At 43.5% G+C, this 144,179-nt stretch overlaps 1 protein-coding gene across 5 annotated transcripts; it reads left to right on the top strand.

Moving 5' to 3' along the window:
* The first annotated feature begins 35,802 nt into the window (after positions 1 to 35,802).
* On the top strand, positions 35,803 to 105,866 carry LOC139276059 (solute carrier family 22 member 15-like). 5 transcript variants are annotated; one of them, XM_070893476.1, is made up of 13 exons: positions 35,803 to 36,101; positions 44,486 to 44,698; positions 44,992 to 45,124; positions 46,516 to 46,680; positions 47,953 to 48,082; positions 57,432 to 57,647; positions 68,083 to 68,223; positions 70,432 to 70,517; positions 73,688 to 73,792; positions 82,847 to 82,967; positions 84,961 to 85,033; positions 101,624 to 101,812; positions 104,960 to 105,866. In XM_070893476.1, exons 1-13 carry the CDS (start codon positions 35,889 to 35,891, stop codon positions 105,044 to 105,046), a joined length of 1,872 nt encoding a protein of 623 aa, XP_070749577.1. In that variant the 5' UTR covers positions 35,803 to 35,888; the 3' UTR covers positions 105,047 to 105,866. The 5 variants fall into 5 exon arrangements, with proteins under 5 accessions (XP_070749577.1, XP_070749578.1, XP_070749579.1 ...); XM_070893477.1 differs by lacking the exon at positions 73,688 to 73,792; XM_070893478.1 differs by lacking the exon at positions 104,960 to 105,866 and having other exon boundaries at positions 84,961 to 85,110; positions 101,624 to 101,779.
* The last annotated feature ends 38,313 nt before the right edge of the window (positions 105,867 to 144,179 follow it).

Here is a 144,179-nt window from a genome sequence, read left to right on the forward strand (position 1 = left end):
CCTGAGCTTCTACTTCCCCTTCATAGGCGAGGTTCCCAAAGTGACACCCGTGCTCCTGAAGTTAAAGCCAAAAGCTGGTGTTTAAAACCCCAAGGGTTCCTCAACATGCATTTAATTACTTGAATGAGGTTGCCCGCCTCTGCCAATTGGATCCGTGGCGTGCTGGGAAATGCGCTCGAGTTAGATGCGGAAGTCAGCGGTATGACGGTGAGTTCCCACGTGTTGGCAATTTCAGCGATTTTTACAGCCTACCCAACCCCAAACCCTCAGCTCCGCAATGTGAAAATTCCGCCCCATATCTTTGAAAGAGTAAAATGTTCTGTCTGAACCTTCGACTGAAAAGAAATTGGGATACATTTCATATCCTTAAATTCATTCCATACTTTTTAAGTCCACTTTTGTACATCCGTTTCCAGTCTTCTTTCTCACCAATTTTCTATTTTTCTTTCAAAAACAGTAAATTCTAGTAAATGCACAGGATCATGCTCAACCGGGATGTTAAACTTCTTGGGGCTAGAATAACCACTTTTGTGATTATTGCCCAAAAATGGGCGATATTTCCGGCGTGGATGGTAAAAAAGGGTTTTCAGATCGCCGGCTTCTCGCCCATTCTCAAACCACCTAGTCTGCACTTTTGAAAATGGGCGTTACCGCGAGCGATATAAAATGGGCGGTAGCGTTAAATTTTTCTGACCTTCTGCCATAAAGTGTGGCCGTCCTTAGCAATGGCATGGCAACGCTCGATTCCCACGATTCTGGAGGTCAAGGGTCACCATGACATGCGCAGACGAGGAGACAGAGAGAGAGGGAGCTCAGAGGGACTGAAGGCGTGGCTGGGTGTGGTGTGGCTGCTTTGGGAGGAAGGAGGGAGACTTTAGAGCTTCACAGCAAGTAGGCAAACAAAAAGTAGATGTTACCAGCCACATATTTGACCGAATTTGACCTATAATGGAGAGAGAGGAAGAGGCATCACAGCACGCTGTGGAGACTGACGCTGGAGAGAGCAGTGAGCTAGGAGAGGAGCACATTGGAGGGCGCAAAAGAGCCAGGAGGTTCTCGGATGAGGCAAATGTCTCCCTCCTGCAGGAGGTCGAGTTACGCTGGGATGATTTGACACAGGGAGAGCGTGGGAAGCCACCTCAGGAGATATGGACCAAGATAGCAGAGGTGGTATCGTCGGCGACCAACAAGGTGCGTGAGAATAACCAATGCCACAAACGATGGAACGACCTTGTGGGATCCGCAAGAGTAAGTATTACATTGATTTAGATGTACTTACGTATTTATATAATTTGATTTATATAAGAGTCATGAGTGACTATCAGCAGATGTGAGGTCTTTCACTTTTACCGGGAATGTTTTATTCAAAGTCTGCGGCCACGGTGTACGTCTTTAGGTAAAGAATGATAATTATCATAATAATCATGATTACATCTGTCAGTTATGTATTGTATCAGTCTCTGTGACAGTACCTAGCAATGATATCACGCAATGATCTCATGCCATGTCGTCCTTTCACCTTTTACAGAAGAAGCTATCGACGATGAGGTCCGTGCAGAGATGAACGGGTGGGAGGCCACCAGTCCCCAGCGACATCACTGACATGGAGGAGCGGGTGCTCGCACTCGTGGGAAAGCATCCCCAGACAGCCACGGACGCATCTGCAGACCCTGAAGTGATGCCACGTGAGTAAAGCTTACACCATTGCATCATGTAAAGTCTATAGATGCCACACCCACTCATATCCGAACAATCATATATGATAGATGATTTCTAAAATTGTCATAGAAATAATGCTGGCCTAATGAAAATCATTGCAATGCACAATGTGTTGATGGTCATGAAATGTGATGTCTGCGATGATTTTGATAGCGGTGGTGCTTTAGTCGTGCATATGCTGTGTGTAGCGCTGGACTCACCTTGTGACCCTAGCACCCCCTTCTCCTCTAATAATCTAATTTGTGTTTTGCAGCTCAGCCAGCAGCGAGGCCCCAGGCAAGACCACAGAGGCCAGGAGGTGGGGGCACTGGGCCGGAGTCCACGAACGATCTTAGAAACACCCGTCACCAAAAGTAATGATATTTTCTTGAAGGGAGCTCAGGATGTAGAAGTTCTCGGTGATCCTGTAAGCTGGTGCTGAGGAGTTCCAATTCTCGCCCGTCAATCCGCTGGGTCTGTTCTCCACGGATGAGAATGCGGACTTCGAAGAACCTGCATCGCCACGCTTCAGAAGCCATTCCATCCCAAGGCCATCTAGTGGTCCTCCGGTCATTCCTGCCTCCACTCTGGAGGTACCGGCTCCAAGCACCTCGCCACAGGGCATCCCATTTGTCCCCAGGATGACACCGACCCCGCGGAGGCCTCGTGGACACAGCAGGTCTGTTCCACAAGCGTGACATGAGAGCAGAGAGATGGTATAGTTGTCCAGGAGGATGGTAGACATTGGTGACCAGATCCTCGAAGCATTGGGGGGCATATCCAGACAGCTGGCCACCATGACCGAGTACATTCCATGGATGGCGGAGGCCCTGGATGCGATAGCCAGGAACACTGCTGCCACAGGCCTCCCAGTAGTCCCCGAGTGGGGCATTCCACCCCTCGGTTCTGCACCACCACTGCGAACAACAGATGAGAGCAAGGACCAAGATCCTGCGTCTGCATCAGAGAATGTTTCCCTGTCGGCACCCCCCTCTCCCATACCCGTGCAACCACCGCCTCTGCCTTCATCACCCCCAATGAGGCACCACCTGAGGAGCTCCTCGGCCAGGCGCCGTGGAGCGAGGAGGGGAAGGGATAGAGGTGGATAGAGGGGGGAAGGAAAGTGAGGTGCATGTGCGCAGATGATGGCTGTGTTATATCTCCATCTGTGTGTATGCAATTTGTTGCAATGTATGGGGGTTGGGGACCATGCTCCTGCTTTGCCTTTGTATTCTGTGTTGTTGGGCATGTTGAAAATGTGATTTATGCTGGGAAAAGTGGAGGGTGGGCGGGGGTTGGGTGTTATTGGCTGTGATACTTATGATTTCAGACCAATGATGGTATTAAATTTTTGTTATTGAACATAACCTTGTTCCGCATTGTCTCAGATAGCTGGACCGTTAAACACTGGTGATTCCTTACTATGAAAGGGTTAAATACAACTTTAACATCAATCAACGCAAACTTTAACTGGCACCAAGGTGATGGGCACCATTGATGCCGAAGCTGCACACACACATCAGTGTGTCAGCATTGTCACTCACATCAAGCAAATCGTTCAGATATCAGCTCCTCATGTAAGAATGGGATTTAACAAATGCCAGCCACACCGCTGGCGTTCGTTCCAGTTAGTTCCACTTTTTGTGGGTGGTTTTTTGGGCGAGCGATATTGTGGGCGATATGTGTGTGAGGTGGTGAAATTGATGATGGGCGATCTCCATGGCCGCTCGTTTGGGTAAATATGCTCTTTACGACAAAAAACAGTGGGCGGGCGTTAATATTGAATCTCGGCGTTAATTCCTTGCGGAAAGTAATGCTGGGTGATATTATGGGCGTTGAAATCGCTCATTCTGTTGATTCCGCCCAAAAAAAGTGGGCGGGCAGTAATATTTTTTCCCGGCATTAAGCACATGGGGAAAGTAATGCTCGGCGATAAGTTTCCTAAAAATGCCCGTCAGTTTCCATTTTGTGCCAAAATGGGCGCTATCTGGGCGTTATATGTCATTAAGTGGGCGTTAAGCATGCAAAAAAAGTGGAGGTTCTAGCCCTTGATGTTGATACTTTATTTTTGCATTCATTTGTGAAAAACAAATTAAGGGTGAATTTCCAGGGGCTTCTCCCATTCTGCTTCTGACACTTTGGCAGAAACCCCATTTGCAGCACTTTAAACAGCTGATCAGAAAACAACTTAAAAGCTCCGATGCACAACTCACCTTCTCCTCCAGATGTGCTGCTCAGCTGACTAAAAATAATGTTGATGCTATAAAATGCATATTTTTATATATGTACACTGAGAACATCCAGCTCTACCTCTCCACAATCAACCTCGACTCCATAACCGCGACTTGTCTGACATAAGCTGTGGATGAGCCAACCTAACATTACTTCGACTGAAACAATTAATTCCGTTCCCAAAAAATATTCATAACCTATTCCCCGAATGTATCCCTTTCGCCCAGATGTATGCTCAAACTGAGCCTAAAGGTGCTCAAACTCTGTGTCTGGCTTGATCCTGAGCTGAGATTCTAACCTTATAGCCTAACCGCTGACCTCCATTAACTCTCCATCCCCCAACACATTGGGGGTAATTTTGACTTTGGGTTATATTGATTCAGCCACCTGCTATACATCACTACCAATTTCGATTCCATCAGTTCCCCGGCACGCAGGTTGGGAGGGGTTTTGGGAAGGCATCATATTCATGCTCCTCCGGACACCACAAGGAAAGTTACAAAAGTCCACTTACCTTTTGCGGCCTCTTGTGGACCCGAATCGTTTCCTCGCTAGGTTGGCCTGACGAGGAAGCCGCAACGCCTTCCCTTCCCTGGCCTCCAGTTAAAATTGCAGTTGGGCCCCGACGACGTTATCGGAGCCCGATCTGCATATTTAAAGAAGGACCTTGCTGCCTTCCAGTGGGTGTCCCTCTCGCCTGCTCCAAAGAGCGGATTAAGATCGGAACCCGCCGGAAAACAACAGGATCAGTGTGGGTAAGTTACGAAGGGCAGGCCAGGTTAAAATTGACCCGATAGGCTTTGAACCAACAAGTGATGTTATTTACATAAGGCAGTTTCACACAGTGAGGCATATATTTCACTACATTTCTTGATACATAACACAATAAAATTGTCACATGCATTCTCTCTAAGCACAGACTTTAAACATAAGTCCACTTTGCTGTAAACTTTCTCTAGCCTACTGACCTGGCTTAGCTGGCACAGAATTTAAATCCGAACGAAATTCAATGCTGATGATAGCAAAGTGATGAGAGTAAGGGTGAAGAATAAACATTGGAACTATAAGCTAAATGGTGTTAGTCCGCAGGATAAAGCCCGGGAACAAGAATTGGAGGTATTGGTGGATAGATTGTTGAAACCATCATAATCATAGGCAGTCCTGAAGTGAGTTCCTTGGTGGCTGAACAGTCCAATATGAGAGCCACAGACCTGTCACAGGTGGGACAGACATTCGTCGAGGGAAGGGGTGGTGGGTGGGACTGGTTTGCCGCACGCTCCTTCCTTACTGCCTGCGCTTGACCTCTTCACGCTTTCGGCGTTGAGATTCGAAGAGCTCAATGCCCTCCTGGATGCCCTTTCTTCACCTAGGGCTGTCTTCGGCCATGGACTCCCAGGTGTTAGTGGTGATGTCGCACTTTATCAGGAAGGCTTTGCGGGTGTCCTTGTAATGTTTCCGCTGCCCACCTTTGGCTCGTTTGCTGTGAAGGTGCTCCGCATAGAGCATTTGCTTAGGGAGTCTCATGTCTGGCATGCGAACTATGTGGCCTGCCCAGCAAAGCTGATCGAGTGTGGTCAGTGCTTCAATGCTGGGGATGTTAGCCTGGACGAGGACACTGATGTTGGTGCGCCTGTCCTCCCAGGGGATTTGCAGGATCTTGCAGAGACATTGTTGGTGATATATCGCCAGTGACTTGAGCTGTCCTCTGTACATCATCCATACCTCTGATCCATACAGGAGGGTGGGTATTACTACAGCCCTGTAGACCATGAGCTTGGTGGTAGATTTGAGGGCCTGGTCTTCAAACACTCTTTTTCTCAGGCGGTCATAAGCACATAGTGAGACAGTGGTAAATAAGGAAAGGGGATCTCGGGTTGTATAGCACATAGGATGGAACACAAATCACAGGATGTGAGCATATATATGATTCATCCAATCTGAAATACTGTGTGCAGTTCTGGTCACCATATTATAGGAGAAGTATCATGGCATTGGAAAAGATGCAACAAAGGGCTATCTGTCCGATACCTGTCATCAGACACCTGCGTTATGAGGAGAGACTACAGAAGCTGAGTTTGTTTGTACAAGAGAAGAGAAAATTGAGAGGGGATCTTATTAAGATATTCAAGATCCTTAAGGATATTAACAAGTTGAACCATGAGAAACTGTTTACCATACCTCTGAAAACAAGGGAGCATAATATGAAGTTCAGAAGAGGGAGGATCTTTTATATTTGTTCTCAAGAAGTGCGCAAGGCTGCATTTATTGCCCATTTCTAGTTCTCCTGAAAAGCTGGTGGTAGATCATGGGGAAGCAAGATGCTGTTGAAGTAACCTTGATGAATTCCTGCAGACAATCCTGTAGATAGTACCTACTGCAGCCACACCGTGCCAGTGATGGAGGGAGTGAACATTGAGTCCAGTGGTGGGGCACCATTCATTTATCCTTGGACAATGTCCTTGGACAATGTCAAGCTTCTTGAGTGTTGCCGCAGCTGTACCCATTTAAGACAGTGGCGAGTATTCCATCACAATTCTGACTTGAGCCTTGTAGATAATGGAGAGACTTTGAGGGGGTGAGGAGCAATGTTCCCACTAATTTTTTGGGGGTACGCAGCCCCTTTAAGGAGCTGCACATCCCATTCAAAATACACAATTTTTCACATTGAGCCAGCTGCGTGGGATGTCCTGAGAGCTGCACAGCTTAAAGGGAACATTGGTCAGGAGGTAAGCCACGTATTGCAGAGTATCCATCCACTGCCCTGCTCTTGTAGTCACGGTGTTGATATGGCTGGTCCAACCAAGCTTCTAGCCATAGATGACCCCCTATATCCGTCCCTATGTTGCAGTGAGAGACTCGGCAATGGTGGTCCCATTGAAGATCAGGAGGTGATTGGGCTATTTCCAATTGGAGATTATCATTGCCTGATACTTAAATAGCATAAATGTACCTACCACTTGTCAGCTCAAACATGGATAATGTTCAAGTCCTGCTGTAGGCTAGAAAGGGTTGCTTCATTTTTTGAGAAGTTATAAATGGACTAGAATACTGTGGAATTGTCAGCGAATAGCTCCACTCCTGACCAATGTTCCCTGTAAGGTGTGTGGGTGCGCAGACATCTGCAAGGTCCCGCACACTTAAATTCACAGGCCGCGCAGTGAGCTGGAGAGCTGGAGGAGGAGACCAATGGCCCAGGAATCCTCACGGAGAATAGTTTGTGACCTCAGAGCCGATCTGAATTGGAACGGCATTTGCTAAGATACGGAGCCCTGGAAACTGATGAGCATTGTCTTGGGATTCTGTCAGTACCTTTTCCACGGAGACGGTGTCGACCGTTTCCAGGGACTGAGTGGCAGCCACACTTTGGAACAAAACAAGTGGAGGCGCAACATGTATACAATGGCTGCTGGAAGGAGACTAAAGCAAACAATTTTTAGGCCTGCGATGAAACAAAAATATGAGAAAAAAATGTTTTAAATTCAGAAAATTGTTTAAAGCCGGGAAGAAATATGGGAAAGTGATGTTGAATGTTCCGCGATAAGTTGCAGTTAAATTTATTCAGGAGTTGTCCCCTATTTGAAATAGTTTATCAGGGTTATTTAAATTGTGTTGTGAGAGGGGAAAAAGTTTGTGCCCCCATTTGTACCTCAGCGTCTGTGAGAGACGGAAGGAACGGCAGCAAACAAAAAGGAAACAACTTCTCCAAAACTGATCCCAACTCATCGCCAAGGCTGGGGACAGATAACCTCACCACCTCCTTAGGATTGGGGAGTTTAACTACTTTATTCACTTTCTTATTTGAGCTCCATTTGGAATGAGAGTTTATTTCATTTTTGTTGTACGTTTAACAACAGCGTTGAAGAGGCAAAGAGAAACTTGGAGCAACTTCTTCTGTCAAAGCTGCAACAAGACTTGAAAGAATTTAAAGATTTTTAATGAATTTTTCACAAAAAATGAGTGTTAAGAACACTTTTGTCCCCTTAAGTTTCGAATGTGATTTTGAAAGAATCAGAAGCAAAAATCAATTTCCCCCTTATCTCAACAAGTTTCAACTAGGTCTTGAAGTCCAAACGCTTTTAAAGAGGCTCTGAAATGCTTTAAACACTTTAAAATTGAAATTTCTCAATATTTAATTTTGATCAATGGGAGCGAATAGCTCTACTCCTGACCAATGTTCCCTGTAAGGTGTGTGGGTGCGCAGACATCTGCAAGGTCCCGCACACTTAAATTCACAGGCCGCGCAGTGAGCTGGAGAGCTGGAGGAGGAGACCAATGGCCCAGGAATCCTCACGGAGAATAGTTTGTGACCTCAGAGCCGATCTGAATTGGAATGACATTTGCAAAGATACGGAGCCCTGGAACCTGATGAGCATTGTCTTGGGATTCTGTCAGTACCTTTTCCACGGAGACGGTGTCGACCGTTTCCAGGGACTGAGTGGCAGCCACACAAACATGCAATCATGGTGTTGAGGAGGGGGCTGGCAGGGGAGGATTTGTAGGAGTTACATATTACTTTTTAGTGACTTTTAAAAAACTATATCATTAAGGCATAGAAACATAGAAAATAGGAGCAGTAGTTTGCCATTCGGCCCTTCGAGTCTGCACCACCATTCAATATGATTATGGCTGATCCTCTATCTCAACACCATATTCCCGCTTTTTCCCCATACCCTTGATGCCTTTTGTTTCTATAAATCTATCTATCCCCCTCTTAAATATATTCAGTGACTTGATCTCCACAGCCTTCTGTGGTAGAGGATTCCACAGGATCAGCACCCTCTGAGTGAAAATGTGTCTCCTCATTTCGGTCCTAAATTTCCTACCCCGTATCCTGAGACTGTGACCCCTTGTTCTAGACTTCCCAGCCAGGGGAAATATCCTCCCCACAACCGGTCTATCCAATCCAATCAGAATTGGATACATTTCAATGAGATCCCCTCTCATTCTTCTAAACAATAGTGAATACAGGCCTAGTCGACCCAATCTCTTCTCATACGATAGTCCTGCCATTCCAGGATTCAGTCTGGTGAACCTTCACTGTCATGTATTCAACTATCATTGTAACCCATGTATAAGCTGACCTAAAGTTGTACACCTTGAGAACATTGACCACAAGGGGGTGAACTTGTGGGAGACACTCCTAACCTGGACGTTCAGGTATAAAAGACGAAGCTTCACCCACCTTCATCACTTGAGGTCTTGGTAATAAAGGTAACTGGTCACCGAGTGGCCTTCTCTCAAGTATAGGCTTCGTGTGCATTTATACAGTATAGTAAGGACATATCATTGGCGACGAGAAACTGGGATTTAAACCATGCGAGCATGGTCACTAGCAGCATAGAAGAGGTACTGTATTGGTGATGATTGGGACGACTTTATTTAGAGACTACAGCAAAGTTTTGTCACTAAGGAATGGTTGGGACATGATTCGGCCGATAAATGCAGGGCTCATCTCCTGATGATTTGTGGATCCAGAACGTACTCCCTGATGAAGGACCTTCTAGTGCCAGAGAAGCCGGTGGACATGACGTTTGAAGAGCTCAGTAAGTTGATCAGGGAACACCTTAAACCGGTGAGCAGCATGCACATGGCGAGACACCGGTTTTACACGCACCGGTGGCGAGAAGGGCAAAGCGTTCCTGACTTCGTGGCAGATCTCCTGCGACTGGCGAGCCTATGTAAGTTCACAAAAGCATGCAGAGCGGAGATGCTGTGAGACTTTTTTATTGAGGGCATCGGGCATGCTGGCATTTTCAGGAAACTGATTGAGACCAAAGACTTGACCTTGGAAGCGGTGGCTCTGATAGCCCAGACATTTATTTCAGGGGAGGAAGAGACCAGAATGATGTATGACAAAAATCTTGGCTCTAATGCGGCAAATGAGCAGGGAGTCAACATTGTTAACGCGGCACACAGTTCTCTAGGCAGACAAGAGCAATCGGACATGCCCCAGCATGTAGTCGAACCCAAAGGGGGAATTCAACAGAGACAATGGCTGGCTGAACGGCGATTCATGCCATCGCAATGGACAATGCGGCCAGTAATGGGGCCATCAACACCTGTTAATGGTGCGCTTAAGGACAGTTACAGAGACAGTCAGAGACGATCGACTGGTAATGGACCTTTTGTTTTCAACAACGGGCCCTCCAGCTCATGCTGGAGGTGTGGAGGCAAACACTCAGCCAGAGCTTGCAGGTATCAGCAATATACCTGCAGAAATTGCAACGTCAGCGGTCACTTGGCGCTTATGTGCAGGAAGCCTGCAGCCAGGTTGATGTACGAGGAGGACAGGCCCGATGTAAGCCCTATGAGGCCAAATGAATACTGGGGGAAATCGCTGGATGCTGAAGTTCAGCGAGTTCATGTGGAGCACATATACAGTTCACATACCAGGACGCCATCGATGATGAAAGTGCTCCTCAAAGGCATCCCAGTATTAAAGGAGCTAGACACAGGGGCCAGTCAGTCCATGATGAGTATCAAACAGTTCGAAAGGTTGCGGGTGTCCAAGGCCAGGAGGCCAAAATTATTGCCGATTGACGCACAGCTACGGACATATACAAAGGAGATCATTCCTGTGCAAGGCAGCGCCACGGTAGTCGTGACCCACAAAGATTCGGAGAACAGGTTGCCACTCTGGATTGTCCCGGGGGACGGTCCCGCACTACTGGGGAGGAGTTGGCTTGCTGTCATGAACTGGAAATGGGGCGATGTCAATGCAATTTCTTCTGTGGAGCAAGTATCATGCTCACAGATCCTGGACAAATTTGACTCATTATTTTAATCACTACCTGGCATCAGCACTTTCATTGGGGCCAAGATAGTGATTCACATAAACCCGGACGCCAGGCCAGTACACCACAAGGCCAGAGCGGTGCCGTACGTGATGCAGGAAAAGATAGAATGCGCCTGCTGAGGGAAGGCATCATCTCGCCAGTCGAATTCAGTGACTGGGTGAGCCTGATCGTGCCGATGCTCAAGGCGGATGGGTCGGTCAGGATATGTGGCGATTACAAGGCCACCATCAATCGGGTGTTACTCCAAGAGCAGTACCCGCTACCGAGAGCGGAGGACCTCTTTGCGACGCTATCCGGTGGCAAACTTTTTTCAAAATTGGACCTGACCTCAGCTTACATGACCCAGGAGCTTGCAAGTGAGTCGAAGAAGCTGACCACCATCACGACACACAAGGGGTTGTTTGAGTATAACAGATGTCCGTTTGGGATTCGTTCGGCCGCCGTGATCTTTCAACGAAATGTGGAAAGCCTCCTCAAGTCGATTCCAAAGATGGTGGTTTTTCAAGACGACATCCTCATCACGGGTCGCGATACTGAAGAACACCTGCACAACCTAGAGGAGGTGCTACCCTGACTGGACCGGATAGGGTTGCGACTGAAAAAGGCGAAGTGCATCTTCTTAGCTCCAGAGGTAGAATTCCTGGGGAAGAGGGTAACAGCAGACAGGATCAAACCCACTGCGTCCAAAACGGAAGCGATCCAGAGAGCACCCAGACCCCGTAACACGACGGAGCTGCCTTCGTTCCTGGGGCTCCTGAACTATTTTGGTTACTTTCTTCCCAAATTGAGCACACTGTTAGAGCCGCTACATGTGCTCCTACGCAAAGGCCACGATTGGGTCAGGGGGGACAGCCAGGAAAGGGCTTTTGATAGAGCACGCAACTTGTTATGCTCCAACAAACTGTTAACGTTATATGACCCGTGTAAGAAACTTGTTCTAACGTGCGATGCGTCATCCTATGGGGTCGGGTGTGTGTTGCAGCATGTGAATGCCAATGGTCAGTTACAGCTGGTAGCTGATGCCTCCAGAAGTCTGTCCCAGGCAGAAAGGGGCTACGGGATGGTAGAAAAGGAAGCGCTAGCATGTGTATATGCAGTAAAAAAAATGCACCAGTACCTGTTTGTCAGGAAATTTGAGCTGGAGACAGATCACAAACCCCCAACATCCCTTTTGGCTGACAACAAAGCCATAAATGCGAATGCATCGGCCCACATACAGAGGTGGGCACTTACATTAGCTGCCTATGACTACACTATTCGGTACAGGCCGGGCACTGAAAACTGCACCGCTGCACTCAGCAGGCTCCCATTAGCCACCACTGAGGGGGCAACTGAGCATGATGTGGAGATGGTCATGGCTGTCGAAGCTTTCGAAAGCGAAGGCTCACCTGTGACAGCCCGTCAGATTAAAGTCTGTACAAATAAAGACCCGCTACTGTCTTTAGTTAAGAAATGTATCCTGAATGGGGACTGGGCAGCCACGTACGGGACATGCCCTGAGGAATTTAAACCTTTTCATAGGCGCAAGGATGGACTCTCGATTCAGGCCAATTGCCTACTATGGGGAAACCGAGTAGTCATGCCCCAGAGGGACAGAGAGATGTTTATCAGAGAACTTCACAATGAGCACCCGGGCATTGTCATGATGAAGGCAATTGCCAGGTCACACGTTTGGTGGCCAGGGATAGATACAGACCTGGAACTTTGTGTTCGCAGGTGCAACCCGTGTGCTCAGCTGGGCAAAGCATCCAGGGAAGCCACCCTTAGCACCTGGTCCTGGCCCGCCAAGCCATGGTCATGTATCCATGTGGACTACGCAGGTCCTTTCATGGGAAAAATGTTTTTGGTTATAGTAGACGCCTACTCCAAATGGATTGAGTGTGCCATTTTAAATTCAAGCAAAGCCTCTGCCATGGTAGAAAGTCTACGGGCAATGTTCCCCGCCCATGGTCGACTGGATGTCTTGGTCAGCAACAACGGCCCGTGCTTCACAAGCACTGAATTCCAGAACTTCATGGCAGGCAATGGAATCAACCATGTCAGAACGGCACCGTTCAAGCCGGCCTCAAACAGCCAGGCTGAACGAGCAGTGCAAATAATCAAACATGAAATGCTCAGAATCCAAGCGGGTTCCCTACAAAGCCGCTTATCACGCCTCCTGTTGGCCAATAGATCCCGACCACACTTGCTCACAGGGGTTCCACCCGCAGAGCTGCTAATGAAAAGGACGCTCAAAACCAGGTTATCCGTTATACACCCGACTATGAAAGAAATTGTTGAGAGCAGGCGTCAGTCACAATGTGACTACCATGATAGGCATGCGAGGGCACGATGTCAATTACCCTGTTTTTGTCCTTAATTACGTTGCAGGGCCCAAATGGCTTGCAGGCACTGTGATTGCCAAAGAGGGGAATAGGGTTTTGGTAGTTAAACTTACCAATGGCCAAATCTGCTGCAAACACGTGGATCAAACTAAAAGGAGGTTCAGCAACCCCATAGAAGAGGCAGAGGAAGAACACGACATAGAGTTTACTCCACCACAAGTGACCGAACACCGGAACCAAGTGGAGGAGAGCCCAGTCACTGTGGGCAGTCCGGACAGGCCTGAAGCACCGCAAACAGTAGACACTCAGGCCAGCGCCTAACAACCGGAGCCCCAACTCAGGCGCTCTACAAGGGAGCGTAAACCACCAGAGAGACTTAACCTGTGATCCCAATAAGACTTTGCGGGGGAGATGATGTCATGTAGTCAACTATCATTGTAACCCATGTATAAGCTGACCTAAGTTGTACACCTTCAGAACATTGACCACAAGGGGGTGAACTTGTGGGAGACACTCCTAACCTGGACTTTCAGGTATAAAAGGGGAAACTCCACCCACCTTCATCACTCGAGGTCTTGGTAATAAAGGTAACTGGTCACCGAGTGACCTTCTCTCAAGTATGGGCCTCGTGTGCATTTATACTGTATAGTAAGGACATATCATTCACTGCACTCCCTCTTTGGCAAGTATATCCTTAGGTAAGAGTAGCACTGGGGTAAGTGTAAACCACAAGGTGATAGGAAGGGACAATATGTTTGAATATAAAGGGGCTGCAGGAGGGGTCAAAACTAAAAATCATGGTTTAAAAGCTTGTATTAAAACACTCTACCTCAACGCACGCAGCATTCGAAATAAAGTAAATGAGTTGACGGCACAAATTATTACAAATGGGTATGATTTGGTGGCCATTACAGAAACGTGGTTGCAGGGTGGCCAAGACTGGGAATTAAAACATACAGGGGTATCTGACAATTCGGAAAGATAGACAAGAAGGGAAAGGAGGTGGGGTAGCTCTGTTAATAAAGGATGATATCAGGGCAGTTGTGAGAGACGCTATTGGCTCTAATGAACAAAATGTTAAATCATTGTGGGTGGAGATTAAGAGATAGTAAGGGGAAAAAGTCACTGGTAGTTTATAGGTCCCCAAATAATAACTTCACGGTGGGCGGGCAATAATCAAGGGAATAATGGAGGCATGTGAAAAAGGAACGGCAGTAATCATGGGGGATTTTAACCTACATATCGATTGGTCAAATCAAATCGCACGGGGTAGCCTTGAGGAGGAATTCATAGAATGCATACGGGATTGTTTCTTAGAACAGTATGTTACAGAACCTACAAGGGAACAAGCTATCTTAGATCTGGTCCTGTGTAATGAGACACGAATAATAAACGATCTCCTAGTAAAAGATCCTCCTGGAATGAGTGATCACAGTATGGTTGAATTTGTAATACAGATTGAGGGTGAGGAAATAGTGTCTCAAACAAGCGAATTATGCTTAAACAAAGGGGACTACAGTGGGATGAGGGCAGAGTTGCCTAAAGTAGACTGGAAACACAGACTAAACGGTGGCACAATTGAGGAACAGTGGAGGACTTTTAAGGAGCTCTTTCATAGTGCTCAACAAAAATATATTCCAGTGAAAAAGAAGGGCGGTAAGAGAAGGGATAACCAGCCGTGGATAACCAAGGAAATAAAGAGAGTATCAAATTAAAAACCAATGCGTATATGGTGGCCAAGGTTAGTGGGAAACTAGAAGATTGGGAAAATTTTAAACGACAGCAAAGAATGACTAAGAAAGCAATAAAGAAAGGAAAGATAGATTACGAAAGTAAACTTGCGCAAAACATAAAAACAGATAGTAAAAGCTTTTACCGATATATAAAACGGAAAAGAGTGACTAAAGTAAATGTTGGTCCCTTAGAAGATGAGAAGGGGGATTTAATAATGGGAAATGTGGAAATGGCTGAGACCTTAAACAATTATTTTGCTTCGGTCTTCACAGTGGAAGACACAAAAACCATGCCAAAAATTGCTGGTCACGGGAATGTGGGAAGGGAGGACCTTGAGTCAGTCACTATCACTAGGGAGGTAGTGCTGGACAGGCTAATGGATCTCAAGGTAGACAAGTGCCCTGGTCCTGATGAAATGCATCCCAGGTTATTAAAAGAGATGGCGGAAGTTATAGCAGATGCATTCGTTATAATCTACCAAAATTCTCTGGACTCTGGGGAGGTACCAATGGATTGGAAAGCAGCTAATGTAACACCTCTGTTTAAAAAAGGGGGCAGACAAAAGGCAGGTAACTATAGGCCGGTTAGTTTAACATCTGTAGTGGGGAAAATGCTTGAAGCTATCATTAAGAAAGAAATAGCGGGACATCTAGATAGGAATAGTGCAAATAAGCAGACGCAACATGGATTCATGAAGGGGAAATCATGTTCAACTAATTTACTGGAATTCTTTGAGGATATAACGAGCATGGTGGATAGAGGTGTACCGATGGATGTGGTGTATTTAGATTTCCAAAAGGCATTTGATAAGGTGCCACACAAAAGGTTACTGCAGAAGATAAAGGTACGCGGAGTCAGAGGAAATGTATTAGCATGGATAGAGAATTGGCTGGGAAACAGAAAGCAGAGAGTCGGGATAAATGGGTTCTGTTCGGGTTGGAAATCGGTGTTTAGTGGTGTGCCACAGGGTTCGGTGCTGGGACCACAACTGTTTATAATATACATAGATGACCTGAAAGAGGGGACAGAGTGTAGTGTAACAAAATTTGCAGATGACACAAAGGTGAGTGGGAAAGCGGGTTGTGTAGAGGACACAGAGAGGCTGCAAAGAGATTTAGATAGGTTAAGCGAATGGGCTAAGGTTTGGCAGATGGAATACAATGTCGGAAAATGTGAGGTCATCCACCTTGGAAAAAAAAAACAGGAAAAGGGAATATTATTTAAATAGGGAGAAATTACAACATGCTGCGGTGCAGAGGGTCCTTGTGCATGAATCCCAAAAAGTTAGTTTGCAGGTGCAGCAGGTAATCAGGAAGGTGAATGGAATGTTGGCCTTCATTGCGAGAGGGATGGAGTACAAAAGCAAGGAGGTCCTGCTGCAACTGTAGAGGGTATTGGTGAGGCCGCACCTGGAGTACTGCGTGCAGTTTTGGTCACCTTTCTTAAGGAAGGATATACTTGCTTTGAAGGGGGTACAGAGACGATTCACTAGGCTGATTCCGGAGATGAGGAGGTTACCTTATGACGATAGATTGAGTAGACTGGGTATTTACTCGTTGGAGTTCAGAAGGATGAAGGGTGATCTTATAGAAACATTTAAAATAATGAAAGGGATAGACAAGATAGAGGCAGAGAGGTTGTTTCTACTGGTTGGGGAGACTAGAACTAGGGGTCACAGCCTCAAAATACGGGGGAGCCAATTTAAAACTGAGTTGAGAAGGAATTTCTTCTCCCAGAGGGTTGTGAATCTGTGGAATTCTCTGCCCAGGGAAGCAGTTGAGGCTAGCTCATTGAATGTATGCAAATCACATACATAGATTTTTAACCAATAAGGGAATTAAGGGTTATGGGGAGCGGGTGGGTAAGTGGAGCTGAGTCCACGGCCAGATCAGCTATGATCTTGTTGAGTGGCGGAGCAGGCTCGAGGGGCTAGATGGCCTACTCCTGTTCCTAATTCGTATGTTCTTATGTTCTTAGGTTAAGATACCAAAACTGCACACAATACTCCAGGTGCGGTCTCACCAAGGCCCTGTATAACTGTGGTAAGACAGCCTTGCTCCTGTACTCAAATTCTCTTGCAATGAAGGCCAACATTCCATTTGCCTTCCTAACCGCTTGCTGCACCTGCATGTTTGCTTTCAATGACTGGTGTACAAGGACATCCAGGTCCCTCTGTACATCGACACTTCGCAAGCCATCACCATTTAAATAATACTTTGTCCTTATGTTTTTCCTACCAAAGTGGATAACTTCACATTTATCCATGTTATACTGCATCTGCCATGTCTTTGCCCACACACTGAACCTATCTAAATTGCTTTGCAGTGTCTTTGCATCCTCCTCACAACTCACAATCCCACCTAGTTTTGTGTCGTGAGCAAACCTTTAGGAAGGAAACCAAAAAAGGGAAAAACCATAAACCATCTTACTTTGTCTGTCGTTCTATAGTCCGAACACGTCCCAGGAATAATATAAATATAGAACTCCTCTCAAACATTTAGGGGAATGTTAATAGAAACAAAAGTTCTGTAATGATGTATAAACTTGCAGGAAGCTATTTTAGAAGAAACCACTATTTGTTTATTGAGAAAGACACATGTTGGAAACAAAGTTACTGTTAATGGGCTTAATTTCCCCCAAGCCCATTTTCTGGCGTATTACTAGAGTTACGCCAGTTTTTCTAGGCCAGAAATGCGGCAGAAATATTTTGCCAAAGTTTCCCTGATGTATAATTCGAATTTGGCGCCGCGCAGTGTTTCCAGTCACCTGATTGGGCGAAGCCTGCAGCCTGCGCCGAAAAACGAAGCCGCACCTTCTGCGCATACGCGGCAAAAAAGTTACGTTTTTGACGTCGTTCCAATGGACGTGCATGCTCAGTACAGCTCGGATTTGGCAATCGGCTATTTTTAAAGAGCCAGTTGTGTATGTGAGAAAGAGTGCTGTGTGAGAGCATTGGAACAATCGGATCTGCAGCAATACACGATGCAACGCAGTGCAAGGAGCAAGAATTTCTTACAGGAAGAAGTGGAGGCACTCATTACTGTGATTGAGAACAGATGGCAGGAGCTGTACACCAGCAGAGGTCACATAAAAGTTCCACCCAAAGAAATGAAGAAACGCTGGAACCAAGTTGCAGAAGATTGCTGTGCAAGTTGCAGAAGATTGCTGACCACAAGATCTGGTGACCAGTGTAAAAAGTGGCAGGACCTTGGTCAAGTAGTTAGTGTAAGTAATATTTTCATTTATTCAATGGAATTGCAATTGTAAATGTGACCAGCTGTATATGTCCCACCCAGCAAAAGACACCCTCTCTAAAAAGTTGCATTTTCATCTTTGCAGAGGAAGGTGGCACGTAATAAAAGGGAAAGAACTTGAACAGGAGGAGGCCTGGCAAATCTGCACCCACTGACACCCTTGGAAGAGAGGGTCGCTGCTTTGATGGGTCCTGTCTGGAAAACAATAATCAGTACTGCACAAGCTGGGCCCACACTCGAGGGAGAGGGTAAGTCCTGCAAATTCATCATGGTCCTTCAAATCAGCCCGCTGCCTGGCCTGCGATGTGTGAGCCTACTCATGCCACCCACCCTGCCCCCTCCTCTACTACTAACCATTTGACTGTTCTGTTATCTTTTGCAGAACTTGAGGCCAACCCTGACAATGCAGAAGATTCAGACGAGGATGAGCCTAAAGAGAACATTGTTAGATCTCTTAATTTCCAATGAAATACGAACTCCGATGGTAGTTTTAACTTTTTAATCTTGGCAGAGAGCAACAAACTTCTTGGCTTCAAGCCAGGTCTTTGTCCTTCTGAAACCACATGGTCAAAATGCTGTCTTTTATACCTGGATCAATTTACAGAAAAGAACTTGCCTTCTTTGACCTTATTGACTCACTACCCAAGGTCTGAAAATGTCAAGTTGATTGATGGCTTAATGCAACATGCTACCACTCACGTAGCATCTCTGACTTGTTGTCTGTGAATTTTCACAGCCTGTCTAAATGCAGCATGTTTGAATTCTCTATCAATCCTCGCTTTGATTCTTTCACAAACTGAATCATAAAACTTCAGGTATCACTGGTTAAACATTCTACAAAATAATTTCATACATGTTAATAGAGTTTCCTTCCAAAATTTGTTGATGTGTTTTACCACATGTCCGGACTAGTAGCTTCCACACAAATTTACACCAATCCGAGTTCCATCGTGGCCACAATGGAAGTCTGGTTTTAGGAGGTTAATTAACCTTATTCCAATTTAATCCAAATCAATATCTTAATTCAACCAGTAAACAACCTTTCCTTAAGCATAACATACCCCTGTGCTACGTATAGACGGTCTGCTGGGACCTGCAAGGTGTCTCACCTGCGGGACAGACGCCTGGTCGCAACAACATTTAATCAACATAAACAAACAATATAAAAGTAAAAGGTATTTACATGTAATCAATACTACAGTAAATTTATACATTTTCGCGAAAAGTAATTGTCCTTATTAGATTTCAGCTTCAGTTACGGGTGCTCGTTTAACATGTGAGGCGCGGATCCAGGCTTTCTTTCCTTGGACTTTAACAGCTGCCTGGGTGGTCAATAACACTTGATAAGGTCCCTCCCACTTGGCACCCAAAGGTTCTTTATGCAACTTTTTCACATACACCCAGACTCCCGGGATGATGTCGTGTCCTCCTTCGGGTGGATTACCCCAAGCTGCCGATACCTGTCGGGAAACAGAACTAATAGCATTGGTTAAGTTCTGACAGTATGATAACAAAGTGTCACTCATTAAATGAACATCAGCTTTCCATAAATAGATAGTTCCTAGCAGCGACATGGGTCTTCCTGTTATAATTTCAAATGGGCTTAGACCTGTAGTTCTGTTCGGGGTTGCCCTAATGCTGCATAGCAGTATTGGTAGTGCCTGGGGCCATGGTGTTCCTTCTTGGTGATATTTGGCAAGCCGTTGTTTCAGAGTTCGATTCATTCGCTCTACTTGTCCTGATGATTGTGGATGATAAGGACAGTGTAAATCCCACGTAATGTTCAGTAACCTACAGACTTCTTGGCAGACAGCACCTGTGAAGTGTGTTCCCTGATCTGAGTCAATGCTACTCGAGACTCCCCATCGGGGAATGTAATCCTTACACAAGACCTTTGCAGTGTGATTGGCTGTGGCTCTTTTAGTTGGGACAGCTTCTACCCATCTAGAGAATCTGTAGACCATGACAAGAATGTTAGTGTATCCTTGGCATGAAGGAAGAGATATATAATCAACCTGCAGATGCTGGAATGGTCCGACAGGGGCAGGGGGCCTCAGTTGGGGCATTACCGTGATGGGTCCAGAATTATTTTTCTGGCAGACCACCAGCTGGGCATGTTTTTTAAATCCCCGACCCCACCAGCTTTTCTGGAACCGTGCTGTCATCTGTTATGAGGCCAAGTGTCCCCACGAGTGGATCTGTTGGGCTAAAAAAGGCATAAGCGCTTGTGGCGCGACTGGCTTGTCGGTAACTCTTTGTCTCCAGACACCATCTTCGCCTAGCTTAATTCCTGCCTCAATCCATTTCCATTTTTCCTCTTGGGAGCACTCGCCTTGCATTGTTTGAAGGTCTCGTGTCAGAGTCCTGAGTGCTTTCAATCTGCACATCTGTGTTGGTTCTTCTGGAGGAACGCCCTGTGAGGCGGCATCTTTAGCTGCCTGGTCGGCTTGGGCATTTCCCTGTGCTTCTGTGGTATTTTCCTTGGTATGGGCCTTACACTTCAGGATGGACACTTCCTGAGGTAATTGTATGGCCTCCAGTAAGTCTCGGACTTCTTTTCCATTTCGGATAGGTGTACCAGCAGCAATGAGGAATCCTTTTTTCCGCCATAACATACCAAAGTCGTGAGCGACTCCAAAAGCATAACGCGAATCTGTGTAAACATTAGCTGTCTGTCCTTCTGCTATTCGACATGCTTCTGACAGGGCCCGTAACTCGGCCTGTTCCTGAGGGTAAACGTCCTTTTGCCACTACCTCATATAAGGTTGTAACTGCCCATCCTGCTTTTCTGGTACCATTGTCAACAAAGGAGGAACCATCTGTAAACAGGATGAGGTCTGGGTTGTGCAGAGGCTCCTCTGCTGCTTCTTCTGTTTCTTTTAAAATCTCCACGCAGTCATGCTCTTCACATTCTCCCCCCTCTTGCTCCCTCGATTCTGACATCGGGAGCATAGTTGCGGGATTAACCGGGCTGGCCCAGACGATATGGAGATTAGGAGCTTCCAAAACTGCTGTCCAGCGGGTCCATCTTGCTGCCGTCAACTGAGACATTCTATTCATAGACAGCAAAGCATGTACGGTGTGGGGACACTTGACAATCAGCTTTTGGTTGAGGACTAGACCCGCAGTGATCATTACCGCTCGACATGTAGCTTCCATGGCCCTTAGGCAACTTCCCCATCCGAGGGCTACCGCATCCAGTTTTGCCGAATAATAGCCAATAGGTCTTTGCCGATCCCCATGTTCTTGTGTCAGTATAGCTGTCATATATCCTTCTTTCTCATGAACAAACAGGGTAAATGGCTTACCACTGTCGGGGATTCCCAGAGCCGGTGCCGAACACAAAGCCTTTTTCAAACTCAGGAAGGCCTCTTGCTGTTCTTTAGTGAGGGTGATGGCTTCTTTAGAGGCATGTTTCCCCTTTAAAATATCATTCAGTGGCTGAGCAAGCTGTGTGAAGGAGTCAATCCAATTTCTGTTAAAGTTACACAATCCCAAAAAAGACCTTAGTTCCTGAATAGTGGTGGGTTTTTTAGCAGCCCGAATGGATGCAGTTCTATCCTGGGTAAGTTCTCTCTTTCGTTGTGAAATCTTTTGTCCCTCTTCTTGGGATATTTGTGCTTTGTCGATGCTGGCTTTATGTCCTTTCAGCCGAAGGTGATCCAGCAAAGCTTGTAAATCTTGTTCATGCTGTTCTTCCGTGTTTGAAGCTAGCAGGATATCGTCTACATATTGGATGACTGTGGATGACAGGGGAGGTAATTCTCGCAAATGGCTTTGTAAAGCCATGTGGAATACCATAGGTCTGTTGTGGAAACCCTGCGGTAACCGGGTCCAAGTATACTGTTGTCCTTGGACAGTGAAAGCAAACCACTGTCGAACCTCCGGTGCCAGAGGCACTGACCAAAATCCGTTGGCCATATCTATAACCGAGAAATATTTATGTTCCGGTTTGAGGGCATTAAAAATGGTGGAGGGATCTGCGATCAAAGGAGCTTTTTGATCAATACACTGGTTAGCTTTCCTATAATCGACAGTCAAACGCCAAGTCTCATTACATTTCTGTACCGGCCACACGCGGCTATTGGAGGAGCTATGCGTTTTAATAAGCACCCCTTGTTTCTCCAATTGCTGAATAACCGGTAAGATTCCCGCGATGGCAGTTGGACTGATGGGATACTGTTTAGTGCATGGAGGCTTGGTCCCGGTAAATGACGCAGGTTCCATCTGGAGTAGGCCACAATTGTTCTTATCTTTAGCCCATATTGGGTGTTCCTTCAATTCTTCTTTTTTCAAAGTTCTAATTGACCATGTCACCCGACCATCCTCGAAATGCAACGATGAATCTATTTGGATTAGAACGTCCATTCCCAAAAGGGGTTGATCTACTGGGCCTATCCAGACCGGCGTGGTTAGTTCATGTGGACCCAGCCCTATAAGTACCGGTGTTGTCCTTTTAATTTCCATTTTATGGCCCCCAACTCCATAGGCTGTACGTATGCCCTACCATCCAACGGCAAAAAGTCTCCATATTGTAGGGGTAAGCATGTTAATTCCGCCCCTGTGTCTAAAAGACAGTCCACATCCTTATCGCCCACCCTCACAGTTATATATAGCCCATTTCCCCTTTGTTGTATTAGTGCGAGGAGTGGGGCCAGGGTGGGCTCTAATCGTTTTTTGCTTTCCCAAGTAACTCCGTCTGTTGTTGTATTGTCAGTCGCTTAAATGCTTCTCTGAGGTCGTTATCTTGTGACAAGCCTGGCTTGTTGGCTGAATTGTATCCCTGGCTGCGTCCTCTTCCCCAGCCACGACCTTTCTGTTTTGCCCTGCACGTCTTGGCCCAGTGACCTTCTTTCCCACAATAATGACATTTTCTGGGTAATTTTCCTAATAACTGTTTATCGGAATCCTGGGATTTCCATCCCATAGCCTGTACAGCTCTGACTTTAGCTCCCATATCCTGATCTAATTGGTTACATCGATCCACCAATGCTGCAAAGGTAGTTCCTCTACCTTCCCAGTCCGTTAACACTACCTTAAGCATTTTGGACAGTTCTGGCTTTAGACCTGCCACGAAAGCTGCTTTCAGGGGTCCAAACACTTGTTCATCCATTTCCTCATCCGTATTATTCATACCCGAATGTTCTAGCCATGTGCATCTAAACCGCTCATCATACTCCAGGACCTCCTCTGTTCCTTTCTGTTGGCAAGCTGCAATTTTTCCCCGGTCTGTCTTAGCTGGACTGAAGGCTTGCAGCCAGTGTTTAATCGCCTCCCATCCTGTGTCTAATTCTTGCTCATCCTGCCCCAAAGTTTCTTCTACCTTGTCGTGCAATTTTCTTCCCTGTGTTTTTGGCACCATTATGGTCAAAATTTGCACTCCGTCCCAGGGATGAAGTTGATATATATTTCTTAAGCGGTCCAATTGGTCCCACGTTTTTACTCCCCCTTTCTTTGGATTGGGCAATTCCTTGGACCATTTATCAATTTTCTCTGGGTCTGCCGGAGCATGAACTAAGTGTTCTGCATACACCCTTCTATTTGTTTTTTTGGTTCCGCCCTCATCGCAGTCTCTTCTGATTTGACTACAACTCGTCTTTTTTTAAACGGGGCAAAGCGCACCCCTAATTCTTCATCATCCTCCGACACTTGTCGGAGGATTCACAAACCGTATCTATTCCTCGGTCGTGTCTTCGGGTTTGCGCTTTTAATTTATCCAAACATGGGTACCCTGGGAATTGATCAATACATTTTCCTTTTCCTATTACTGTCTCTTGACCTAATGATTTTGTCCATTCTTTAATTTCATCTTTAAGATCTTTAACTTCCGCTTCCAGCTTTTCAAGTTCAAGCTTTTTGCGTCGCAGCTGTGCACAAACAGCTTGCAATTGATCCTTTTTACTGGTCAGTTCTCGATCATGTTGGGAACGCATTATAATTTCATTCCGGTTTCGGATCTTTCCCATAACCACTAGGGACCATCTAGTTCGTTCTTTATTTTTCATACGGGTCGTTTTTCCCCAGACCCTTTTAATCTCGTCCAAGGACCATTGTCCTTTGGAGGTTCCGTACTTTTGTTCGATCTTAATACAGGTTTTAGATAAGTTGAATTGTTGCTCTATGTATTCTTTCAACTGTTCGAGAATTAAATCTAGGGAAACTTCAGGTGGTGCCTGCCCACCTTTAACAGTTGTAGGCAATTCTTTGCTCTTATCTCCTGCTGCCATAATACTGAGTTCTTTACTGGGGTCTCGAGTCGTAGGCTTGCTAGCCGATCAATAGGTCGGTGATTAATTAACTAACACACCGCCGAAGTTGAGACGTCTATGGGACCTCGAGCCAACTACCAACCGGAGGGTTCTCAAACCGGAGGCTTTTGGAATCGCGTAGAAGGAGGCGAATTTAGACTTTTGACCGAGGACTTTTTTTTATAAAGAGGAGTCCTTACCTCAATATGTAGGCCCGATGTCCAAAATTCAGTTTCTTTCCTCAGCAATCCTGTTCGCAGCGCCACAATTGTTAGATCTCTTAATTTCCAATGAAATACGAACTCCGATGGTAGTTTTAACTTTTTAATCTTGGCAGAGAGCAACAAACTTCTTGGCTTCAAGCCAGGTCTTTGTTCTTACTGAGACACATGGTCAAAATGGCTGTATTTTATTCCTGGATCAATTTACAGGAAAGAACTCGCCTTCTTTGACCTTATTGGCTCACTACCCAAGGTCCGAAAATGTCAAGTTGATTGATGGCTTAATGCAACATGCTACCACTCATGTAGCATCTCTGACTTGTTGTCTGTGAATTTTCACAGCCTGTCTAAATGCAGCCTGTTTGAATTCTCTATCAAACATCTTCTAATCCAATCCTCCAGACCAAGAACATGGGGGTGAGTTGGAGGGGATGGCGCTCCCACTGTTGTACTGACTTTGGAGGAGGTGCCGCTCATGGAGGTAACAGTCCCTTCCGTGACTAGTGGTTTGAGTGTTGGTGGGACATTCCATGGTTTCACGCCTTCCGAGGTTGCGGGTCCCAGTGCTGTGGTGCAGCGAGGCACACCCAGTGCCCCACCATCCCAGGCTGCGGGTCCCAGTGTTGGAGTATGAGCCACACCCATGGAGAGGAGGAGGAGAGCTCGACCGCGCTCTCCTGAGGTGCAGGATCGAACAGATGTGGTTCAGATGATGTCATTGAGTGCGGAGAGCATTGACCTTACCCGATCACTCCTGGACGCCATCAGTAGGGTGAGTGATAAGGTAGTGAGACTGTCGGGAGAAGTAATAGCAATGACACGAGAAAAGGGAATGATATCCGGACCATCAATGAGGGAATAGTGGCCATGAGGGAGAGAATGTCAGAGGTAGCGCAAACCACGTCACTAACAATGAGTGAATGTTGCAGGTAGTTCAGACAGTTTTGCTCAACATGAGGGAGGGAATGTTGCAAGTCATTGAGACACTGTCAGGGCGCATGAGGGATGGCATGTTGGAGTTAGCTGCTGCAATAAGGGAACATGCCCAGACCCCGCGTCCATTGACAGAATCAACTGTCACTCTGGCTCCAATCCCCACACCAGCCTCTGAAGAGCCCAAAGCCGGGCCCTCCAACTTGCTGCCTGATGCCGACGCCCCTCCCCCCCCATCCTCAAGAGGTGCGCAGTACCCGAGATGTTAGAAAGAATAAGCTTGATATCAAGCCCAGAAACACTGCGCCACTGCCTGCAGACGGGGGTGATGGAATGTCCAAGATCAAGCGCAGCGGGCGGTCTTAGAATAAGGGGGATGAAAGATGGGTACAGCCGTTCTTTGCTGCTGTTGTTGTTGTTATTATTATTGTTACTGTTGTAACTGTTCTCAAATTAAATTTTTTTTGTAGATTATGTAAATTTATAAGTGATCTTAAAATTTTTAAGTGATCTTAAAGGATTGCTTGGGGGGGGGGGGGTCATGGGGAACTTTATGAAGTAATTCCTACACGCGTACAGTGCAGCCGTGACCTGGTGAATGGAGACATGTGTTGCATGTTGAGAGATGGCGCACACATCTCCAATTGTAGCTTGAAATGATCCGGAGGCATAGAATGAAAATGCAGCTGTAACCTTCACTTCAACTGACAAAGCAGTCCTCCTGATGCTTCTAGGTTGCAGGTATGCTTTGACCAATTTACAGATCTCACACTACTAAATATTCCAGGATACTTAACTTGTTGAAGAGATAGACAAAATGGAAAAGGAGGAGCGGTAGCCCTGATAATAAAGGATGGGATAAAGACAATAGAGAGAAAGGATCTTAGTTTGGAAAATCAAGAAGTAGAATCAGTTTGGATGGAGCCAAGAAACAGCAAGGAGCAGAAAACATTGGTGGGAGTTGTTTATAGACCCCCAAACAGTAGTAATAATGTAGGGCAGAGTATAAATCAGGAAATTAGAGGTGCATGTAACAAGGGTGATACAATAATTATGGGGGATTTTAATCTACATATAGACTGGGCAAACCAAATATGCAGTAATAGTGTAGAGGACAAATTCATGGAATGTATACAAATGGTTTTCTAGATCAGTATGTTGAGGAACCAACTAGGGAACAGGCTATTTTAGATCAAGTATTGTGCAATGAGAAAGGGTTAATTAATAACCTTGCAGTAAAAGGGCCTTGAGGGAAAAGTGACCATAATATGATATAATTTTATATTGAGTTTGAAAGTGATTTAGTTCAATCTGAAACTAGGGTCTTAAATCTAAACAAAGCAAACTATGTAGGTATGAGGGGCAAGTTGGCAAAGGTAGATTGTGAAACTACATTGAAAGGTATGACGGTAGGCAAGCAATGACTAGCATTTAAAGAATTAATACATAATTTACAACAAACATACATTCCTTTCAGGCACAAATACCCCACAGGAAAAGTGGTCAAACCGTGGTTAACAAGAGAAGTTAAAGATAGTATTAGATCAAAGGAAGAGGCTTATAATGTTGCCAAAAGAGCAGTAAGCCTGAAAATTGGGAGCATTTTAGAATTCAGCAAAGGAGGACCAAGAAATTGATAAACAAAGGGAAAATAGAATATGAGAGTAAACTGGCGAAAGACATAAAAACAGAAGGTAAAAGCTTCTATAGGTATTTAAAAAGAAAAAGATTAGCGAAAGTAAATGTGGGTTTCCTACAACTATTTTGTTGTAATCTGTAAAACATAAAACGTTAACTCAAATGCCCCCTGATTAAGAACATAAGAATTAGGAACAGGAGTAGGCCATCTAGCCCCTCGAGCCTGCTCCGCCATTCAATAAGATCATGGCTGATCTGGCCGTGGACTCAGCTCCACTTACCCGCCCTCTCCCCGTAACCATTAATTCCCTTATTGGTTAAAAATCTATCTGTGACTTGAATACATTCAATGAGATAGCCTCAACTGCTTCCTTGGGCAGAGAATTCCACAGATTCACAACCCTCTGGGAGAAGAAATTCCTTCTCAACTTGGTTTTAAATTGGCTCCCCCGTATTTTGAGGCTGTGCCCCCTAGTTCTAGTCTCCCCTACCAATGGAAACAACCTCTCTGCCTCTATCTTGTCTATCCCTTTCATGATTTTAAATGTTTCTATAAGATCACCCCTCATCCTTCTGAACTCCAACGATTAAAGACCCAATCTACTCAATCTATCATCGTAAGGTAACCCCCTCATCTCCGGAATCAGCCTAGTGAATCGTCTCTGTACCCCCTCCAAAGCCAGTATATCCTTCCTTAAGTAAGGTGACCAAAACCGCACGCAGTACTCCAGGTGCGGCCTTACCAATACCCTATACAGTTGCAGCAGGACCTCCCTGCTTTTGTACTCCATCCCTCTCGCAATGAAGGCCAACATTCCATTCGCCTTCCTGATTACCTGCTGCACCTGCAAACTAACTTTTTGGGATTCATGCACAAGGACCCCCAAGTCCCTCTGCACCGCAGCATGTTGTAATTTCTCCCCATTCAAGTAATATTCTCTTTTACTGTTTTTTTCCCCAAGGTGGATGACCTCACACTTTCCATCTGCCAAACCTTAGCCCATTCGCTTAACCTATCTAAATCTCTTTGCAGCCTCTCTGTGTCCTCTACACAACCCGCTTTCCCACTAATCTTTGTGTCATCTGCAAATTTTGTTACACTACACTCTGTCCCCTCTTCCAGGTCATCTATGTATATTGTAAGCAGTTGTGGTTCCAGCACCGATCCCTGTGGCACACCACTAACCACCGATTTCCAACCCGAAAAGGACCCATTAGCCAATTCTCTATCCATGCTAATACATTTCCTCTGACTCCGCGTACCTTTATCTTCTGCAGTAACCTTTTGTGTGGCACCTTATCGAATGCCTTTTGGAAATCTAAATACACCACATCCATCGGTACACCTCTATCCACCATGCTCGTTATATCCTCAAAGAATTCCAGTAAATTAGTTAAACATGATTTCCCCTTCATGAATCCATGTTGCGTCTGCTTGATTGCACTATTCCAATGTAGATGTCCCGCTATTTCTTCCTTAATGATAGCTTCAAGCATTTTCCCCACGACAGATGTTAAACTAAACGACCTATAGTTACCTGCCTTTTGTCTGCCCCCTTTTTTAAACAGAGGCGTTACATTAGCTGCTTTCCAATCCAATGGTACCTCCCCAGAGTCCAGAGAATTTTGGTAGATTATATTGAATGCATCTGCTATAACTTCTGCCATCTCTTTTAATACCCTGGGATGCATTTCATCAGGACCAGGGGACTTGTCTACCTTGAGTCCCATTAGCCTGTCCAGCACTACCCCACTAGTGATAGTGATTATCTCAAGGTCCTCCCTTCCCACATTCCCGTGACCAGCAATTTTTGGCATGGTTTTTGTGTCTTCCACTGTGAAGACCAAAGCAAAATAATTGTTTAAGGTCTCAGCCATTTCCACATTTCCCATTATTAAATCCCCCTTCTCATCTTCTAAGGGACCAACATTTACTTTAGTCACTCTTTTCCGTTTTATATATCGGTAAAAGCTTTAACGATCTGTTTTTATGTTTTGCGCAAGTTTACTTTCGTAATCTATCTTTCCTTTCTTTATTGCTTTCTTAGTCATTCTTTGCTGTCATTTAAAATGTTCCCAATCTGCTAGTTTCCCACTAATCTTGGCCACCTTATACGCATTGGTTTTTAATTTGATACTCTCATTTATTTCCTTGGTTATCCCTTCTCTTACCGCCCTTCTTTTTCACTGGAATATATTTTTGTTGAGCACTATGAAAGAGCTCCTTAAAAGTCCTCCACTGTTCCTCAATTGTGCCACCGTTTAGTCTGTGTTTCCAGTCTACTTTAGGCAACTCTGCCCTCATCCCACTGTAGTCCCCTTTGTTTAAGCATAATTCGCTCGTTTGAGACACTATTTCCTCACCCTCAATCTGTATTACAAATTCAACCATACTGTGATCACTCATTCCGAGAGGATCTTTTACTAGGAGATCGTTTATTATTCCTGTCTCATTACACAGGACCAGATCTAAGATAGCTTGCTCCCTTGTAGGTTCTGTAACATACTGTTCTAAGAAACAATCCCGTATGCATTGTATGAATTCCTCCTCAAGGCTACCCCGTGCGATTTGATTTGACCAATCGATATGTAGGTTAAAATCCCCCATGATTACTGCCGTTCCTTTTTCACATGCCTCCATTATTCCCTTGATTATTGCCCGCCCACCGTGAAGTTATTATTTGGGGACCTATAAACTACCAGTGACTTTTCCCCCTTACTATCTCTTAATCTCCACCCACAATGATTCAACATTTTGTTCATTAGAGCCAATAGCGTCTCTCACAACTGCCCTGATATCATCCTTTATTAACAGAGCTACCCCACCTCCTTTCCCTTCTTGTCTATCTTTCCGAATTGTCAGATACCCCTGTATGTTTAATTCCCAGTCTTGGCCACCCTGCAACCACGTTTCTGTAATGGCCACCAAATCATACCCATTTGTAATGATTTGTGCCGTCAACTCATTTACTTTATTTCGAATACTGCGTGCGTTGAGGTAGAGTGTTTTAATACTAGTTTTTAAACCATGATTTTTAGTTTTAACCCCTCCTGCAGCCCCTTTATATTCATACATATTGTCCCTTCCTATTACCTTGTGGTTTACACTTGCACCAGTGCTACTCTGCTCTGTTGCCTCCTGCCTTTTGCATTCTTTCTTGGGGTCTTGTTCATCTGAGCTCTCACCCACTCTAACTAGCTCAGCGCCCTCTCCTGGGTTCAAAATACTCCTTGCATTGAGGCACCGAGCTTTCATGCTTGTCTTTTTATTTCACTTTGACCCTTTAGAATTTTGCTGTACAGTGGCCCTTTTTGTTTTTTGCCTTGGGTTTCTCTGCCCTCCACTTTTACTCATCTCCTTTCTGTCTTTTGCTTTTGTCTCCGTTGTGTTTCCCTCTGTCTCCCTGCATTGGTTCCCATCCCCCTGCCATATTAGTTTACCTCTTCCCCAACAGCACTAGCAAACACTCCCCCTAGGACATTGGTTCCGGTCCTGCCCAGGTGCAGACCGTCTGGTTTGTACTGGTCCCACCTCCCCCAGAGCCGGTTCCAATGCCCCAGGAATTTGAATCCCTCCCTGCTACACCACTGCTCAAGCCATGTATTCATCTTTGCTATCCTGCGATTCCTACTCTGACTAGCATGTGGCACTGGTAGCAATCCCGAGATTACTACTTTTGAGGTTCTAAGTTTTAATTTAGCTCCTAGCTCCTTAAATTCGTCTCGTAGGACCTCATCCCTTTTTTTACCTATATCGTTGGTACCAATGTGCACCATGATAACTGGCTGTTCACCCTCCCTTTTCAGAATGTCCTGCACTCGCTCCGAGACATCCTTGACCCTTGCACCAGGGAGGCAACATACCATCCTGGAGTCTCGGTTGCGGCCGCAAAAACACCTATCTATTCCCCTTACAATTGAATCCCCTATCACTATCGCTCTCCCACTCTTTTTCCTGCCCTCCCCTGATGAGTCATCCCCCTAAACAGTACTCAAAGCAGTGTATCTGTTTTGCAGGGGGATGACTGCAGGGGACCCCTGCACTACCTTCCTTGCACTGCTCTTCCTGCTGGTCTTCCATTCCCTAACTGGCTGTGGACCCTTCACCTGCGGTAAGACCAATTCGCTACACGTGCTACTCACGTGATTCTCAGCATCGTGGTTGCTCCAGAGTAAATCCACCCTCAGCTCCAATTCCGCAACGCGAACCGTCAAGAGCTGGAGCCGGATACACTTCCTGCACATGTAGTCGTCAGGGACACCGGAGGCATCCCTGATTTCCCACATAGTACAGGAGCATAACACTTGTCCGAGCTCGCCTGCCATGACTTAACCCTTAGATTAAAATAAATTGGCAACAATAATGCTAAAAGTTGCTCACTGATATAGAAGAGGGTGGTGAATCTTTGGAATTCTCTACCCCAAGGGCAGTGGAGGCTTAGTCTTTGAGTATATTCAAGATAGAGATCGACAGATTTTTGAAGATTAAGGGAATCAAGGGATAAGGGGACAGTGCAGGAAAGTGGAGTTGAGGTAGAAGATCAGCTATGAAGTAGTGGACAGGGAAATCTCTAAGGATGTTATTTATATGGACATCCAGAAGGCATTTAAGTCTCACATAAGAGACTGTTAGCTAAGGTAGAAGCCCACGGAACTGAGGGTAAATTATTGACCTGGTTAGTAAATTGGCTGAGCAGCAGGAGATAGAGGAGGGATAATGGGTAGATACTCAAATGGGGAAAATGTAACTAGCAGGGATCTGTGTTGAAGCCTCCTTGATAAAGTCCCCACCGACACTTGGAAGTCCCTGGCCAAAGACCATCCTAAGTGGAGGAACTGCATACTGGAGGGCGCTGAGCACCTCGAGTCTCATCGCCGAGAGCATGCAGAAACCAAGCACAGGCAGCGGAAAGAGCGTGCGGCAAACCAGTTCCACCCACCCTTTCTCTCAACGACTGTCTGTCCCAACTGTGACCGGGACTGTGGTTCTCGTATTGGACTGTTCAGTCACCTAAGAACTCATTTTTAGAGTGGAAGCAAGTCTTCCTCGATTTTGAGGGACTGCTTATGATGATGATGTGTTGAGGCCTCATCTAGTCACAATATTTATTAACGACTTTGATGATGGCATAGAAAGTCATATAACAAAATTTGCCGATAACACAAAGATAGGTGGCGTTATAGGCAGTATAAAAAAGCATGAAATTACAAAGAGATATTGATAGATTAAGTGAATACGCAAAACTGTGGCAAATGGATTTCAATATAAGCAAATGTGAGGTCATCCACTTTGGACCTTAACAGGATAAAACAGGGTACTTTCTAAATGATGAAAAGCTAAAAACAGCGGAGCTCCAAAGAGACTTGGGGGTCCATGTATATAGATCATTAAAATGTCATGAACAGGTACAGAAAATAATCAAAGAGGCTAGTGGAATGCAAGCTTTATACCTAGAGGACTAGAATACAAGGGGGTAGAAGTTATGCTACAGCTATATGAAACCCTGGTTAGATCACAGCTGGAGTACTGTGAGCAGCTCTGGGCATCACACCATCGGAAGGATGTATTGGCCTTGGAGGAGTGCAGAGGAGGTTTACCAGAATGAAACCTGGACTTCAAGGGCTAAGTTACGAGAAGTTACAAATTAGGGTTGTAGTCCCTCGAATTTAGAATGTTAAGGGGTGATATTAAGGGGGTAGATTGAAGCTATTTCCACTGGTTGGGGATTTTAAGACTGGGGGCATAGTCTAAGGAGGTGAAATTGCCCTACACCCCGATCAGGGGCGGTAACCTTCTGGAGCTTTTATCGCCTGGCCCGGAACTCAGGCCCCCGACGTTGGGCATACAGCCTCTCAATGGAAGCAGAGTGCTGCCTCTGGCGCACCCATGACAGAGTGCCAGGCTGCACGATGGCGTCCTGGCCCACACTAAAGCTGCCAGCTTCAAGCCAACCAGAGAGTCTGCTGACTTTAAGATGCCAAAGCAGCGCTTCCCAAACCTCCAGGGCAATTTCCCGGGAGTCGGTAGCATCCCCTAGAGGTGCTAACGGGGTGCATAAAAGGGGCAATTTTGTCCCCCTAAAAATTAGAGACAGACCTTTCAGGAGTGAAATTAGGAAACACTTCTACACACAAAGGGTGGTAGAAGTTTGGAACTCTCTTCTGCAAACAGCAATTGATGCTAATACAAAAGAAAAATACTGCAGATGCTGGAATCTGAAATAAAAACAGAATGTTGGAAATCTCAGCAGGTCAGGCAGCATCTGTGGAGAGAAAAACAAAGTTAATGTTTCGGGTTGACGACCCTTCTTCAGAACTGCCGAATGTTCGAAAAGAGCACATTCTTAAGCACTAAAAGGGTGAGTGGAAGAAAGAACAAAGGGGAAGGTCTGTGATGGGGTGGAAGACAGGAAAGATTCGAGACAAAAGGGATGATGGGCCGAATTGAAATGGTAATGACAGAAGTTAGAAAAATGACAGAAAAGTTAGAAGTTAGAAAAAGCAATTGATGCTAGATCAATTGTTATTTTTAAATCTGAGATTGATAGCTTTTTGTTAAGCAAGGGTATTAAAGGGATATGAGCCAAAGGCAGGTATATGGAGTTAGGTCGCAGATCAGCCATGATCTCACTGAATGGTGGATCAGGCTCGAGAGCTGAATGGCCTACTCCTGTTCCTATGTAAGAAACTGAATTGATGGAAATAGGTGACGAACTGTGAATTCTGTTCTTGAACTCTGGAGATCCCAGAAGGACTGAAATGTTATTTTATGATCACGTACATTCCTGTTTGTGAATTTAAATAATCAAGTGTGAAATTTACAAATTTGCCAGTTGGGCAATATTTGAAAAATCACACAACACATTTGTACTTAGTGAATTGCTTGGCTCTTGCCCGATGACAAATTGAAGAATCATTGCAACATGATTTCTGTGAGCAAAGCAGATTTTAAAATCCATATGTACGGTGCCAAAAAGAAAGAAATCAAAAAATGTTACACAAAACTGCTTCAATTTTGTCAGTGACTTTCTTCCCAGTGTCAGCTGTGGCTCAATGGGTGGCACTCTCACCTGAGTCAGAATGTTGTGGGTTCAAGTCCCATTCCAGGCATTGGAGCACAAAAAATCTAGGTGGGCACTCCAGTACAGTGCTGAGGGAGCGCTGCACTGTCAGAGGTGCCGTCTTTCGGATGAGACGTTAAACCGAGGCTCCATCGGCCCTCTCAAGTGCATGTAAAAGATCCCATGGCACTATTTCGAAGAGCAGGAGAGTTATCCACGGTGTCTTCGCCAATATTTATCCCTCAATCAACATAACTAAAAGATTATCTGGTCATTATCACATTGCTGTTTGTGGGAGCTTGCTTGTGCACAAATTGGCTGCTGCGCTTCCTACATTACAACAGTGACTACACTTCAAAAGTACTTCATTGGCTGTAAAGCGCTTTGAGACGTCCTGTGATCATGAAAGGCGCTATATAAATGCAAGTCTTTCTTTCTTTGTTTTTCAATCCTGATAACCAATCTCCTCACCTGACAACTATTTTAAAAGTAACTTTCAATCCAAGTGCCCTTTTTTTTGAGGGCACCAAAAACCACAATTTAACAATTGGAAATTAAAGGGAACCTTTTTCAAATCAAATTAAATTAAAATTCTGTTCCCTGTTGAAATGATGCATTCCAGTCCCTCCGGCGCTCACCACTCGTGGAAGGCCACGCGCATACCGGTGGACACCGCGTGCTCCATTTCCTGGGACACCTTGGCTCGAATGTAACCGCGGAAGAGAGGCAGGAAGTCAGGCTGAACGACCCCCTCGAACACCCGCTGCCTGGACTGGTTAATGGCCAACTTGGCCATGCCCAGGAGCAGTCCTTCCGATCTACCCGCTCCCCTCTGCACAGGATGCCCAAAGATCAGGAGCATGGGACACCTAGTTCTCAGATATACGACTCGCATCCCTCCTGTCAGGAGTGTGCAACCAGAATTTGAGGAGCAGCTCCTTCAAATGTTGGAAAAGGGGCTGCAACCTTCTTCTCACCTGACAAGACCCTGAAGCAGTCAGCTCTCTGCCGGATTCTTCCAGTTCCCAACCCCAACTGGTCCATAAATAGTAATAAAGTATTGGTCCTAACACCTAGCTCTCAGATACATGACTCGCATCCCTCCCATCAAAACATCCATAACCCACTGCTCCCTCGCTTTCTATTATTTAGCCTACTCCCTAATCACAATATTCTACACTCCCTTAATGCTGTGGGATTTAATGCCGTCAATAGGCTGCCATTAGCAGTACTTTATCAAATGCTAAATCACTCTTACATCGTCACACTTCGTCTGAAATATTCTAAATCTCAGATCTGCTTTTCGGTGATATCCCTGTGAGTCACTACTATGCATTTGATGGTGCCGCTTTTTTCAGTTTCTAAATTTAATCAAGACACTTCGACGTGGGAAAATAAAACCCTCAAAAATGACCGGAACACGTTAATTATTTTTTACGCTGGAGAAGAGATGCAGGCACGCAGTGATTTCAATGAGCAAAGCCTGCAGACTTGGGGCCCCTCAGGACCTGCCCGCCATCGAGACAAAGCACGCAACGTTCACATACGTCACAGGAAAAGCCGGCCGAGCAGGGCGCATGCGTAACCAAGGCGACGGTCTGGGGACGGATAAAAGGCGGCGGGGCGGGAGTGTTTCCCTCGCGCATGCGCGTAATCAGCTTCGCAGAATAGTTTGGGGTAGCGACCACATGAAAAGCGTCGCGTGCTGCAGGCAGCAACTGTAGAGGAGCCGCGCCCTGCCGTTTCCCATGGTGATGAGGGTAGATTGTTCTTCCCCCTGCTTCTTTGGTGGTTCCACGATTCAGGGCTCCTGTGTTGCGCAAACTCCGCCGAGCAAATTCGAGCCAGTCAGTGCCGTGCCGTGCAGTGCAGGCACTATGGGGCTGGACGGCGCTTTCAAATCGGTGGGAGAGATCGGTAGATACCATGTCTACCTCATAATCTTATTAAACCTATTGCAGGTGAGTGAATTTTACCCGTAACAGGTGAGCAAGAAGCGACTTTGTTGGTGCCAGATTGGCAGTGGCCTGTTTTAGGAGAGGAAGTGAGGAAACTAGTTTGTGCGAATTTTGAGCTGTACGGGAATCCGCTTTGTAATATAAATTAATCTAGTGGAGATGGATTTATGCGATCAGGCTTTCAGTCATTAGGTGAGTCAAAGAAGCATGTTGGCAGAGGGAAAAAGAATACCACAAGTTCAACTTGTTTTTATTAGCTACTTTTTGCAAAGTCCATGGTTGGACTTAACTTTTATCAGCAAGATTAAAACCATAACAAAGTGGGGGAAATTGGACCTTGCTTTGGAAAAGGAGAATTCTGCCGTCTGCGTTACGTTTTTAGACTTGTTGAGGCTTTGTCAGTACCAGGAGCGAAGTGCCTATCAGCAAATCTGTGTGCTGAAGAAATCAAACCGCCTCGGGAAAGCAAAGGTTGCTTCTTGATATGGATGCTAGGGGAACAACTCCTTCAGCTGAATAAACCACAAAGATCTGCATACTTCAATGCTGTAACTGATTATTTCAATTTAGCACAGGTGCACTCTGGCTTGGTTAACTGAGTCAGCACCTTCATATTGATTGGACAAAGCAAATTGGCCAAGGCAGCCTTGAGGAAGAGTTCATAAAGTGTATCCAGGATAATTTCCTTGAACAGTATGTTGTGGAACCAACCAGGGAGCAAGCTATCTTAGATCTGGTACTGTGTAATGAGACCGGATTGATAAATGATCTCTTAGCAAAGGATCCTCTAGGAATGAGTGACTATAACATAGTTGAAATTCAATTTGAGTATGAGAAAGTTGGTTTGCAAACCAGGGTCCTAAGCTTAAATGAAGGAGACTACAAAGGTATGGGGGCAGAGTTGGCTAAAGTAGGCTGGGAAAATAGTTCACTTGGTTGGGGGGTAATATATTAGCATGGATAGAGGATTGGTTAACAGTTAACTGAGTTGGGATAAATGGTTCATTTCTCTAGTTGGCAACCAGTAACTAGTGGGGTGCTGCAGGGATCAGTGCTGGGACCCCAACTATTTACAATCTATATTAACGACTTGGAAGAAGGGACTGTGTAATGTAGCCAAGTTTGCTGACTATACAAAGATGGGAGGAAAAGCAATGTGAGGAGGACTCATAAAATCTGAAAAAGGACATAGACAGGCTAAGTGAGTGGGAAAAGTTTTGGCAGATGGAGTATAATGTTGGAAAGTGTGAGGTTGTGCACTTTTTGGTGGAAAAAAAATCAAAGAGCAAGTTATTATTTAAATGGAGAAAGATTGCAAAGTGCTACAGTACAGTGGGACCTGGGGGTACTTGTGCATGAAACACAAAAGCATAGTATGCAGGTACAGCAGGTGATCAGGAAGGCCAATGGAATCTTGGCCTTTATTGTAAAGGGGGTGGAGTATAAAAGCAGGAAAGTCTTGCTACAGCTATACAGGGTTTTGGTGAGGTCACACCTGGAATACTGCATGCAGTTTTGGTTTCCATATTTATGAAAGGATATATTTGCTTTGGAGGCAATTCAGAGAAGGTTCACTAGTTTTGATTCTTGAGATGATGGAGTTGATTTAAGGAGGTTGGGCCTCTACTCATTGGAATTCAGAAGAGTGGGAGATGATCTTAGCAATGTATAAGATTGAGGGGCCTTGACGACAAGGTGGATGCAGAGAGGATGTTTCCACTGATGAGGGAGACTAGAACTAGAGGGCATGAGGGAAAGAGAAAACAGAATTATAGACCGGTTAGCCTGAAATCGGTAGTGGGGAAAATGTTGGACTCAATTATTAAGGATGAAATAGCAGTGCATTTGGAAAGCAGTGACCAGATTGGTCCAAGTCCACATGGATTTATGAAAGGGAAATCATGCTTGACAAATCTTCTAGAATTTTTTGAGGATGTAACTAGTAGAGTGGATAAGGAGAACCAGTGAATGTGGTGTATTTGGACTTTCAAAAGGCTTTTGACAAGGTCCCACACAAGAGATTGAAGGTAATGTATTGACGTGGATAGAGAACTGGTTGGCAGACAGGAAGCAGAGTGGGAAGAAACTGGCCCTTTTCAGAATGGCAGGCAGTGACTCGTGGGGTACCAAAAGGTTCAGTGCTGGGACTCCAGTTATTTGCAATATATTAATAATTTTAGATGAAGGAATTGAATGTAATATGTCCAAGTTTGCAGATGACACTAAGCTGGGTGGCAGTGAGGAGGATGCTAAGAGGCTGCAGAGTGACTTGGACAGGTTAGGTGAGTGGGAAAATGCATGGCAGATGCAGTATAATGTGGATAAGTGAGATTATCCACTTTGGTTGCAAAAACAGGAAGGCAGATTATTATCTGAATGGTTACAGATTAGTAAAAGGAGGTGCAACGAGACCTGGGTAAAATGGTACATCAGTCATTGAAAGTAGACATGCAGGTACAGCAGGCAGTAAAGAATTCAAATGGCATGTTGGCCTTCAAAGTGAGAGCATTTGAGTATAGGAGCAGGGAGGTCTTACTGCAGTTGTACAGGGTCTTGGTGAGATCTCTGAGTATTGTGTGCAGTTTTGGTCTCCTAATCTGAGGCAGGACGTTCTTGCTCGTGAGGGATGCAGTGAAGGTTCACCAGACTGATTCCCAGGATGGCAGGACTGACATATGAAAGACTGGATCGACTAGGCTTACATTCACTGGAATTTAGAAGAATGAGAGGGGACCTCAAAGAGAAGCATATAACATTCTGACAGGATTGGACAGATTAGATGCAGGAAGAATGTTCCTGATATTGGAAGTCCTGAATCAGGGATCACAGTTTAAGGATAAGGGGTAAGCCATCTAGGACTGAGATGAAGAGAAACTTTTTCACCTAGAGAATTGTGAACCTATGGAATTCTCAAGAGTTGTTGAGTCCAGTTCATTGGATATATTCAAACGGGAGTTGGATGTGGCCCTTGTGGCTAAAGGGATCAGGGGGTATGGAGAGAAGGCATGATCATATTGCATGGTGGTGCAGGCTTGAATGGCCTGTTCCTGCACCTATTTTCTATGTTATCTAGGATCTTGGAATAAAGGGCCACCCATTTAAAACTTATGAGAAATTTGAGGATTGTAAATCTATGGAATTTGCTGCCTCAGAGCTGTGGAAGCTGGGACATTGAATACATTTTGAGACAGAAATAGACAGTTTCTTAAACGATGAGAGGTTATGGGGAGCGGGCAGGAAAGTGCAGCTGAGTCCATGATCAGATCAGCCATGATCCTATTGAATTGCGGAGCAGGCTCAAGGAGCCGTATGACCTACTCCTGCTCCTATTTATTTTATGTTAAAGTGTGGGACAGTTGATGAGCAGTGGCAGACATTTTAAGATCGTTCATAACTCAACAAAGATATATCCCAATGAGAAGGAAAGACTGAGAATGGATAACCATCCATGGCTAACAAAGGAGATAAGGGATGGTATCAAATTGAAAGCAAGGTCATACAATGTAGCCAAGACTAGTGGGAGGCCAGAGGATTGGGAAACTTTTTTAAAAAAAAACAGCAAAGAACAACTCAAAAAAAAAAAGAGGGAAGATTGAGTAAACTAGCATGAAATATAAAAACAGATAGTAAGATGATACATAAAAAGGAAGAGTTGCTAAAGTAAATGATCATCCCCTAGAGGATGAGACTGGGGAATTAATAATGGGGAACAGGGAAATGGCAGATGTTGAACAAATATTTTGTATTGATCTTCATGGTAGACACTAAAAACATCCCAATAGTGGATAATCAAGGGGCTATAGGGAGGGAGGGACTTAATACTATCATTTGAAGTAGTAGTACTCGGTAAAATAATGGAACTAAAGGCAGAAAGTCCCATGGACCTGATGGCTTACATCCTAGGGTCCTAAAAGAAGTGGCTGCAGAGATAGTGGATGCATTAGTTGTAATCTACCAAAATTCCCTGGATTCTGGGGTGGTTCCAGCAGATTGGAAAACCGCAAATGTAACTCCCCTATTTTTTTTTAAAAAGGAGGCAGACAAAAAGCAGGAAACTATAGACCAATTAGTCTAACATCTCTAGTTGGGGAAAATGCTGGAGTCCATTATTAAGCAAGCAGTATTAGGACATTTGGAAAATGATTCAATCAAGCAGAGTCAGCATGGTTTTATGAAAGGGAAATCATGTTTCACAAATTTGCTGGAGTTCTTTGAGAACAAGCAAGGTGGATAAGGGAGAACCAGTGTATGTGGTGTATTTGGATTTCCAGAAGGCCTTCGATAAGGTGCCACATAAAAGGCTACTGCACAAGATAAAAGTTCATGGAGTTGGGGGCAATATAATCGTATGGATGGAGGATTGTCTAACATGAGAGTTGGGATAAATGGGTCATTTTCCGGTTGGCAATCAGTAAATAGTGTGGTGCCACAGGGATCGGTACTAGGTCCTCTACTATTTACAATCTATATTAATGACTTGGATGAAGGGACCGAGTATAATGTAGTCAAGTTTGCTTGATACAAAGGTGGGTGGGAAAGCAAATTGTGAGGAGATGACACAAAATCTGCAAAGGGATAGAGACAGGCTAAGTGAGTGGGCAAAAATTTGGCAGATGGAGTATAATGTAGGAAAATGTGAAGTTATCCACTGGCAAAAAAAATAGAAAAGCAAATTACAATTTAAATGGAGAAAAATTGCAAAGTGTTGCACTATAGAGGGACTTGGGGATCCTTGTGCATGAAATACAGTTAGTATGCAGGTACAGCAAGTAATCAAGAAGACAAATGGAATGTTGGCCTTTATTGCAAGGGGGATGGAGTTTAAAAGCAGAGAAGTCCTGCTACAACTGTATAGGATATTGGTAAGGCCACACCTGGAGTACTGCATACAGTTTTGGTCTCCATATTTAAGGAAGGATATACTTGCATTGGAGGCTGTTCACAGAAGGTTCACTGTGTTGATTCTGGACATGAGGGGGTTGACTTATGAAGGTGGGTTGGGCCTATACACATTGGAGTTCAGAAGAATGAGAGGTGATCTTATCGAAACATGTAAGATAATGAGGGCTTGACAAGGTGAATACAGAAAGGATATTTTCACTCGTAGGGACATAGTCTCAGAATAAGGGGCCACCCATTTAAAACAGATGAGGAGGAATTTCTTCTGAGGGTTGTAAATCTATGCAATTCTCTGCCCCAGAGAGCTGTAGAGGCTGGGTCACTGAATATATGGGGAGCGGGCAGGGAAGTGGAACTGAGTCCATGATCCGATCAGCTTATTGAATGGCGGAGCAGGCTTGAGGGGCCAAATGTCCTAATCCTGCTCCTTTTTTCTTATGTTCACAGACTGCAGAGTTTTGGATGAGCTTTATTTTGTGGAGGGTGGAAGATGGGAGGCTGGTAAGGAGAGCATTGGAATAGTCGAGTCTGGAGATAACAAAAGCATGGATGAGGGTTTCAGCAGCAGATGGGTTGAGGCACGGTCAGAGACAGACAATGTTGCAAAGGATGGAGAGGATATAGGGTTGGAAGCTCCGTTTGGGGTTATAGTATGCTGAGGTAGCAAACCATCTGATTCAACTCAACTGTGGCCAAGGAGGGAGATGGAATTGGTGGCTAGGGAACATAGTTTGTGGTGAGGAGAAGACAATTGCTTCAGTCATTCCAATGTTTAATTGGAGGAAATTGTCACTCGTGCAGTAGTCTGGAGTACATATTGATTTGAAGTCATGTCTTTGAATATGGAGAGTGAGAGAGGGAGAGAGAGAATGGTGTGGGGTGAGGAGAAAACATTGGAGATTATCTGGCTACGACTGTATAGGCAAGAGTGGAACCAAGCAAGGACAGCCCCACTCAGCTGGACAACAAAAGTTGTGTTGGAGAAAGATAATATAATATGGCCATCTGTCAAAGGCTGCTGAGGTTGCGAAGGATGAGTTGTGATTGTGTGCAATGGTCACTGTCACAGGAAGTAATTTGTAACTTTTTGATTAGGGCTGTTTCAGTGTAGTGGCAGGAAAAGTTCAAGCATAAAGCTGTGAAAAATTCTAAACTCCTCCATGGGTAAATTTAGAATTATTTAAAACTTTGTCCTTTTAGTCAAGGATCCTGCCTTCACATTATGATCATTATTGGTTGCAAGAGCATACATGCCTTCATGTTCATGATCAGTAATTTTTGACATTGAGAAAATAGGCCCAGTCTGAAAATAATTGATTGCATTGATTATTTTAGTTATCGCCTATGTTGGAGGATATATTGGCCTTGGAGGGAGTGCATTATATGTTTACCAGAATGATACCTAGACTCCAAGGATTAAGTTACAAGGAGAGATTACACAAATTGGGGTTGTATTCCCTAGAATTTAGAAGGTTAAGGGAGATTGGAATAAAGTTTTCAAGGTATTAAAGGGAACAGATAGGATAGATAGAGGCCCCAAGTTTCCACATGATTTGCTCCTGATTTTTAGGAGCAACTGGTGTAGAACGGAGTATCTTAGAAATTGGAATTCTCGACGTTTAGTTTGCTCCAGTTCTAGTCAGTTAGAACAGTTTCACTTTGGAACAGAATTATTTTTTCAAAAGGGGGCGTGTCCGGCCACTTACGCCTGATTTCAAAGTTTCGTGAGTGAAAACTTACTCCAAACTAACTTAGAATGGAGTAAGTGAAGATTTTTGTACGCTCAAAAATCTTGTCTACACTTTAGAAAATCAGGCGAAGGTTACAAATTAGGCGTAGGGAACGAGGTGGGGGGGGGGGGAGAGAAGGGAAGTCATTAAATTCTACAATCAATCCTTAGTTATACTTATACAAATATTATACAAATAAATCCAACCTGAATAAAAATTTATAAGCAAAGAAAAGATTAAATAAACCATGTTGCTACTGTGTGAAAGTGCTTTGGGCAGCCCTTTCATGTTGGAGACAGGCAGGGGTGTGGCGTCAGTGTCTCGACGGCAGCGGCAGCAAGCTTCGAGCTGAGCTGCAGTGCTTGAGGCAGGCCTTCATTCTCTTCGTGGCTGGCCGCGAAGAAGCAGCACCGGACGGACCCGAGACCATTCGTCCATGAGATATCAGCGGCGTCAGTGGCTGGCCGGCAGCCGAAGAATCGACGCAGGACACACGCAGCTCATTAAGGTTCTTGAGGCCATTCGGCCATGCTTTAGAGGCGGCGTCGGTGTCTGGCCGGCAGCCAAAGAATCCGCAGCGGATGGACGTGAGGCCATTTGGCCATAGGATATCAGCGGCTGGCCGGCAGCCGAAGATACAGCAGCAGCCTTCGAGCTGTGAGGGGGACTGAGGCCACATCGACAGTTTTATATTTAAATTTGCAGAATGGGTGCTGCATTGTCAACACCATGTATTATTGCAAAGTTGAATTGGCACTCTTATTTCTCTGAACACAGTCCTTAATTTGCATGCACCAATGCAGCACTGGTTCTGCAAGTTTAGCAGTGAAAAGCTGAACTCACTGATTTCAGCAGTGCTGCTAAAAGCACTCCCTCACACACAGAAATATCAAAAAAAATTAAATTACAAGCCTTTGCAGGGGTCCAAGAAACAAATCTTCACTTTTTCTGCAGTATTTTTAAAAATGGCTGAGTGCCAATGTTTGTGTGAGACTGCGCGCACGCTCCAACGCGCACGCGCAGGGTTGCTGGCACCACGAAGGCTAATTTAAATTGTACCCACCCCCTGCTACTTAGAAAATCGTCGCGAGTGTTAGGCTCCGCCCCCTGCTGCAAAGAGCGCGCCGTGCCAAGCAGACATCGAGCTCCAAGGAGCTCGAGAATATCAGACTTTTTTTAGGCGCAGTTTTCGGCGCGAAAAACAGGCGCCCAGCTCGGAGATGTGCCGTTTTCACCGCGGGATGAAACCTGGGGCCAGAGATACTATTTAGGTTTGTTGGGGAGACTAGGGCTAGGGCCATAGTCATTAAAACTTGGAGTCAGATCTTTCAGGTGTGAAATTAGGAAACACTTCTACGCTAGGTGCTAGAAGTTTGGAACACTTTTTTTTTTGCAAATTATGTTAGATTGATGATTTTAAATCTGATTGATTGGTTAAAACACAAATCTAAAGGTATTTGGGGATATGGGCCAAAGGTGGATATATGGAGTTAGGTTGCAGGTCAGCCATGATCTCATTGAATGACAACAGGCTTGAGGGCTAAATGGCCTACTCTTGTTCCTACGTTCCTATACAAATTGCCTTTTCTGAATTTAGATGTTATGAAATTGTCAAGTGTAAATCTTTGGAAAATTGGGTTAACATCTTGCTCAACTGATTTCTTGCCTAAGTGAGAGCCTCATCAGTTGTGTGTATTTGTTGATGCAGAGTACTGACACTGGCCACATTCACTCATTGTCCTATGACTTCTTTTCTAGTTTTTTGTTGCCTCTCAAGCTGTCTTCATGACTATAATTGGAGCAGTATCACCTTATCACTGGGACTTTGGAAACCTTTCATCTGATCAGAGCCAGGATAATGCCACAGCCAATGAGAGTGAGCAGTTTAGACACTGGCTTCATGTGACAAATAAGAGTGAGATTCAAAGGCATGTACATTTTGACCCAGGTTTCTCATCTGTTGTCTCAGAGGTAGGTACAAATTCTAAGGAATAACCACCTTATTTTAGATTTACTGACTTACCCTGAAGATTTCATTGTAAATTTATGTTATGAGAAAATGTGTCTTGGCTGTTTTTTAAAAAAATTATATTGAAGTGAGGCACCATGCAAAATCTGGAACTGAATTAGAGTTGTGTATTCTAGGCAAAAATAATGACCACTACCAGGAATTTAAACACTTCTGGCTGAAATATTTACTCATTTGGAATGAATTAAACTACAGTTTGAACTCCATCATTGACCTATTTACTATAATTTGACAGTGGTTCCTCATTGGAGATGCTTCGTACAAAGTCAGTATGGCCAGCTCAGTATATTTCTTTGGTGTCTTGGTTGGTGTAATCACTTTTGGACAACTTTCTGATCGATTTGGAAGAAAAAAAGTTTATTTGACAGGTATGGTGATTTAAACACTATAGGAGATACTGATCTATCAAGTTAGCAAATTGAGTATACAAAATGTTAGTCTGATTTGAGAGTACCCTCATGAATCTGTCAATTGATCATCCATTTTGGTGTGCTGGCAGCAATTTTTTGATGCATGTGATTTTTTTTTTGTCGTAATAAAATTAAAGAACCAAAAGTACAAGGTACTGGCTTAGCGACTAATATAACTGCTGCAATAAAAATAATGACCTTCATTGCACTTTTTATAGGTCAATTTAGTATATGGGCCCAATTAAAGTACCTTGTCATTCAGAACAGGCTGCTGATCCTCAATGCACCAGTAAAGTGTAGGCAGCAGCAATCATTTGCTAATTTTAAAATAACCAAATGAGGAACACTGTCTTAGAAAGTGAACTTGCAGTTGTAACTAATCTAGTTGATGCCACACCAAGTTATTGCAATTTTGAGTATGCAGTGTTTCATTTTTCATTCCGCTCCGTGCAACCTGCAGCAAGATGCCTCTGGCAATGTAATTCTGATCTGCGACTGGCTTCGAGTATAATGGCAGCCTAAAATTAGGAAATTTGAAAAGTTCGCAAATTACCAGCTTGGGAGGAATGCATAGTGGGGATACTGAAAAATAAAGAATAGAAATGGATGTTGCAGAAATAGAAATTCTGTAAAGATCATTTGACATGGAGATCATGCATGAAGATTGGGAAATAGTTTATATATTTAAGAATAAAGGCAATAAAACAAAGATAATGTGTTTTTTAATTAGAACAGTCTGTAGTAAAAGGGCTGTATCATTGTGTAACAACATGGACACTAGCAGTATAGATAGTTGCTTTTAATTTAATGTGCTAAAGATGGTTTAGGTACATTTTACTTTTGAAAGACACTGAGCATAGATGGTAGTAATTGTACAGAAACTGCTGGAATTTGTGCAGCTAACTACCAGATCACCACCAAGTGGCAATATATTATTGATCAGGTGCACACATTCCTCATGGCCTTCTTGAGGCAGCCCATTGATGCTGTTGCAAAGCAGGAATACTAGGGAGAAATCTACATTCCTTACCCAAGTGCTAAGCACCCTTTCCCACTGTCACCACAAAATGCGTGTGGGTACTTGTGACATTTGTGGGTGGAGCTTACTTTGTGGAAGCTTTTTCACTTTGTTGGAAATTCTATTTAGTAACACCACAAATAGTGTAAGTGTGATCCATTTGACAATTACGGAAGTCAACAGAAACATTTCCAAAAAACTTTCAGCATTTTTTTTTTGAAGTGAAAAGACCAAAATTTGTTGCCTTTCTCAGCTAGCTAAATTTGTAAATTGTTCTCAAAATGAAAAACCAGTTGTACCCTAACTGAGGTGATTTTTATTATTGTCCTAGGTCTTGTTCTTGATATAATTTTTGGCATTGTAAGTGGAGTCACTCCTACATACAATTTCTTTATAATATCTCGTTTCTGTGTTGGAGTGATGAATGGAGGAATGTCATTGGTGTGCTTTGTTCTACTCCAGGAGTATGTGGCTGTTTCTTACTGGGCACTGACTGGTAAGATATTAATACTGTCCTTTTTAAAACTTTTCATGGACGAGCAACATGCGTGTCTGCATGCATGTCCTTTCTGGCTGCACACTTCAATGGTAGAAAAGCAGGAGTTGTGTAGTGAGTCCTCCATGGTTCCCAATGTCTATGCTGTTAGTTATACTGGGTGTAGATTAATAGAACAAAGCAGATATAGTAGGCCCATCTGTTGCCATTCTGCTTGGGTTTTTTTCTCTTCTAGAAGCCCTCTTAATATCATAGGATTACATAGGCATGCACAGCATAGAAACAGACCATTTGGCCTGACTGGTTTATGCTCCATGTGAGCCTCCTCCAACTCCTCTTCCTCTAACCCCATCAACATAACCTATTTCTTTATCTTTCATGTATTTATCCAGCTTCCCCTTAAATACATCTATACTATTCGCCTCTACTACTCCTTGTGGTCGAAAGTACCACATTTTGACCACAGTCTAGGTTTTTTTTAAAAAAGTTCTCTTGAATTTCCTGGTAATTATCTTGTATTATGGCCCCTAGTTTTGGTATTCCCAGAGGTGACAACATCTGTTACAACAGTGACTACACCAAAAGTACTTCATTGGCTGTAAAGTGCTTTGAGATGTCTGGTGGTTGTGAAGGGTGCTATATAAATGCAAGTCTGTCTCTTCTTTCTACCCTGTTAAACCCATCAGGTCACTCTTCAGCCTACCCTTTTCTAGAGAAAAGAGCTATGTCCCATTTGATACGAAGGAAGCAATCCAGTGAAGCCCAGTACCATCATACTATAATATTCACCTGCAGTCATTTTCTAGCAGAGGTGGGGTAAGGGGGAACTTTGGCTGATTCTATTTTTTTTTCTTCCTTTGCTAACCCACCCACTCAATGCTGGTCAACTTGTCTCTGCCATGTGCTTTTATGTTTAATACTTAAGTAAAATGCTTAGCTTCTAAAGCCCAACTCAGCTCCGGTTTAAAAAAAATATATATTGTGAATGATGAGAGACTCCTGACGTCTAACTCTGCTGTCTTTGCTCGAGGCCCAGTGTACAGATTTTGAGGAACAAAATAGAATGCTGGGCCTGAAGTCACACTTAATTGAGGCTGTCATTGGGATAATTAGGTACTAGAACTTGTATTTTGTGATATAAAAATAATCTGCATGCTGCTATTCAAGAAATGTTCACCTTGGTTAAAAGTGTAGTAATAAGACAAAGCAGTGAATAAAAAATTGCATCAAATGAATGTAGAATTAAAAAAAAATATATACTTTTCTTCCTAGGGTCACTACAGAGTCTTTCATTTGCTGTTGGGATTTCTGTGTATGCACTGATTGGATACTTTATTCGATCGTGGCGTACTTTGGCTATTGTGATCAATATCGAAGGCGTGCTCATCCTGCTTCCATCTTTGTAAGTTTGAGATTCAGCATGTACTAGAGAAAAATATGAATTAGAAAGCAGCAATTTTCTGGATTTTGGCCTGTAGGGTCTTGCCTGTTGCAGAGCAAGAGCATAGAAAGAATGAACTTGTTTTCTTTATTCTTTACACTAATAGAGGGAAATTTGAGTTTTTAAATCTTAGCATGGAATTAAGAAATTTAGCAATTTACTATTTCAAAGTACTAGGGCAAGTGTGTATGCTCAACTAACCTTTTTTTCTTCATGCACCTGACAACATTTTTGAGAAACTGCCAAACCTGAAATAATTGTATTCTTTTGAAAGATTGACCTTGTAAATGGTCTAAAACAAAATAACCATTTGCTAAAGTTCAATGCTTTCATTTGGTTTCAACTGAAAGCTGAACAGTTTCTATTTTATTTGTATTAGTCATAATCTGACATGGGTTTCAAGTTATTTTGGAACAATTTATTTTCTCCTCCCACTTGCCACTTCCAAACTATGTAGCTCATCTGCCATGAAACTTAATGGAATGTAATCCTGCCGAAGCACTTGCAGGTGACCCAATTGCCTATGTAGTGCTTGTGCAATATTTGCATCTGCACACTAATTGAAATCCAGTTTGGTTCTTGTCTCTACATGTTGTAGTTTCACAAATTTGAAGGAGCAGACAACTTGCCTGTCACCCAAGCAGTAACTGCATGTTGGCTTTAAATCATGTTCTCTACTTCTTTGCTTTAAATGACTATGAAGGTTATCCTATTGCATGGCATGGGCATTATATCTTGGATAAGAAATTGTAAAATTTGTTCACTACCTGGCCATTTAACTTTTTAGTTCTTCTCCCTTCATAGCCTTTCACCACTGTTGGTTGAAGAGGTATTTCTACAATTATCAGAATTTATTATATAGTAACACATTCAGGCAGGAGAAGACCATTGGTCCGTCTAACCCACATGTCCACAGAATTCCCCCTCTGCATTTCTAATACACCAGGACCCCATTTATTGACTAGAACTTATCCAGTTCTTGAAACCATCACGATTTCTTCTTCCGTTTTCCCCCCCATGCTAGTAATTTGTTCCATGTACTTCCTGTCATTTTTTTAATAAACTAAACTTCTTCCTGCATTTTCTATTTTCTTTTGTACTTGATTTGTAAAAATATCCCCTTGAGCTTAATTTCTGTACACCAGAAAAGTTTGTTTGGATCCAATGGCCTGAATTTTAGTATTTTGGGGGGGCTTGTAAGTGGTCAGAAAACCCGGGAGAAGTAGTTTCCCGCAGGGCCTGATTTGCATTTGAAACCTGTTTTTCCACCTAGCCAGATGGAGAGGATTGGGTGGGGGTGGGTTAGGTAGTGGTGCTGGATCCTGGAAGTAAGGGTAAAGGCACTTGCCCCCTGGATCCAGCACCTTATTTTAACTGGCGGCTTTTACGAGGCCTGAAAAACCCTATCAGCCACTACTTAAATTTCAAATGGTGGTTAAATCTGAGGCATGCCAGCCTTGTTGTAATATATTTAAATTGGCAATCTTCCACCTGTGAGCAGGTTGACTGCCTGCTGACTGCCTTTGTTAAAACCGGGTGGGTGAGTTGGAGGTGGGTTCTGGTCAAGATTGAGATGTTTAACACTAACTTCCCACCCAACCCCAATCAACCTGTTTGTTCAGGTTAAAATTCCCCCCAATATCTGAGCCTGTCAATTTTAAAGACTTCTATTGTCTTCTATCTGTCTACTTTCAAGAGAAAAGAGCCAGGTTGTCAATCTTGCATCATTTTCTTCAAGTTCTGGGATCAACTATGTAGCTGCTTTCTTTAACCCCTCTAATAACTGAGTATCCTTTTTGAAACAGGCAGACCAAACTGCCATAGTACTCCAATGTGGTCTTGCCAAGGCCAAGTACAGTTTTAAAATGACATCTCTGGATTTATATTATGTCCTCTGCTGTGCCTCTCAACAGTGTTTGCTTTTATAACCGGTTGGAAACATTGGGCCCAAGTTTCCACATGATTTGCGCCTGATTTTTAGGAGCAACTGGTGGAGTACGGACTATCTTAGAAATCGCAATTCTCCACATTTTTTTTCTGCAGTTCTAGTCAGGTAGAACAGTTCTACTTTGTAACCGAATTTTTTCTTCAAAAGGGGCCGTGTCCGGCCACTGACGCCTGATTTGAAAGTTTCCACAGTGAAAACTTACTCCAAACTAAAGTAGAATGGAGCAAGTGAAGATTTTTGTAGAACTGAAAAAACCTGTTCTACACTAAAAATCAGGCGCAGGTTACAAATTAGGCGTCCAGAACGAGGTGGGGGGGAGGAAAGTCATTAAATTCTATAATAAATCCTTATTTATACTTATACAAATATTATACAAACAGCCTGAATAAACATTTATAAGAAAAGATTAAATAAACCATCTTCCTACCTGTGTGAAAGTGCTTCAGGCAGGCCTTTTGGGACCAAAGGCTGAACGGGCCGGCCCGAGACTTCGGGCAGGGCCCGTCTCCAGCACCAGATTTACAGGTAGGTGGCGTCGGGTTGGGGAGGTTCAGAGAGAGAGCGTCTGGTCCAGTCGGGGGGGGGTGGGGGGGGGGGGGGGGGGAGAGAAAAGAGAGGCGGATGGGGAGCGGGTGTCGGGTCTGGTCAGGGGGGTGGAGCAGGAGCTGAGGAGCCTTATTCACGCAGCCCCAGTGAGGCCATTCGGCCAGGGCTAGGGGCTGCGTGCTTCGGGCCCCTCCCACACAGTTCGGCACCTGGAGCTACTGCACTTGCGTGCCCACTGTAGCACGCATGTGCAGAGGTCCCGGCACTGTTTTCAGCGCAAGGACCTGGCTCCGCCCCCCCACAGCTCATGCTGCGCTGCGCCGAGTGCCAGAGGACCTGCAGGGAGGTGGAGAATACCGAGGATTTTTTTAGGTGCACTTTGTGGCGCAAAAAACGGGCGTCCAGGTCGGGACTGCGCCGTTCTAGGCGCGTGTGGAAACTTGGGCCCATTGTGCTGATGGTTTTGGTGACCTGTCTACTAAAATCCCAAGATTCCTCTTCTGTTCCAATTCCTCAAGTATAATTCCATTCAGCACATCATCTGCATCAACCTTCCATGTGCCAAATCTCAGAACCTTACACTTCCCTGTACTAAATTGCATCTGCCATTTCTCCACCCACTTATCGATCTCGCCAAGATTGAATTTGTGTGCATTGATACTCATCATTTGGCATTCTTTTCAATTTGGTGGTGTCTGCAAATTTGGGGCCTTTCAGACACTTCCTTCCTCAATCATTTATAAAAGTTCTAAACCGCTCAGGCCCCTGAATCTTATTGCACTCTAGTGGTTGCTAACCAGATACCTGTCCATGCACTATTAATTGTTCACCAACCAACCATTTGCTAATTCATTTTAATACATTCTATCCCATGGCCTATTACCTGGGGCAGTATCAAATGCCTTCCTAAAATCCAAGTACTAATGCCCATGGTCCCCTATAATTTGGTCATCTTGCTAAATCCAGTAAATTAGTCAAACATGACCTCCCACTCCTAAATCCATCACTCAAGGTGCACCTTTTTTATATTGCACTCAATATTTTGAAACACTTCCCCAACAATTAAAGTAAGGCTTATAATTTGATGGTTCATCCCTTGCCACTTTTGTGAAGTCACATTTAATATTTTTCAATCCTCTGGGATTTGGCCTGTGTCCAGTGAACTCTGGAAAAATATCCACAAGGGGACTTGGTCTTCTGAAACAATTCCTTCAAACCATGGGATGAAAGTTGACCGAGCCAGGAGTCTTATCTGCCTTCAGACCTTTCAGTCTGCATTCACCTTTTAAGCTGTACCCCTAATTGTGTGATTTCTCCCCATCCTCCATTTCTCTTGCAGACACTGTTGAAAAAATAACAGTTAAGTACTTCAGCAATTTTTCTCTCTTCTGACATAATTTCCCCATTGTCATTTTTTTGGTGGGCCAACCTCTTTGCACCCTGCTCATGTAGGGGCTGGTGTGCAATGGTCACCATGTTTTTTTTTAATCCATGCACAGGCATCTTCCACCCTTCAACATGTAGTTTGGGATCTGGAATATTAGGCCCTTCATTGAAACACCTGTGAACTCATTGACCTCATCCCTTTTTGGCATGGAAGCAAGTCATTCTCGATCTGAGGGACCGCCTAAGAAGCAGACCCTTTGTTTACTCCTGACAGACTTGAAGAATACTTTGTTTCCAGCTATGTTTTCCTTGTGATCCCTTGTCACTTTATTGGCATTCCTATCTTTGTAGATCCCCTATCTTCCTTTCCTAAAAAATATTTATTTATTTTGTGTGCTTTTTCTCCCTAATGTCCCTTATCACTAAGTAAAACTGGTTTTATTCTTTTTTTTAAAATTCTGTCTGACCTATTTCAGGGATAAATTATTTTTGCATCTTAAAGTATGTATCTCTGAAATTATTCCACTTTCCTTCCACATCTTTTCCTATCTGCTCTTTACATTTACCATTCCTATGCATTCTCTCATTAAAATCAGCTTGTTTAATTTTTAGCTTTTTAATTTGCTTTCTTTTTGTTTTCTGTCCTCATGTCTACCCTGAATGTTGGAACATTATGGACATAGATCCCAAATGTTCCTTTACTTCTACTTTGCTGATCCATTGCCACCTTTACCCTTTCTACAAGTACATTGGTGTCTGTCTGCCCCTCCCGAACAGCTTCCCTCTGTCCCAGAACTGATGTCATAGGAAATTGAATCCCTCCAACCTGCACCAACTCTCAAGCCATGTGATAATGGATCTATTCTGTATTTGCGAACATCTCTTATGGGGCCCAAGTTTCGGCATCTGTTGAATACGGTGCACCTTCAAGACTTGCGTGACCTGCCTGGGCTCGAAGGTGCGCCGGAATAAATTACAGCAATTCTCCGGTCCTCCTGGACTGTGTCGTGGTATGGCGCAGCGTTGTCTTCCTGGGACGGAGCAGGCCTATAGTACCCTGCAGGTGGGCGGGGCTAAGCCCCTGCGTGTCTAAATACAGCCGGCTTCGTTGCGCGTGCGTGTTGCAACGTGCGTGCATGCTCAGTGGAACCTCGACCTTGGCAATCGCCCATTTAAAGCGAGAACGTGGCACGCATTTAAAGCTGACTGGGATTTTTGGTTGCAGGTAGGAAAAGGATTGAACATTATTTTATTGATTCTTGTGCAAAGGTGCCACATAGCAGACTTACGTGACCTGCCTGGGCTCGAAGGTACGCTGGAATATTTTGCTGCAATTCTCTGGTCCTCCTGGACCGTGGCACAGCGCAGTCTTCCTGGGGCGGAGCAAGCTGCAGGTGGGCGGGGCTAAGCCCCTGCGTGTCTGAAGACTGCCGGCTTCGTTGCGCATGCGCGTTGCAATGTGCGTGCCTGCGCAATGGCTCAGCAGGGCGTTTTTCCCCAGTCTGTTTCAGAATGGTGTGGGTACCAGGGAGGGATGGAGGAGCATAGAAAGAGGGCACTGGGGAGGTGATCGGTGGGGGAGGAACAAGGCAAGGGATGGAGGAGCGCTCGAAGGGCCGGAGGAGAGAGCCTCTGTCCAGCCCCCCCCCCCCACCTCTCCCGGCCCCACGTAGGACTATTTTTGTTTTATTATTTGGTTGCGTTTTTTTTTGAAATTCGTAGCCAATCGTTCCAATTCTTTGTCAAATCACAAACGCCAGAGGTAACCTTGGGCCCATTCAAGGATCACTCTGCGCCAATGCTCTTAGCCAAAAGGCCTAGAGCCACTGCACCGTTCCTGGAAGTACTGCAATACCAGGTTCGTGCCATGGAGGTGGATGGGTCAGGTCCCCCACACACCTCAGTGGAGGTGGATGGGTCAAGCCACCCCGTGCTTTAGGTGCAGGGTTGCTTCTAGTTTTTTATTAATTGCTCATTATTTTAAGTTCTTTGTAAATGTACTGCTTTGTTTTGTGCTTACTGCTTTAAATGTATTTTGCTTCTTTAATGTTATGAAGGTGTTTTTGGAAAACCCTCTAACTTCCCTCCCTTCCCCCCCCCCCCCCCCCTTCCTGTTGTGATGTTGATGTGTCCTTTGTGTTTAATGCTTCCCACCTCCCCCTCTCTGGCTGTGCCTGCACTAAACTTAACTCTAGGTAAGGTTTTTCAGAACTTACAAAAGTGGACACTTACTCCATCATAAGTTAGTTTGTAGTAAGTTTTCACTGCCAAAACTTGCAAAACAGGCCTGAGTGGCTGGACACACCCCCTTTTGAAAAAAAATACCTCACCTAAACTAACTCACTAGAACTGGAGCAAACTATTATCCGAGAATTGCAATTTCTAACATACTCCCAACTAAACTAGTTGCTCCAAAAAACTAGGAGCAACTCCACTGAAACTTGGGTCCATGGTGTGGTGCCTCTCTGGTGAAGTACATAATGGGGGGGGGGGAACTTTTGGAAAGGGATGGAGCGTAGCCTGAAGTCGTGTATTGCCCACATTACAACAGTAACTACAGTTCAAAAATACTTCATTGGCTGTAAATTGCTTTGAGACTTCCAATGGTTGTGAAAGGTCCTATATGAAGGCAAGGCTTTTTCTTTTTACTCTATTTGCCTAACCTGTGCAGCACATTGCACAGGAAGTCATTCTCAGATTACCACCTTTTTTTGAGGTCTTGCTCTGCAGTCTTGACCCTAAACTGCTCTTTACTGCCAAGATTTCCATACTACTCTCTCCAAAGTTTAGTTCCTACATACGCCATGACTTCAAGCTACACTCCATCCCTTTCCAAATGTCTTTGCCCCACTGTTATATACTTCACCCTAGCACCAGGGAGGCAACACACCATATATTAAAATTGAGATGGTTGCAAGATTCCATTACAAAATGTATTTGAAAACTGGTCTTTGGCAACATCCATTTTTAAAAGCATGAACATTTACTTCAGTGCCAGTTATACCTGGAAGATGGCACTATGAAAGGCCTTTGTAATGATTAAATTGCCACAATGTTAGTTTACAAAAAAAGTACCACTGTAAATTAGCCTTTTGAAACAGCATACTTTTCTGTTCCCAGCATCAAGGAGCCTAGTGGTTCATTGTGGCACTGCCTGCCCATGCTCCTTAAAACCTACTTCTTTGACTAGGCATCCTCACTCTGGTTTTCCTCATACCTGTGTAAAGTGCTTTTGAGTCTGTTTATTTTTCTACATTCAAAATGCTTTATATATGCACATCATTTGTGCTAATTGGGTTGTAACCAATTCAGTATTACAGAAAACATTTTCTCTAAAATAAAATCCCAGCTCATTTGTTAATACTCTGGTCTGAGTCAGAAGGGTATACGTTGAGCCACATGCCAGAATTTTGGCATGTAATCTAGATTGATGGCATTAATGCAGTAGAGAAAATACTAAATTGTTGGAAGTTTTGGGAGGCTAAACTGAACACCATCTGGTTATTAGTGGTTTAGGTGGACCTATTTGGGATGGTTTTTATGTTAAAGTTGCTATATAAATGAAAGTTGCTGTAAAAGATCCCATGGCACTATTCAAAAAACATAGTTCTAGCTAATATTCCTCCACCAACCGCACCTATAAACTGGTTCTTCATCTCATCTTAGTGTTTGTGGGATCTTGCTTTGTGCATGCTAGCTGCCATGATTGCCTTTTAACAATGACTGCACTTTATTGGATGCAACACTTTTTTTTAAGCTGAGCTATAGTGTAACCTTGCTGTAGTACCATTATCCAACTGCACCTAAACCATTTCACCTGCTGACCAATATCCTCCCTCACTATCTCATAAATTTACTTGAAGAGCAATATAATTACCTCCTTTGTGATTGATTCATATACTTTCAGGATCCATCACTATTATCTAGCCATGCTAATACAGATCATCCATGATGAAATTGAATGGCCTGTTCCTATGTTCTAACCAAAGTTCTGAGATGCCAGTTGTATCTAAATTTATAATGGAAGCATATGGCTATAATTCCAACCTCTTATTTCTAATGCTAATAGCATCAACATAAAAACAATTCCAGAAATTCTGTACACATCACCCTCTGAAATAAGGGGTCAGCCATTTAGGACTGATAAATGTTGTCACACCAAGGGGTGTGAATCCTTGGAATTCTCTCCCAGAGGGCTGTGGATTATCTGTCATGAATATATTGAAGAGTGGGATTGATAAATCTTTGGATCTAAGGAAATAAGGGCTATGGGGATATTATGGTAAGGTGGGTTAACTTTGGCATATCAGCCATGATCTTACAGAATGGTGGAGCAGGCTCGAAGGGCCAAATGACCACCTGCTTTTATTTTGTGATTGAGTAAACACCTTAATCACTCTCTCTAATTAAAGTAAGTTGTACTGCTACCATCAGTTGCCATGCTATTTCCAATCACAGGGTAATCTTGCTTCCCATTTTTAACTGTGGTCAGGTAATTGCTAAAACCAATGTTCTTGTTCTTCCTTTATGATGACACCCCCCCCCCCCCCCAAATGAGCAGTAACATTCCAGAGACCCAAGCCCTATTTTTTATACTTAAAAAAAAATATGATCAGAAAATAGTCATTAAAGAGAACAGCATTCTTAGTCATATCAATTACTATATGCTGCAGGAAAAAGTAAAGTAGCTGCTATTTACTGAGTTTTTAAACTTATGAACTTGTGATTTTTTTTCTCCTTCCAGGGATATAATTTTTACAGATTTAAGACTGGTGAAAAGAAATTGACATTTATTGAATAAACCTTAATGCAATTAAATGGGTTTCTGTTTCACCCCTGAGCTTGCTACATTAACAGATATCGGGAATAAAGTATAATCTGATTCCTACGGAGCAAAGTTTTGTTTATGGGAGTGGCTTTTGGCACTGAGCATGAAGAAAATACCTAGTTTTAAAAATCCCAAAACTGGTACTCAAGTCCATAGTGTGAAAGTGTTGATCACATTGTTACTGGCTGTATATTTGTGGCTTGATAGTCATTTTTGTGGAACATTTGGTGGTGTTCTTGACAGTTGATGTAACATCCTGTAAGCAAATGGATTTGTCCACTGTGCTGTAATATATGTATGCAGGAAGTATTTTAACTTTAATGCATTTATTGTTGCCAAGGAATAGTTGGCACACATTGCAGGAAAATTTTGTATACATGTCTTCCAGTAGAAATAGTATACTTTTTCTTCAGAAGCATTTATTTCAATAGGATTCTATTTGTATTTCAGGTGAGGGTCCATTGCGCATTTGTATTTTGCTCAATGTTTAGTATCTTGCCTAGTTGAAACAGGTACACAGTAGGGATTGGTGTATGTGTGTCTGTTCCAGCTGTAACTCAGTTTTTTTTTATAAAGAATATATTGTGACTGTCTCTTTGCAGATGTATCCCAGAATCTCCACGTTGGCTGTATGCTCAGGGGCAGTGGAGTGAAGCAGAGAATATCCTTGAGAACATTGCTAAGAAGAATGGTCAGCAGAAGTGTACAGTAACCCTGAAGCCACCAACTGTCCAAAATAGTGGTGAATCAGCTAGTGTCTTTGACCTTTTCCGGCATAAAGTTCTCTTGGGGCGGACTTTGATAATGATGTATGTGTGGTACGTCTTGGTACACCTATTTTACTCTTTTTTTTATATATACATGTTGTACACCACATCATAGATTTTCTGCTTTGTCTTGATTGTCCATCTAGATCTATAGGGCACTGTATCAAGGTCTATTCCAACTTTTCTGTACTTCCATTCAGTGGAGGTTTTAGAGATGGCCATAGTTGCTTTATCTTTTTAATAGGACTTTAAAGCATGTTTCAAGAGTGAAGTTTTTGTTTCTACTGCATTGGGAATCCATTTAATTCTCAATTTTTCAACTGAGACCATATGTACTGCACTCCAAAAATGAACTGAACTTGATTAAATAATTCCCTAATTTTATTCTGTGGCATATCTTGGGTCCCTTTTCAGGACCACTAGTTAGGCTGCAGAAGAAACCGGAAATTTGAGCAGAGCAAGCCCTGCCAAATTTCAAAGTGCGGCATGAAACGGGCATTGGGCCCTTGATTAGGATATGCAAAGCAGTCTACCACTATTTTCAGGCAGCTAGCAGGGACACCTGTATATTGCCTGAGCTAAAATAATGTCTGATATAATTCCAATGCTGTTCAGGTGTAGAACAAAGGAGCAAAATTAATATTTTGCTATCGTTCTGCACCCAAAAAATGGGTATAACAGGGTCCAATTTTGCCCCATTGTATCGAGGTGCTACAGTGAAGCAATTATTTGTTTACATAGAAAATAGATGCAGGAGCAGGCCATTCAGCCCTTTGAGCCTGCACCACCATTCAATAGCTGATCATGCAACTTCAGTACCCCATTCCTGCTTTCTCTCCATACCCCTTGATCCCTTTAGCTGTAAGGGTGACATCTAACTCCCTTTTGAGAATATCTAACTGGCCTTAACAACTTTCTGTGGTAGTGAATTCCACAAGTTCACAATTCTGACTGAAGTTTCTCCTCATCTCTGTCCTAAATGGCTTATCCCTTATCCTTAAACTGACCCCTGGTTCTGGACTTCCCCCAACATCAGGAACATTCTTCCTGTACCTAACCTGTCCAATCCTGTCGGAGTTTTATATGCTTGAGATCCCTCCTTATTCTTCTAAATTCCATTTGAATATAAGCCCAGTCAATCCAGTCTTTCAGTCCTGCCATCCTGGGAATCAGTCGGATAAACCTTCACTGCACTCTCAATAGCAAGAATGTCCTTTCTCTGATTAGGAGACCAAAACTGTACACAATATTCAAGGTGAGGCCTCACCAAGGCCCTGTACAACTGCAGTAAGACCTCCCTGCTCCTATACTCAAATCCTCTTGCTATGAAGGCCAACATGCCATTTGCTGCCTTCACTGCCTGCTGTACCTGCATGCCAACTTTCAATGACTGATGTACCATGGCACCCAGGTCTCATTGCACCTCCCCTTTTCCTAATCTGTCACCATTCAGATAATTATCTGCCTTCCTGTTTTTGCCACCAATCTCACATTTATCTACATTATACTGCATCTGCCATGCATTTGCCCACTCACCTAACCTGTCCAAGTCACCCTGCAGCCTCTTAGCAGCCTCTCGGCTCACTGCCACCCAGCTTAGTGTCATCTGCAAACTTGGAGATATTGCATTCAATTCCTTCGTCCAAATCATTAATGTATATTGTAAATAGCTGGGGGCCCAGCACTGAACCTTGCGGTACCCCACTAGTCACTGCCTGCCATTTTGAAAGGGACCCATTTATTCCTACTCTTTGCTTCCTGTCTGCCAACCAGTTCTCTATCTACGTCAATACATTACCCCCAATACCACGTGCTTTAATTTTGCACACCAATCTCTTGTGTGGGACCTTGTCAAAAGCCTTTTGAAAGTCCAAATACACCATATCCACTGGTTCTCCCTTGTCCACTCCACTAGTTACATCCTCAAATTCTAGAAGATTTGTCAAGTATGATTTCCCTTTCATAAATCCATGCTGACTTGGATCGATCCTGACACTGCTATCCAAATGCACTGCTATTACATCTTTAATAATTGATTCCAACATTTTCCCCACTACTGATGTCAGGCTAACCAGTCTAAATTCCCTGTTTTTTCTCTCTTTATTTAAAAAGTGGTGTTACATTAGCTACCCTCCAATCCATAGGAACTGATGCAGAGTCTATACAATGTTGGAAAATGACCACCAATGCATCCACTATTTCTAGGACCACTTAAGTACTCTGAGATGCAGTCTATCAGGCCCTGGGGATTTATTGGCCTTCACCCCCATCAATTTCCCTAACAGTTTACTGACTAATAAGGATTTTCTTATGTTCCTCCTTCTTGCTGGACCCTGGGTCCTAGTATTTCCGGAAGGTTATTTGTGTCTTTGTGAAGACAGAACCAAAATATTTGTTCAATTGGTCTGCCATTTTTTGTTCCCAATTATAAATTCTTCTTCTGATTGTAAGGGATGTACATTTGTCATCTTTAATTGTTTTCTCTTCACATGCCTATAGAAGCTCTTGCAGTCAGTTTATATGTTCCCAGCAAGCTTCCCCCTCATACTCTTTTTTTTTTTTCCCCCCCTCCTAATTAAACCCTTTTTCCTCCTGCTGAATTCTAAATTTCTCCGTCCTCAGGTTTGTTGCTTTTTCTGACCAATTTATATGCCTCTTCCTTGGGTTTAACACTATCCCTAATTTCCCTTGTTAGCCACGGTTTGACTATATCATGCAGAATCTTTGACAAATCTGCTAGCAATAACTCTTCTGCAGGAGTCGCTCCACCTGGTCCTAAACTGTGCTACTTTGGCATACTATAATGTGTAGAAAATACTCCGACTTAAGCAACTATTCTAGGCTGACAGTTGAAATGTCAAAGGTGCCATCTTTCGGATGAGCTGTTGAACGGAGGCTTTCACAGGTGGTCATAAACGGATCTCTTGACACTACAAGGGACGTCTCCCAATATTTATTCATCAATCCACATCACTAAAACAAGATTATCTTCATTGCTGTGTATGGGATCTTGCTGTGCATACATTGGCTTTTCTTCCCCCTACATTACAACAGTGACTACACTTCAAAAAATACTTCATTGGCTGTAAAATGCTTTGGAGCCTCATGAGGTGCTATATAAATGCAAGTTCTTCCTCCTTTTCTTCTGCCATCCTGTTATTCCTCCTTCCTTGTTCCACATGTCTGGCTCAAGTGTGATGCTCCAAAGGAGCATATGAACATTCAACTTTTTTTACATAACCAATGGACCTCCTACTTTCTTTATGGGGAGCGGGTGGGTAAGTGGAGCTGAGTCCACGGCCAGATCAGCCATGATCTTGTTGAATGGCAGAGCAGGCTCGAGGGGCTAGATGGCTTACTCCTGTTCCTAATTCTTATGTTCTTGTGTTCTTATACATTCTCGGCACTGTTTCACAATGTTTTGTTCCACACACCCTTTTCTCCAGTCTATTTTTGGAGCCAGTGCTATATTGCATCTTTGCAGGCTTTCATTCTTTGTGACTGACAAAGGCAAACTATCCCTCGTCATTCTTGACTTGCCTGCAGCATTTGACACTGTTGACCACACTATCCTTCAACGCCTCTCCACCAATGTCAGCTGCGTAGGACTGCATTTGCCTGGTTCCTTTCTTATCTATCTAATCGTAGCCAGAGAATCACCTGCAACGGCTTCTCTTCCTGTGCCCACATCATTATCTCTAGTGTCCCCAAGGATCTGTCCTTGACCCCCTCCTATTTTTATCTACATGTTGCCCCTTAGTGACATAATCCAGAAAGTCAGTTTCCACATGTATGCTGATGACACCCAGCTCTACCTCACTACCACTTCCCTTGACCCCTCGATGATCTCTAAATTGTCAGACTGCTTGTCCGACATCCAGTTCTGGATGAGCAGAAATTTTCTCCAATTGAATATTGGGAAGAGCAAAGCCATGGTTTTCACTCCCCGCTACAAGCTCCGTTCCCTAGCCACTGACTGCACCCCTCTCCCAACTTCTGTGAGGCTGAACTATGTGGCCCCAAACACTAACTTCCTCCCTAAACCCCTCCGCCTCTCTACCTCTTGCCTCCTTTTAAGACTCTCCTTAAAACCTACCTCTTTGACCAAGCTTTGTCACGTGTGCTAATTTCTACTTGTGTGGCTTGGTGTCATTTTCATCACCATACACCTTGGGATGTTTCACTTCGTTAAAGCTATATAAATACAAGTTGTTTCCACTTCCCTTCATCAGCCACCCTCACGGCAGCTCAGAATAAAATTGGTAGTTGTGGGCTGTACTACTTTTTCTAAATTCTTATCCTTGTTTTTAAATCCCTCCATGGCCTCACCCCTCATCTCTGGACATTTTTATTTCTGCCCCCGCCCTCCCCACCCCAGACCTCTGCGCTCCACTAATTCTGGCTGTTTGAACATCCCTGATTTTTAATTGTTCCACCATTAGTGGCCATGCCTTCAGCTGCCTAGGTATTAAGAAACATAGAAAATAGGTGCAGCAGTAGGCCATTCAGCCCTTCAAGCCTGCACCACCATTCAATAAGATCATGGCTGATCATTCACCTCAGTACCCCTTTCCTGCTTTCTCTCCATACCCCTTGATCCCGTTAGCCATAAGGGCCATATCTAACTCCCTCTTGAATATATCCAACAACTCTGCAGTAGAGAATTCCACAGGTTCACAATTCTGAGTGAAGTTTTTCCTCATCTCGGTCCTAAATGGCTTACCCCTTATCCTTAGACTGTGACCCCTGTTTCTGGACTTCCCACCCCCCGCCCCCACATCGGGAACGTTCTTCCTGCATCTAACATGTCCCATCAGGTCAGAATTTTGTGTTTGAGATCCCCTCTCATCCTTCTAAACTCCAGTGAATACAGGCCGTCGATCCAGTCTCATGTCAGTCCTGCCATTTCAGGAACCAGTCTGGTGAACCTTTGCTATACTCTCTCAATAGCAAGAATGTCCTTCCTCAGATTAGGAGACCAAAACTGAACACAATATTCCAGGTGAGGCCTCACTAAGGCCCTGTACAACTGCAGTAAGACCTCCCTGCTCCTATACTTAAATCTTCTCTCTATGAAAGCCAACATGCCATTTGCTTTCACCGCCTGCTGTATCTATATGCCAACTTTCAATGACTGTACCATGACACCCAGGTCTTGTTGCACCTCCCCTTTTCCTAATCTGCTGCCATTCAGACAATATTCTGCCTTTGTTTTTGCCACCAACATGGATAACCCATTTATCTACATTATACTGCATTTGCCCACTCACCTAACCTGTCCGAGTCACCCTGCAGCCTCTTGGCATCCTCCTTGCAGCTCACACCGCCACCCAGCTTAGTGTCATCTGCAAACTTGGGAATATTACACTCAATTCCTTCATCTAAATCATTGATGTATATGTAAATAGCTGGGGTCCCAGCACTGAGTTCTGCAGCACCCCACTAGTCACTGCCTGCCATTCTGAAAAGGACCTGTTTATCCTGACTCTCTGCTTCCTGTCTGCCAACCAGTTCTCCAGCCACATCAATACCATGTGCTTTAATTTTGCACATCAATCTCTTGTGTGGGACCTTGTATTTGGACTTTCAAAAGGCTTTTGACACCACATCCACTGGTTCTCCCTTGTCCACTCTACTAGTTACATCCTCAACAAATTCTAGATTTGTTAAGTATGATTTCCCTTTCATAAATCCATGCTGACTTGGACCAATCCTGTCACTGCTTTCCAAATGCGCTGCTATTTCACCTTTAATTGATTCCAACATTTTCCCCACTACTGATGTCGGGCTAACCGGTCTATAGTTCCCTGTTTTTCTCCCTCTTTTTAAAAAAAAAAAAAAAGTGGTTGTCCATTAACTACCCTCCAGTCCATTGGAACTGATCCAGAGTCGATAGACTCTTGGAAAATGATCACCAATGCATCCACTATTTCCAGGGGCCACCTAAGTACTCTGGGCTGCATCCCAATCAGGCCCTGGGGATTTGTCGGCTTTAAATCCCATCAATTTCCCTAACACATTTTCCTGACTGACGATTTCCTTCAGTTCCTCCTTCTCGCTAGACCCTCGGTCCCCTAGTATTTCTGGAAGGTTATTTGTGTCTTAGTGAAGACAGAACCAAAGTATTCAATTGGTCTACCATTTCTTTGTTCCCCATTTATAAATTCATCTGATTCTGACTGCAAGGGACCTATGTTTGTCTTCACTAATCTTTTTCTCTTCACATATCTATAGAAGCTTTTGCAGTGTTATGATGTTCCCAGCAAGCTTCCTCATACACTTTTTTTTCCCCTCCTAATTAAACCCTTTGTCCTCCCCTGCTGAATTCTATATTTCTCCCATTCCTCTGGCTTGCTGCTTTTTCTGGCCAATTTATATGCCTCTTTCTTGGATTAACACTATCCCTAATTTCCCTTGTTAGCCACGGTTGAGCCACCGTCCCTGTTTAGGTCTGGAGTTCCTTCCCTAAATCTCGCCACCTCTTCCCTCCTTGTCGGCAATCCTTAAAACCCACCTCTTCGTCCAAGCTTTTGGTCATCTGCCTTAACATCTTATGTGGCTCTGTCAATTTTTTTTTTGATAACGCTCGTGAAGCACCTTGGGATGTTTTATTACATTAAGCGCTACATAAATGTCATTGTTGGCCCTCTCCTTGAAATTCTTCAGAATTAACCTTTCCACTATGTTCCCATTTCCCCCACCCCCCCCCCCCCCGCCGTCCTATTCTTCACTGCACAAGTGACTAAATTGTACTGAGGTAGAGGGAAAGAAGGAACTTGCATTTTTCATGGCCTCTGAACATCCCAAAGTGCTTTCAGACAGGTCAGACATTAATTGTATATTGAGAAAGTTTCCCTGTCCAATAAACTGAGTAACCAACATCTTATGAAGTGGGAGGTTATTGGGAATATAACAACTCATGGTACTGTTTGCTCCAGATTTGGGGTCAGCTTCCATCCCCATCTAACTGCCTCTTAAACAGTCCAGTGCTTTAATCTCGGCAGTCAACAGATTCATCAGTGAACTGACTGCTGCCACAAGTCCCTCTCCACCACTGTGAAATTAAATTGTTTTGTAGAAAAGCTAGGTTAAGCAAATGCTTGTCAGTGATATTTGCTCTTGTTACAAGGTTATTGGAATCTGATGGATTTACTGTCCACTCTATAGCTGGCAAATCGCATTAGTACTAACGTGCATGCTATTATGTGGTAGGAACAGTATAGACTACATGCATTTAAACATCTCAAATCTGCCACTAGGAGGCTTGAGAATGGTCTGATATATTTTATTTTCTCATCCTGCCACTCTTGGATGGCTGATGAACAGTGACAGACATTTAAAGAGCTCTTTCATAACTCGCAACAAAAATATATACCAGTGAGCAGGAAAGACTAAGGAAATAAGGGATGGTATCCAATTGAAAACGAGAGCATACAATGTGGCCAAGACTAGTGGGTGGCCAGAGGATTGGGAAACTTTTAAAGGCAGCAAAGAATGACTTTTTTTTTAAAAAAAAAGATAGATTGAAAATAAGCTAGCATGAAATATAAAGTTTCTGCAGGTACATAAAAAGGAAACTTGGCTAAAGTAAATCCTCATCCCCTAGAGGATGAGACTAGGGAAATGGCAGAGACGTTGAATAAATACTTTATATCGGTCTTCATGGGAGAAGACACTTAACATCCCAATAGTGGATAATCAAAGGGCTATAAGTAGGGAGGAACTTAATACTATCACTGATGAAGTAGTACTTGGTAAAATAATAGGACTAAAGGCTGTCAAGTCCCCTGGACCTGATGGCTTACATCCTAGGGTCTTTAAATGAGGTGGCTGCATTGGTTTTAATCTGCCAAAATTCCCTGCATTCTCGGGAGGTCCCAGTGGATTGATTGGAAAACTGCAAATGCAACATCCATATATTTTTTTTTAAAAGGTAGAGGAAGCAGGAAACTATAGACCAGTTAGCTTAACATCTGTTGTTGACAATACTGGCTTCCATTATTAAGGAAGCAATAGCAGGACACTTGGAAAAGCATAATTCAATCAAGCAGAGTCAACATGGTTTTATGGCCCCTATTTTTCACTTGTTGGATTTTTGGTGCCCACATGTTAATGTCAGATTTCTTTGTGCGGCAGGGAAAAAAAATCAGGACTTTCGGCAAATAAACATTTGAATTTGGCACGGTGCTCTCCAAAGTTAATTAGTCTGGGGAGCAGAGATTCAAGTCCGCGCTTAAACTCTCTGGGCATGCACGGAAAGCTGAAGTTGCCAGGGCAACCAGAGACGCTGAAACCCGCTCCCCCAAAAGGACTGCTACCTCACCGCTGCTGAAAGGCCCCCCCCTGCACCGCAGCTGGACCCGTGGCCATCCGGGCTCAAAGGATTGCTCCCCACAGGCTGGACCTGCTGCAATCCTGGGCCGAATGGTCCTCCTGCTCCTGAACTTCAACTCTCGGAGAGGGGTGGGGGGGGGGTCATTCGGCCCTGGATTGCAGCGGGTCCAGCCGATGGGGAGCAGTCCTTTCGGTCTAGGATTGCAGCGGGGGAGCATCCTTTCGGCTCAATCTGCCCTTGCTCAAAAAAAAAGTTCCCTGTGATGGGGGGAAAAAAAAGGAATTTTATTGTGTATTCCTGTTGCCTTGCTCTTGTGCACTGCGCTGATTCCTTAAGTTAACATGATTTATTTTTAATGGGGCTTTTGGGCAGTGTGCATCGCACTTGGGGGAAAAAAAAAATTGTGGACGGCCAAAATCAAAGTACATAAAAGCAGCACGGATCCTGTTTTGACTCTGGTCGGTGCCAAAATATTTTCAACTTGCGCACATGGTTGGCATTGGCATCAAAGTTGGAAAGTGAGAATTTCACGCCCAAAAAAACAGCGCATACTTGTGGCGAAAATAAGGTCCAATGAAAGGGAAATTATGTTTGACAAATTTGCTGGAGTTCTTTGAGGATGTAATGAGCAGGATGGATAAGGGGAAATCAGTGCATTTGGATTTCCAGAAGGCATTCAATTAAGGTGCCACATAAAAGGTTACTGCACAAGATAAAAATTCATGGGGGTTTGGGGGGGGAAATATATTAGCACGGATAGAGGATTGGCTAACAAGAGTTGGGATAAATGGATCATTTTTCAGTTGGCAAACAGTAACGGGGTGCCACGGATCAGTGTGGGCCTTGACTATTTACAATCTATTAATGACTTGGATGTAGGGACTAAGTGTAATGTAGCCAAGTTTGCTGATATAAAGATGGGTGGGAAAGCAAATTGAAGACACAAAATCTGCAAAGGTGTATAGAGAGGCTAAGTGAGTGGGCAAAAATTTGGCAGATGGTGTATAATGTGGGAAAATGTGAGGTTAACCACTTTGGTTGGAAAAATAAAAGCAAATTATTTGCTGCAGTACAGAGACCTGGGGGTCCTTGTGCATGAAACACCAGGTTAGTATGCAGGTACAGCAAGTAATCAGGATGCAAATGGAATATTGGCTTTTTTTGCAAGGGGGATAGAATACAAAAGCAGAAGTCCTGCTCCAACTGTACAGGGTATTGGTGAGGCCACACCTGGAGTACTGTGTAGAGTTTTGGTCTCCATATTTAAGGAAGGATGTATTTGCATTGGAGGCTGTTCAGAGAAGGTTCACTCGGTTGATTCTGGAGAGGAGGTGGGGGTGGGGTTGACTTGTGAAGGTAGGTTGGGCCTATACTCATTGGAGTTCAGAAGAATGAGAGGTGATATCGAAACATACAAGATAATGAGGGGGCTCGACAAGGTGGATGCAGAGAGGATCTTTCCACTCTTAGGGGAAACTAGAACTAGGGGACATAGAATAAGGGCCGTCCATTTAAAACTGGTGGAGGAATTTCTTCTGAGGGTTGTAAATCTTTGGAATTCTCTGCCCCAGAGAACTGTTGAGGCTGGGTCATTGAATATATTAAGGTGGAGATGGACAGATTTTTGATTTTTTAAGGGAGTAGTGTTATGGGGAGTGGGCAGGGAAGTGGAGCGGAGCCTGTGATTTTATTAAATGGCAAAGCAGGTTTGAGGGGCCAAATGGCCTATTCCTGCTCCTATTTCTTATGTTATGTTCTCCTCTTCCCCTGTAAACAGAATTACTTGTTCAACACAATTGAAATTAGAAATCAGCATATTGGGTATGGTTCTTCGTACTACCGATGTTTTTGAGACTACAGGTTTTTTTCCAAGTTTCTAATCATTTAAATAGGATTATTCTGTAATACAGGTACTATATTTGGGTTCTTGTTGTTGAATTGTTAAAATTCTTGAGATTTGTTTGACAACATAAGAAAACATTAAACTTTACAATTCATCAAAGATGACTTGACTTAAAATGGATTTAGCTCAAAGTAAAACCAGGAACATTTGACTTGAACTTTTAAAAAAAATTATATTAAATTTTTTGATTTCTTTCCTCACCCACCACCTCTTTCTTCTCCCCTGCCACCCCCCCCCCCCCACATTAGGTTAATATGCAGTCTTGTGTACTATGGTCTGACTCTAAGTGCTAGTGACATGGATGGTGATCGATATCTAAACGTAGCACTTTCTGGATTGGCTGAGTTGCCTTCTTATCCTATTTGTCTCTTTCTGCTGAACCGCACTTGGTGAGTTGTTTTTAAAAGGAACCCTTGTCTTGTCTGTATGCAAAGGTCTTTACAAAATCTGTTACTTCCTTAACTATTCACAGCTCCTCTTTCTAAAATGTTTTCTGGTTTTGGATTGGCACTCATATTTGATTTATTTTGCCAGTCTACAGCAATTGAATTGACCATTGCACTAGAAATGGTCAACACTATGTATATGTCCAATTTACTCATAACTGGCACCAAAGCCCATGCTAACAACCATTTGTGGTGCTTAGCTATCCCTTTGATCACTTAATGCTAATTCCCAGATTAGTAGGCTTTCAATTCTTAATGTTACAATTTTATTAAATATTTGCTTAGACTAATTGCATAAAATCCTAGATTGGTTACAGCACAGGAGGAGGCCATTTAGCCTGTCAAATCTGTGCTGGCTCCAAGAGCACTTCAGTTAGTCCTACTTTCCCACCCTTTCCCTGTAGTCCTGCAAAATGTTTTTCTGATATTTATCCAAATCCCTTTTGAAAGCCACCATTAAATCTGCCTCCACCACCCTTTCAGACAGTGAATTCCAGATCCTAACCACTCGCTGTTTTTTTAAAAAAAAAGTTTTTCCTCCTGTCGCCTTTGGTTCTTCCAATCGACTTAAATCTGTGTCCTCTGGATCTCGACCCTTCTGCCAATGGGAACCACTTATCTCTATCTACTTTCTAGACCCCTCATGATTTTGAACACTTCTATCAAACCTCCTTTCAACTTTTCTGCTCTAAGGAGAGCAACCCCAGCTTCTCCAGTCTATCCATGTAACTGAAGTCCCTCATCCCTGGAATCATTCTTGTAAATCTTTTCTGCACCTTCTAAGGCCTTCACATCCTTCCTACTGCACAATACTCCAGTTGAAGCCGAACCAGTGTTCTATAATGGTTCATCAAAGGTTCCTTACTTTTGTACACTCTGCCTCTATTTATAAAGCCCAGGATCCTGTAAGCTTTTTAAACTGCTTTCTCAACCTGCCCTGCCACCTTCAACAATTTGTGCACATATACCCCTAGGTCTCTGTTCCTGTACCCCCTTTTGTTTATATTGCCTCTCCTTGTTCTTCCTACCAAAATGTATCACTTTGCACTTAAATTTCATCTGCCATGTGTTCACCATTCCACCAGCCTGTCTGTTGTCTTCAAGTCTATCACTGTTCACTATACTGTCAAGTTTTGTGTCCTCTGCAAATTTTGAAATTGTGCTCTGTACACCCAAGTTTAAGTCATTAATATAGATCAAGAAAAGCAGTGCTAGTACTGACCCCTGGGGAACACCACTCCTCCAGTCCAAAAAATAACTGTTTCCTGTCACTTAGCTAATTTCATATCCATGCTGCCACTCTCCCTTTTATTCCATGGGCTTCACTTTGCTGGCAAGCCTATTATTTGGCACTTTATCAAACACCTTAATGCAAGAGTTTAGCTCAGTTGGTAACGGTCAGTTTGTGGATTCAACCCCTACTTCAAAATTTAACATGTAAACTTGGCTGGTATTCCAATGTCTTACTGAATCAAAAGTACTGTCCTTTTGGATAAACTGTTAATTCAAGGCCCCATCTCTGATCTAGTGGTTCAGGTGGATGTTAAAAAATCAAATACTGCAAATTTAAAGTTGTTTTTTCCCAGCCTTCATCCCTCCCTCAAACAACCCAGTCAAAAATGGTTTAACTGGTTCGTCATTTCATTGCTGTTTTTAAGGATCCTGAAAGCGCAAAATGGGTGCTTCCCAATTACATACCAGTTCAAAGTAAATCATTGGTTGTGAAATGCTTGGATATATTTCTGTTGATATGGCAATATAAAATTATACATTTAAAAAAAAATATAGTCCTGATTAAATGGTCTGCTAGCAAATGCAATTGGTTAGTGACTTAATCTGGTTACATGTGATACATCCCTATGAAACTGCTATACTTTTAAATTGAAAATGGGGTGGGGGGAATGTGAAGAATTTCATATTTTGAGCTGTTGCAGCAGTCTAGATTTTTAAAACTTCAGTCCAATGTTAATGAGCATAACTATACTTGTTTTTTTTTGTTCAATCCTCTTGTGACACACATGATGAACTTTACTGTCAGATACTGAATAGAAGGGTGAAGTTGCTATTGATACTCAGAAAATATGTTGTCTTATAGCACAAAGGTGTCTGAACTGCTGTCGCTCATTATTGTCCTTGCTCCTCCTCCATTAGGTCAGGTCGCAGGCGGACACTAGCAGGATTCCTGTTTGTGGGAGCTATAGCCTGTCTTGCCATCATTTTGCTGCCAGAAAATAAAGGCAAGATAACAGTATTAAAATAAATTGCATGTTTATCACTTAGTCAAAGGTCACAGCAACATCTCATCCCTGTACTTGTGCAGTCAAACTTTGTAATCACTTTTTTTTGCTCCTGGATGATGGGAATCGGTGCCATAAAAATAGTCACTAAGTGTCTGGCTGAAACATTTCATGCTTGCAAATCATCTGCTTGTACATTGATGGTCAGTATGTTACATTCACAGTTCACTTGATTGTGTTGCATGACTCTCTGCTGGATCTCTTGCTTTGTGGTATATATCAATGACTTGGACTTGAATGTAGGGGCTATGATTAAGAAGTTTGCAGATGACACTAAAATAGGCTGTGTGGTTGATGAAGAAAGCTGTGGACTGCAGAAAGATATCAATCAAGTGGGCAGAACAGTGGCAAATTAAATTCAATCTGGGTAAGTGAGGTAATGCATTTGGGCAGGTCTAACCAGGCAAGGGAATACACATTAAATGGTACAACACTGAAAAGTGTAGTGGAACAAAGGGACCTTGGAGTGCAGGTCCACAGATCCCTGAAGGTAGCAGGCCAGGTCGATAAGGTGGTTAAGAAGGCATATGGAATACTTGCCTTTTCAGTCAATGCATGGAATACAAGAGCAAGGAGATGATGCTTGAACTGTATAAAACACTGGTTAGGCTGCAGCTGGAGTAGTGTGTGCAGTTCTGGCCACCACATAGAGAAAAGATGTGATTGCACTGGAAAGGATGCAGAGGAGATTTATATTGCCTGGACTGGAGAATTTTGGCTGAAAGATTGGAGATGCTGGGTCTGTTTTCTTTGGAACAGAGGAGACTGAGGGGAGACTTGATTTGAGATGTATAAAATTGAGGGGCCTGGATAGAGTGAATAGGAAGGACTGGTTTCCCTTGGCAGAGGGGTCAACAACCAGGGGGCATAGATTTAAAGTAATTGGGGGGAGGTATAGAGGAGATATGATAAATGTCTTCACCCAGAGGGTGGTGGGAGTCTGGAACTCACTGCCTGAAAGGGTGGTAGAGGCAGAAACCCTCACCTCATTTAAGATACTTGGATGTGTACTTGAAGTGCTGTAACCTACAGGGCTACAGACAAAGAGCTGGAAAGTGGGATTAGGCTGGATAGCTCTTGGTTGGCCGGCAGACACGATGGGCTGAAATGGCCTCCTTCCGTGCTGTAAATTTCTGATTCTATGATCACTGATAGGATATGTAAAGTAACTCCATTCAACAGCACTTGATCTGAACTTGACACATACTACACATGTTAAGTGGTATAGAGCAGAATCATACTGCTCAGTGTCATTACTTAAGATGAAAGCTTAGTTAGGTAGTGAATTCTGCTCCAGCTAATCTGGGCTGAGCAAAGGAAGACCCCTAAAGAACTAGGACCTAATGTTGATTGGGAGTGAACTGAAGTTTATGGAGGGTGAAAGTGTGGAGGTGGCAAAAACATGAGGGTTTCACCAGCACATGTGCTATGATGGAGTGGAGGCAGGTAATGCTATGGAAATAGAAGTAGGTATTTGTGATGGAGAACACTATATAGGGTTGGAATCTTGGCTTGGGATCAGAGGATGGCGAGGTTGTAAATAGAAGTTTCAGCCAGAGTGTGTGGGGAGAGGCATTGAATCAGTGGTAAGGAAGGATGTGGATTTTGTGGTGGCCAAGGAAGATCACTTTGGTCTTCCCAATGTTTAGCTGCAGGAAGTTACAACTCTTCCAAAACTGGATGTTGGACAGTCTGACAGTACTGAGTCAAAAGGTGAAGTTCGATCTGGGTGTCATCAGCACCCATATGTGGAAGCTCACTCGAAGTGCAGATAATGTCAGCTTGTAGATGAGGAAAAGGAAGAAAAGCCATCGCTAGAAATGCTCTGGCTATGATTTTGATCTGAATCCTGATCGAAAAGTAGCCCCAATATATATTCAACCCAGGCCTACACACCTCCACAGACAATATCACTGGACCACAGATGGGAACCATCATGCCCTGAGAAGCACTCGATTATCCAAATCTGTCTGTCTTGAAATAGTTGACACAGCGTTAACTGCTTTTTCTGGCGGATTTCTCCCCATATGCAATGGAGTGTATCTGCGAACAGGGAGAACGGAAAGGACGGTGGATGATTTTTAATGTCCTAGACTTTTACATTTTTAAGCCTATATCCTTTAGTCCAGCTCTCATGAATTAAGTCAAATGTGCTTGCATCTGCATTTATTTTTGTCACTAATGTTGGAGTCTTGGATCATGTCTCCCTCAATAGTTTCTGCAATAACCAGTTCACGCCTTATAACTTTGTGCTCTGTATTTCCATGTTAATCTAATATCCTACACATCTATTATGGGAAAAGCTGAAAACCATGCAAATTTTTATTCAATTTTGTGCTGATCAAAATGAAGGATGTGGATGTAGGTGAAATGGAACACTTGCATATTTGCCACCCAGTTTCAGTTAGCCACCTTGGGTCTAGTTAGGTGAAGAGTAACACTTAGCCTTCCTGTCCAGTTCCCTGTGATTTGCTGCCCCCCCCACCCCCAGGCCAGGCCTCCCAATTTCCAAAACCTTTTTCTTTGTCCATGCCTTTGGTTCTACTCTTCCCCCACACCACCCAAACCCCTCATTGTCCTTTTTTTTTCACCACCTTGCTCTGCTCTTGTGCTTAATTGAGCTATCTTCTCTGCACATGCGTATGATGGACATGCTGGTGGTTCTGGATTAGATTTAAACCCAGGTCCCAGAAAGAACAATGTTCATAGCCTGCTTGGATAGATGTAGTTGAATTGGATATTTATACAGCTAATGATACTGGCATTATAGGATTTGTGATTTTACTGTCAATGTATTATTTAGATGAATCCACTTGCCCAATTTTCTAATGAACCAATGGAAAAACAAAGTAAGGATTTAAATCAAGTAATATGTGGTGTTACCCTTTCATTTCATGGCCCAAACTAAATACATTTTATTTGCAAAATATAAAAATAAGCACTTTGTGTTAACCCACTGCTGTCTGTAGGTTTGAAGTATAGTTTATGTTGCTTACATTTCAAACAACAAAAACCTGGCTTAGATTTTGATATTGTAGCTGTTGTATTGGAACCCATGGGATGTTATCTTTTATTTGTGATCCCCCTTTCATCCCTGTTGTCTCCCACAGGAGCCACTTGCCACCATACAGCCTCCTTCAAACAAGAGGGCAGGATGGTCTTGGATACAGACTACTCCACAACCACCATCAAAGCCACTAATCAGCAGATGGGAGGTATGCTTGTACTGGAGCGAGCCAGCTATACTGGTTTCTGTCTTCCCTCTGCTGAGATGAACGACCCATTATAATGAGTCAGTTCAATCTAGTTACATCTCTCACTATATAATGGGTGAACTCCACTGGCAGCGAGGCCTCAATCAAAGCTGCAACAATCTGGTCAAGGGGCTCTTGCTCTGACAAGTACTACTGGGCTACAATGTATAGCTGAATTAGCTGTTGTATTTGAGTGATACAATATTGCTTCTTTGCTTTTGTAACCTGAGCTCAACAATTGCTTTTTTGCTCTTAATTTTTTGAAATACACCATTCTGTTTCACAATAGCTGCATTGCTGTGAGTAATATGGAGCAAGGTCTTGCTACAGCAGTACCTAAAACACTGAACCAGACCACATTTAGAGTTTAAAAACCAAGCACATCAAACAGTAATTAATTACTTCATAGTCATTACCACTTCAGTGTGAACATCATACAAACAAGGAAATTATCAGCATCTGCAGGGTCAGATAAAATTAAAACCAAATCAGTCCATGAAATTCATAATGTATTAAAATTCATAACCAGAAATTATATCAGGGTCACAATAGGTATTAAACTAAAAGCTTCCATTCTATCATTTAGGACATTAGCCAAGCCCAGGATCAATTGACTGTCAATACATTATCAATGAATTATTCCAAATATACAATATATTTTATGCATGAGAAACTCATTTAGATTAAAATATTTTAAAACTGCACTTCAGATTTAATGAGCTCTTGTTCTTAACCACACTGCCATTTGTCATTTTTATTAGCAGTTATAATACAAAATATTTTCACATCAAAATTACAATTTGCACTTCTATTATATTCTAGGGATATAATGAGAATAGCATACAAAGAATGAAAATTCCACTATTTGGTAGCTGAAGAACTAATGGCCTGGAATTTTAAGTTTGTTAAATGGATAAATTTGACACTGCACAAAATTAAAATTCGATTTTCAGGGCCATAAACCTTTGATTAGCAATCAAGACACTGTTAAAGCCCACAGCACAGCCTGTGGAGGAGCACTGAATGACAGACCACAACTTCAGGATTTCCACATGCACCTGTACCATATCCCAAAGTTGCAGTCAGTGTCAAAGGCAGAATGACAGCGAATGCTGCCAGACCGCCATCATCCGGACCGCAAATTCCAGGCCAATGTTTTTTCCTTTAACTTTTTTCCCCTACCCTTCCTGAAAATGCACAAACTTAAACTGGGCAGCAAGACAGTACTGATCCTCTACTACTTCATCCAAGTGGCTCTTCATGGGTGAACAGAGTGCAAATGTTAGCAGGCTATTCAAGTACAGGATGGATTTTTCCCTTCTAATCTAGCAATAATGAGACCATTTTCAGTACCCCACCAAGCTGAGATGCACTAACTCAAAATATAGACCAAGAAATTAAACTCGACCCAGGTTTACTCAGTACCACACCATGTAGTACCTTGTTCAGTGGATAAAATCATGCAACTTTAGCTTTTCTTAAGGTGTAAACTATATAAATGTTAGCTTTCAATTAGTTAATTCTTGAGAATTTCAATGTTAAGGAGATCATAGTGGGCCATTTATTGACAGGAATCTTAGAGCACATGAAGGATCATGAGACATGTAGAGATTGTGGAAATATAAATAATAGCTGAACAATGGTTTGGATGGTGAAATTCAGTAACAAATACAGATTTTATAACCAGATGGATAACAAAGTTACCATGTCTATTTTATTTGAACATTTCCAAACAATGAAGCTAAACCAGCTCATTCATCACCATAGCCAAGATTTCAAGGGAAATTTCCGGCCAACTAGAATAAAGTGCATTTTAAAAAGAAATGACAATATTCCTAGCTGATAGGCAGATTTAAAAATGTTCACTTATATGGAAATGCTCTGAATTGCCACTCTTCCCAGTTATTTCTTTCATGCACAGCACCACAATACTTCACACTGCAGTCAAGGGAGTATGATCTGGGCTGTAGACTCAGTTCTGCTCAATCAACTGTCAAAGCATGGTAAAGAGAAAGGAAATATTAAACAGCTTTCACTACTGACTGCTATCCAGTTAGGTCCTACTGAAAGCATGCATTTGTGGACAATAGGCTCAGCTGTGATGTTGCACCATCATGGTTAAATAACCAGCCAGAACTGTCAAAATTCACATAGCAAAAATTGCTACATGAGCAATGTACCTAGGGTCATCCATGCCAGCATATCTCATTACCATGTTTCTCACCAACCTCTTGACTTCATACTCTGCAACATGCCAACTTTGCTCCATCCAACCTTGGATTCCTCCTTCAGTGCTATGTCCCAGCTCTGCCCTCCACTCTTTCAATTCTGGAATTAGTGCATCCTCTTCTCTCTCTCCTTTTCCCCCCCCCCTTGCATATTCTCCTCCCTTCAGCTGTCTTAGTATCTCAGCCCTGCACCACTCCCTCATACTTGCTGGTTTTCAAACTTTGTTTGGGGAAGACCTTGTGCAAATTTAGACAAACTTCCAGGCATCCCTTTACCCAACTTCTAAAAGTGCAAACTATGGTTTAGCTGTAATCATTTCAGAACCTGAACCATTTTGGCAGCTAACATTTCAACTTCATTTGAATTTTCATAATATATTTCTTTTAGTGATTTGTTTCAAACATTAGGAAGTATTCTGTGTAAAATACTGTTTTCCTAACTTAAAAAGCTTAAGATCCTGTGTCCTATGAAGTCAACAAAGGTACTGCAACAAGTTGATCTTGCTAGCACTCTAGAAACAAGTCTGAGATCTCTCCTAGAATCCAGAGTCTCCGGTTTGAAAACACATGCTGAAAACTGTTGTGGCTTGTTTCTCTCCCCATCTTCAAGTGCCTTCGGACACCACCTTTTTAATTTCCCACATTACAACAGTGACTACACTTCAAAGGTACTTCATTGACTGTAAAGTGCTTTGAGATATCTGGTGGTCGTGAAGGGCACTATATAAACTCAGACTATGACTTGTTCTGTCTGACATCTAGCGAAATTGGAACAAGATCAGAAATGGAAAAGAGAACCTTTTTACTGCATTTTGGCTTACTAGTTATATTGTCATAGGCGGTCCCTCGACTTGCTTCACAAGTTCACAGGTGTTTCGATGAAGGACCTGATGATCCAGTCCTGAACTCCAATTGAGGGGGTGGAAGATGCTTGTGCATGAATTTTTTTTTAACGTGCGGTGAACATTGCACACCAGCCACCACATGGGCTCAACAGAACTAGGTCTTTGTTCAGTGGCAAGGGTTAACCAAGACAACTGGAGACCTGCTCTGCTGCACGGATCTAGCGTGCGCACATATCGCAGTGCGGGCTGGGCCCCCCCCTCTTCTGGGCCCCGTACCCTCATCTGCCGCAGCTCCGCCACAAACACACGCTGCTCATCCGCCCCAAAATCCTTGGAGCAGTTCGTGCTGGAGGCTGAAGTGGTATGCCGCTCCAGCTCTTTTATAGCCCGACTTGCAGAGCTGTTCTCTCTCAAGTCGGGGAGCCACGATGTTGTATTGTAAGAGGACACCACTTCAGGTCGGGAGTATAAGAGCTGGAGCCCCGTGTGCGACGACTTTGAGGTAGGTGAAATCATCAAGGCCCAGGTCGCCAGTTAGAGCGTGGGCTGGAACATCGGTGGGGCCCAGGTACAGCGGTGGAGCGGGAAGGTCGCAGCGGAGGTGCGGCAAATGAGGGTACAGGGCCAGAAGAGCAGAGGGCCCAGGGGCAGCACGGACCAACCCACACTGCGATTTGTATGCACACTAGGTCCTTGCAGCAGAGCAGGTCTCCAGTTGTCCTGGTTAATCCTTGCCACTGGATAAAGGCCTAGCACTGTGAAGCCCATGTGGTGGCTGATGTACAACGGTCACCACATGTTTTTTTAAAAAGTGAAAAAATCCATGCACAGGCATCTTCCACCCCTGGAGTTCAGGACTGGAATATCGTGTCCTTCATTGAAACATCTATGAACTCATCCCTTTTGGTGTTTGAGTAAGTCATCTTCATTTGAGGGTCACCTATGATGATTTGCATTGTTACTATTCCTTCAAGATTTAATTGGTGCTTCTATGTGATGGATCAACAGGAGATGCACTATTTTTCTGTGATTTAACTCTTGCCAGTTTTCCCCTTTTTTAAAACTGCATACCCTGATGAAACTGACTAATTTGTAATTATTACCCATTTTTATATATCCCAAATGATAACTGCTCAAATGTAATTCAAATTTGGGCCTTGTGTTGAACTTCCAAATACCATCAATAGAGCTACCAGAGCAAGAATTTCTCAAATGAATTTAGTACAATGGCCTTAGAAAGTAGAGTTTCACTTTTCAAAATAAATCTCTAGCTTCCAAAAATTAGATGAAAATATAGCTGGCATCTAGAGGGCTTTTACATTACACTATTCTAAATTAATTTTGTTTTTTTGATTATACATTTTTTTTCTTCTTTTTGAAGTTGCTGACTTGAGCTGGAGTAGTTTCATGGATGCCATTAGCCCATACAGCCAGCTGTCATGTTTGAATCCAGACAGTGATGCCAGGCCATTCAACTTTGGAGAGCATCACAGCTGAACCTTATCCTGGCCTTGCCCATTGTTCGTGTGTGTACACATGCACCATTGAATGTCCTTGAAAGTTTCTTGGTCGTAAATAGTAGGTCCCCTGCAGTCAGAATCAGGGGAAGTCACAATGGGGAACAAAGAAATGGCAGACCAATTGAACAAGTACTTTGGTTCGGTATTCACTAAGGAGAACACAAACAACATTTCGGATATAAAAGGGGTCAGAGGGTCTAGTAAGGAGGAGGAACTGAGGGAAATCTTTATTAGTTGGGAAATTGTGTTGGGGAAATTGATGGGATTGAAGGCTGATAAATCCCCAGGGCCTGATGGACTGCATCCCAGAGTACTTAAGGAGGTGGCCTTGGAAATAGTGGATGCATTGACAGTCATTTTCCAACATTCCATTGACTCTGGATCAGTTCCTATCGAGTGGAGGGTAGCCAATGTAACCCCACTTTTTAAAAAAGGAGGGAGAGAAAACAGGGAATTATCGACCGGTCAGCCTGACCTCAGTAGTGGGTAAAATGATGGAATCAATTATTAAGGATGTCCTAGCAGCGCATTTGGAAAAAGGTGACATGATAGGTCCAAGTCAGCATGGATTTGTGAAAGGGAAATCATGCTTGACAAATCTTCTGGAATTTTTTGAGTATGTTTCCAGTAAAGTGGACAAGGGAGAACTCGTTGATGTGGTATATTTGGACTTTCAGAAGGCTTTCGACAAGGTCCCACACAAGAGATTAATGTGCAAAGTTAAAGCACATGGGATTGGGGGTAGTGTGCTGACGTGGATTGAGAACTGGTTGGCAGACAGGAAGCAAAGAGTAGGAGTAAATGAGTACTTTTCAGAATGGCAGGCAGTGACTAGTGGGGTACTGCAAGGTTCTGTGCTGGGGCCCCAGCTGTTTACATTGTACATTAATGATTTAGACGAGGGGATTAAATGTAGTATCTCCAAATTTGCAGATGACACTAAGTTGGGTGGCAGTGTGAGCTGTGAGGAGGATGCTATGAGGCTGCAGTGTGACTTGGATAGGTTAGGTGAGTGGGCAAATGCATGGCAGATGAAGTATAATGTGGATTAAATGTGAGGTTATCCACTTTGGTGGTAAAAACAGAGACAGACTATTATCTGATGGTGACAGATTAGGAAAAGGGGAGGTGCAACGAGACCTGGGTGTCATGGTACATCAGTCATTGAAGGTTGGCATGCAGGTACAGCAGGCGGTTAAGAAAGCAAATGGCATGTTGGCCTTCATAACGAGGGGATTTGAGTACAGGGGCAGGGAGGTGTTGCTACAGTTGTACAGGGCCTTGGTGAGGCCACACCTGGAGTATTGTGTACAGTTTTGGTCTCCTAACTTGAAGGACATTCTTGCTATTGAGGGAGTGCAGCGAAGATTCACCAGACCGATGGTGGGACTGACCTATCAAGAAAGACTGGATCAATTGGGCTTGTATTCACTGGAGTTCAGAAGAATGAGGGGATCTCATAGAAACGTTTAAAATTCTGACTGGTTTAGACAGGTTAGATGCAGGAAGAATGTTCCCACTGTTGGGGAAGTCCAGAACCAGGGGTCACAGTCTAAGGATAAGGGGTAAGCCATTTAGGACTGAGATGAGGAGAAACTTCTTCACCCAGAGAGTGGTGAACCTGTGGAATTCTCTACCACAGAAAGTAGTTGAGGTCAATTCACTAAATATATTCAAAAGGGAGTTAGATGCAGTCCTTGCTACTCGGGGGAATCAAGGGATATGGCGAGAAAGCAGGAAGCGGGTACTGAAGTTGCATGTTCAGCCATGAACTCATTGAATGGCGGTGCAGGCTAGAAGGGATGAATGGCCTACTCCTGCTCTGTTTCTCTGTTTCTCTGTTTCTCTGTTTCTCTGTTTCTCTGTTTCTCTGTTTCTCTGTTTCTCTGTTTCTCTGTTTCTCTGTTTCTCTGTTTCTCTGTTTCTCTGTTTCTCTGTTTCTCTGTTTCTCTGTTTCTCTGTTTCTCTGTTTCTCTGTTTCTCTGTTTCTCTGTTTCTCTGTTTCTCTGTTTCTCTGTTTCTCTGTTTCTCTGTTTCTCTGTTTCTCTCTGGTTCCCTTGGCGGACAAGTCCAGATTTCTGATTAGTCCGCTTTGTCAAGAAATACCCAACAGTTGGTTTGGAATGTGTAATATGATCATCCCTGCTGGAGTAATCAAGATCTTTACAATGTTTAATTTGATTCATTGTGACAGCCAGGCTCCAGAACTCCGTGCTGGCAGTACTGATTTCCGAGAACTGGTGGGGCTCAGCCTCCTGGGTTAGGAGCACTCAGACTGACGAGTTCAGATAAGAAGGGGTGTGGGCATGGAGGAATTTTAACCTGAAAAGAATTTTAAAATCAGTGTTTGGTGTCATTGGACAATGTCCCCCTAATTTTATTTTTGTTGGTGCATGGTCCCTTTTAAAAAGGCTGCATGGCCCATTCAAAATTTTGCACATGCTCAAACTCGCATTCAAAAGCTGGTAATTGGCCTACACAAGACCTCCAGACAGCTGTGTAGCGTAGCTTAGTGGAATGTTGTTGAACATATAAGCAGGAGTAGGCCATTTGACCCCTCGAGCCTACTCCGCCATTTAATAAGATCATGGCTGATCTGATCATGGACTCTGCTCCAATTCCCTGCTCGTTCCCCATAACCCTTTATTCCCTTCTCGTTCAAAGATTTATCTCCGCAGCTCTCTGGGGCAGAGAAATTCCTCCTCAGTTTTAAGTGGGCGGCCTCTTATTCTGAGACTAGGTCCCAAAGTTTGTTTCCCCTGAGTGGAAATATCTTTTCTGCATCCATCTTGTCGAGCCCCCCTCATTATCTTGTATGTTTCGATAAGATCACCTCTCATTCATCTGAACTCCAATGAGTATAGGCTCAACCTATCCTCAAGTCAACCCCTCATCTTTGGAGTCAACCTAGTGAACCTTCTCTGAACAGCCTCCAGTGCAAGTATATCCTTCCTTTTAAATATGGAGACCAAAACTGTACGTAGTACTCTAGCTGTGGCCTTCCCAATACCCTGTACAGTTGTAGAAGGACTTTCCAATGACAGATGTTAGGCTAATCGGTCTATAGCTTCCTGCTTTCTGTCTGCCCCCCTTTTTTTTAAATGGGGGTGTTACATTTGCAGTTTTCCAATCCGTTCAACCTCCAGAATCCAGGGAATTTTGGTAGATTACAACCAATGCATCTACGATCTCTGCAGCCACTTCTTTTAGGACCCTAGGATGCAAGCCATCAGGTCCAGGGGACTTGTCTGCCTTTAGTCCTGTTATTTTGCTGAATACTACTACTTTAGTGATAATTGTATTAAGTTCCTCCCTCCCTATAGCTCCTTGACTATCCACTATTGTGATGTTTTTAGTGTCTTCTACTGTGAAGACTGATGCAAAATATTTACTCAAAGTCTCTGCCATTTCCCTGTTCCCCATTATTAATTCCCCAGTCTCATTCTCTAGGGCACCATGAGCCAATTAGGTCAGTAAGTATGGGTGAATAGGACTTGCTGCTTGTTAGGATAAGTGCAGAGTTTGGATGAGCAAGTTTATTGAGGGTGAAAGATGGAGACTGGTCAGGAGTACATTGAATAGTTGAGTCTGACAAAGAACACAATGTAAAGTTTTGCATGTTGTAGGACCAACACCGAATACACTTTAATAAAAAAAAATGCATTTATTTATTGCCCATCCTTAGTTGCCCCTGAGTAGTTGTGAGCTGGGTGGTGGGGGAATGTGGTGCAGGTATAAAGGGTGTGGGGGTGGAAGAACATAAATCCAGGTCTAACAGGGTGGGAGAATGTGATCTATTTTCCCATCTGGATCACTTTCTTGCTCTCATTCTGCCCTGCCCCCCTGACATGGATCCTGTGTCTGTCTTCCTTTCAATACTCATGCACACAAACTTGGTGCGGCATTTCATTAACAGAAGTAGGAATAAAAACATTCATCAGCATGATCTCAACCGCCATGTTGATTCAGTGTGAGCTTTAATCTGGGAAGTGTTCGGACCCACTGCTACCACTGGTCTGGTACTCCTGCTGGCAATTGGAACCAATTTTGATTGCTTCCCAAAGGGCTGCCCCTGCAATCCCCTCTCCTCCTCTTCTTCCAATCCCCCAGCGCCCCCCCCCCATCCCATCCCATAACCACCTTTGCACGAAACAGAGGGAGATGTGCCGGTACAGACCATCACCACCGCACTGTTTGGTACTATGCATGCGCAACCGGATCAAGTGTACACGTGCAGAGTCAAAAACACCATGCAAATAATCACTCCGAGGTTTCTTTTCAGCAGGATCATCCCTTTCCTTTTTATAAATCTACTTTCCCCTCAATTTTCAATGCTTTATTAAATTGTGACTATATTGGTTGTATTTCTGCTGAGAATTTTATGCAAAATGTCTTTTCAGTGGTTATACTTTTCTCTTTCAGGTAGTGGGATATATTCATTTGTCAACAGCCAATCTTTCTCATTTCTGGGTAAACTATCAATAAGCGCTGCATTTAATGTAGTCTACGTCTACTCCTCTGAGCTCTATCCCACCTCTGTCAGGTAAGTCTGTGATGGGTGAAATCTTGATGGTGACTGCAGGTGTGTTTTCTGATTAGTTATATCCTGATTTTTCTCTTTCTGTTTTTCAATTTGTTCTTGTGATGTGGATGATACTGGCAAGACAGTATTTGATGCTCTGGGAAATAATCATAGTGTGGGACTGGAGTCTTATGTAGGTTAGACTAGGTAGGGGTGGCTGGTTCCCTTCCCTGACAAACATTAGTGAACCAATACAAAAGCAAAATACTGTAGCTGCTTCAATCTGGAATAAAAACAGAAAATGCTGGAAATCTCAGTCAGGCAGCATCTGTGGAGAGAAAGCAGAGTTAACATTTCGGGTCAATGACCCTTCAGAACTGGAGTGTTCAAAAAGAACAGATTCTTAACCAGCACTAAAAGGGGAGAGGAAGAAAGAGCAAAAGGGAAGGTCTGAGATAGGTTGGAAGACAGGAGAGATTAGAGAGACAAGGGATGATGGCTCAAATTTAAATGGTAATGCCAGGAGTTAGAAAAACATTAAGATAGGGTGTAAATGACAGGATAATGACAAGCTACCATTAGAAACCAGCTCTGGGGAGAGGAGGAAAGAGAGCCAAAGATTGGCAGCGGCTATGCTCTGAAATTTTTGAACTTTGTGTTGAGTCCAAAAGGCTGTAAAGTGCCTAAACGAAAAATGAGGTACTGTTCCTCAAGCTTGCATTGAGCTTCATTTGAACAGTGTAGGGGACGGAGACGTCAGAGTGGAGAATTAGTGACCACAAGCTCAGGGTCACACTTACGGATTGAACGCAAGTGCTCTGCAAAGTCACCCAATCTACGCTTGGCCTCTCCAATGTAGAGGAGACCACATCGTGAGCAGTGAATACAGCATACTAAATTGAAAGCAGTACAAGTAAATTGCTGTTTCACCTGGAAGGAATATTCGGGGCCCTGGATAGTGGGAAGGGCAGGTGTGACATCTCCTACATTTGCACGGGAAGGGGTGCTGGGGGTGACTGCAGACTGGACCAGGGTGTCGTGGAGGGAGTGGTCCCTTTGGAATGCTGAGGGGAGGGGAAGATGTGATTGGTGGTGGGATCACACTGGCAATGGCGGAGGATGATCTGTTGTACGTGGAGGCTGGAGGGGTGAAAGGTGAGGACAAGGGGAACCCTGTCATGGTTCTGAGGGGAAGGGGTGAGAGCAAAGGTGCAGGAAACAGAACAGACATGGTCGAGGGCCATGTTAACCACAACTGAGGGGAAGCCTCTGAGGAAAAAAGAAAACATGTCCGAGGCACTGGTGTGAAAGGTGGTGTCGTCTGAGCAGATATGACAGACTGAGAAACATTAGTGAACCAATTGGCTTTTATAAATAATCTGACTGATCTCCAGGTTGTCTTCTGGTGCTTTCCCACAAATCACATTTGTCATTCACCTTTTCTTGAGGTGTTTTTTGATGTTAATTATGTTAAATATGGTATATAAATATATGATTTTGTCATACAGCCTAAATATCTCAAATTAGAGCTGCTTTGCAGTTGCCTGCCATGTATCTTGATCTTTAATGGGCTACATTTGTGCACAGTTATGGTAGGTCCATATTTTTTACTTTGTTGAGCGTCTCCACTAGAAAACCTTTCAAATCAAACCATTACACAAGTTTTAATTAAATCTTTCTGCATGATTGAGTATTTTTGTATAGTGACAAATCAGAGAATGGCTTTGGAGCTGTTGCTTCATTTGTTACATTTCAGCTTAATGTCCATTAACCTGACCCTTTAGGAGAAGTTTAGTTTCCTTTTCAGCCATTTTGAGGATTCGGAATATAAAAGTGGAACTACATCCTTTGCTACTTAAGTTTGAAAAGAACTGATACTTGTTTACTGATTGTGCGCCAGTTTCTAAGGTTACCAGGAGAATGGGGAGTGTATGCTGAGCCATTCTACACGCCAATTCATGATTTTATTTTTCAGAATTTCAAATAATCGATTCTTCCTTCCCTGTTCTCATAGGAATGTTGGGTTGGGCATTTGTTCCATGTCATCTAGAATTGGAGGAATCCTTGCACCCTTCGTTCCATCACTGGTTAGTGTGCAGTCCCCTTCTCAACTTTTTTTTTCCCTCTTTCATTTTCGTGCACCCTTGGATGGTGCTGTTATCAGGTACTAGACTTTGTTTACACATTATTTGATATGCCCTCATCTCTGCTTTGCAGTAAATCTATTCAGTAATGGGCATTATTGTTAATGAAATCTGAAGCATGCTTGGACTCTTATTTATGTTAAAGGTATAAATGCATGTTGACTCTCCTGAGTGATAGAGCTACTATGTTTGTATTAGTTTTGCCATGCACTTTGTGCAGCACATTAGAGTTGTGTGGCAATCTCTGGTGACACTACCAATGACCACACCAAAGTGACCATTTTCAACAGTGAAAATCATTATTTTTCAAATGTCTAAATTAAATTACTGTTTGGCACTAGATATTGAAACTGCCATGTGTATCAAATGTAACCTGCCAATACTTTTTAAGCTGGTCAACTGTACTGGACAACAGGAAACTAGCCTTAAATCATTTTGGCTCCACTAAACTATTAGATGAAAATGCTGGGATATATTTTTGCATCAATATATTTTCTAGTTACTATTTTTTTCTACTTTTATAATATGCAGTCTTTTTTTAAAAAAAATTCTAAATGAATTGAAATCTAGAGCTACCTCCCTTAAAGGACAATATTTGAATCTTATTTGCAACTGCTAGAATTCAATTTCTGTCTACAGTCGTCATCATAAACCTGTCTCTCCACCCTCTTCTCCAAGTGCATGGAGCTCATGCACTGTCTTGGTAACAATTCTATCTGTTGATCTGGCTCTGTTTCCCTTCTCTATTTGCCCACAAAGCTGAATCTCTTTCCTTGGCTCCTCTGTGCCCTAGCCTGGACCCACCACACTCTCCTCTTCCCATCTCCCCCTCCATACCTCTTCAAGCTTATCTTGTCCACTGAGACCCAAGCTCCTACACTCCCACCCTCAATTCTCCCTCACCCTCGCTGTGTGGGTACACCCAACTTCCTTGCAAGTCCCTATTTGAATCTCCAATCAGGTTTCCACTCCTGTCATGGTGCCAAATCACCCTATCCAAAGTCCTAGACAACATTGTTTGTGACTGACCTTGATGCATTAACTATTCTCTATTATCAAGGGTGATGCTTCTGTCTTGACCACACCATCCTTCTCCAATGCCTCTTCTGTTATCCTGCTCAGTAGGACTGGCCTCGAGGCAAGTGGCCTGTAACATTGGCGAGCTCTTTGTGCAGACACAACAGATGGCAGCAGCTCATACAAATGTAAATGATGGCCAATTTCCAGTCAGCCTCCATCCTCCCTGTTGGGGTGTGTGCTGTTTGTGTGCCAGTGGCTATGTACCTGGAAACCGACACTAGGCCAATTTTTCTGTTAAAGTCCTCCCATTAGATAATTAACAGCCTGCCTCTTGACGACTATTGCAACTTTTGCCACTTGTCATTTGTCTTATCTGTCTTGCACACCAGCTTAGTGACTTTCACCCAGGCAAGTGTAGTGGGAATGCAGATGTTGACTAAGTGAGCATGGGGAAGCTGTAAGAATGGAGTGGTGGAGCATCTCTTGGGTGATGCTATGAAAAGAAGAATTTTCAGTGAAGATCAAAATTTTATGCAAGCACTGAGCTTGTTCTAAAAGGATGTATGTGACATCTAGGAACACCTTCCTGATATTAAATATGTATCCAGTTTTCTCAATTCTGTGTAAAATGGCATGTTTACTAGAAACATAGAAACATAGAAAATAGGTGTAGGAGTAGGCCATCCGCCCCTGCACCACCATTCAATATGATCATGGCTGATCATTCCTTCAGTACCACTTTCCTGCTTTCTCTCCATAGCCCTTGATCCCTTTAGTTGCAAGAGCCATATCTAACTCCCTCTTCAATATATCCAATGAACTGGCATCAACAACTCTCTGCAGTAGGGAATTCCACAGGTTAACAACTGAGTGAAGATGTTTCTCCTTATCTGTCCTAAATGGCCTGCCCCTTATCCTAAGACTGTCTCCTGGTTCTGGACTTCCCTAATATTGGAAACATTCTTCCTGCATCTAACCTGTCCAGTCAGAATCTTGTGTTTCTATGAGATCCCCTCTCATCCTTCTAAACTCCAGTGAATAAAGGCCCAGTTAATCTAGTCTCCTCATATGTCAGTCCAGCCATCCCTGGAATCAGTCTGGTGAACCTTTGCTGCACTCCCTCAATAGCAAGAATGTCCTTCCTCAGATTCGGAGACCAAAACTGAACACAATATTCCAGGTGGGGCCTCACCAAGGCCCTGTACAACTGCAGTAAGACTTTCCTGCTCCTATACTCAAATCCCCTTGCTATGAAGGCCAACATGCCATTTATTGCCTACTGTACCTGCATGCCAACCTACCATGACACCCAGGTCTTGCTGCACTTCCCCTTTTTCCTAATCTGCCTTTGTTTTTGCCCACAAAGTGGATAACCTCACATTTATCCACATTATACTGTATCTGCCATGTATTTGCCCACTCGCCTAACCTGTCCAAGTCACCCTGCAGCCTCTTAGCGTCCTCCTCACAGCTCACACTGCCACCCAGTTTAATGTCATCTGCAAACTTGGAGATATTACACTCCATTCCATCTAAATCATTAATGTATATTGTAAAGAGCTGGGGTCCCAGCACTGTGCCCTGAGGCACTCTACTAGTCACTGCCTGCCATTCTGAAAAGGACCCATTAATCCTGACTCTCTGCTTCCTGTCTGCCAACCAGTTCTCTATCCATGTCTGTATATTACCCCCAATACCATGTGCTTTGATTTTGCACACCAATCTCTTGTGTGGGACCTTGTCAAAAGCCTTTTGAAAGTCCAAATACACTACATCCACTGGTTCTCCTCTGTCCACTCTACTAGTTACATCCTCAAAATTCCAGATGATTTGTCGAGCATGATTTCCCCTTAATAAATCCATGCTGACTTGGATCAATCCTATCACTGCTTTGCAAATGCACTGCTATTTCATCCTTAATAATTGATTCCAACATTTTCCCCACTACTGATGTCGGGCTAACTGGTCTATAATTACCTGTTTTCTCACTCCCTCTTTTTAAAAAGTGGTGTTACATTAGCAACCCTCCAGTCTGTAGGAACTTATCCAGAGTCGATAGACTGTTGGAAAATGATCACCAATGCATCCACTATTTCTAGGGCCATTTCCTTAAGTACTCTGGGATGCAGACTATCAGGCCCTGGGGATTTATCGGCCTTCAATCCCGTCAATTTCCCATCTAAGGATATCCTTCAGTTCCTCCTCCTCACTAGACCTTCGGTCCCTTAGTACATCAGGAAGGTTATTTGTGTCTTTTGTGAAGACACAACCAAAGTACTTGTTCAATTGGTCTGCCATTTCTTTGTTCCCTATTATAAATTCACCCGAATCCGACTGCAAGGGCCCTACGTTTGTCTTTTTAATCTTTTTCTCTTCACATATCTATAGAATCTTTTGCAGTCATTTTTTGTGTTTCCGGCAAGCTTCCTCTTCCTCTTTATTTTCCCCCGCTTAATTAAACCCTTTGTCCTCCTCTGCTGTATTCTAAATTTCTCCCAGTCCTCTGGTTTGCTGCTTTTTCTGGCTAATTTATATGCCTCTTCCTTGGATTTAACACTCTCCTTAATTTCCCTTGTTAGCCACGGTTGAGCCACCTTCCCTGTTTTATTTTTACTCCAGACAGGGATGTACAATTGTTGAAATTCATCCATATGATAAGGTTTGCCATTGTCTATCCACAGTCAACCCTTTAAGTATCATTTGCCAGTCTAATCTAGCCAATTTGCACTTCATACCATCAAAGTTACCTTTCCTTAAGTTCAGGACCTAGTCTCTGAATTAACTGTCACTCTCCATCTTTAAAGAATTCTACCATATTATGGTCACTCTTCCCCAAGGGGCCTCATGCACAAGATTGCTAATTAGTCCCTTCTCATTACACATCACCCAGTCTAGGATGGCCAGGTTGTGGTTTTTTGTGTTCTGCATGTGTCTAATGGCATAATTGGTGGCAGATGAGATCAAGTGGTTCTAAAATTACCTAGACAGATACAAACAAAGATGATTGAAGTGTAGTCACTGTTGTAATGTAGGTAACATGGCAGCCAATTTGCATACAGCAAGCTCCCACAAATAGCAATGACCAGATAATCTGTTTGATGTTTGACTAATCTTGGCCAGGACACTGGGGATAACTCCCTCTAAATAGTGCCATGGGACCTCTCTAACATCTCATCTGAAAGATGATGCCTCTGACAGTATTACTCCCTCAGTACTGCACAGGAGTGTCAGCTGAGGTTTTTTCTTTTTGCTCAAGTCTCTGGAATGGGACTTGAACCAACAACCTTGACTTGGAGGTGAGAGTCTACCCACTGAGCCACAGCTGACATAGTATGTCATGCACTCTAACAATAGTATATAAAAACAGAAAATTCTGTAAATACTCAGCAGGTTAGGCAGCATCTGTGGAGAGGAACAGTTAACATTTCAGGTTGGTGACCTTTCATCAGAACTGGAAAGAGTTAGAGATGTAGCAGGTTTTTAAGGAAGTGTAGGGGCAGATAAAAGGTGGAGGGGAGGAAAGAACAAAAGGGAAGGTCTGTGATGGGATGGAAGGCAGAAGCAGGAAACTATAGATGAGTTAGCCTAGCATCTGTGGTTAGGAAAATGTTGGTGTCCATTTATTAAAGAAGCAGTATCAGGACATTTGCAAAAGCATAATTCAGTCAGGCAGAGTCAGCATGGATTTATGAAGGGGAATGCATGTTTGACAAATTTGCTTGAGTTCTTTGAGGATGTAATAAACAGGGTGGATAAAGGGGAACCAGTGGATGTGGTGTATTTGGACTTCCAGAAGACATTTGACAAGGTGACACAAGGTTACTGCACAAGATGAAAGTTCACTGCGTTAGGGGTAATATATTAGCATGGATAGAGGATTCGCTAAATAACAAGAGTTGGGATAAATGCCAACCCAAGATTGATTCAATCAGTAACCAGTGGAGTGCCGCAGGGATCAGTGCTGGGACCCCAACTATTTACAATCTATTAACAACTTGGAAGAAGGGACCGAGTAACATAGCCAGGTTTGCTGATACAAAGATAGAAGGAAAAGCAACGTGAGTAGGACACATACAATCTGCAAAAGGACATACAGGCTAAGTGGGCAAAAATTTGGCAGATGGAGTATGATGTTGGAAAGTGTGAGGTCATGCACTTTGGCAGAAAAAAAATCAAAGAGCAAGTTATTATTTAAATGGAGAAAGATTGCAAAGTGCTGCAGTACAGTGGGACCTAGGGCTACTTGTGCATGAAACACACAAGAATAGTATGCAGTTACAGCAAGTGATCTGGAAGGCCAATGGAATCTTGGCCTTTATTGTAAAGGGGATGGAGTATAAAAGCAGGGAAGTCTTGCTACAGCTATATAAGATATTGGTGAGGCCACACCTGGAATACTGCGTGCAGTTTTGGTTTCCATATTTACAAAAGGATATACTTGCTTTGCAGGCAGTTCAGAGAAGGTTCACTAGGTTGATTTCTGGAGATGAGTGGGTTGACTTGAGAGAAAAGGTTGAATGAGTAGGTTGGGCTTCTACTCATTGGAATTCAGAAGGTTGAGAGATCTTATCAATGTATAAGATTATGAGGGGGCTTGACACGATGGATGCAGAGAGAATGTTTCCACTGATGGGGACTAGAACTAGGGGACATAATCTTGGAATAAGGGGCTGCCCATTTAAAACTGAGATGAGACATTTATTTTCTGAGGGTTGTGGATCTGTGGAATTTGCTGCCTCAGCTCTGGAAGCTGGGACATTGAATAAATTTAAGACCGAGATAGACAGTTTCCTAACTGATGAGGGAATAAGGGGTTATGGGGAGCGGACAGGAAAATGGACATGAGTCCATGATCGGATCCGCCAAGATTGTATTGAATGGCGGAGCAGGCTCGAGGGGCTGTACTCTTTTCTATTTCTTATGTTCTTGTGTTCTTTGCTATGAGGAAGAAAGTGAACACAAAATTCTGAGGATGTTTTTGATTGAATAAGTTTGCCAATCAAAAAGTTACCTCCAGACGCAGCAACAAACTGTTCTTCGGTAGTCAGTCATCACATTTGAAAATAATGAGTTTCTGCTGCAAGACATTTTGGAAAGTTGGATATAAAGCAGCACAAACTGAGTTTGCTGTTATTACCCACCACAAATTCCAGGCCAAAAATGTAACTGCATAAGATTGAATAACTTGTATGGATTTAATTGTAGATTGTATTAAGTTTAATTATTTTGTTGTGCTGACCAGAATTGCTATGTGGTTTCTACAAGTGAGATTTATTTGGTCTATAGAGTTTTAAAATTATTTATTGCAGATCTTTAAATCTAAATGTGTTCTGGAATGTTTTAGCATAGTTAAGCACAATGATTTACCCCTCACCTTTTCAGCATTATCACAGTTTTTTTTAAAAAAGGCGCTTGTGTGACTACATTTTGTACAACTTAGTATCTTATGTTCTCTTGAGGTAAGGTGTTGCAAATATTTTTAATACTTTTAGATTATTTGTATTTTTGCTATAGTGCCACAAACCTCCTGACTAATATGGCGGGAGTTGATATTGCTGCGCCTGGTCGGTACCTGGTTATCGCCCCGCCCCCCTGGAGGTGCTAATGAAGTCAATTTCTAGGCCAATATTTTTTTATATTGGGGTTGATGGGGAAGTCAGACGATGGTAGCCTTGGATCAGAGGCTCAATCCTAGTATTTGAGTAGCGAGGGGGAGGAAAGTGCCATGAAAGGATTTCACTGAATGATTAGAACATGTGCTCTAGTTTTATATCTGAAACTTTTGAGAATTTGAATTGAAAGTATGAATTATCCAAACATGAGATTATTTCCACACCTTATTAATTTGGATGAAACTTGCCTACTCAATCCTTTAAATAATGGTCATAACCACAGGATGTTCATGTATGTGCAATAGAAAGACCCCTCCTAGGCAATTAATTATTATTGCCTTAAACAGCTAGTCCTTGGGCTAGAAGTAAATACAGGTTTGATTGTATCCATTGCTGCTGAAATGGGGTTTGTTCTGTTTAAATTTTGTTCATTAGAATTCTCAATGAAAAATTAAAGAATCTTGGTTGGAAAAAATTACTTTGTACCAATTTCTGTACATTTCATTAATATTTCAGTACTGTTATGTATTTAACCCTTTGTAACCTGCATCACACCTGACCACCAGAGGGCTCACCTGTTGGAGTCCCAAGGGATCCTAGCATCCCTTGGAGCACAGTATATAAGCAGGCCACCCACTAGGTACCTGCACTCCGGAATTGTAATAAAGGAGCTAAGGTCACACTTGCTCATTACACACAGTACTCAGTTTAACCATTTGAGTGTAACAAGTACCTTTTTTAGGAAATAAATTTCCTGTCACTGGTATTGTCCTTTTTAAAATCACAAACTATGTCTTGATAAGTCAGACCCAAAAACGTTCTGTCAACTGCATGTATCAGCATTGTCATTTTTGGCAATGTCCATATCAAAATTGCAATCATAGAATGTACAGCACAGACTATTCAGCCCATTAAGTTTATACCAGTGTTTTTCCTACTCTTATTCATAGAATATAAATAGGTGTAAGAGTAGGCCATTTGGCCTGTCGAGCCTGCTCCGCTATTCAATAAGATCATGGCTGATCTAATCTGATCTTGGCCTCAACTCCACTTTCCTGCTCACTCCCCTTAATCCTTGATTCCCCTATAGTTCAGAAATCTGTGTATCCACCTTAAATATATTCAACGACCCAGCTTCCACAGCTCTCTGGGGTAGAGAATTCTAAGGATTCATGATTGGAGAAGAAAATCATCATCCTCCGTTTTAAATGGGTGACCCCTTATTCTGAAACTATGCCCCCTAGTTCTAGATACCCCCACAAGGGGAAACATCCTCTGCATCTACCCTGTCAAGCCCCCTCAGAATCTTGTATGTTTCAATAAGATCACCTCTCATTCTTCTAAACTCCAATGACTATAGGCTCAACCTTAAGCCAACCCCTTCATCTCCAGAATCAATCTAGTGCACCTTCTCTCAACTGCCTCCAATGCAAGTATATCCCTCCTTTTAAATGAGACCAAAACTATGCAGTACTCTGGGTGTGGCCTCACCAATACCCTGTACAGTTGTAGCAAGACTTTTATATTCCATCCCTCTTGCAATAAAGGCCAACATTCCATTTGCCTTCCTAATTACTTGCTGTACCTGCAACATATGCTAACTTTTGGGGTTTCATGTACAAGGACCCCCAGATCCCTCTGTACCACAGCATTTTGTAGTCTCTCTCCATTTAAAAAAAAAATAATAATTTTGCTTTTTTATTCTTCCTACCAAAGTGGATAACTTCACATTTTCCCACCATATACTCCATCTGCCAAATTTTTGCCCACTCACTTAACCTAGCTACATCATTTTGTAGATTCTTTGTCCTCTTCACAACTTTCCCACCTATCTTTATCAGCAAATTTGGCTAGTTTCACTCTGTCCCTTCATCCAAGTCATTAATATAGATTGTAAATAGTTGAGGCCCCAGCACTGATCCCTGTGGTACCTCAAGTTACAGTTTGCGATCCTGAAAATTATCCATTTATCCTGACTTTGTTTAGTTAGCCAATCCAGTGTCCATGCTATCTATTACCACCAACCTTGTGAGCAATCTTGTGCAATAACCTTTTATGTGGCACCTTATTGAATGCCTTTTGGAAATCCAAATATATTAAATCTACTGATTTCCCCTTCAAGCACCCTGCTTGTTACATCCTCAAAGAACTTTTTTTAATAACCTTTGTCAAACACTATTTCCCTTTCATAAAACCATGCTGATTCTGCTTGATTGTATTATGATTTTCTAAGTCCTGCTGCTACTTTAATAATGGACTGCAACATTTTCCCAATGACCAATGTTGGACTAACTGGTCTATAATTTTCTGCTTTCTGTTTTCCCTCCTTTCTGGAATACATTTCTGGTTTTCCAGTCTGCAGGGACCTGTCCAGAATCCAGGGAATTTTGGTAGATGACAATCAATGCAGCCACTTCTTTTAAGGCCTGAGGATGCAGGCCATCTGATCCAGGCAACTCGTCTACCTTTAGTCTCTAGAGAAAAAGTACTAGGCAAACTAGTGATTTAAGTTTCTCCCCCCCCCCCCCCCCCCCCCCCCCCAAACATAGCCCCTTGATCATTATTGGGATATTTGTGTCTTCTGCTGTGAAGACCAATGCAAAATATTTGTTCAAAGTCTCTGCCATTTCTCTCTTTCCCGTTATTAATTCCCCAGACTCATCCTCCAAAGGGACCAAAATTTACTTGCTTTCTTTTTATATACCTGTAGAAGTTCTTCCTGTCTTTATTTCTTTTTAGTCTACTCATAATCAATCTTTTTTTTTAAACTCTTTGCTGGTTTCTAAAAATTTCCAATCCTCTGGCCTACCATTTAATCTTTGCAACATTGTATGCCTTTGTTTTCCATTTGATACCATCCTTAACTTCCTTCATTAGCCATGGATGGTTCATCCTTGTCTTGGTCTTCTCACTGGAATATATTTTGCTCAGTTATGAAATATCTCCTTAAATGTCTGCCACTGCTCATCTACTGTCTTACCCTTTAATCTATTTTCCCAGCCCACTTTAGCCAACTGTTTTCATAAACTTTAATAAAGGCAATTACAAAGCTGAGACCCAACTTTCTCACCCTCAAACTGAATTTGAAATTCTAACATGCTGTGATCACTCTTCCCTAGAGGACCCTTTACTGAGGTCATTAATTAATCCTATCTCATTACACATTACCAGATCTAAAATAGCCTGCTCCCTGGTTGATTTCACAAAGTAGTGTTTTTTTAAAAACAAACTATCCCAATACACTCAACTTATCCTCAAGACAATCTTTGCCAGTTTGATTTGTCCAATCTATATGAAGATTAAAATTGATACGTCCTTACTATACAGTATAACTGCACATGAGGCCCATGCTTGAGGTGGTCAGTCTGTGACCTGTCCTTTATTTCATAGCACACAAGTGCAGGAAGTGGGTGGAGCTTCCCCTTTTTATATCTGAAGGTCTAGGTTAGGAGTGTCTCCCACAAGTTCACCACCTAGTGGTCAGTTTCTCAGTGTACAACTTAGGTCAGATTATACATGGGTTACAATGCTGGTTGAATACATGACATCACCTCCTTTCTCCCCCCCCTCCCCCCCCCCCAGCCTTATTGGGATCACAGGTTGAGTCTCTCTGGTGGTTTACACTCCCTTGTAGAGCACCTGAGTTGGGGCTCCGGTTGTTGGGCGCTGGTCTGAGTGTCTGCTGTTTGCGGTGCCTCAGGCCTATCCGGACTGCCCACAGTGACTGGGCTCTCCTCCCTTTGGTTCCTGTGTTCGGTCACCTGTGGTGGAGTGAACTCTACATCGTGTTCTTCTATGGGGTTGCTGAACCTCCTTGTTTGATCCACATGTTTGCAGCAGATTTGTCCATTGGTAAGTTTAACTACCAGAATCCTATTTCCCTCTTCGGCAGCCACAGTGCCTGCGAGCCATTTGGGCCCTGCAGCGTAGTTGAGGACAAAAACAGGGTCATTTACATCAATACATCGCGCCCTCACATTCCTGTCATGGTGGTCATATTGTGACTGGTGCCTGCTCTCGACAATTTTTTTCTTGGTGGGGTGTATAAGGGATAACCAGGTTTTGAGCGTCCTTTTCATTAGCAGCTCTGCGGGTGGAATCCCTGTGAGAGAGTGTGGTCAGGATCTGGAGGCCAACAGGAGGTGTGAAAAGCGGCATTGTAGGGAACTTCCTTGGATTCTGAGCATCCCTTGTTTGATTATCTGCACTGCTTGTTCTGCCTGGCCGTTTGAGGCTGGCTTGAATGGTGCCGTTCTAACATGGTTAATTCCATTGCCTGCCATGAAGTCCTGGAATTCAGTGCTTGTGAAGCACGGGCCATTGTCGCTGACCAAGATGTCCGGTAGACTGTGGCCTGTAGACTTTCTACCGTGGCAGAAGATGTGCTTGAATTTAAAATGTCACACTCGATCCATTTGGAGTAGACGTCTACTACAACCAAAAACATTTTTCCCATGAAAGGACCTGCGTAGTCCATATGGATGCGTGACCAAGGCTTGGCGGGCCAGGGGCTAAGGGGGGCTTCCCTGGGCGCATTGACCAGCTGGGCACAAGTGTTGCACCTGCGAACACAAAGTTCCAGATATGCGTCTATCCCTGGCCACCAAACGTGTGACCTGGCAATTGCCTTCATTGTGACAATGCCCGGGTGCTCATTGTGGAGTTCTCTGAACACCTCTCTGCCCATCTGGGGCATGACTACGCGGTTTCCCCACAGTGGGCAATCGGCCTGAATCGAGAGTTCATTCTTGCGCCTGTGAAATGGTTTAAATTTCTCAGGGCATGCCCTGTATGTGGCTGCCCAGGACCCATTCAGGACACATTTCTTGACTAGAGACAATAGCTGGTCTCTTTGTCCAGACTTTAATCTGATGGGCTGTCACGGGTGAGCCTTCGCTTCAGAAAGCTTCAATAGCCATGACCATCTCAGCAGCATGCTCGGTAGCCCCCTTAGTGGTGGCTAGTGGGAGCCTGCTGAGTGCATCGGCGCAGTTTTCGGTGCCCGGTCTGTGCCGAATTATGTAGTCATAGGTGGCTAATGTGAGTGCCCACATCTGTATGCGGGCTGATGCATTTGCATTTATGGCCTTGTTGTCGGCCAAAAGGGATGTTGGGGGTTTGTGATCTGTCTCCAGCTCACATTTCCTGCCAAACAGGTACTGGTGTATTTTCTTTACCGCATATACACATGCGAGTGCCTCCTTTTCTACCATCCCGTAGCCCCTTTCTGCCTGGGACAGACTTCTGGAGGCATAAGCTACCAGCTGTAACTGACCCTTGGCATTGACATGCTGCAATACACACCCGACACCATAGGACTACACATCGCACGTTAACACAAGTTTCTTACATGGGTCGTATAGCGTTAACAGATTGTTGGAACATAACAAATTGCGTGCTCTATTAAAAGCCCTTTCCTAGCTGTCCCCCCAGACCCATTTGCAACCTTTGCGTAGGAGCACGTGTAGCGGCTCTAGCAGTGTGCTCAATTTGGGAAGAAAGTTACCAAAATAGTTCAGGAGCCCCAGGAATGAATGCAGCTCCGTCGTGTTACGGGGTCTGGGTGCTCTCTGGATCGCTTCTATCTTGGACGCAGTAGGGCTGATCCAGTCTGTTGCTACCCTCATCCCCAGGAATTCTACCTCCTGGAGCTAGGAAGACACACTTCGCCTTTTTCAGTTGCAGCCCTACCCGGTCCAGTCTGCATAGCACCTCCAGGTTGTGGAGGTGTTCTTCAGTATCGTAACCCGTAATGAGGATGTCGTCCTGAAAAACCACCGTCCCTGGAATTGACTTGAGGAGGCTTTCCATATTTCGTTGGAAGATCGTGGCAGCCGAGCGAATCCCGAACGGACATCTGTTGTACTCAAACAACCCCTTGTGTGTCGTGATGGTGGTCAGCTTCTTCGACTCACTCGCCAGCTCCTGGGTCATGTAAGCTGAGCTCGGGTCCAATTTTGAAAAAAGTTTGCCACTGGATAGCGTCGCAAAGAGGTCCTCCGCTCTCTGTAGCGGGTACTGGTCTTGAAGTGACACCCAATTGATGATGGCCTTGTAATCGCCACATATCCTGACCGACCCATCCGCCTTGAGCACCGGCACAATTGGGCTCACCCAGTCACTGAATTCGACTGGCGAGATGATTCCTTCCCTCAGCAGGCGGTCCAATTCGCCTTCTATCTTTTCCCGCATCACGTAAGGCACCGCTCTGGCCTTATGGTGTACTGGCCTGGCATCCGGGTTTATGTGAATCACTACCTTGGCCCCCATGAAAGTGCCAATGCCGGGTTGAAATAATGAGTCAATTTTGTCCAGGATCTGTGAGCATGATACTCGCTCGAGGAAATTGCATTGACATCGCCCCATTTTCAGTTCATGACAGCAAGCCAACTCCTCCCCCAGTAGTGCGGGACCATCCCCTGGGGCAACCCAGAGTGGCAACCTGTTCTGCGAATCTTTGTGGGTCACGACTACCGTGGCGCTGCCTAGCACCGGAATGATCTGCTTTGTGTATGTCCATAGCTGTGTGTCAATTGGCAATAATTTTGGCCTCCTGGCCTCCTGGCCTTGGACGCCCACAACTTTTCAAACTGTTTGATACCCATCAGGGACTGGCTGGCCCCTGTGTCTAGCTCTTGATACTGGGATGCCATTGAGGAGCACTTTCATCATTATCGGTGGCGTCCTGGTGTATGAACTGTATACGTGCTCCACATGAACTCGCTGAACTTCAGCTTCCAGCGGTTTCCCCCAGTGTTCATTTCTGCAGGTATTTTGCTCACCTCTGCAAACTTTGGCTGAGTGTGTGCCTCCATGCCTCCAGCATGAGCTGCTGTTTGAAACAAAAGGTCCCTTGCCAGTCGATCGTTCCTGACTGCCCGTGACTGACCTTGAATGCGCCATTAACAGATGTTGATGGCCCCATTACTGGACGCATTGTCCCTTGCAATGGCCTGAATCGCTGTGCAGCTTGCCATTGTCTGTCGAACTCCCCCTCTGGGTTCGACTCCATGTTGGGGCATGCCTGACTGCCCTTGTCTGCCTGGAGAATTGTGTGCTGCTTTAACAATGTTGAATCTCTGTCCCAACCATTTCTTAACACACTACCTCTCATCTGTTCTGCTAGTGGCCATGCTCGTGTGGTTTAAATCCCAGTTTCTTGTCGCCATTGATACGTCCTTACTATACAGTATAAATGCACACGAGGCCCATGCTTGAGAGGTGGTCAGTCTGTGACCTGTCCTTTATTTCATAGCACACAAGTGCAGGAAGTGGGTGGAGCTTCCCCTTTTATATCTGAAGGTCTAGGTTAGGAGTGTCTCTCAAGTTCACCACCTAGTCAGTGTTCTCAGTGTACAATTTAGGTCAGATTATACATAGGTTAGTTACAATGCTAGTTGAATACATGACAAAAATCACCCATGATTATTGCAGTATCTTTCTTATTAAGCCCCCATTATTTCTTGACTTATACTCTGTCCTACAGTGTAGCTACAGTTAGTGGGCCTATAGACTACTCCCACCAGTGACTTCTTTCCCTTACCATTTTTTAATCTCCACCCAAACTGTTTCTACATCTTGATCTTCTGAGCCAATATCATTTCTCACTGCTGCACTGATCTCATCCTTTAACAGCTCCTTTTCCTTTCTGCTTATCCTTCTGAAATGTCAAATACCCTTGAATATTCAATTCCCAGCCTTGGTCATCTTGCAACCATATCTCCGTAATGGCTATCCAATCATACCCATTTATTTCTATGTGCGGTCAACTCCTCTATCTTGTTACAAATGCTGTGTGCATTCAGATAAAGAGCTTTTAACTTTGTCTTTTTACCATTTTTCCCTACTGACACTACTTTCTGGTGCATTATTATGTTTGTCCACTGTCTCTTCCTGTCACACTGCTTATTGCTACCCTGTACTATTGCCTTTGTCTTTCTTTTGACTTTTTAAATTTCCCCCACACCTGAACCCACTTTTTCTTTCCACCTTCTTCTCCCCCCCCCCCCCCCCCCCCCCCGAAACCCAACTATTTAGTTTAAAGCTCTATCTACAGCCATAGTTACTTGTTTTGTCAGGACACTGGTCCCAGCATCTCCTTTATGCATTTATATATGTAGAGACCCAGGAGTGCAAGTTTGGTTTGTATTTTTTCACAGTTTGGAGGCATTCTGCTGTGGAAAGCCTCCAACAGCAAATTCAGGCTCATTGTGTCAGCAGCAGGATTTCTTGAGTAACCTAGATGCTAGGTGACTGATCAATAACATATTTGCTGCTTTGTCTTCTAATTTTGATTGACCATTGAATCCAGCGGAAGATCAGACTGGGAGTAAATATAACTGCTGCTAGTGATTACTTCATATGCTTCAACTATTGAGCTCCATGTCCGTGGTGAGCATGAAGTCAATTGTGCTTAGAGCTCGTATTTAGCATATGTCGGGTAAAGAATTTTGAAAATAGGACTTTGAATCTTGAAATGATGATTATGTTGGACTCCCAACAGATTAATGTATCTTATTAAAGTTAAGTATTGAATGGTAATCTTGCATTGAATTTGCAGCACAGAAATAGGCCATTCCCATTTGGTCCAATTGTGTTTATGCTCCCCAAGCCTCCTCCCACTTACTTCATCTAAACCTATCAGCATACCTTCTATTCCTTTCTCCTTTGTGTGTTTATCTAGCTTCCTGTTGAATGCATCTGTGCTATTCGCCTTAACTATTGTGGTAGCATGTTCTGCATGCTTATCACTCTGGGTAAATAAGTTATCTCCGTTTGCTTCTTACAATAAATTAGTAGTTTGGTCTGAACTATATAGCTCTGATTTTTTTTTCCACTGATTCAGAGACTGAGTGTACAGTGGCATCCCATAGTACTTTTAGTGCATACCCCACAATATAAAGGTTCATTGTTCACTTTACAGCCAATTCTGAGATTTTATGTATAAAGCAGGGAGATATAAAGTTCTGGTTCATACAATGTATGGACTTTCCTATGGAAGCTGAGCTTTATGGAAAATGTTAATAAATAGTATTGGAAAATAGCCCACATTGCAACACCTGCTTTTATTTAAACATGGGCAATATTAAATGACTCCATTCCTTAAACTTCATTCTTGTCCTTAAAGGCTTAGTTTTATGATCTTGTACATTAAATAAATGGTTGCAGGATAACTATGCAATTGTCTTTAGAATATTTCATTCTGGAATACTTTGTCTCTTTGCCTGCATATTTGCAGCCCTTGATGTGCTGAAGTTAATTTATCTTTAGCTTAAACTTAAGTTTTATATTGCTATAGGTTAACTTTCTGTTAACATTAATCTTTTTAGTGGAAGTAAAATTGGATTTTTTTTGTTCTCCAGGGATTGTTTTATCTATTGCCTACTGTAATTCACCTTTGAGCACTTTTTAAAAAAATTTCCTGACCACCTGTGCTGCCTAGTATTAGTGAGCCATATAGTCCAGGAATGTCCTGGCCTTTGGATCAGCTGATCTCAATTGGAATAGTGCTCTAATTGGTCACACTCTCTCTCTCTCTCTCTCTCTCTCTCTCTCCATTACTGTCATCTGCCTGTTTCCTTCTCTTCCCAGCAGACTAGATGTCTGGGGATTAGAGAAAAGTCACTTGGACAAAGTACCAGAGACCTCCTAGTCTGGAACAGAACTTTGTGCTGAACCCACACTCCAATAAAACTTCAAAATGTGATCCACATTGATCAGTTCTTAGCCATGTAGAGATGTTGTATTATGGCTGTAGTGAAAGTGAGACTTTGTATCCTTCACACAGGCTGGCAGCAGCTGCCATATTTGGCTTCTATAAATAGTATTGGTTATTTATATCTTCAGTCCACTGTAATTTGTATATTGTTAGTCATCTGATTTTCTTTACTGCCCTTGACAGAAATCCATTCAGTGGTCATTACCTTTTGTGGTGTTTGGAGTCGCTGGACTGCTAGCAGGTGTCCTTAGTTTATTGCTGCCAGAAACGTTGAATAAACCTCTTCCAGAGAAGATCTCTGACCTGTACAGCATCACATATCACCAGCTTGGAGAAGAAGTAGTCTCATTGCAGTCACGGGAAGATAGAATGGTACATAATCTGTGTGAAGAGAGATGCATAGATAATTGTTATCTGTTCAGTTCATGCCAGACTAAATCTGATGATGACTCCACTTGAGCCAACTAGGCAGCTTGTCAAATCCCACTTTACAGAAAGCCTGATGTGAAGTCAGCTTGCTGCTGTGGCAATGAACATCTACATAATAAAAGTGGGAGAAAGTCTGTGGCAGTATTTTCTGTTGGGAGTATCTAGGATAAATAAAAATATTCCTTTTTTTGTTAATGTTGATTTTTGCAGTCCCATGACCATCTTCCATTTTTCTCACTAGAGCCACTCTGCTAACATTAGTTATGAGGAGGAGCTGCCTGACTCCAAAGTGCGCCTCTTCATTTTGACAGGTATCAGCCTGAAAGCCACTTTTGGAGTCACCTGGCCCAATTTTTTAAAAAAACTATTGAGACAGTATTTGTAGTATCTGGGAGTTCCTGATCATATCCCAAATCTGTAATTTCTTCTTGAATTAAATGGCCCTTCCCAGTAATTATAATCATGGAGTGGCTGAGAAAAGGAGATGTCCTAGGGCAAAATGATATTTCAATGTGACAAGTATGCTTCCATTGTTTTAAAATAAACATTATTTTGTTCACTTTGTATTACTGACAGAAATAATCTTCTTTCTTTCCTGCAAGAATTTCCATTTTGCTTCAAAATTTGCAAGACAGATGTCAATTAAATCATGCAGACTCAAATTAATGTCCCCTCTAGGCTGATCTACAAATTTTAATGACTGATCCTGCTCGTGTTCAGGTACAGAGTGGGGAGATGAAGGACTACACAAATTTTACATGCATATCAAATACAGGTGTTCTGGCTTTTGTGAATTCCAACACTTTGCTGGCAATTTAAACAATAATGTCTGATGTGATGCATGTGAACCCACAACCTAAAGAATAGATGATGGGTGGGGAAAGCATAGGAGATGCAGCAGCTGGCAAACAGCCATGACGTGCAAGGATTCTTCACCGCACCAGTCAAGTACACCTATGGTCCAAGGCTCCACCCCACTGCTGACCAAGAATGGGGAGACGCTCATCAAGGACACTCTTTTATAATAGTGCATTTTAGTGAGTCCAAAACAGTAACTTCAGCTTGCTGTTTAGATAAGATCATATTCAAAATGCACATTTGCCTGTGTAAACATTTTTTAAGTTTTCTTCAAATTAGCCACCTTAGTCAGACCATTCTCTCCAAATACCTACAGCTTGTGAAATGCAGTTAATTTGAAGCACTCGAACAAAGGCTGAATCAAATCTTCTCAGGATGATGTTTTAATCTTTTAAACTACAAACATCAGTGGGAGTTGGTCCATTTGAAACAAATAGTAGCATTATAGACTTTTCCATATCCTTGTCCACAAACAGCCAATGAGTGTTCCAACTACTGAGATGCTTCTGTGATAAATGGTTTCAGTTGTAAAATTTATTGCAACACATTTCCTCTGCTGGAATGGAAAATGACTACTACAGTGTACAGACCTAATTGAACCTAGTAGTAGGTGATCAAATGCTAGCACATATTGTGATGAAAGCACTTCAAACCTGTTGTGCTGAGATTTCTATTCTGGGGGAATAATGACTGACTTAGAGTAAAATTTGGAGGGAGGGGAAGAATGTAAGCGAGGGGAAAAAAGAGGAAACCTCAGGCATTGTACGAAAGGATGGCTATGGTGGCATGATAAACATATGAAGGAAACATTTTGTAGCTTTAGGAGAATACATCTTCGTGACCTGATGTGCATTTTGAATATGATATCTGAACAGCAAGCTGAAGTTACTGTTTTGAACTCCCTAAAATGCACTCCTTGCATTTATATTGTGTAGAGCTAGTCGGCTTGTTTTATTAGATGGCATAGCTGACGATTCGCATTCACCCTTCACACAGATTAGGCCAATTATGGATTATAATAAACAATCAACTAAAGCTGATACTAGGATATGTCACTGGATGGCCTATGCATTTGTATGCAAGTTCAGAGATAAATAGAGATTTAAAGTTACAAGTTTTTAAACATTTCTGCATATTCATTCTCGGTTATCCAGCTGTGCAATAAAGAAACAATGTTGAAAGAACTTCAGTACACACCAAATGTATCACATCTGGCATTGTTTACATTGCCAGCAAAAGGTTTGAATTCACAAAAGCCGGAACACCTGTATTTGATATGCAAGTAAAACTTGTGCAGTCTTTCATTTCCTCACACTGATCCTGTGTGTGTTCAGGTATAGTCATTAAAATTTACAGAATAACCATTGTGGGTGGGTGTAAGTGCACATAAAGATTTAGCATTGGATACAGACCCAAGTTCACCACATTCGCTTGTATAATCCATTCTCTATAAGAGAATAAGAATTAGGAGCCAGGAGTAGGCCATCTGGCCCCCCGAGCCTGCACCCCCATTTAGTAAGATCATGTCTGATGTCTGATCTTTGACCTCAAACTCCACCTTCCTGCACTATCTCCATATCCCTTGTTTCCCCGAGAGTCCAAAAATCTATCTCTCCGCCTTGAATATACTCCATGATTCAGCATCCACAGCCCTTTCTAAAGATTCACAACCCTCCAAGTGAAGAAATTCTTCCTCATCTCGGGCCTAAATTACCGCCCCCTTATCCTTAGCCTATGCCCCCTAGTTCTGGACTCTCCATCCAGGGGGAAACAACCTCCCAGCATCTACCCTGTCAATCCCCCTCAGAATCTTATATATTTCAATGAGATCATCTCTCATCTAAATTCCAGAGAGTATAGTCCAAATCTCTGCTCATAGGACAACCCTCTCATCCCAGGAATTAATCTAATGAACCTTTGTTGCACTGCCTCAAGGTAATATATCCCTCCTCAGATAAGGAGAGCAAAGCTGTGCACAGTACTCCAGATGTAGTCTCACTGAAGCCCTGTACAATTGTAGCAAGACTTCCTTAATCTAGTACTCGAACCCCCTTGTAATAAAGGCCAACATGCCATTTGCCACCTAATTGCGTGCTGTACCAGCATGAATCAATCTATGCACTAATCAACAATGCCTAAACAATTGGTATCTTGATTGTGATGGATGGCAAGGGCAGTGAAAGTCGCCTTTTCTCCAAATGATTGCAACTTAACTATTTTATTTTATTTCAGGGAAGTGATGTGAACCATGCAGGGGACAGTAATAGTGAGAATGAAGAGGATTGTGATGCTGATGAAGAAACCACATTGATCAAATAACACGAAGAATATTCTACAAACCAGCCTACAATTCAATGAGAACGCAATAGCCGTTAGCAGCACTTTATTTAGATTTTTCCAGTTTACTGATATCCATACATACCCAGCTTTATTTCTTGAAATGTGCAGTTGTAATTGGGATGTTATGGGCACTACTACATTCAGGATATTTACAAGGTATGACCAGTCAGTGATGTGGATGTTTCTGATGGTGCAATATTTCAGGGTTGTCTATAATCCCATTTTATAAGTGAATTTTATAGCAGAAGTTGATTTATTTTAATGATACTAGTATCTCTGATCATTCTGAATCATGAGTGTTTTATTAGGCAAAATCCTGATAAATTTGTTGATATCCAGCCTCCTTCTGGTGTCCGTTTGGTTTGATTGGTAGTGCTCATCTCTGACTTTAGAAGATTGTTGGTCCAGCCCCACTTCAGGACTTGAGCACAAAATCAAAACTGGCACTTGTGATTGAGATGGCTTTTGGATTTCAGGCAAATGTTAAAGCCACTATAGCACTAGTGGAAGACAAACCGGGAGTTCTTCCTGTGTCCTGGCCAACACTCGCGTCGGTCCTCAACCGACACTGCTGAAAACCGATAAACTGATCATTCATCTGATTCGTAAGATCTTGCTATATACAAAAGCTGTCATGTTGGCCAATATTACAACAATCACCTGTACTTCAAAGTAATTCATTCTATGTAAAATGCTTTGAGATGCCTCTAAGATGTGATGAGATACTATATAAAAGTTTTTTTTAAATTTTTGCTTTCAATTTCCTTAAATCCTCCAAGGTGATTGCTGGGCAAACGTCTACCTATTTCCTTTTTTTTGGGGGGGGGGTGGTGGGAGGAGTGTTTATATTTGTTCTAGCGATGTGCAATGCTGGCAAGTACACATTTATTGCCCTTGGTTGCTTTGAGAAGGTGGTGATGGGCCTTCTCTTGGAAAAAATATTTTTTGTGCTGATTAAGTTGAGAGATTGGTGCTGAAAATGGAACATGTACACATTGGTCTTCCAATATCAGCATCAAATACACAGATTAGGTGCACTGTGGTCCAATGCATAGTAAAAGTCTTTCTGCTCTGACCCAGCCCCAAAAGAGTACTTGCACGGTATCACAATAAATTTTTCACTTCACTTAGTAGCCAATCTTATGATTTACTTTGTTAAATTGTCAGCCAAATGATGCTGGTAATTTTGTGCTGCAGGTCCAAGCCCATTGGGGAACTGGGTTAAGATCACCCAAACCCGTTTCATAAAGCAAATAACACTGGCAAAGAGGGAACACCTTTAACTTGTGTTGAATTCAACCAGATCCCAGCAATGAAAAGATAATTTCTCTTAATCACCATGTCTACCTAGGCATATTTGATGTTTACAAGCTTGAAAACAGAATGGATGGGGTCGAGTTTAGAATTCCGAACCTAAATAGCATTGTTTGCAGAGTTCACTTATCCCAGTGAAGTCAATTATTAATTTAAGGTAGAAGTTCCTAAACATCTGTTGCTACATTCCCCTTCAAGAGATTTATGTTCCATTCTTCCTAAGAAGCAATATTTTTGCAGTGAACAAGAGGATTTTATTTTCTCAGTTAACAGCATTGGTTAAGACAGAAAGCAACACTAATAGCACAGTACGAGCAAACAGACTCATCCGACTCACTGAGATAATGGTGAGTCATCAAGTGTTCTTTTATGTTCAAGTTTATTCAGTAGCACACTACCAATATTACACTACTGAATAAACCTGAACATAACAGAACACTTGGTGACTATCCTTGGTTACATTGAGTAGGATGAGCATGTTTGTTAGCACACAATTTGTGAAATCTCAATTTAATTTTGGAGTTTCAACTGCAAATCAGTCTCTACATTCAAGTGGTTTCTATACTTATTTTTGATGTAAGTAAGCAAAGAAAAACCCATTTCACACCGATACATTGAGGCAAAGTGAACGAGTATTTTAATGACTCTTTAGAAGAACTTTGGGAACTCTTCGAATTGAGAGCCAAAACTGATCAAGAGGCATAGCTTTAAATTATCTCTTAAAACAGTCACCCGAATCATTAGATTCAATTCTCTTTTAGATTCGCAACAATCTTGGCCTTTGCTACATAGTCCTCTGAAAACTGATTTTGAACCCAGGCGAAATCCTACAATTCATTTGCCTCTCTTTTGGGAAAATATTTGCTGAATTTTGCGCAAATGCTGAGACAAATTACATCTTTAACCACTAGGACCAACATTTGACCGTCGATAATAGAAACTAATGTCAGGCACAGAGTTACATTGTTTGCAGCGCATAACTACACCATGCAGGGCATAATTACACCATAGCAAAAGTGTTTTTGTAATGTTCTATACTGTTTCATGCATAATGAAAATGTTACCATTCTTACCTCGCAAAGAAAGGTCAAGTTCATTGAGTTTGTCAAATATTTTGGTCAAATAGTCCACTAAAATCTGGAAGTGGTAATTTGAAGAAGTGATAGTTGTGATTCAAAATCGCTCAAAAGCATACGGCACTTCTCCCAGTGTTTGCAGATTCTTGCCAAAACTTTACCACGTGACTGTCTGAACCAGAAGTTGCACTGGGGCCAGAGTACTGAAGTGCCTTTTCTGGTGCAATGGACCCTCCCTGCCTATGCTAATGACCCTCATCCCTGTCATTTTGAACAGGGCCTGGGCTTCTCTGCGCAGGTGAACTTAGCTCTACCAGTCTTCTGTTGGTGGAACAGCCTAAGCAAAATATGAAGGATTCTTTGCTGTTATGCTGTTCTTGGCTTACAGTAGACTAGAACTGCTTAGTTATGAGTGAGTTCAGGAAGTATTTATTTGATCCTTCTAGAATGTTCATGGGGCCTCATTCCTGTAGCAAGTGCAGACCAAATTCTTAATGGAAATACCAAAGTGCCTACCCGATTGATTGCTTTTATTATTTGTATTATGTATACTGATTTCAATTAGAGGTAAGGTGTCCTGTAAGTTTTCATAAACTGTTAACTTATTTTGGAATTGGAACTAGTTTTTAAGGTTATAAGGCTTTGTAAAAAATTTATTGTACATATATATGTATGTATGTGTGTGTGTATGTATGTGTATATATATATATATATATATACATACATATATACACTAATCAAGATTATATTGGAAATAAATAAAAATTCGACACTATTCTTAATAAATTTTTGTTTACCTTGTTTACTGTGAATGTTTCTTCCAATAAAATTCAGAAATGAACCAGTTGAAAGATTGCCATACACATTGCTTAAATTGATTCTGTAGTATTTAAAGAACATGTGTATCTGGCAGAATCTGTAGACCGTCCAATCCACGGACTCTGTACATAATGGTCAAATACACTAAATCCATTTGGTAATGGTTGTGTTTGGCTTTAATCATGCAACATGGCTAAGAGCAATACCTCTGCACTGGGGAGACCAAACACAAATTGGGTAACCACTTTGCAGAACCCCTCCATTTATTCCGTAAGCATGACCCCCTGAGGTTCCAGTCATCAGTCACTTTAATTCTCCACTCCATTCCCACTCTGACCTCTCTGTCCTCGGCCTCCTACACTGTATCAACGAAGCTCAACATAAGCTCGACAAGCAGCACCGCATCTTTCAATTAGGCACTTTACAGCTTTCTGGACTCAACATCGAGCTCAACAATTTCAAACCATAACCTCTGCCCCCATTTTTTCATATGGCAGCTGTGGATGATTCTGCTATTCCCATTTACACTTCTTCCAGACCCATCTTTTGTTTCTTTACTTGTCCCATTACTATCTCTTTTTGCTTTGTTATTTAATCTCTTCTGCTTTCCACAATATCACAGATCTTCCCTTTTGTTCTTTCCTCTCCTCCCCACTTTCTCTGCTTCTGCATTTGCTTAAAATCTGTTACATCTCTAACTTTTTCCAGTTCTGATGAAAGGTCATCGACCTGAAACATTAACTCTGTTTCTCTCTCCATTGATGTTGCCAGACCTGCTAGTATTTCCAGCATTTTCTGTTTTTATTTAAGAGAAATACAGTACACATTTTGGTAACGGTTTCTCTTAAATCATGCACTCAGCACAAATTATGACAACACGCTGTTTGGTCCAGTACAAGCTATCATTCATTGATTATTTCAAGTGTAGTCAACTGGACTAGCAGCTGCCGTTACAATTCTTTCTGGATGCCAGGTATCCACAATTACACGGTTCCATCTGTCAAAATCTGCAGAGTGGGCCAATTGCTTGGCACCAGGGCAACAACAAATCAGCAAACAAGATTCCCTTTGGGCCTAGCAGGCTATGTTCTTTTCTGCCCCGGTTCACTGCATATGGTTAATTATGTATATTTTGTTTTTGTTCTTTGAGACATGGAATCCTTGCTTCAGACTAATCAACTAATAAAATGCCACTCACATAGTGGGCCTGAAAATGCATGGGCCACTGATCCTGGCCATTATGCCAGAATTGCACGTGCCAGAATATGTGGGTCAAGAGGAGGTCACTCAATTTAAATATTCCTAGTAGGCACCCATGCCAACAGGGATGCATCTCGGGCACCTGCCTGCTGCAGGAGTCTGCAAAATATGGCAATGGTGGCCGGGCTGGGGAGGATGTTGGGGAGTCCCCACTTCCAATGACTGTGCCACCCACGCTTAACAACATTTTGGAATTCCTCCCTTTCAGGGGTCCAGACCACAAGTCAAACTTGGACAACCATTGCGGGCCCCAAAGCTGCCCCTCCTTATTCTGGGTGTACTGACTGTCAATCCCTGACCAACATTTCCCATGTTGGGTGCATGGGAACTCCTTGGGAGACCAGGCCTATTCCATGTCAGTGGTTTCATTTGGAGCAGATGGAAGCTTTGCCTGAAGCATAGGCCAAACAAAACACCCAGGTGAAGTTAGGACTTGGTCTTGCTTGAGTTTGCAGCTCTTCTACTGCACTTCTGCTGGGAGTGTGCTGGAAAGACTCAAGGATTTTCATCCCTGAAATTTTACGCAATGCTGCTCCAGGAAAAAGGTGTGTCGTGTCCTCCATCTGAGGTGGAATTAGTCAATGTGAGGGTTAGAACCTGGCCAAGAAGTGACAGGCTTTTCAAGTTATGTGGTTGAACTGCTTGAACATACTATCCCAATCCTATCTTTGAGGAAGAGATTTTATTCTGTCTGATCTGAATAAATATTCAATTTCAGTAGTGAAAGAAATGTGCCGTGCCATACCACACCTCCTAGTTTCCTCTCTCACTCCTCCTACCCTCGTCAACAATGTGCAGGTTTAAATCCGTTGCTACTGTAATTGAGGTTGAAAGGATAACATTCAGATAGTGTGCTCCATATCTTGGCACTTTTACCTTGAATATTAACCTGTTATGGCACAGTTCCTTTTAGGATTATGGTAGATGTTCTTGAATGGATTAATTAACTTTTGTTACCAGCATGCTGTAGGCTATTACTTTCAATAAAGTTTTTTCTGTGATTAGAATTTAAATATGCTAGATCAGCAGGGTTTATAGTCTTGAAAAATCCAAATGATGCAAGCCCTCTACTTCCTATTCAGATAAGAACTCTTTTTGTTTAGTTGTGCTCATTTATGTTTCTTTTTCATTTTTGTTCACTGTTTTCACTCACACGCGTTAGTCAATTCTGTTAATGTATCCAGCGGACTGCTTATTTTTATTTAACCATTGACCTATTTTCTGTAATAAGTATTGGTAACTGTAATGTATTCTATGCTTCCACTGGTATATTGATTGCTGAGTTTGTCATGTCTGCAGGGATGGAGGTTATGGATTTGAAAGTGTCACAATATGTTAATAACTGTCCAAAACCACAGATGCTGAGCCATTAAAGGCTCTAAGCAAGCTCTGTAGAATACCAGTTTCTTTTCTACAAGCCTTTTCAATACAGTTCCACTTAATTCACCACTTAACTGGCAGTTCAAGAGATTGCTAGAAAAACTAGAAGACAAAGATTAAGTGAAAATCTATTCACACAAAATATGGTATACAGACAAATTCCATCAAGATACTTACTATGCTAAGAGTAAAACTAGGGAATGACAACATTTTATATTTGCTTACTTTTAGAGTTGCATTTGTGTTTATTTAACAGCACCTACTATCAAAAAAGTGGAAGGGGAGGGGCACAAAAACACAGAAGACTCTTGGTAAAATGTGAAATTGGTTTGCCTGTCTACTAACTTCAGCTCTGCTGAAGGGCTGGTTCAGGTTGCTTGGCCCATCATTTTGGGATGCAAATTACTGTAAAAGGTCTGTGTTTGGTCAGTTAGTTCAGTTATGCTATAAATCAAAATACAGTACTGGTAAACTGGTTTCATTGTACATTGCAACATTTTTGAGTTCAGTCACTAACAAGGCTGGATACTTTTATACTGTTTTGACAATCCAGCTCCTACCTAACCTCAACACGAGCAATACTTCCTGAACCGTTAGCAATATGGCGAGATGGTACACGACACAGAAAGCAACCTAAAATGTTGAAAATAAATAAAACTTGTCAACCTGTCATTATTTATGCTGCGAGTTATTGTCAAAGCTAAAACTCTTAATGTCTACTGTAAAACCAAATAATTATAGTGCATAGATAGAAATTATATTGGGAGTGCTCCTGCCAGACCCCGCAAGGAGGTCTTGGGCCTTCCCAGCCATGGCCTCCCCCACATCCGATCACCTCCAGCCCTGCTCCCACTGACTGCCAGGGACTGATCCCACGGCTCCCTGACTGTGGCCTCCTGCTGCCAAATTCTCACCAGGTAGTGGTTCTGGCTGGGTGTTGGGCGAGTCTCTGGCATTTGCTTTCTTAATTGCTTGCTGTACCTGCATGTTAACTTCCAGTGATTCATGTACAAGGACACCTAGGTCCCTCTGAACACCAACATTTCCCAATCTCGCACCATTTAAAAAATACTCTTGTTTTTCTATTTTTCCTATTAAAGTGGATAACTTCACATTTCTCCACATTATATTCCATTTGCCATGTTCTTGCCCATTCACTTAATTTGCCTATATCCCCTTGAAGCCTCTTTGCATCCTCTTCACAACTTACATTCCCACCTAGCTTTGTATCATCAGCAAACTTGGATATATTAAATTGGTCCCCTCATCCAAAATATTTATATAGATTGTGAATAGCTGGGGCCCAAGCACCGATCCTTGCGGCACCCCACTAGTTACAGCCTGCCAAACCAAAATAACCCGTTTATTCCTACTCTCTGTTTTTAAATGGTGAGAGATTGGGAAATGTTGGTGTTCAGAGGGACCTGGGTCCACCAGGCTGATTCCTGAGATTGGTGTTGATGCAGAGAGGATGAAACCCCTGGCTGGGGAGTCTAGAACCAGGGGTCACAGTTTCAGAATAAGGGGTTGGCCATTTAGGACTGAGATGAGAAATTTCTTCACTCAGAGGATGGCGAATCTTTGGAATTCTCTACTCCAGAGGGCTCAGACGTTGAGTATATTCAAGACAGAGATCGATAGATGTTTGGATATTAAGGGAATCAAGGGATATGGGGATCATGCAGAAAAGTGGAGTTGAGGTAGAAGATCAGTCGTGATCTTATTGAATGGTGGAGCAGGCTTGAGGGGCTGAATGCCTACTCCTGCTCCTATTACGTTCTTAATGAATTAAAAACTAGGGCAAGTAGACTGCTAACTAAATATATAAAGTGCTCAACTTTAGACTAGATATTTATTTTGCACATGAAATTAATTCCCATTTAATTGGCATGATTAAATATTATCTATTATTTGACTGAAACTCAAGGACTATTTTCATGGGAAATATATAGGCATGGATTTTGCAGTGGGTATGACGGCATACTCTCAGAGTACGCCATAATACTGACTTTGAAGTGGATCGCAAGTTCGGGATTTCTGCATATGCTTGCGTATGTTTTTAATCCTGAACTTGCAATCTGTCAAGTTCTAACTTAACAGATGATCTGCATCAATGGGAAATCCTCATTGCTGGCATGGAGTTGGGCAAATTGCCCACCGACTGTCCAGTAATTACGCCTGAAAATTTTACGGCTGGTGAGAAACAGGCACAGTGTAAGGGGAAACCTCCTGACAAATCCAAGTAATTTTAAAAGCTATATGAGGCCAGAAGTGGAAGCATTTTAGAATTTTGTCCATGAAAAGTATTTATTGTTCATGAAAAGTTTGGAGGAAGCGGTTGGTACATTTGAGGGGTTTTTTGCATCTATGTGGAGCATAAGTTTAAAATAAATCCATGCAGAAAGTGGAGGAAAGGGAAAAAAACAAATCTTCATTACTAGAGCCTTCCAGGATATAATGTGCATAAACATCTAATGTTATATGTAAAGTGCCCACTTTAGACTAGATATTTATTTTGCACATGAAATTAATTCCCATTTAATTGGCATGATTAAATATTACCTATTATTTGACTGAAACTCAAGGACTATTTTCATGGGAAAATATAGGCATGGATTTTGCAGTGGGTATGACGGCATACTCTCAGAGTACACCATCATATTGCTGATTGGAGATCCCAGGTGATCCCAGACACCTATCCGTACATGGTGCGTCCCTGGGATCCATGGGCCATTACACTGCTCTCTACTACATGTCGTCTGCCAGCAAGTTCTCGAAGGAGGGTCCCCATCAGGTAAGTTTGCATTCCGTTCAGATGCTGGCGGCGTAATCCGTAGTTACACCGCCGACTGCAAAATCCAGACCATAAATTCCCATTAACCTCAGTTAGTAATACTTGGGAAATGGAGTCTATCAGGACAAGAAAGAAAAACTGACACTGCATCAGCTAAGCTCAGATGGTCATTGAAGACATGGTGGTGGTTGTAACTCATTCTTGAGTTACTCTCATAATGTTCCTGCATGTTTATTAGACGTGATAAAAGGACTATGATAAGGAAACATTAGTCCAAGAGCAACTGTAATTGCTCTGGTGGTTGACTGTAACTTTGTTAGCTCTCAGTCTTGTTTTACTCAATAACTAAAAATTGACACCTGTTTTCACCTTTTTTGCCAAAATAAATACGCAGAATAAATAATGTATCAAAAATTAACTCAGCAGTCTAGTAAGCTGTGCACTGGTAGATTTTTCAAATACTGTATGTTTCAGAATGATTTGCACTGGGTAATTACTAATCTAAATATTTAATTTTGTAAATGCAAATATGTACAAGGGAAAGTTACAACACATAGAGCTCACTGTAGTTCTTGCTCAAGTAAAAGGGAAAATCAAGCCCCATCTGTTTCATGTGCAGTTGATTCACAGAATGACGCACAGATGTCAAATTCTATTCATTTCACACGATCTGCCTTGAAGACAGGAATGTGCGTGAACATTTCCCGCCTAAATAAACATAACATTAATGCATACGCACGCATACCTCAAAATGTGCCAACAGTTTAACTCTTACCCTGCCACATGCATCATTATGGTGATACAACACTGCTCACACATTTTAATCTTTAATTTGTGCAATTAACAGGACCTGCATCCTGTTTCAGAACAATTCTGATATTAGAATCTCAATCTTTACATAAGACATTACTGAATTTAATTACTTAATTAAATTATATCAACTGTAACTGAGAGATTATAACAACAGACCGACAGAGCAAGATGTGTGATTCCCCTGTTGAGTATCTGAGCGGTGCCATTTCCAATAAATCATAACGATTGTCTATAGTTGATGCTGTAAATAATTAATATCAGTGTGAAAATTTGGTATGCACACACACCTATATAACTAGTAGAAAATATTGCGCATTAATTCACATAACTGAAACGAATTAGAATTCATGTGTAGTTCATCCGAATTCAGCCTTTTTATTGCAAGAAAGGATATGTGGTCAGTAATATATGTGAAATCTCAAATGAGGTCTCTGGTATTTCAGCTTTACAGTGACAGTGGTAAAGGACACTAATAATATTCCAACAGTGGATAGTCAAGGGGCTATGGGGGGGAGGAACTTAACACAATCACAATCACTAAGGAGGTGGTACTCAGTAAGATAATGGGACTAAAGGCAGATAAATCCCCTGGACCTGATGGCTTGCATCCTAGGATCTTAAGAGAGGTGGGATAGTGGATGCATTGGTTGTAATTTACCAAAATTCCCTGGATTCTGGGGAGGTCCAAGCAGATTGGAAAACTGCAAATATAACACCCCTATTTAAAAAAGGAGGCAGACAAAAAGCAGGAAACTATAGACCAGTTAGCCTAACATCTGTGGTTGGGAAGATGTTGGACTCAACTATTGAAGAAGCAGTAGCAGGACATTTGGAAAAGCAAAATTTGGTCAGGGAGAGTCAGCATGGATTTATGAAGGGGAAGTCATGTTTGACAAATTTGTTAGAATTCTTTGAGGATGTAACGAACAGGGTGGATAAAGGGGAACCAGTGGATGTGGTGTATTTGGGCTTCCAGAAGGCATTTGACAAGGTGCCACATAAAAGGTTACTGCACAAGATAAAAGTTCATGGGGTTGGGGGTAATATATTAGCATGGATAGAGGATTGGCTAACTAACGGAAAACAGAGAGTTGGGTAAATGGTTAATTCTCGGGTTGGCAATCAGTAACCAGTGGGGTGCCGCAGGGATCAGTGCTGCGACCCCAACTATTTACAATCTATATTAACGACTTGGAAGAAGGGACTGAGTGTAACGTAGCCAAGTTTGCCGACGATACAAAGATGGGAGGAAAAACAATGTGTGAGGAGGACACACAAAATCTGCAAAAGGACATAGACAGCCTAAGTGGGCAAAAATTTGGCAGATGGAGTATAATGTTGGCAAGTGTGAGGTCATGCACTTTGGCAGAAAAAAATCAAAGAGCAAGTTATTATTTAAATGGAGAAAGATTGCAAAGTGCTGCAGTACAGCGGGACCTGGAGGTACTTGTGCATGAAACACAAAAGGTTAGTATGCAGGTACAGCAAGTGATCAGGAAGGCCAATGGAATCTTGGCCTTTATTGCAAAGGGGATGGAGTATAAAAGCAGGGAAGTCTTGCTACAGTTGTACAGGGTATTGGTGAGGCTACACCTGGAATACTGCATACAGTTTGGTTTTCATATTTACGAAAGGATATACATGCTTTGGAGGCAGTTCAGAGAAGGTTCACAAGGTTGATTCCAGAGATGAGGGGGTTGACTTCTGAGGAAAGGTTGAGTAGGTTGGGCCTCTACTCATTGGAATTCAGAAGAATGAGAGGTAATCTTATCGAAACATATAAGATTATGAGGGGCCTTGACAAGGTGGATGCAGAGAGGATGTTTCCACTGATAGGGGAGACTAGAACTAGAGGGCATAATCTTAGAATAAGGGGCCGCCCATTTAAAACCATTGAGGAGAAATTTCTTCTCTCAGAGGGCTATGGATCTGTGGAATTCGCTGCCTCAGAGAGTTGTGGAAGCTAGAACATTGAATAAATTTAAGACAGAAATAGACAGTTTCTTAAACAATAAGGGAATAAGGCGTTATGGAGAGCGGGCAGAGAAGTGGACCTGAGTCCATGATTGGATCAGCCATGATCGTACTAAATGGCAGAGCAGGTTCAAGGGGCCTTATGGCCTTCTCCTACTCCTATTTCTTATGTTCTTATGTTCTTATGTACTTCAAAATATGATCACAGTGTTCAAAGTACTGAAAGCATTAAAACATTCACAAAGGCAGGATACCAATTCTCAGCTTTTGTTTTTTTCTATCCTTATGTATAAAATAATATGACAATAAAACAAAACAGGGAGAGGTATTACAAGCAGCTCTGGTAAAGTTTTGTGATATATCATATTTAAACCATCTCACAAAATGAACTTGTAAACCATAATTTTTGAAAGTAAAATTTTTGGATATTTCAATTAACTGTATGAAAATATTTCCATCAGAACAACTTTAAAGTGGTTTAATCAAAGCAAATATTCCTGATTCAAAATATAGGCAGAAGTTGTTTTAGGAATGCAAATTAGTGGCAAATAAATAACTCACAAATCTCCAAAGATTAGAAAACACTAAAATGACAGTATTTGAAAATATTCCATATTGTATAGATTGCTTCTGGATGAAATCTATCTGAATTAACTCATCTTGGTCCCAGTGGTGTTAGGGGGCACTAACGCTGGAATAAGTGCTCCGGGTTTGGAAGAGGAAAAATTGGCGAGCATTCCCATTCCTGATCACTATCTAATAATACCTGCTGCCATTCACTGTCTAGGCTCACACATGAATAGTGGCCACCACTGTTCCCTGTAAGCTGTGCTTTGTTCTGCGCGGCCTGTTTCTTCTAATGCATGGTCCCTTTAAATGTCTGCGCATGCACAGTATTTACAATGTAAAAGCCAGTGAGCGGCCTCTGCGAGGCCTTTCAGATTACCGCGCCACCACACGCGCACCTTAGCGGGAACACTGATGGCCACTTGGGCAAAGTATTGGAGGATACTTGGTGCCTATAGAACCATCACCCAGAAAGGAATTAATGCCTTCAGGGGGGGAGGGGAGGTAATTAGTAGAGGAAAAAATCTTTGTAAAAGGTATTGTAGTTGCAGCAAACGAGAACCCTGTTAACTCACATTAGAGCACAGTGAGGGTCTTTTACTTTTTCACAAAAAAGTGTTCAGCAAGCCTTTCTTTCACTTGTTTACACACAGTCCAATTAACATAAATCATGGTGAAGCATATCTTCAGCCGTTTGTTGGCGATGCCATTATGACAAATATAATGCACAACCCTTATGACTCTTTTCCTCTCCAAAGAAAACATAATGTCAACCATGATTCTTCAAAGGGCAATACTCCTTTAATGGTGTGATTTTTATCAGTAACTAGAATAAATGTCAATATAGGTTCTGTCAGTTGGCTGAAGTGCCAAGTAAACAACATCATTAAGCATCAATTTTTCCTCCCCTCTAGCTTAGACATGCTTTGTGTGAGGTTATTCTTTATTTAACAAGTGTATTCTGCTAAATTGCTACCATCTGGGCATGCACAATAGCTAACATTGCAATAACATAACCTTATTGGATTGTTCACTAACTTTATTTTCTTGCTCAGAATTTAAACAATAAATGACAGCCAAGCTTAAAAAATCACATTATCTGGGTGAACAATATGTCGGTTTAAACGGTACAGAAAGGACCAGTGATTGAATGTCATTCCAACCTTGTACACTATGCAGGAAATCCCATTGGATAACATTTCTAATTTATGTGGCACTAAATAGGCCATGGGCAGAGTTCCAAACTTCGAGACAGGGTGCTGCAGATCACAGCTGTCGTTCCCCGACTCCCAAATGAAATATACAATTAGGAGCAACTGACTATTGCAATTTGCCAATCGTGCTGCTAATCGATTTGTGCCACTTACTGGCTGGAAGATTTCATTTTTGGATCAGCTCTACAGACTGAAGCTTCTGTCAAATTATCTTTGGTGTTGTATACTATAATATTCCAAATGTGGATTTATCAAAAGTGATTTGTCAATGTACGAAAGACAGGAAGCTTTCTTTTTTAGCTTTGAGGGAATATGGTTAAGTAATTTCAGTTCAAAGTACTTCCTTTAAAAAAAAAGACAATTTATGAACAATCCCCTTTTATTTTCACATTTTCAACATTACATGGACTCTTCAATAAGGCTTAATGTTTCAGGTTGGGTGAAGGCTCTGACTTGTGCCCAACTAGAATCAGGCATAACCTCTGCCAGTAAGCACCAAACCTGGAGAATGAGGATGAACGCCTTTTTGTTCTTGGATATTGAACCAAGCTACCAGCAATTCAGCAAATCAGCAATGACAGAGCACTCAGAAATACACTGCCAGCACCAAATTATTTATTGACTGACAGCTTCAGGTCAATGTCCAGGAGTGGAACAGATGCTGTTCCCCTTTGACTCAATAGAGCCGTTTGCTAATAGAACTAGTGGTTGGCATCAGCTGAAAGTGTATCTGGGGCTCTACTGACCTGAAAATCAAATCTCCTCGGGGTGCGATGCGGTGTTGCTAATAATGAATTCTCCTGAATAGTAGGAGATTGCTCATAAATTATATGGCTAAGACAGTAAATAGGGATCGCCTTTGCCTTTATGAAACTTCCCCTTAGGGAATTATTATCCTTTAAAACTATAAAAGTCAAACAGGGTAAATGATTTGCAGCTTGAAAACGTCATACCAATTTTCCATTCTGCTGCAAGAGAAACAGCTTTTTCAGATTTCTTGAATGAGGTGAAGGTGAGTAGGTTTTAAGTACAAAATGTCTCAAGTTTGTTGGTGTCTGCTTAAGCTAAGTTAAACCCTGTACACCATACAAGAAAGGACACTGGTTGATATTTTGAATTTGCACATTCTACTGATATTTCCAAACAATTCCTGGACACTACATAAATGGATATTTTTGATGTTTCTAACCTAAATACTGTCTAAAAATCGTCATTAGCTGATATATCTATCTGTATGCAACTCCTAGAAACAGATCATCTGCCACTTGGGCACTCTCTTGTGGGCAGTGGTGCAGGGTAATTCAAAGATTCAGAAGAAAATAAAAAAACAGGGGACCATCCAAAGGGTTTATGTGACTATATGGTGCAATGTAAAAAGTGTGTGTTCCTGGATAAGGGATTTTAAAATTTTCATCCTTGTTTTCAAATACCTCCATGGCCTCGCCCCTCCCTATCTCTGTAACCTTCACCAGCCCTATAACCTGCTGAGATCTCGGCGCTCCTTCAATTCTGGCCTCGCACATCCCTGATTTTAATCTCTCCATCATTGGCGGCCGTGCTTTCAGTTGCCAAGGCCCTAAGCTCTGGAATTCATTCCCTAAACCCTCTCTATTTCTCTTTCCTCCTTTAAGACATTCCTTAAAAACTACCTCTATGACCAAGCTGACCTAATATCTCCTTATGTGGTGTTGTGTCAACAAAATTTTGCATTTATATAGTGCTTTTCATGTCTTAAAACATCCCAAGGTGCTTCACAGGAGTGCTATCAAACTGAAAAACAACTCTTATCACACATAATGAATCATTAAGGTTACAAGGATGTGTGTGAGTACTACAGCGCTATAAAGATTATAAGCTTTCTTTCACAATTTATAGAGAGAGACAAGAACGAAGGGGTCAACGATGGTTACATCTCTACCCAGAGTGAAAGCGGGTAATATCATTTATTTCTCTGTATGACTATTGCTTAATACATTGGGCATGTCAAGACTTGGTCAAATGCTATAGAGATTAATAGCAAGCTAAAAAAATTGGTGTCACGTCTAGAACTTTACAAAGTGACGACCGTGTCAGGACTTGACAAACACTAATCTGACTTGAGGGAGATTGAGTGCCTATGACGGCCAAGGAGCTAAACCCAGTCCATAGAGGCAGGAAACTGTTTTGGTGGATGTGTAGGGTTATCCCTCCAGTAGTATGAGTAAACATGGCGATTATACAGAAAGCTCTTCAAAAGAAGGGAAATGAGGTAGCCAGCAGCGAGGTTTGGTCACCGTAATGACCGAAACAGACGAGTCGTATGTGACGACCATGACCCACATAGACTGGTTGGTGAAAAGGATGAAATTAAAAGTAGTGAGGCATTTGTTAATCTGGGTACAGCGGTACAGTAGCATAGTGGTTATCTTACTGGGCTAGTAATCCAGAGGCCTGGACTAATAAACTACAGACTTGAGTTCAAATTCCACCATGGCAGCTAGGGCAATTTAAATTCAATTAATTAAATAAATCTGGAATAAAACAAAAAAGCTAATATCAGTAATGGGGACTGTTAGATATGTAAACTTGCATTTACTCTGTACAGCCACCAGAGGGCTCGACCCCTGGAGTCCCAAGGGATCCCATAATCCCTTGGGAGCACAGGTATTTAAGGAGGCCTCACAGGTTGGAGAGATACTCTGGAGACCTGCTAAAAAGACTAAGGTCACACATTACTTTGAGCTCACAATGTTCAGTCTGACTCTTTCTCCATACATAACACTGGCGATGAGATACAGATAGCGAACCCCAAGATGCAGAGAACAGTGGGCATCCTGGAAAACTTCTCGGAGGGAGATGATTGGGAAACTTTTGTGGAGCGACTCGACCAATACTTCATGGCCAACGAGCTAGATGGGGAAGAAAACGCTGCCAAACGAAGGGAGATCCTCCTCACCGTCTGTGGGGCACCAACATATGGCCTCATGAAGAATCCGCTCACTCCAGCGAAACCCACAGAGAAATCATATGATGATTTGTGCACACTGGTCCGTGAGCATTTGAACCCGAAGGAAAGCATTCTGATGACGAGGTACTGGTTCTACATCTACAAAAGGTCTGAAGACCAGGAAGCGGCGAGTTATATCGCCGAGCTAAGACACCTTGCAGGACATTGCGAATTTGAAGGACATTTGGAGCACATACTCAGAGACTTTTTCATACTTGGCATTGGCCACAAAACCATAATTCACAAACTGTAGAGGCCCCAACCTTGAGTAAGGCCTTAGCGATAGCCCAGGCGTTCATTGCCACCAGTGACAATACTAAGCAAATCTCTCAGCACACAAGTGCTGCTACAAGTACTGTGAACAAAGTGATGTTGTTTTCAAATCGTAACATACAGGGCAGGTCGCACATGCTTGCAGCTGCACGTCCGTAGATGTCTCAGAGTCCACCATCAAGGGTGATGAATGCAAGGCCATTAACACCTTGTTGACGCTGCGGAGGTGATCATCATTTCCATTCATGCCGATTCAAAGGGTACGTTTGCAAGGGCTGTGGAACAATGGGACACTTCCAACGTATGTGCAGGCGAGCTGCAAATCCTGCTAAACCTGCAAATCACCATGTTGCAGAGGAGGACAGATCCAAGGAGGATCACGACGAACCAGAGCCTCAGACCGAGGAGGCAGAGGTACATGGGATGCACACATTCACCACGAATTGTCCCCCGATAATGCTGAATGTTGAACTAAATGGAGTCCCGGTGTCAATGGAGCTGGACACGGGCGCGAGCCAGTCCATCATAGGCAAAAAGATTTTCGAAAGATTCTGGTGCAATAAGGCCTCAGACCAGTCTTAACGCCAGTTCACACAAAACTGTGATGAAGGGAATTGAGGAGCTCTTGCCTCTGATGGAAGGAGAGGAGCTGTTTAAAACAGAGAGAGACCATATGGATGGTCCGATAGAGAAAGTGTTCTCTGTAGGGAAAGGATGGAAGCTGCTATGCTATGCTGCTCACTTCTGTGCAGAGAGAACTGCAAATGATGTCACCAGGTATGGTTACATATGGGAAAATTGGCATTGGTGAATGTGATAGCCTGGAACCAGGTAAAATCCTATTGGAATGAGGCAGGTCAGATGCAGTCAATGGCTGCTACTGCCTTTGAGGAATTTTTAAAAAGAGACTGTTCAGGAGGGTTTGGAATTAGTATCAGCAGAATCAATATCAGGCCTTTCACAGCAGACAAATGTGATAAAAGAGTTCCTTAATAAGCCCTGGCTTGGAAAGCTAAAGTATGACAAAAGAATTAGGAAACAGAAATAGAAGTTAAAAACCCACAGCAAAAGTTAAAATTGCTGTGAGAAAGAAATAGGATAGTGTTTTCAGCATTTGATGTTAGTATTTGAAAAGGAAAAAGTAACTGGATTTTTTTTTTACAGTGTGAAAGTTTTCTGCTGGCTATATGATCCGGAGAATTAATAGTTCAGTTATCGACTGATAACCTGTTTAGCAGAAACTGCTGCTGTTTTCTATTTTTGGGTTTGGAACTGGTTTTCTGTGGATGGCCACTACAGGCAACTATTAATGCAAATTATGTGAATGATCCCTACGTGCGCAACTTGGGATGATCATGAAATGTTTGGCATTTTCAGAGTTCATAACTCTTTACAGGAATCAATATTTTTAAGGTGCATGAAAGCATGCATGATTGTTGTGTGTTCTTTTCAATTTAAGACTGTGCCGCCAGGAACAGGAGAGTTAAGGTAGCGCTGTTAGCAAGATGCTGCAGATCCCCTGGGAGGATAGACGCACCAACGTCAGTGTTCTCGATCAGGCCAACATCCTCAGCATCGAAGCACTGACCATGCTCGACCAACTCCATTGTGCGGGCCACATCGTCAGCATGCCCGACACGAGACTCCCAAAGCAAACGCTCCACTCGGAACTCTTACATGGCAAGGGAGCCCCAGGTAGGCAGAGGAAATGTTTCAAGGACACCCTCAAAGCTGCCTTGATTAAGTGCAACATCCCCACCGACACCTGGGAATCCCTGGCCCAAGACCGCCCTAAGTGGAGGAAAAGCATCCGGGAGGGCGTAGAGCACCTCGAGTCTTGTCGCCGAGAGAATGCAAAAACCAAGCGCAGACAGCGGAAGGAGCGTGCGGCAAACCAGACACCCCATCCACCCTTTTCTTCAACCACTGTCTGCCCCACCTGTGACAGAAACTATAATTCCCGTATTGGACTGTACTGTTACCTGAGAACTCACTTTTAGAGTGAAAGCAAGTCTTCCTAGTTTTCGAGGGACTGCCTATGATGATGATGATGGGTTAGGAAGTGTTTAAAAAGTTGGCCTCATATATTTTAAGTTGGTGTGGATTTATTTTGATTGAACTATTATTTTGTGTACAATTTAGTTTGTAAAAAGAACTAAAAAGTAGCTTTGGAAAATCAAGTCTGGAAACTGCTATTATGTGATTAACTCTACCCCACCCTCTCGAGTTTTCACACACAAGAATTAATTAAACTTTTCTTCTGGTTGGCAAACTGCATTGCTGAACTTGTATTTTTAAGAGGTTGATATCATACCTTTTGAGCTTCCAGAACATCAATCTGTCAAATCACAGCTCTCTGATCGGAAAGAACAATCACTGTTTAAACAATTCCATTGTCCCTTAATGAAAAACTTCAAAAATTGAAAGTTCAAATCTTCTTACACCACATTGCTGCTTATTCGTATCCTTATACTGAATCCCATATAAGCTATTGTGACTGTAAGTACTCTAGTAATGACTCCACGCGGCAAGGTATTGTACTTGAACTGTGGTGGCCTTAGTCCATTTATTGCAGCTCCTGAGTGCTGGTACAGCATGATGAGCTCCCTTTTATACCTGGTTACCTGTCGTGTACAGGTGACCCCTCGGTCTCCACCAGTAGCACCCTCTGGTGGTACAAGCATAGTGTATACAGTGTGAAGGTACATCCAGTAGTCTTATGTGACTGTACATTGAGTGTACAGGGTATATACTTATGTTATACATACACAACATCACTCTCCCCATGTCTTGTGCCACTGGCCTTTGCATTGTGTGCTCTGGCCCTAGACTTGAGTGCCCAAAGCCATTGCACCTTGTCTATGCTTTGGTTTGGCTCTCTCCCTGTAGACCCCCAAGTCCTTATTGCCACAACATTAGGAAATGGCCAGCAGTGGACGGTTTGAGGTCGCAGTCGGGGTTGAGTGGGTTCTGGGTGTGATCCATGTGTGTCCATGGCTACATACATCCATTCCCCACCCCCCTCCCCCATACATAGACCATGTGTGTGGCTCAACACCTGCATGTGCATACATGTACAGAAGAAAAGGAAAAAAGGAACATATGATTAATTACATCACTGTTTGGGTTTTGCAGTAGTGGAACAAGTACATTTTACAGGTAAGGTACATACATGATATCACAGTCTTGTCCCTGGGATGTAGGTGCAGATGGGTGAGGACGCTAGTTCCAGAGTGACCGGACTGTGTCCAGGTTGTCTGATGGCGGTGCTATGCCCCCTGCCAGCTGGGTAGGCTCGGATCGCTCACCTGGCTGAGTCTCAGGGCCTTTGCCATTGCCTAGTGGTGGGCAGAGCCACAGGAGTGTGTGGCCTCCCTGTCCTCCTTTGAGGGCTGCAGTGTCTCCCTGCTGCCCCTCAGCGGTAGTGGGAGCCTGATCATCCCAGGTCCCATTGGGAGGGCTGGAGGGTGCTAGCCTCTTGCTCCTGGTACTGTCCCTGGTGGCCAGAGAGATAGAGCCGATCTGGGGCAGGGTACCAGAAGTGGTGCCTTTGCCGTCCGCTGATTGCTGGCCCTGCAGTTGGTATGCTCCCTCTGTGTGTGGCCACGCTCCCTGGGGCATCACATTGGTCCCAGAGGTGCAGGCTACATGATAGGGTAGCCCGCTGGACCTGGGTGCTTCCAACGGGAGGTTGCCCTTGGTTTTGTCAGCGTACATGTAGAACCCGGCATCGCACATCATTTCTTCATTGACTGTCATAATAGATTGGCTCCGACCGCAATCGCCCGACTCGACAAGGTTCATTACATTTACATACTTGCATTTGTCAATTACATCTTTTCCATGTGTATTACTAGCATCGCTGTACAAAGTTACATTTACACACTTGCATTTGTCAATTACATCTTTTACATGTGCATTACCGGCATCACTGTACAAAGAGTGAAACTGTCCCTTTAATTGTGATGGGTTGCCGGTCTCCTTTAAGAGGGCCTTGCAATCTTTACCCCAATGCTCCCTCAACGCTGCCCCTCGTGGTCTGGCCTCCGCCATCTTTAGTTCAGGCGCTTCACCTCGTGGTGCGGACGCCATCTTCTTTATCTCCACAAGGTAGGCTGTGGTGATCCTTTTCTCCCCAGGTTCTGCCATGGAAGCAGGGAAGTTACCTTCTGTGCCAATTTTCTTGCTCCGGAGTCCTGCCACTGGAGCCTGGAAGGTGAGGTCGGGTCGTTTGGGCTGGATCATTTCGCCATTGGGTTGAGCGATCTGTGTCATTTCCATGCAGTCGAGTTGGGCGGTTGGTTTTTCAGGTGTTGTGCTAGATCCAAATTTGGGACCGCGTAGGACGTCGATCGCCGGGGCCTGGAGGTTTTCCCAGCTCCAATGGATTTGTTTCATCCATCATCTTCCTAGCAGCGTTGGACCATCACCAGCAGCTTCACTTGGATTGGGATCATTTTAGGTTGTTCGATTGGATTGTCCCAGAGTTTCTCAAAGGCCACCTGATTCATCAGCGATTGGCTCGCCCCTGTGTCCACCTCCATCGTGACTAGAACACCGTTGATTTCAACTTCCATTTTCAACAGAGAGCTCTCGGTGGAGCAGGTAAACACTTGTACACCTCTTCGTGGGGCTGAGCTGCCTCATGGACTCTCTCTTCATCATCGCTGGAGTCCGGATGATCGGCCAACTCGTCAGCGACTCGGTGAATATAATTTCTCTTGCACATTCGCTGTAGGTAGCCCTTCATGTTACAGCCTTTGCAAGTATAGTCTTTGTAGCAGCACTGGTGGGCCCTGTGATTCCTCCACAGCACCAGCATGGGGTTGGCCGGTTGGCCCCATGTGGTGGACTCAGGGTTGCGGGACTCGGGGTTCTGTTCTCTCTACCCTGAGAGAGACCGCTTGCAGCAGCCTATGCGAAGAGAAAATGATTAGTGAAAACAAATGTAGGTCCCTTGCAGTCAGATTCAGGTGAATTTAAAATGGGGAACAAAGAAATGGCGGTCCAGTTAAACAAATACTTTGGTTCTGTCTTCACGCAGGAAGCCACAAATAACCTTCCAGAAGTACTAGGGGACCGAGGGTCTAGTGAGAAGGAGGAACTGAAGGAAATCCTTATTAGATGGGAAATTGTGTTCGGGAAATTGATGGGATTGAAGGCCGATAAGTTCCCGGGGCCTGATAGTCTGCATCCCAGAGTACTTAAGGAAGTAGCCCTAGAAATAGTGGATGCATTGGTGATCATTTTCCAATAGTCTATCGACTCTGGATCGGTTCCAATGGACTGGAGGGTAGCTAATGTAACACCTCTTATTAAGAAAGGAGGGAGAGAGAAAACGGGTAATTATCGACCGGTTAGCCTGACATCAGTAGTGGGGAAAATGTTGGAATCAATTATTAAAGATGAAATAGCAGCACATTTGGAAAGCAGTGACGGGATCGGTCCAAGTCAGCATGGATTTATGAAGGGGAAATCATGCTTGACAAATCTTCTAGAATTTTTTGTGGACAAGGGAGAACCAGTGGATGTGGTGTATTTGGACTTTCAAAAGGCTTTTGACGAGGTCCCACACAAGAGATTGGTGTGCAAAATTAAAGCACATGGTATTGGGGGTAATGTACTGACGTGGATAGAGAATTCATTGGCAGACAGGAAGCAGAGAATCGGGATCAACGGGTCCTTTTCAGAATGGCAGGCAATGACTAGTGGGGTGCCGCAGGGCTCAGTGCTGGGACCCCAACTATTTACAATATATATAAATGATTTGGATGAAGCAATTGAGTGTAATATCTCCAAGTTTGCACATGACACTAAGCTGGGTGGCAGTGTGAGCTGTGAGGAGGACACTAAAAGGCTGCAGGGTGACTTGGACAGGTTAGGTGAGTGGGCAAACGCGTGGCAGATGCAGTATAATGTGGGTAAATGTGAGGTTATCCACTTTGGTGGCAAAAACACAAAGGCAGAATATTATCTGAATGGTGGCAGATTAGGAAAAGGGGAGGTGCAACAAGACCTGGGTGTCATGGTACATCAGTCATTGAAAGTTGGCATGCAGGTACAGCAGGCAGTGAAGAAGGCAAATGGTATGTTGGCCTTCATAGCTAGGGGGGTTGAGTATTGGAGCAGGGAAGTCTTACTGCAGTTGTTCAAGGCCTTAGTGAGGCCTCACCTGGAATATTGTGTTCAGTTTCGTCTCCTAATCTGAGGCAGGACATTCTTGCTATTGAGGGAGTGCAGCGAGGGTTCATCAGACTGATTCCCGGGTTGGCAGGACTGACATATGAGGAGAGACTTGATCGACTGGGCCTGTATTCACTGGAGTTTAGAAGGATGAGAGGCGATCTCATAGAAACATATAAAATTCTGACGGGACTGGACAGGTTACTTGCAGGAAGAATGTTCCCGATGTTGGAGAAGTCCAGAACCAGGGGACATAGTCTAAGGATAAGGATTAAGCCATTTAGGACCGAGATGAGGAGAAACTTCTTCACTCAGAGAGATGTTAACCTGTGAATTCCCTACCGCAGAGAGTTGTTGATGCCAGTTCATTGGATATATTCAAGAGGGAGTTAGATATGGCCCTTACAGCTAAAGGGATCAAGGGGTATGGAGAGAAAGCAGGAAAGGGGTACTGAGGTGAATGATCAGCCATGATCTTATTGAATGGTGGTGCAGGCTCAAAGGGCCAAATGGCCTACTTCTGCACCTATTTTCTATGTTTCTATGTTTCTATTCTAGTCTCCTTTGTTTAAGCTTAGGACTTTGGTTTGAGATCCGACGTTGTCACCCTCCAATTGAATTGGAAATTCAACCATGCTATGGTCACTCATTCCTAGAGGATCCTTTACTAGGAAATCATTTATCAATCCTGTCTCATTACATAGTAACAGATCTAAGATAGCCTGCTCCCTGGTTGGTTCCGCAATGTACTGTTCAAGGAAACTATCCCGGATACACTCTATGAACTCTCCCTCAAGGCTACCCTGGCAAATTTGCTTTGTCCAATCAAAATGAAGGTTGAAATCACCCATGATTATTGTGGTTTCTTTTTTACAAGCCTCCATTATTTCTTGATTTATACTCCGTCCAACAGTGCAGCTATTGTTAGGGAGCCTATCGACTACTTCCACCAGCGACTTTTTCCCCTTATTATTCCTTATCTCTACCCAAACTGATTCAACAATTTGATCTTCTGAGCTAATATCATTTCTCACTAACACACTGATCTCATCTTTTATTAACAGAGCTACCCCACCTCCTTTTCCTTTCTCTCCGTCCTTCCGAAGTGTCAAATACTCCTGAATATTTAGTTCCCAGCCTTGTTCACTTTGCAACCACGTCTCTGTAATGGTTATAAGATCATACACATTTGTATCTATTTTGCCGTCGACTCATCTATTTTGTTCCGAATGCTGCCTGCATTCAAATAAAGAGCTTTTAAATTTGTTTTTTTTTAACCATATTTTCCTGTTTTGACCCCAATTTCTAATAGTCCATTTACCAGAGTTTTTCCCATTCACTTAATCTATCAATATCCCTTTGTAATTTTATGCTTTCACTGCCCACAATGCCGCCTATATTTGTTTCATCATCAAATTTGGATACGTGGCTTTCTATCCTGTCACCTAGGTCTTTAATAAATATGGTTAATAGTGGAGTCCCCAACACAAATCCCTGCAGGACACCACTAGTCACATCCTGCCAATTAGAGTACCTATCCATTGTCCTTTCTCTCTGTCTCCTGCCGAGCAGCCAATTTCCTAACCAGGTCAATAATTTGCCTTCAATTCCATGGGCTTCAGTTTTAGCTAAAAGTCTCTTATGAGGGACTTCATCAAATGCCTTCTGGACATCCATAAAAATAGCATCCATAGACATTCCCATGTCCTCTATAGTCACCTCTTCAAAAAATTCTGTCAGGTTCGTTAGACTTGACCTACCTTTTGCAAATCCATGCTGGCTCTCTCTGATCAGCTGAAAGTTTTCAAGGTGTTCAGTCACCCTATCCTTAATTATAGACTCTAGTAATTTCCCGACAGCAAATGTTAGGCTTATTGGTCTATAATTCCATGGTTTCCCTCTCTTGCCATTCTTAAATAGCGGAGTGACATTCGCGATTTTCCAATCTAAATGAACGGTTCCTGAATCAAGAGAACTTTGGAAGATTATAGATAAGACTTCCTTTAACACCCTGGGATGGAAACCATCTGGTCCTGGGGATTTGTCACTCTTTAGTGCCATTATTTTCTTCATTATTGTTATCTTGCTTACATTAATTTTGTTGAGTTCCTGTCCTTGATTCAATATTAGTTTCCTTGGAATTTCCTGCATGCTATCGTTTTCGTCTACTGTAAATACTGACGCAAAGTAATTATTCAACATGACCGTCATTTCCTTATCACTGACAATATCACCGATATCAGTTTCCAAGGGGCCAATATTGCTCCTGACTACCCTCTTTTTCCTAATATCATTGTAAAAATTCTTTGTGTTGACTTGATATCCCTTGCAAGTTTCTTTTCATACTTCCTTTTTGTAGCTCTTACCATCAGCTTTGTCACCCTTTGCTGTTCTTTGTACCTTTCCCATTCGCCAGGATCAGTGCTATTCTTTGCATTTTGTACGCTTTTTCTTTTAGTTTTATGTTGTCTCTTACCTCTTCAGTCGTCCATGGCTGTTTTTTTTTGGCATGTAGATCTCTTGCCCCTCAGTGGTATAAACTGGTTCTGTATCACTTTAAATTCTTTTTTGAACATCTTTTGTCATTTTACCCATTATAGGGCAGACATTGGTGGACATACCACCGCATACCATCCTCGGACCACCGACATACCGTCCAAAATCGCAAAATTAATCAAAAAGTACCTACATAACACCCACTTACCACCCGGCGGGAAATTCATCAGCGACATACCGCCGGGCGGTATGCATACCATCCGCCCACACGGAGCACCCTACAGACCACCCAAAAGTCCAATATTGGTAGCATACTGCCGACATACCACGGGAACTGCACACCGTCTGTAAAAAGGTGGTTTTATGCCGATGGTATGTCGGCGGTATGTAAACTACAATGTTCCTCCCCCTCAGCGATCTATTCCTCCCCCCTCAGCGATCTATTCCTCCCCCCTCAGCGATCTATTCCTCCCCCTCAGCGATCTATTCCTCCCCCCTCAGCGATCTATTTCTCTACCCCCTCCCCCCACCCAGCGTCTATTTCTCTCCCCCCCTCCCCCCACCCAGCGATCTATTTCTCCCCCCCCCTCCCCCCACCCAGCGTCTATTTCTCTCCCCCCCCTCCCCACCCAGCGTCTATTTCTCTCCCCCCCCTCCCCCCACCCAGCGTCTATTTCTCTCCCCCCCTCCCCCCACCCAGCGATCTATTTCTCTGCCCCCTCCTCCCCCCCGGTGTCTTTTTCTCTCCCCCGCTCCTCTCTCCCAGCAATCTAGTCCTCCCCCCTAGAGATCTAATCCCTCAGCGATCTAGTCCCCTCCCCAGAGATCTAATCCCCCAGAGAGATCTAATACCCCCAGCGATCTATTCCTCCCCCCACTGAAAAATGTGCAAATAAATAAATAAATAACAATATAAGTATTATAAATAAATCAAAAACATTGTACAAAACAATTAAAAATCTAAACGTAGATGGAGCCACATACCTGCAATCCAATGTCGGCAGTCTCCGGCCTCCGGACTGCTCTTCTCAGGGCCTAGGGGGGTGGGGGGGCGGGGAATGGAGGTTGATGGAAGAGCGTGTGTGCACAGAACTCAGGACCCACAGAGTCCCGAGACCCAGACAACTTACCCTGCACCGCCGGAGCAGAATGTCTATCGCACTCCGCTGATGCACTGCTCAAGACCGCCCGGACCAATGTTACCAGCACTCCGCCCCAGCAGTACCAGGCGGTGAAGATTGACTGACCACCGCGAGACCGCCGAGAATTGGGCATTCCATCAAAATCGGGTCCTAACAGTTTATTGTGGACAGTCTCTGTTTCATCCCGTTGAAGTCGGCCTTACCCAAATCTAGACTCTTAGTAGTTGTTTCGTGTTTCTCCCTTTCAAACACTATGTTGAACTCGATCATGCTATGATCCCAATTAGATAAATGTTCACGCACCATTAGGCTGTTAACTAAATCTGGCTCATTACTCATTACTAGATCTAACACTGCATGCTGGTTGGTTCTAGGACATATTCTTGCAGAAAACTATTCCAAACACACTCAAGAAGTTGAACCACAGTATTAAGGTCCTTTGATTGCAGGTTTGATATATTTCAAATACATCACTAATACACATGTAATAATTGAATTCAAAAATATCGTGAGGAAGGGAACAAAAGTGTCAGAATTCTTGAGTAGCTTTTATTATCTGAACAAATGAAATGATGCATTCACTCCCCAGAATCTATTATTCATTACATATGTTCTAGGCAGCTGTCATTTAAAAATGTAAATTGGATTAGTAAGTGCCTCAATAATAGGAAACAGAGGGTGATTACCAGTGATAATAATTCTAATAGGACAGCTGTGACCAGCACAGTTCCCAAGGGATCAGTCCTGAGGCCCTAGCTGTTCCTAAAATCTATTAATGACCTCAACAAAGGATGTAAGTAAAGTATTTATGGAAGGTAGCAAATTGTATGGAAAAAAAACAGGGGGGTAGAAATTCGTCTGGCCCTGCACTGGTTGTGGGCTCAACTAGGTTGCAAGATTGGTGAAGACTCTGATGCCATTTAAAGGCAGCCTGCACCTCTTAAAGGGGTGGTACACTGTGGCTGCAAGCAACTTGCAGAAATGGCAGGCAGAGGAGAAGCTGGCAGAGCAACCTCCCTCCCTCCCCACCCCCCCCCCCCCATCCCAGGTTTTTGGACGCTGCATTGGAAGTGTTGGTGGAGGAGATGGGCAGGAGTTTGGACGACCTCTTCCCACCAGGTGGGAGGAAAGTCTTGAGACAAGATGCTTGGCAGCAGTGAGCAGAGGTGGCAGAATGGAGTAGCGGCAAGACCATCACCCCACAGATCTGACTATAATGCCACAAGAGATTTTATGACCCAGCTATTACCCTTTGCTTTATCCTGCACTACCTGTAGCCTCAGCACTCACAACCCTTACCTGTCCCAATTGCCAGCACTCTCCTTCAATCACTGCAGCATGCTTCAATCCACTTCCTTCTTCTAATACCACACTCTGCACTTGCTACTCTCCTCACTATTACTTCCCTCAACTCCTCACACCTCTGGCACCCTTCACATACCAGCACCAGTTCACTAGACTATCACGAACAATTCCTCTTCTTTCTTGCAGGATAAGTTTGCAAGTAATAACAGGGATTAGGTGAGGACAGAAGGAGAGAGAGCTTCCATTAAAGTCCTCTCCCCAGTCGAAGAGCAGGTCACGAAGATTGTATGGATGAGTAGCGTCAGGGGCATGGTGAGCGGTTAGGGTGGAGGACACATCTTGCAGGGTTCTTGGCCATCTCACCCTTACATTATTCATGAAAAATTGTAGCTACTTTCAGAAGCCACTCAACTACATAGTTTAGAGGATAGGGTAGACAGGTGTTCCATGGGGAAATGACCCAGCACTAATGCACAGGAGCATGGGCAAGGTGAAAGGATGGCCCAGGAGCCAGCACACAGAAGGGAGAGCTTGCATCCTAGCCCTTCAGCAGAGGGTACTGATGAAGACTTTGAAGGCACAGCCTAGAGAAAACAACTTATGAACCAGGACCTCTTAAGTGCACTGGCCTATCTGCCAGGGACCTTGCGCACAATAACAGAGCCTGGAGAAGTCCACCTTAATCTTGTGTAGGGTTGTCACGTGTGACATCGAGATCATGCGGTTAACCATGAAAGGAGTGCTCAGCTCTCTGAACATTGCAGTGCGGCCACAATGATGCAACATTTGGTGACAGCGTTGTTGGGAGCTCAGAATGCTGCCATCATGTCTCTGGGGTCTATCACCTTCTCAAGCTTTCAAACCATGAAGGAGAGCATGGATGGGGGCTTCCAGAGCATCACACTCCTTAACTCTATTCTCACTCAGAGCAGACGGAGTGTTGAGGCATAGCATGGCAGTGCTGCCATTTATCAGGATTGCAGCATGCAATCCTGCCCTGCCAGCCTCTGACATAATGTCCTTGTTGGTTCCACACAGCCAGATGGCTCAGACTGCCCCGGCCAACACCGACATACTGTGGTCTGCAGCCGGGCCTTCAATGGCAGAGCTGCTTGAGGTCACCTAGCACGGCCATCTCAAGTGTCCTCAGTGAATGACCAGCAAACTTCCACGTCCCATATTCCAGCAGCATGGGAATCACCCTGTAGCAGCACTCGAATAGTTAAACCAGCGCAAAGGGCAGGCACTAAGGGATATTGAACTAGGGTGATTTGAGTTCAGCATTATTATTGTGTTCCTTACACAGATGAGACTGCACACAGGGAGGTTAAAGTAACAGTGACCTCAGTCTTTATTAAGACACTCCAGAGTGAGGAACAGGCCTTAGGGGCCGGCTTATATACAGTGCTCCCAAGGGATGTTGGGATCCCCTGAGACTTCAGGGGATCTACACCCTGGTGGCGGAACAAGGGAGTGCATGCTTTACAGATACACAACATCACTCCCCCACAAAGTCAAAGTGAAAACTATTTACAAGGTGAAGCGGTTGGGAGCCTTTCTTTCCCTGGTGAATCGCCTCAGTACAAATGTCTGTTCTGTTGTGTTGGCTGTGCCCTCGCTGGGCTGGCTGCTGGGTGAGCCTGGCCTTGCTGGGCTGTTGGGCATGATGGGTTCGATTTCCTGGTCCGGAGTGGTGTCGTTGATCCTTTGGGTGTGTTTTGTGGGCTCGAGAAAGATGGTGCCTGCTGTGGGTTGTTCAGGGCAGTCTGTGAACCGCAGCCTCGTTTGGTCCAGGTGCTTTCTGCAAATTTGTCCATTATCTAGTTTGACTACAAACACCCTACTCCCTTCTTTAGCTATCACCATGCCCGCGATCCACTTGGGACCATGTCCATAGTTTAGCACATACACAGGGTCATTCAGATCAATTTCCCGTGACACAGTGGCGCGACCATCGTTTACATTTTGTTGCTGCCGCCTGCTCTCTACCTGATCATGCAGGTTGGGGTGAACCAGCGAGAGTCTGGTTTTAAGTGTCCTTTTCATGAGTAGCTCAGCCGGGGGCACCCCTGTGAGCGAGTGGGGTCTCGTGCAGTAGCTGAGCAGTACTTGGGACAGGCGGGTTTGGAGTGAGCATTCTGTGACTCGTTTAAGGCTCTGTTTGATTATTTGTACTGCCCGCTCTGCCTGCCCATTGGAGGCTGGTTTAAATGGGGCCGAGGTGACATGTTTGATCCCATTGCGGGTTGTGAATTCTTTAAATTCGGCACTGGTGAAACATGGCCCGTTGTCACTGACCAGTATGTCAGGTAGGCCGTGGGTGGCAAACATGGCCCTCAGGCTTTCAATGGTGGTGGTGGCGGTGCTTCCTGACATTATTTCACATTCAATCCATTTTGAAAAAGCATCCACCATCATCAGGAACATTTTACCGAGAAACGGGCCCGCATAGTCGACATGGATCCTTGACCATGGTCTGGAGGGCCAGGACCATGAACTTAGTGGTGTCTCTCTGGGCACGTTACTCAACTGAGCACACACGCTGCATTGCCATGCACAGGACTCAAAGTCAGAGTCGATACCGGGCGATCACACATTGGATGTGGCTATCGCTTTTATCATTACTATACCCGGGTGTGTGCTGTGGAGATCCGAGATGAACGTCTCCCTGCCCATTTTGGGTAGCACTACGCGGTTACCCCACAACAGGCAGTCTCCCTGAATGGACAGCTGGTCTTTTCACCGCTGGAACGGCTTGATTAGCTCTTGCATTTCAACGGGGATGCTGGCCCAGTTACCATGCAGTACACAATTTTTTTTTATTAGGGACAGCAGAGGATCTTGGCTGATCCAAGTCCTAATCTGGCGGGCCGTGACAGGTGATTTATCATTTGCAAACGCTACCATGACCAACAACAAGTTTGCAGGCTGCGCCATTTCCACCCCGGTGGTGGGCAATGGTATCCGACTGAGAGCATCCGCACAGTTCTCGGTGCCTGGCCTGTGGCGGATGGTATAGTTATATGCTGATAGCGCGAGTGCCCACCTTTGTATGTGGGCTGAGGCATTGGTATTTATCCCCTTGTTTTCAGCGAACAGAGATATGAGGGTCTTGTGATCGGTTTCCAGCTCAAATTTGAGGCCAAACAGGTACTGATGCATTTTCTTTACCCCGAACACACACGCTAATGCCTCCTTCTCAATCATGCTGTAGGCCCTTAGACAAGCTCCTGGAGGCATAGGCGACATGTTGCAACTTCCCCGCAACGTTAGCTTGTTGTAATACACATCCGACTCCGTACGACGACGCATCACATGCTAGCACAAGTCTTTTACACGGGTTATACAATACAAGCAGCTTGTTGGAGCATACAATGTTTCTGGCTTTCTGAAAAGCAATTACTTGTTTTTTTCCCCATTACTAGTTCTCACCTTTATGCAATAACACATGTAGGGGCTCTAAGAGGGTCCTTAACCCCGGTCGGAAGTTACCAAAATAGTTGAGGAGTCCCAGGAGCGACCACAGCTCCGTGACATACTGTGGCTGGGTGCGTTCCTGATAGTCTCTGTCTTGGCGTCTGTGGGCTGAATGCCATCCGCCGCAATCTTTCTCCCCAAAAACTCCACTTTTGTTGCCATGTAGATGCATTTCGACCTCTTTAGCCGCAGCCCTACATGATCCAGTTGCTGGAGGACCTCCTCCAGGTTTTGTAGGTGCTCGACGGTGTCCCGACCCGTGACCAATATGTCGCCCTGAAAAACCACCGTGTGTGGTACCGACTTGAGTAGGCTCTCCATGTTTCTCTTGAAGATTGCTGTAGATGAACAGTCCCTTGTGCGTGTTGAGGCAGGCGAGGCCCTTCGAAGACTACTCCAGCTCCTGCATCATGTAGGCTGACCTTGACCATGGCGCTGCCCAGGACAGTGATAAGCTCTTTGGTGTACATTCTCAGTTTCGTGTGGATGGGGCTCAGGGCAGGTCGAGCTTGGTGAACATATTGCCTCCTGCCAGCGTCGCAAATAGGTCGTCTGCCTTGGGTAGTGGGTATTGGTCCTGTAGCGAGAAACGATTAATAGTTACTTTATAGTCGCCGCAAATCCTGACCGTGCCATCGCTTTTGAGTACTGGAACAATCGGGCTGGCCGACTCGCTGAATTCCACTGGGGAGATGATGCCCTTTTGTTGCAGCCTGTCCAGCTCGATTTCCACTCTCTCCCTCATCATGTGATGTACCGCTCGCGGCTTGTGGTGAATGGGTCGTGTCTCTGGGACCAAGTGGATCCGTACCTTCGCCCCGGAAAAGTTCCCAATGATGGCTCAAAAAGGGAAGGAAATTTTTTAAGAATCTGGGTACATGAGGCCCCATCGACATGTGATAGCGCTCGGATGTCATCCCAGTTCCAGCGGATTTTGCCCAGCCAGCTCCTTCCAAGCAATGTGGGGCCATCGCCCGGGACAATCCAGTGTGACAGTTCATGCACCGTGCCCTCGTAGGTGACCTTGACCATGGCGCTGCCCAGGACAGTGATAAGCTCTTTGGTGTACATTCTCAGTTTCGTGTGGATGGGGCTCAGGGCTGGTTTGAGTGCCTTGTTGCACCACAGTCTCACAAACATCTTTTTACTCATGATGGATTGGTTATTGCCAGTGTCCAGTTCCATGGCTATGGGTAAGCCATTCAATTTTACAGTAAGCATTATAAGCGGACATTTCGTCGATAATGTGTGCACCCCGTGTACTTAAGCATCTGCCTCCTCACTCTGAGGCTGGAAATTGCTTTGATCCACCATGGACCGATCTTCCTCTGCCACGTGGTGGTTAGCAGGTTTTGCAGAGCTTGGAGCTCATCTGCAAGCTTCTTGGAGGTGCCCCATTGTTCCACAGCTCTTGCAAACATACCCTTTGAAGCGGCATGAATAAGCTGAATGGAAGCCTCCACAACGCCAACTCGTGGTTTCTGCCCTGTACATTTCTGCTCGCAAACGAAGTTCCAGTTAATTTATGAACATTGCTAGCACTTGTGTGCTGAGAGATTTGTTTGGTGCTATCACTGGTGGACATAAATGCCTGTGCTATCGCAATGGCCTTACCGAGGGTCGGTGTCTCTACAGTCAAAAGTTTTCGTAGGATGGTCTTCTGGCCAATGCCCAGTACAAAAAGTCTCTGAGGATCTGCTCCAGGTAGCCATCAAACTCACATTGTCCTGCAAGTCGCCTTAGCTCAGCGACGTAGCTCGCCACTTCCTGACCTTCCGATCGCTGGCACGTGTAGAACCGATACCTCGCCATCAGCACACTCTCCCTCGGGTTAAGATAGAAACATAGAAACATAGAAAATAGGTGCAGGAGTCGGCCATTTGGCCCTTCGAGCCGGCACCACCATTCAATCAGTTCATGGCTGAACATGCAACTTCAGTACCCCATTCCTGCTTTCTCGCCATACCCCTTGATCCCCCTAGTAGTAAGGACGACATCTAACTCCTTTTTCAATATATTTAGTGAATTGGCCTCAACAACTTTCTGTGGTAGAGAATTCCACAGGTTCACCACTCTCTGGGTGAAGACGTTTCTCCTCATCTCGGTCCTAAATGGCTTACCCCTTATCCTTAGACTGTGACCCCTGGTTCTGGACTTCCCCAACATTGGGAACACGCTTCCTGCATCTAACCTGTCTAAACCCATCAGAATTTTAAATGTTTCTATGAGATCCCCTCTCATTCTTCTGAACTCCAGTGAATACAAGCCCAGTTGATCCAGTCTTTCTTGATATGTCAGTCCCGCCATCCCGGGAATCAGTCTGGTGAACCTTCGCTGCACTCCCTCAATAGCAAGAATGTCTTTCCACAAGTTAGGAGACCAAAACTGTACACAATACTCCAGGTGTAGCCTCACAAAGACCCTGTACAACTATAGTAACAGCTCCCTGCCCCTGTACTCAAATCCCCTCGCTATGAAGGCCAACATGCCATTTGCTTTCTTAACCGCCTGCTGTACCTGCATGCCAACCTTCAATGACTGATGTACCATGACACCCAGGTCTCATTGCACCGCCCCTTTTCCTAATCTGTCACCATTCAGATAATAGTCTGTCTCTCTGTTTTTACCACCAAAGTGGATAACCTCACATTTATCCACATTATACTTCATCTGCCATGCATTTGCCCACTCACCTAAGCTATCCAAATCACTCTGCAGCCTCATAGCATCCTCCTCGCAGCTCACACTGCCACCCAACTTAGTGTCATCCGCAAATTTGGAGATACTACATTTAATCCCCTCGTCTAAATCATTAATGTACAATGTAAACAGCTGGGGCCCCAGCACAGAACCTTGCGGTACCCCACTAGTCACTGCCTGCCATTCTGAAAAGTACCCATTTACTCCTACTCTTTGCTTCCTGTCTGCCAACCAGTTCTCAATTCACGTCAGCACACTACCCCCAATCCCATGTGCTTTAACTTTGCACATTAATCTCTTGTGTGGGACCTTGTCGAAAGCCTTCTGAAAGTTCAAATACACCACATCAACTGGTTCTCCCTTGTCCACTCTACTGCAAACATCCTCAAAAAATTCCAGAAGATTTGTCAAGCATGATTTCCCTTTCACAAATCCATGCTGACTTGGACCTATCATGTCACCTCTTTCCAAATGCGCTGCTATGACATCCTTAATAATTGATTCCATCATTTTACCCACTACCGATGTCAGGCTGACCGGTCTATAATTCCCTGTTTTCTCTCTCCCTCCTTTTTTAAAAAGTGGGGTTACATTGGCTACCCTCCACTCCATAGGAACTGATTCAGAGTCAATGGAATGTTGGAAAATGACTGTCAATGCATCCGCTATTTCCAAGGCCACCTCCTTAAGTACTCTGGGATGCAGTCCATCAGGCTCTGGGGATTTATCGGCCTTCAATCCCATCAATTTCCCCAACACAATTTCCCGACTAATAAGGATTTCCCTCAGTTCCTCCTCCTTACTAGACCCTCTGACCCCTTTTATATCCGGAAGGTTGTTTGTGTCCTCCTTAGTGAATACCGAACCAAAGTACTTGTTCAATTGGTCCGCCATTTCTTTGTTCCCCGTTATGACTTCCCCTGATTCTGACTGCAGAGGACCTATGTTTGTCTTTACTAACCTTTTTCTCTCAACATATCTATAGAAACTTTTGCAGTCCGTCTTAATGTTCCCTGCAAGCTTCCTCTCGTACTCTATTTTCCCTGCCCTAATCAAACCCTTTGTCCTCCTCTGCTGAGTTCTAAATTTCTCCCAGTCCCTGGGTTCACTGCCATTTCTGGCCAATTTGTATGCCACTTCCTTGGCTTTAATACTATCCCTGATTTCCCTTGATAGCCACGGTTGAGCCACCTTCCCTTTTTTATTTTTACGGCAGACAGGGATGTACAATTGTTGTAATTCATCCATGCGGTCTCTAAATGTCTGCCATTGCCCATCCACTGTCAACCCCTTAAGTATCATTCGCCAATCTATCCTAGCCAATTCACACCTCATACCTTTAAAGTTACCCTTCTTTAAGTTCTGGACCATGGTCTCTGAATTAACTGTTTCATTCTCTATCCTAATGTAGAATTCCACCATATTATGGTCACTCTTTCCCAAGGGGCCTCGCACAACAAGATTGCTAATTAATCCTCTCTCATTACACAACACCCAGTCTAAGATGGCCTCCCCCCTAGTTGGTTCCTTGACATACTGGTCTAGAAAACCATCCCTTATGCACTCCAGGAAATCCTCCTCCACCGTATTGCTTCCAGTTTGGTTAGCCCAATCTATATGCATATTAAAGTCACCCATGATAACTGCTGCACCTTTATTGCATGCACCCCTAATTTCCTGTTTGATGCCCTCCCCAACATCACTACGACTGTTTGGAGGTCTGTACACAACTCCCACTAATGCTTTTTGCCCTTTGGTGTTCTGCAGCTCTACCCATATAGATTCCACATCATCCAAGCTAATGTGCTTCCTCACTATTGCATTAATCTCCTCTTTAACCAGCAATGCTACCCCACCTCCTTTTCCTTTTATTCTATCCTTCCTGAATGTTGAATACTCATGGATGTTGAGTTCCCAGCCCTGATCATCCTGGAGCCACGTCTCTGTAATCCCAATCGCATCATATCTGTTAACATCTATTTGCACAGTTAATTCATCCACCTTATTACGGATACTCCTTGTATTAAGACACAAAGCCTTCAGGCTTGTTTTTTTAACACCCTTTGTACTTTTAGAATTATGATGTAGTGTAGCCCTTTTTGTTTCTTGCCTTTGTTTACTCGGCCTTCCACTATTGCTTTTTACCTTTCTACCATCTGTTTCTGACTCCATATTACTTCGCCCTGTCTCGCTGCATAGGTTCCCATCCTCCTGCCATATTAGTTTAAACACTCCCGAACTGCATTAGCAAGTGTTATCCCCAGGACATCAGTTCCAGTCCTGCCCAAGTGCAGAACCGTACCTTTTGTACTGGTCCTACTTCCCCCAGAACTGGTTCCAATGTCCCAGGAATTTGAATCCCTCCCTCTTGCACCACTGCTCAAGCCACGTATTTATTCTAACTATCCTGCTCCCTCTACTCTGATTAGCACGTGGCACTGGTAGCAATCCAGAGATTACTACCTTTGGGGTCCTACTTTTTAATTTAATTCCTAGCTCCTTAAATTCAGCTTGTAGGAGCTCTTCCCGCTTCTTACCTATATCGTTGGTACCTACATATACCACGATAACTGGCTGTTCACCCTCCCTCTCCAGAATGCTCTGCAGCCGCTCAGAGACATCCTTGACCCAGGGAGGCAACATACCATCCTGGAGTCTCGGTTGCGGCTGCAGAAACTTCTATCTATTCCCCTTACAATAGAGTCCCCTATCACTATAGCTCTCCCACTCTTTTTCCCACCCTTCTGTGCAGCAGAGCCACCCATGGTGCCATGAACCTGGCTGCTGGTGCCTTCCCCTGGTAAGTCATCTCCCCCAACAGTATCCAAAACGGTATATCTGTTTTGGAGGGAGATGACCGCAAGGGACTCTTGCACTACCTTCCTGCTCTTGCCTTGTCTCTTGGTCACCCATTCACTATCTGTCCTAACCCTTACCTGCGGTGTGACCAACTCACTAAATGTGCTATCCACAACATTCTCAGCATCGTGCATGCTCCAGAGTGAGTCCATCCGCAGCTCCAGTGCCGTCATGCGGTCTGTCAGGAGCTGCAGCTGGATACACTTCCTGCACACATAGTAGTCAGGGACACTGGAAGCATCCCTGACTTCCCACATAGCACAGGAGGAGCATGACATGGGTCCGAGCTCTCCTGCCATGACTTAACCCTTAAATTAATTTACTTACTAAAATTTACTTAAACACCAAACAGCTACTTAGTAGTTTGCTGCCAATTAAACCAATCTAAAAGTCAGTCGAAAAGAGAGTTATACTTACCAGTCGAACATCTAACCACTTACCAGCTTGGCTGTGACATCACCTCTCAATTTTGCACCCCTTTATCTTTGTCTGCAACTGGTTGGGCTAGTCTCTGGGCCTCCGTCTCCTACTCTCGCACTCCTTATCAGCTGCTCTAGTGTCAGCACTGGTAGGAAAAACAAGACAAAACAGCACCTGCCACCCCCACTTGCCTGAACTCACCTACTTACCAAACTCACAAATACCACTCTATGATGTTGCACTCCGTGCTCTGCACGAGCTGCCTCTTTTTAAACTATATCTAGGTCAGATGACTCACTACTGGTCAGTCATTTACAGAACTGGTTTTAACTAGCTGCTAATTGCCTCCTTCTGGAGAGTTACCTTGTTTTTCTCTGCCTAAACCTGAAAGATTCCCAACTATTTAACTTTTCCCCTTTAAATGAAACTGCTACTTACTTAGAAGCTACTGGCAATTGCCACTAACAATTTACTCCAGCCTCCAAATGGTTTAAAGAGAATAACCCTTAAAACTCACCCACTTACCAAACTCACAAATGCCACTCTTTGCTGTTGAACCAGTGTACACAGCTCCTCATATGACTTATCTGTGGGTTTCACTGGAATCAGAAGATTCTTCATGAGACTGTAGGTCGGTGCCCCGCAGACCGTGAGGAGGACCTCTCTTCTTTTTGCAGCACTTCCTTCTCCGTCCAGCTCGTTGGCTACAAAATACTGGTCCAGCCATTCGACATAGGTTTCCCAGTCCTCACCCTCCGAGAACTTCTCCAGGATGCCCACAGTTTGCTGCATCTTTGCGTTGGATTTGTATACCTGTCGCCAGTTATTGTGTTCCTAACACAGATGAGACTGCATAAAGTAACAGTGACCTCAGTCTTTATTAAGACACTCCAGAGTGAGGAACAGGCCTTAGCGGCCGGCTTATATACAGTGCTCCCAAGGGATGCTGAGATCCCTTGGGACTTCAGGGGATGCACTCCTTGGTGGCGGAACATGGGAGTGCATGCTTTACCACTACACAACAATTATGATAACAAAAATGTGTAAAATCCAGTTTGGCAATGTATAAGATGTGAAGTAAAGTGCTTTTTTTTGAGATTGTTGTTGGTCTTCATATTCTTAGTTATGTCAGAGGAACATCCATCAGGTAGTATCATTAGAATCAGAGAATCATAGAATGGTTACAGCACAGAAGACCATTTGGCCCATCAAGCCCATGCCGGCTCTCTGCAAGAGCACTTCAGCTCGTCCCACTCCCCCGGCCTTTACCGCAGCCCTGCAATTCTTTTCCTTTCAGGTACTTTTCCAACTCCCTTTTAAAAGCCGTGATTGAGTCTGCCTCCACTACCCTTTCAGGCCGTGCAGTCCAGTTCCTAACCACTCGTTGTGTAAACAAGTATTTTCTTATGTCGCCTTTAGTTCTTTTGCCAATCACCTTAAATCTGTGTCCTCTGGTTCTCGAACCTCCTGCCAATGGGAACAGTTTCTCTCTATCTACTCTGTCCAGACCCCACATGATTTTGAACATCTCTATCAAATCTCCTCTCAATCTTCTCTACTCTAAGGAAAACAACCCCAGCTTCTCCAGTTTCCCCATGTAACTGAAGTCCCTCATCCTTGGAATCATTCTCGTAAATCTTTTCTGCACCCTCTCTAAGGCTTTCACATCCTTCCTAAAGTGACATGCCCAGAATTGAACACAGAATTGAGGCGGAACCGGAGTATTCTATACCTCTATTCATGAAGCCCAGGATTCCGTAAGCTTTTTAAACTGCTTTCTCAACCTGCCCTTCCACCTTCAACGATTTGTGCACATATACCCCAAGGTCTCTCTGTTTGTGTACCCCATTTAGGATTGTACCGTTTAGTGTAAATTTCCACTCCTTATTTTTTTCTACCAAAATGTATCACTTCGAACTTATCTGCGTTAAATTTCATCTGCCACGTGTCAGCCCATTCCACCAGCCTGTTTCTGACCTCTTGAAGTCTATCACTATCCTCCTCACTGTTCACTATACTTCCAAGTTTTGTGTCATCTGCAATTTTGAAATTGTGCCCTG

The sequence above is a fragment of the Pristiophorus japonicus genome, chromosome 11 (assembly GCF_044704955.1).
Source record: "Pristiophorus japonicus isolate sPriJap1 chromosome 11, sPriJap1.hap1, whole genome shotgun sequence".
NCBI lineage: Eukaryota > Metazoa > Chordata > Chondrichthyes > Pristiophoridae > Pristiophorus > Pristiophorus japonicus.

Bases quoted from the DNA above. Each gene is read 5' to 3' on its own strand.
- LOC139276059 (XM_070893476.1), top strand. From the start codon at position 35,889: ATGGTGATGAGGGTAGATTGTTCTTCCCCCTGCTTCTTTGGTGGTTCC. The intron at 70,518-73,687 runs GCAAGATAACAG...TGTCTCCCACAG, and splicing joins TTTGCTGCCAGAAAATAAAG to GAGCCACTTGCCACCATACA. The intron at 85,034-101,623 runs GTTAGTGTGCAG...TGCCCTTGACAG, and splicing joins CACCCTTCGTTCCATCACTG to AAATCCATTCAGTGGTCATT.